The 144,179-nt window shown below is 44.0% G+C and overlaps 1 protein-coding gene across 2 annotated transcripts; it reads left to right on the top strand.

The window, feature by feature from the left end:
* The first annotated feature begins 42,897 nt into the window (after window positions 1-42,897).
* ZNRF2 (zinc and ring finger 2) lies at window positions 42,898-126,027 on the top strand. 2 transcript variants are annotated; one of them, XM_075558223.1, is made up of 5 exons: window positions 42,898-44,130; window positions 88,043-88,138; window positions 117,588-117,693; window positions 125,046-125,125; window positions 125,484-126,027. In XM_075558223.1, the coding sequence occupies exons 1-4, from the start codon at window positions 43,665-43,667 to the stop codon at window positions 125,101-125,103; spliced, it is 726 nt and encodes a 241-aa protein (XP_075414338.1). In that variant the 5' UTR covers window positions 42,898-43,664; the 3' UTR covers window positions 125,104-125,125; window positions 125,484-126,027. The 2 variants fall into 2 exon arrangements, with proteins under 2 accessions (XP_075414338.1, XP_075414336.1); XM_075558221.1 differs by having other exon boundaries at window positions 125,465-126,027.
* The last annotated feature ends 18,152 nt before the right edge of the window (window positions 126,028-144,179 follow it).

Genomic DNA, 144,179 nt, shown 5'->3' with positions numbered 1-144,179 from the left:
AAATTGGTCGCATGCTTGTTTCCTGGTGCTGGTAGCTCCTTCAAATGCTGGCCTTCCTCGTGCGCAGCTGGGTCGGCCTCCCTGGTCACGTGGTCACCCTGCCTCTGCCTGGGTTTCCAGGTCTGTTCTCTTTTGAAGCTCCCTGGGTGGCACAGTTTGGGCTCAACTACGATCGTGAAGGATGGCCGCCCAGCCCAGGGCAGTGCTGAAGGAAGGCCGGGTGATGTGCTTCTGCACAGCAAACTCTTAACGAGCCGCCCTGCTCCGAACCAGTGGAGTCTCCGTGGTTCAGAATTGAGTGCAAGGCCAAGGGTTTGGTTTTTGTTTCCTTCTCTTTCATAGGCATCTCACCATTGAGTGAGATGAGGACCCACCCTGTTCCATTACAAATGCCCCTCTTTCCAAATAGGAAGGACGAATTAATGGCAGCCTGCAACGGACAGATGACACAACCTTGTTTGCTGAAAGTGAGGGGGGTTTGAGGCACTTGTTGATGTAGACCAAGGTGGCACCCTTCAGTCGGGATTACAACTCAATGTCAGGAAGACCAACATCCCACCACTGGGCCAATAGATGACATCAGGATAAGTGGCGGAAAGGGTGAGTCAGCAAGGATTTGTCTTGCTTGGATTCATAATCAATGCTCATGGACACAGCGGTCAAGAAATCAAAAGCAAGACCTCTTGAGAGTGTTGAAAAGCAAGGGTGTTTCTTGGCGGGCTTTGGTGTGCCTGACCCAAGCCATGGTACGGTCCATTGTTTCCTATGTATGTGACAGCTGGACAGTGAATAAGGAAGACGGTGGAAGAATAGATGCAGTTGAATGGTGGTGCTGGAGAAGAATGTTGAAAAGATCCTAGACTGCTAGAAGGACGACCCAAACTGTGCTGGAAGAAGTAAGACCACAGAGCTCCTTAGAGGCAAGGATAGCAAGACTCCCTCTTACATACTTTGGACATCTTGTCAGAAGAGACCAGTCGCTGTAGAAGGCCTTGTTTGGTGAAATGGAAGGACAGTGACAAAGGGGAAGGCCCTCAAGGAAATGAGCTGACCCAGTGGCCGCAACAATGGGCTTACACACAGGAACTATTATGAGGACCAGGCTGTGTTTCCTCTGCTGGGCATAAGGGCTGCTGTGGATTGGAACCGACTCAGTGGCACCTAACACCAACAAATACTGTCATGTTCAAAGGGTACTAGGGTCAGAACTTCAACAAATCTTTTTTGGGTGGGGGGTGTGATGGAGTATAAAGGGTGATTAATCAGGTTTAGGCCCACAGTGTAGTGAGCGCCTACATCATGACATCTCAGTGAGGTCCCTCAGCCCTGAGTGCACCCTGTACCCACAGCCTGGACCTGTGGAGTCAGGTGGAGCCTCCCCTGCATGTCCTCCCTATACCTCACCTTCTCTTTCTGCCCCTGTCACCTCTGTCTGCCTAAGGCCAGCCCAGGAGACGAATTCACTCAGGCCTTTGTGATAGTCCAGGCAACATTCTTTGATTATAAAGTTACTTAGAGGAGATGCTGGGCCTTGGTGAAGTCTTCCATTCATTGCCTTCCATTTTCCCCGTCACAGTGGTTGCCTCAGCTTCCGGGGCAGATCCGGGAACTTCCGGGGCAGTTCCGGGAACTTGAGAACTACGAACTGTCCAGGCCTCCTGCCAGAGCTGCTACCTCCTGCCAGAGCTGCTGCCTCCTGCAGTACTCGGTCCATGCCCTCTTGCCCCTCAGCCTCAGCGGAGAAGCCTTGCCCTCAGTGCATCACTCTGCTATTCTCGCCTCCTTCACCGATTTGACCGCAAGGTGTAATCTGGGCGCGCTTATCCAACGTCCATCTCCCTCAGGAGGTTATCAGCTCCACCAGGCACTCAGCAGGGCCCCCTAGTATACAGGAGATAAGATCAAGACTTTCATCCCCAAGGGAACACATGTCAGAGATTCCCGAGGTGGAGAGAGTGGGGAGGGACAGTAAAGCAGTGATGTAGCCCTGGAGTTGGCAAGGGTTTGAGATGGAAGTCCTGTCCCACACAACACGTTAAAAATTATTCTAGACCACAAAGACATGTACATGCAAATATATATAGGAGGATGGGGAAATAGATCTATGTGTCTATATTTATAGGTCAAGTATTAAGGTGGCGGAAGGACCTTGGGCCTCTACTCAAACACTCCCTCAATGCATGAATACCTTCTTTTATTAAATTGGAACTCTATGATGCTCACTCTCCCGACACAACGGCTGGAGCCAAAGTGGGTGAACAAGTAAATGTGGTGAAGAAAGCTGATGGTGCCCGGCTATCAAAAGAGCTAGTGACTGGGGTCTTAAAGGCTTGAAGATAAACAAGTGGCCATCTAGCTCAGAAGCAACAAAGTCCACATGGAAGAACACACCAGCCTGTGTGATCGAGTGGTCCCAAAGGGATCAGTTACCAGGCATCAAAGAACAAAAAATCATATCATTGACTGCACACCTCCATGATAGGATTGCTGAAGACAAATGGGTGCATAAGCAAATGTGGTGAAGAAAGCTGATGGTGCCCGGCTATCAAAAGAGATAGTGTCTGGGGTCTTAAAGGCTTGAAGGTGAACAAGCGGCCATCTAGCTCAGAAGCAAATAAGCCCACATGGAAGAAGCACACCGGCCAGTGCGATCATGAGGTGCCCAAGGGACCAGGTATAAGGCATCATGCAAAAAAAAAAAAAGATATAAGTGTGTGTATGCATGTGTATATGTATATATGTATGTATATATATGTATATATATATCATATTAAATGAAGGGGGAAGTGCAGAGTGGAGACCCAAGGCCCAAGTGTCGACCAATGGAGATCCCCTCATACAGGGGTTTAGGAGAGGAGATGGGTTAATTAGGGTGTGAGGTAGTATCGATGAAGAACACAGCTTTCCCCCGGATCCTGGATGCTTCCTCCCCCCAACTACCATGATCCGAATTCTACCTTGCAGGGCTGGATAGGACAGAGGCTGTACACTGGTGCATATGAGGGTTGGAGGTACAGGGAATCCAGAGTGGATGATACCTTCAGGACCAAGGGTGTGAGGGACGATGCTGGGAGAGTGGAGGGTGAGTGGGTTGGAAAGGGGGAACTGATTACAAGGATCCACATGTGACCTCTTCCCTGGGAGAGGGACAGCAGAGAAGGGGGGAAGGGAGACTCCGGATAGGGCAAGATATGACAAAACAACGATGTATAAATTACCAAGGGCATATGAGGGAGGGGGGAATGGGGAGGGAGGGGGGGGGAAAAAGAGGACCTGATGCAAGGGGCTTAAGTGGAGAGCAAATGCCTTGAGAATGATTGGGGCAGGGAATGTATGGATGTGCTTTATACAATTGATGTATGTGTATGTATGGATTGTGGTAAGAGTTGTATGAGTCCCTAATAAAATGTAAAAGAAGAAAAGAGAAAAAAATGATTAGGGCAAAGACTGTACAGATGTGCTTTATACAATTGATGTATGTATATGCATGAACTGTGAAAAGAATTGTATGAACCCCAATAAATTGTTAAAATTAAAAAAAAAAGAAAAAGAAAATGATTAGGGCAAAGAAGGTACAGATGTGCTTTATACAATTGATGTATGTATATGTATGGATTGTGATAAGAGTTGTATGAGCCCCTAATAAAACGTTTAAAATAAAAAATAAATAAATAAAATCTAAAAAAAAATTATTCTAGACCATAAATATAGTTTTACAAACAAGTGGGATCACCATGACCTGAATAATATCCTTTAAAATTTTCAGAAAAGAAACTATGATTTCTTTCCATTTTCAGCTTTACTGCAGAGCCACATGTGTGTACTAAAAGAGCCGCCTATAGCAGTCTTTGGCTGTGGTTGGCCCCCACCTGGTCTGGTCTGTTGTCTGGTGTTGACTTGGGTGAGATGGACGGGAGCCGTCCACAAGTAGGAGAAGAGAAATCAAGGAGAGTGGAGTGTAAACTACTGGAAGGGGTGATGGATGAATAGTTTACTGTTGAAGACAAAGCTGATGATCTGAAATGGAAACTCTGACCTAATTGACAGGAAAAGATTGTAGAAATTAAAAAGAATTGTAGGATATAGGCAAGAGGCAGCCTATGAAAGTACTGCCCTCACCGGGTTAAGTGAGGTGGGAATGCCAGGCCGGGGCACATGCCAGTGGGGGGTAGACATTTGGAACAGGCAAAATCCTCCCTCATCTCTACCTGCAGTGCTTGCCTCACGTGTCAGGAAAAACAACTACCATCAAAAACCAGACCCATGACCACCGAACCGAGTTGATTCTGACTCACAGCGACCCCATAGGGCAGGACGGAACTGCCCCTGGGCATTTCAGAGACAGGATTTTCTGTTTCCTGTTCCTTTCCCACAGGGATGAGAAACCTTTTTATGTCAGGGTCACTTGGCTATTCAGAGCATCTTTCGAAGGCCATACTGGTCAGACATGAAATTAACTCCCCCAATGTGATGGCTGCAACGGCTTCTCTTGGGTGAGGCGGGTGATGTTAGCTGGTGTTGATGATTTCACAGGTTTTCTATGGGCCAAAAGGAGCCTGGCGGTGTAATGGGCTATGCATTGAGCTGCTAACCACAAGGTCAGAAGTTTGAAACCACCAGTTGCTCCTTAGGAGAAAGAGGAGACTTTCTACTCCTGGAAAGAGTTCCAGTCTTGGACAGTTCTACAAGCCCTGTAGGGTCGCTATGAATCGGTGTTGACTCGATGGCAATGGGTTTGGTTGTTTTAGGTATAGTCTGAGGGCCAGATGTTCCCTACCTGTGTTTCAGGAGGACAGTCACCAGCAGCAGAAAAGAAAGCGGGGTGGGATGGTGGGGGGCTCCCAGCTTTGTCCACAGCTCTTTAGCAACTGCAAGGTGCTGGTTCACTTTAAGCCTTTCTTCACATCCATTCAAAGCATCTTCCTTTGCATTTGGGCCAACAAAGGGAGTCCTGGTGGGCCATGGTAAGGTGCTGGGCTGTGACCTGAAGGATCAGTGGTTTAAATCCAGCAGCCACTCACTGACTGCCCAGGAGAAAGAGGGCCGTCGTCAGTCAAGATCTCCAGCCTCAGAGGGCCTGTTAGAATCAACTCAACAGCCACGGGTTTGGGTTTCCTCTGTTTGGGGCAGACATGTTGGCAACAGCGTCCCTTAGCAGAAAGGCTGCGACTCGCTCCCATCTCCAGAGGAAATCTTTGGCAGAACAGAGGCCAGAGTTCAACTCTTGGTCAAGTTACTTTGGCTCCCTGGGCCTCTGTTTCCTCCTCTGTCGATGTCACCTTGGGCATGTTCCCAGGAGAGACTGGTCTCTGGAGAAGCACATCGAGCTTGGTGAAGTGGAGGGATGGCTAAAAAGAGGATGGGCCTCGCTGGGATGGTCCACACAGAGGCTGCCACAGGGTGCCCAAACCTAAGAGCGATGGTGGGGATGGCGCAGGGCCAAGCGATGTTTCTTTTGGTTGTACATGGGGTCGCTACGAGTTGGAAAGGGTCCGATGGCACCTAACAACAACAACAACAGGTGTAACTGCCCTAGCCCTTTCTTCTGAAGAAGCCTCGGGCTGAGTTCCAACCACTAAGGGTTGTGTAAATAGCTGCACTTACCTGCTTGTACCATCCAGAGAATGCCTGCAAATGTCTCAGCAATTAACTTCCCTAAATAATTATTTTTTGGTATGTGTTATATTTCATCAATTTAGGAAGAGCCCAAACAGCCTTTTACCGTCTTGAGTGGGTCATTGATAGGTCACTGGGAGAATTCTTGTCTTCCATACAGAAGACCAAGGTTCTATTCCCAGCCAAGGCATCTTACACACCTACCACCCACCTGCCCATGGAGGCTTGTGTGTTGCTGTGATGCTGACCAGGTTCCAGCAGAACTCCCAGAGTAAATTGGGCTAGGAAGAAGGGCTTGGCAAACCACTTCCACAAACCAATCCATGAAACAGATAAGGATCATAGCCCACTGACCGACAGCTGGCCATGGGGCTGCTCTAAACAGCCTTGTCTTTATTTTTATTTTATTATTTTTAATTAATAAATATTTTATTGGGGCTCATACAACTCTTATCACAATCCATACATATATCAATTGAGCAAAGCACCCTTATACATTTGTTGCCCTCATCATTCTTTTTTTTTCTTTTTTTACATTTTATTAGGGACTCACACAACTCTTATCACAATCCATACATATACATACATCAATTGAATAAAGCACATCCATACATTCCCTGCCCCAATCATTCTCAAAGCATTCGCTCTCCACTTAAGCCCTTTGCATCAGGTCTTCTTTTTTTTTCCCCTCCCTCCCCGCTTCCCCCTCCCAATGTGCCCTTGGTAATTTATACATCGTTATTTTGTCATATCTTGCCCTATCCAGAGCCTCCCTCCCACCCCCTTTTCTGCCGTCCCTCTCCCAGGGAGGAGGTCACACGTGGACCCCTGTAATCAGTTCCCCCTTTCCAACCCACTCCCTTGTCTTTATTTATAGCAAGTAAACACTTTAAATATAAGAAAGAAATTTGAAGGCATACATACCAGGGGGCTTCAGAAGCCTGAGCCCAACTTGCCAGCAACTAATAATAAGATGTAGTCTCTGAATATGAGAGTCATATGTCTATCTTTTAAAAAGCACTCACATAAGAACTTTTCTTTAAATAAGTGGCTCATAGAGTGTAAATTTTCTCATTTATAAAAAGAGGCATTTATGCTAGTTTGGCTGTCCCATCTGATGCTGGCAGATGTACAGTTTGCCTCGTTTATTCTAGTAGATGGCTGGGTGGATCACCCTTAAATCTTTGAACCTTGGGCCTAGCTTTAAAGGAGCATTCTCATCCCATTTTCACCACTAAATCACTGTAAGGAAAAGAAAATCATTTAATCCCTCTGTGTGTATGTATGTGTGTGTGCTCCTGTGAAATGAAAATAGTACTTGTCTCTGCTTCTGTCTGGAGGAGGAATGTGGGTGAAGGTGTGCTGGCATCTGCTGACTTTGCCTGCTCTGTGCCCGTGTCAAGGAGACACAGGGCAGACTTACCCTGAGTTTGTGGCGTCCTTTTCCCTGGTGGAGATATCATCCAGCAGGCGTTGGGCTGCTCATCACAAGGATTGGCAGTTCAAACCCACCATCCGCTCCATGGGAGGAAGATGAGGCTGTCTGCACCCATAAAGATGTCTCATTTCAACTTACTGCCATTGAGGAGATTCCAACTCATAGCGACCCTATAGGGCAGGGTTTACGTGTCCTGTGGGTTTACCTGAGTGTGACTATTTATGGGAGTTGAAAGCTTCATTTTTCTCCTGTGGAGTGGCTGATGGTTTTGAATTACTGGCCTTGTGGTTAGCAACGCAATGCATAACCGCTCCTCAGAAACACTATAAATGGCCGATATGAGTCAGCATGGGTTTGATGGCAGTGAGTTTGGATTGGGGGTGCGGGCATGGCTGGGTCCCACAGGGGACTTTGGGAGTGCGGCACTGATGCCTGCTACTCTGTGTCCAGTAGAGTGGTCTCCCAAGGGACTGATGGCAATCTAGCCTGCTCTGTAGCCAGTGAGAAAAATGCAGGGGAATGTGTGTGAGTGTGTGTTTGCATAGTTGTATTTTTTTCCTGAGACAACTCCCTTACCATTTGTTTTGTTGTTTTGTGTATGTTTCTTTAAGGACAATGATGACAGTGGAATATGCTATCTCTTTTAACTGTTCCTTCTCAGAACTCCACACTCACTGCCATCAAGTCAATTCTGAGTCATAGAGACCCTGTAGGACAGAGTAGAACTGCAACTAAGTAACAGATATATTTAGTATTGGGGAAGAAATATTTAGTTTATGGGAGTAGAAAACTTCATCATTCTCTCGTGGAGAGGCTGGTGGTTTCGAACTGCGGACCTTGCGTTTAGCAGCTCAAAGCATAGCCCACTAGAAAACCAGGGCTCTTGAGTGACATATATAAGGAGACTTCAAAAAGTTTATGGGGGGAAAAAATCATTCTCTTTTCATTTTATACTCCCACAAACTTTGTAAGTTTCCCTGTCTGCATGCAAAATTCTTTGGACTTTAAAATTTTTAATTTGCCCATGTAATTCCAAAGTCTACCCGGACACACAGTGCGGAAGGACGGGCTGTGACTGTCTTCTAGCTCTTCTGTGCCCTGGCTCTGTCAGCCAATGATTAACTCCCTTTGGCTAACAGAGAAAAGGCTAGGCTTTAGGGATTTACCTCACTTTTTAAGGACTGAAACATCTAGGAAACGCAGACTGTACTCCAGGAACTGCGTTGAGTGCTTCACATATATGATTACATGAAATCCTCTCCATTAGGCCATGGGTTTGGAGGACCCTGAAGCTCAGAGAAGTCAAGTCACTCGACTATGCTTCCCATGTGGTTAGAGAGAAGTCTGAATGTGAACTCAGTTTCTCTGAGCCCAAAGCCCACAGACCTCACGAGCCCAATTCCCCCAAGCCCTGAAAGCAAGTGTATTGTGAGTTTGGCTGCAATCCGCAGGGTCAGCTCCAAGGGAGAATGGTGGGACTGTCTCTTCTCTTAAAGAGTCAGAGTCTTGGGAACTCATGGGGGTCGCTCTAACCTGTCGTATAGGGGCATGAGTTGGAATCAACTCGATGGCAGTGAGTTTGATTTTTGGATTTTTTTTGTGAAGCCTAATTCCCAAGATTAAACTGCAAGACAGATTTCTTTAATCTGGAATATATGTCTGGTGTTCACTGAAGGACTGGCATTTGAATCCTTTCACGTGCAATGAAAGCGTTAGAATATTTAAGTGGCATGGGAACTTGTCATTAACAGGGACAATACTGGACAAACCAACCCACTGGCATCCAGGCAGTTGGTTCCAACCCACAGCGACCCTGTAGGTTGTGCAGGGTAGAGAGTTTCTGAAACTGTCCATCTTTATGGGCGCAGACGATCTCATCTTTCTCTTGAGGACCATTAGCAATTCAACTCTAACCCATAGTGTCACCAGCGCTCCATGCTGGAGTGACCAGGACTAGTCAAACCACGATGCCCAGAGCCTCTGTCCTGGCTTTTGAGTTTGTGGGGGAGTGGGACAGGGTCCCAAGGCCAGTAACCAAGTGAGACCAAACGGCTATGCCACATTGAGGTCCTGAGTGTATTCTAGAGCTAAATATAAAATGTTCTGTGTTACCATCTCCTCTTGGCTCTCCAGCATTGACTGGTGTGGTTGTTACATAATCTGTTGTCAATTTGAGACTTATTAAGAGTGAAGGGGTGGAGTTTAGCCTGTCAATCAGGCCGCAGCTTGATGACCTCATTTGGAGGTGCTAAGGAAATAGCTTATTGAAGGCAGGACACACACACACACATACACACACACACACACACACACACACACACACACACTCCCTGTGAGACATTCCTGTTGAGAAGACACATATAACTACCTTCGATCCTGGAGCTGAAGAAGTCACATGGAGACCCCTGCCAGTGCTGAGATGCTTCCACTGCCACTGGATTCACAAGACTTTCCACCCACTGACCTGTGATCTTCCTGCATTTGGCATCATTGCATGTGTTTCATGAGTTTGAAGAGGAATTTACAGCTTGGTATCAGACATATGGGCTACTATTGGACTTATGGACTTGATATGGACTGAACCGAGATATTTTCTCAATATTCAATTGCTCTTGTATATAAAGTTCTTTCTACACATATAAGTGTCTATGAATTGGTTTTCTAGTCTACGCAGACTAACACAACTGGGTATATGGCATAGAAAGAAGTCATTTGTCTCTCAGAGCTCTTATGAGCAATTGGCCTTGTACTCAATGATATGCAGCCAGTTCTTATTTCTGTATCTGATCACATCCTTTATTTGTGATTAATTCTATGCTGAAGGTGGCAATGGCTAATGTTAAGCAACTAGTTGAAGGGAAGGTCTAGCCTGCTGACAGAAAGCCTAGAAGCCCTCCAAATATGAGCTAAACGCGTAGAGTCCTGGCTCACTGCCCTAAAAGTTAGCACTTCACAGGCCTGGTCTGGGAATTCTGCTGGCAGAGTGGGTTAGACATTGGGCTGCTAACTGCCAGGTCAGCAGTTCAAAACCACCAACTGCTGCAAGAGAAAAAGATGAAGCTTGCCACTGTAAAGATATACAGTTTCAGAAGCCGTGGGGCAGTTCTACTCTGTCCAATAGAGTCACTAAGAGTCAGACTAGACTCGATGGCAGTGTGTTTAGGTTTTTTTGAGGTCTGAGGTGGGGTTCTGGAAGCGATGTTGTAACAATCAAACCAGAGGCTGCTGAGCCGCTAGGGTTGGCTAGGGAGCACTCCTTAGGAATGCGCTCTAAGAGACGGCTCCTCCAAGGTGACCACTTGCTGGAGGGAGGCGTTTCCTTCCCCTCACGCTCTTCTTTTCCATTGTCAGAGAAGGGAAGCGCTTTCGGACCCTATATGCCGGAGAGGGGACCACACCCCTCCAAGTGGCCACTCATTTTCTGCTTCCTGGATATGCTTCGATGCTTATGTTTTCAGTGGGTCAGAAGAAGACTCCTTGGCTTCAAAGAAGTCTGCAGGGTGGTGGCGCAGGACTGTGGTGATAACTGAAGAATCCTCACGATCCCCGGAGACCGCCCCATGCAGACCCTGCGGAAAGACGGGAAGCGTGTGGGGGGTGGTCAGCGGGAAGGTCACAGGTCTGGACTGAGCAGTGACATGAACTACAAAGCCCAGGCATTTCCCGACGGTTCTGGTTTGATCAAGCATACGAGTCCACACATCTTCTAAACGCTGCCTGAGTGCCGACTCTCAGGTCAGCTGCCATCTTCTCCAAGGTTGCATACACCATGGGCAGGGCTCTGTCAGGGACAGAGGACCCAGCAAGCAAGGTTAAGTAAGCATAAGTAAGTCTATGCTTACCTCACTTATAGGGTATTTGGTCCCCGTTAGGGGTTGTGAACTTGCAAAGAGGCTTTGATTCTATGAGACAGTGCCGAGGGGTGGGGAGGACCTGGAAGCAGAACCTGTGATGATGGAGCACTGCGGAGTGGCTCGTTATAGATAAGTGAGGTGGTGGCGTGGAATGTCTTCATCCAGTTTTCTCTCACATGACGGTTGGCTGGGACTCTGCACACAGAGCATGTGTAACACTAATAGAGGGGATTGGTCACTTTTAGTTGCCACTACCTGGCTCGAAGGATGAACTATTTGAGACAAAGGAACAAAGAGAGCATTCGGGGGCCATCAAGGAAGAAGAACCAGCAGGGGAGCACCTTCGAGCTCCTCACTGCTTAGAGTGATGGAGGCCGAGACCAGAAACCATGCCACCACTAGACCAGAGGCCGAAGCCAGGAGATAGGAGACAGAGGAGAAGAGCAGTCCTAAGACTGTGAGACAGAGCAACAGGCTGGCTTCTTGCCCCATGGCGACCAGAGGTTGAGGGCCCATGTAACTGAGAGGCTGGCAACCAGAGTTAGACTTGTCTGCCAGCTGAGAATAGGCATGGCTGTGGTTAAGATACTAGATTCTTAATGTTTCTAGATTCGTGTTTCTTAATCCTGATTCTGGCTTGTGGTGACATGTTAACTTCTTTCATGAATGCCCCAAATTGTGAGTCTTGTCTGTGAGATTTGTGTGGCCATTGGAATGCATTATCAAAGCCAGCAGAAAAGGAGAGGTTTGTGAAAGGGAATGGTGTCAGACTAGGTAATGAAGGATGGAGCGGGGAGGCATGTCTGACCTCTGCCCCATGGCAGTAGGGCTTGGGCTGGTGTGGAGTTGGAGTCTCCTCCCCGGTGTAGCCAGAGCAACTCAGACATGGCTTCTGAGCCATGATAGAAGGAGCCCTGGTGGCCTAGCAGGCTCTGCACTGGGCTGCTCACTGCAAGGTCAGAAATTCAAAACCACCATCTGCTCCGAGGGGGGAAAGACGAGGCTTTCCACTTCAGTCACGGTTTACAGTAGGGGAAACCCATGGGGGCAGTTCCACCCCATTCTATAGGGTTGCTATGAGGCAGAACTGACTCATTGAACCATGAGTCTGGGTGATCCAACACAGGCTGTGTTCATGGATGCTGTGGCAGAGCAGCCTTTCTGGTTGATCAGCATCTGGGCCAAGCTGATTGCCATCTGGAACCGTATCAGTGCCTCTTGGGCAGATTTTATCTGTGAGATTTCGGTGGACCAGAGGGGGTCGCCAAAAGTGCATAACAGCTGGGACTGGGACAAGGTGGCAGGAAGAGGAGACAATGGCTAAAGATAGTAAGTATGGGATCCCTACAAAATGGGGAAACTAGGTCAGAGATAGCAAATTTTCTTTAGGAGAGCTAAGCATAAAGGATGGGTAGTGGCTCCCTGAAACCTAGCACTAAAAACAAATTCTGAGGTCCTACATAATCGCAGCAGTAATTGATGACTGATGTTTGGTAAGGACTCAGGCAAGGATGCAGTTGGCGTGCTTGTCAACCTTCCTTTAGGTGGTAAACCACTGCCATGAGTCCAATCTGACTCATAGCACCCTACCTAGTGTTTCCAAGGCTATCCATCTTTACAGGACCAGAGTAGCCTCATCATTCTCCCTGGAGCCCCTGGATGGCGTTGAACTGACAACCCTGTGCTTAGCAGTCCAATGCTTACCTGGCAGAACCACCAGGACTCCTCATACCAAACCCACTGCTACATTGTGTGGTCTGGCCTCTTGCTGGTTTCTTCTTCCAGAAATACTTACCAGCTCTTGTTTGCCTCCTCATGAATATGTATGAGCTAGCTACATGTTGCGCCCATCAGTGGTTTATAGTCATTTAGGCAGAATCTCTCCGAGGTATGCAAGTTGATGAGCAGTAAATGCCACTCAGCATATGCCTCTAGAAACTATGAACAGGGGAATCCCCCAAACTGGCTTTCCATGCAGAGTCACTTACTCTGTTCAACAGATGTCCCACATTGGGGTCTCCCATTCTTTGGAACCAACTGTCACCCTCCAATCCCCTGGAGTGGATCATGACTGTGACAGGATTTATGGCATCTGTCACTGGGCTTCACGCAAAGACATGGGAGATTAATATGAATTACGACTGTGTAATCACCAGCACTCCCAGTCATTGCGGCATTCTTGGGATACATGAGTATCACATGTTGGTATTGTGTTCCCAGCTGTGTCCTGATGAATGGATCGGCCCCTCATTTTGCTTCCTTATTATTCCACTCCCTGGCTTTCAGCCATTTGAAAATCAAGATGCCTTACAGATTTCATAATCTTGTCTTCAGGGAGAGTCTCCTGTGTTCGTTTCCACAGGCTGCCATCACAAATTACCACCAAGTAGGCGGCTTACAACGACAGGAATTTATTCTCCCACAGCTCGGGAAGGGAGAAGTCTGAGCTCAGGGTGTCAGCAGGGCTGCGCTCTCCCAGGTCTGCGGGGAGGATGCAGGCTGGTGTCCTTCACCTCTGCTCCAATCCCTCTTGCCTGCTTGGCTTCTTCCCTGAGCTTCTCCCCGTGATAAAGAGATTAGACTTGAACTTAACCTTTGGGGATGCAACTCAAGGCATAAGTCATCCTTTTCATTAAAAAAAAAAAATCAATCCTCCCACCCCACCTTATCACCCCCACCAAACTGCTCAGCTAACCCTGTTGAGTCAATCCTGGCTCAGGGAGACCCATAGTGTGTGCCAGAGTAGAACTGTGCCCCGAAGTTTTCATCACTCCCGTCTTTCAAAAAGAGAGCTCGAGGCCTTTCTTCAGAAGTGATTCTAACACGAACAATAGTGAGGGAAAAGTGCACTGCTGTCTAGTCAGTTCTGACTCATAGCCATCTTCTAGGGTGGAGCAACACAGCCCCTGCGGGTCTCTGAGGTTATAAATCTGTATGCGAGCAGAAAAATCAAAAACTGCAACTTCAACTGCCACCGAGTCAATGACGACCCACAGGACCCTATACAACTGCCCCTATAGGTTTCCAAAGCTGTAAATCTTTACGGGAGTAGAAAGCATTTTCTCTCTGTGGAGCAGCTGCTGGTTGCGAACTGCTAGTCTTGCAGTTAGCAGCCCAACAAGGAAGTCACTGTACCACGAGGGGTCCTCAGAAGCAGAAAGTCCTTTTCTTTCACACTCAGAGTGGCCAGAGGTTTTGAACTGCTCACCATGGGGCTAGCAACCCTGCACATGACCAGGTGGATTCAAATTGCCAAATACATAGCCATTTGCAATAGCCAAGGGTTCAACTTGGGCAGATCCTGCACTCCACCACCCACACCCAAAAGTCCAGCTAACCAAGATGGGCTAAGATTTCAAGTAGATAAAGAAAAACCCATGGAAAGATCAGAGGCCATATGTCAAAATATTCACAGAACTTGCTTTTGAGTGGTGGGATTTTAGGTGATTTTACTAACCCCTCTATGTTTATTGAATACTGTGTGGAAAAGACAAATATTCACCTTTAAAAAAATTTTTTAAAGGAAAGATTCATTATAGTAGAGAAAGAGTATCTTAGAGATAACATCAAATGTTACTGTTGGGTCAACTGAGTTTCATAGGGCCCTGCAGGACAGCACAGGACTTTCCCAGGGGGGTTCCTAAGCTGTGGACCTTAATGGGACCAGACTGCTCCCTCCTTCTCTCATGGAGCATCTGGTGGGTACCACCCAGTCACTGTGTCACCAGGCCTCTCCGTGTTCTATGTCCAATGACTTGGAACTGACTCTCAAAACATCTCTAAGAGTTTCTAGCTTCTTTGTAAACCCCATTAAGAAAAACCCCACAAAACCATCCCAGCTTGGTGCCAATTATTGGCAGGAGATGTTTTGGGGATGTTTTCATGTCTGATAATAAGCCTATCGTTTGGAGTTTAAGGGAATGGGCCTGTCTGAATAGCCCCTCTTGCTTTTCCTATTAAGGAAGGCGATCAAGGGTGCCTTGAAGAAGACAGTTGCCCCAGGTTGGTCAATCAGGTTGTCCAGGTTTGCCCAGGGTCTGAGACCGGTGATATTTCAACAGCAGGCAAGTCTTTGTAAGGCTGAGGACTCCGCATGGGTTCACATCCAAGGAGTAAACCCATTTTGCTATTTCTGCTTGCCAAAGACTGCATCCAGGTCAAAGCTAGCAAGGAAGCAGGTCTAAGCCACACAGTCCCCACCCGTATCAATCTGCTGGAAGTGTACCTGCCTTTGATCGTTGTTTGGAGAGAGGAGAAGAAAGACAATGCCACTGTGAGGCATGGCCCCTCCACATGGAGACAGACTGGCTTCCTTAGCTTAGTGGGTGTTTCACTCACGCTCTTATTCTAGTTCTTTCTCTTCTTCACCACACCCACCTCACCTTACAACGTTCCCACCACCTCCCACCCCAATCACATGCGCAAGCACAACACACACACACACACACACACACAGCCTCTCTACAACTACCTCAGACACATCTGTCCATCGGAAGGTCACTTACTAACCTTCCCCACAGAAGCTTTGTTTTGGCCTGGTACAATGCAATTCCCCCACCTTTGAAGGTGAACCCATCCCCATCATCCTCACTATTCTTCTCTCATCTCATTGCCTGTATACAGCATTTCCAATGCTCTGTCAGCTTCATAGAATCCCTGTTGGTGCTGTTAATAGCAAACCTCAAGGTTGCTGGTTCAAACCCATAAGCTGCTCCTTGGGAAAAAGATGAGGCTGTCTGTTCCCATAAACATTTACAGCCTCAGAAACCTTTATATAGACTTGCTAAGGGTTGGAATCAACTCAATGGCAGTGGCTTGGGGTCAGCCGGGTGTGTGCTGAGAAGCAGTGCTTCCCCCTGGTGAAAATGGCTGAGGGGAGTGGGAGGTATAGGATTGAGCAGACTTAAGGGGCCTGTGCCAGTTGCCCTTCCAGGTACAAGGTCAGGAGGTGCTCTGCTGGCTCACTAATGAGTCAGTGACTTTCACCCTCTCGTGCAAACACACGAGGGCTTTGCCATCAAACAGGAGCTTACGCTGGATGCAGCTGTCCTTCACACGTGTGCTTTGGCAAGAATTCAGCTTGGCTCGGAGCTACATGACTTGGTTGTGACCTCTACAGACTAAAGGCCTGGGAACAGGCTGGTGCAGAAGCCCCTCGGATGCTTTCCGCGCAGCATTTCCTCAAGAGCAGCATGTCTGCGGAGCCATCTGCCATACTTTTTCTTTTTTCCCTGACCGCATCCTCTGATGGATCATTGCATGTCCGACGTGAAGGCTGCAATTAATTTTTCTCTGGTCACTGCAATTCCTAAAGGCGCATCACCTGTGAGGTCTCTGCTGCCTGGCACAGCATAGAGGCAGCCTTGGCAGAAGGAAGGGTCCCTTGGTCAGAGGGTGTTGGGATGCCAGAAATGTGGAGATCCACGCTGCGGCATGCTCGTCCTTTTGAAATCCTTGAGGTGGAATTAGTTGATTTTGTGGCGATAAAACCCAAAGTGCCTGATTAAGGGGCAGGCTTTTTCCTTCCTTTAAAGCCAAACAAAACAAAACTAATCAAAATTGTTACCTCAGGTAACATGTGGTGTGGAAGAAGGGCTTTAATTTGAATTGTTGTCCAGCGAACACCTATGAATACCAATTCTAGGGAAACATCACTCGTGAAGACACAACTTGGGTCCTCAAAGCGCTCGCTCCTTCGAGTAGGGAAGGCTGGTGCCTAAAGAGAATAGAGCCGTATCATGATGCAGCGCTGAGAATGGGCACGAGGTCCACAGCGTCTACAGAGGAGGGAGGAATGAATTCTCCAGGGGTTCCCGGAGGACTTTTGGAGGAAAGTGGTACTCACAGTTCAAAGGATAAGTAGGAGTCAGCCTGGCAGACAAGGCAGAAAGAGAAAACAGTCGTTGCAGGCAGATACAGTACCACGGACAAAGGCAGGCACAGCCAATCTGTGTAAGGAAGGCCAGGCGTTGAAATGATTCTGAGGGAATGCTATGAAAAATTGTATCCCAACAAATTCCTAGCAAGCTACAAATGGCCAAAATTAACTAAGGGAATATAAAAATAGACCTATAACAAGTAAGGAAACTGAATTCCAAGTCCATCAACATGGCTTTATAATGATCACTCTGAAGTTCTCTTTTAAATCAGATGGGGAAAACAAAAGTTGCCTTTCTCCCAAAAAAGTAACTTTTTCTATTTTATAGATAGGGTATTTTCTATTTACCAGTGAGGGTACCTTTAATAATGCTCTTTATTTCTTCATATTTGAGTTACTATCTAGTATCCTTTCATTTTAACCCAGTGGACGTGTATATTTCTTGCAGAGCTCCTGGCGGAAATCCTTTGAGTGCTTACCTGAGGACATATTAATTTCTGCCTTATTTTGGTTTATGTTGAACTTGAGGTTGATCGGAGCACCAAACATCATATAGCTTCCTCTGACCTCCTTGTTTTCTTGTGAGATATAAGGTACTGGTTTTGTTCCTTTGTATGGGTTCCTTTGTATGTGATGAATCATTTATGCCAGCGGTTCTCAACCTTTGGGGGTCAGACGACCCTTTCACGGGGGTTGCCTGATTCATCACAGTAGCAAAATGACAGTGATGAAGTAGCAACGAAAATCATTTTGTGATTGGGGGTCACCACGACATGAGGAACCACATTCCAAGTCCGTGGCCTGAGGAAGGTGAGAACCACTGATTTATGTCACTACTGCTTTCAAGATTACTTTTCGTGGCTTTTGCCAGTTTGATTCTGATGTGCTGAGATACGGATCTCTTTGAATATATCCTATTGGATCTTGTGAGATTATTGTATGTGTAAATTGATCTTTTTTACAAGAAAAATCAAATCTGGGAAGGTTTTGACCATTAATTTTTCCAAATACTCCGACCCCGACCTCCTGAACACCACTTGTCCCATCCTAAGTGCCCTGCCCACTGGCCGTTGACCCTGGGCTGTTTAGCACACATCTCCTGTCCAGCAAGCCCCTGGCAGACCATTTCCTCCACCTCCCCTGCTTGTCTTTCCTAGAGCCTGCCTCTGAGTCAGGAAACATTCTTTCTCTCCGTAGTCAGTCATCCTATTCCTGACAAAGTCATTCCTGCAGGCCTCTCCTCTCCTTCCCACTGCCTTCCCAGCTGTCGGACTGCACACACCTCTCTTCTCCGTCTCGCACGCCACTGTCAGAATGGCCTCAATGATACACAGAATCGATCTTGTCTTCTCTTGTTAAAAAGCCTTAGAAGTTTCTCTAAGCCAGGTGACTGGATCCCTTATAGCACAGGAAAGTGCCCTTTAACGGCAGGTGTTCAGGTTGGCAGTTATGACAGGACTCTCAAACGTGGCCCATTTGCATGGTGGATTTTATGACCATCTTGTCCATGACTGATGTGCACCTGACCAAAGCCGTGGCGCCTTCTTTTTTTATTCTTATTAGTTGGGATTTGATACATAAAACATATCATTCCATATTTCAATCACATCAAGTAGAATTATACAGTCGCTACCACAATGGGTGTCCAACCATCCTTTTTCTACACGGGCTCCTTGACATAGTCTCCCCTTTAAAAAAATCATTTCATTGGGGGCTCTTACAGGCATACATCCGTGTGTTGAGCACATTTATACACATTTTCCCATCATCCTTTTGAAACGTTTTCTTTCTACTTGAGACATTGCATCCCTTTTAACCTGTGCCTCCCCTCCCCGCCAAGCCCCTTGTTCTACTTGCGGGCCTTACAGGTTCCTCAGTCCTGGGTTTCATAGACTGGAACATGGGAAGGCACATAACAGCTTCGAGAGGGTGACCTCCACTGACAAAACACCTCTGAGATACACTCTAATAACAAACTGAAGGAAACAATACAAACCCAAAATTTGGGAATCAGATCAGGTCCAGCCCACATCATAAGGGCAATCTACTGACAAACTTTTAACTGCTCGGGTCCGATTTGTGCCTTTGACCTTCTATAGCCATCTCTGTTTCGTGACCACTTTCCTCCCGTCCCTCCATTTTAGAGGGGGTTCTCCGGAGGTTTATTTCCTAGGCAGTCCCACCAATGACTCTTGGGCTCCCACTGCCATCCATCGCCTTCTACCAGCCATGCATTTCCAATCACCTCACACGCATGTAAAGTTGGCCAAGGAGTAAGGAAGGCAGCAGAAGGAAGATGCATGTGAATCAGGTGCTGATGAAGAACACTGAAAGAGCTGTTGACCGCCAGAAGAACAAACGAATCCTTCTTGGGGGAGGTTCAACCAGGCTGCTCACTAGAAGCAGGGCTAGCAGGACTTTGTCTCGTGTGCTTTGGACACGTACCAGGAGAGACCAGTCTCTGGACCAGGACATCATGTTTGGGGAGGTTGAAGGCCAGTGCGAATGAGGGAAAGCCTCGAGGAGACAGGTTGACAACAACAGGCCGTAACCATGGTAGGACGGTGCTGGACCGCACCGGGTGGTGTTTCCTTCTGCTATCCTTAGGGTTGCTATGGGTCGGAACTGAGTCAGCACCTAACAACAACAACCTATAACAGTTCCTTCTCTTTTACCTGGCTCACAATCTGGTTCCATCGTAACTTTCTGGCTTTCCATCCTGTCCATCTGTAGTTCCCCGAACATCCCACCAAGTTTGTTCTCTCTTCCTGAACACCTTTCCTCCCATTTTCTACTGGTCAGTTCCTCCTCAACCTTCTCCGCCAACCAAAATAGAACTTCTTCTGGGGCAAGCCGCATCATCTCCACCCCACCCTAACTGCCAGAGCAGGAAAGCAGTTGCCCCGGTATGCAGAAAACCAGGGATTTCGTTTGGAGTTTGCTACAACCCCTGGCTGGCGCAAGGTGCGTCCTCGCAGCATTTTGAAAGAGAGGCTTTAGAGAGGCTGAGTCGAGGAGTATTTTCAGCTGGCTCTGATTAGCCTTAAGAGGCTTGGTCTTTCATCTGGGGCTTGCTAGAGAAAATCTACCATGTCAGAGCCAAGTCTATTTTGTGTTCATCTGTAGAGTAATAATAAGAAGAATTGCTGCTGCCAAGAGCTATCCACGGGAACTCAATAGGGTGGTAAAACCAATTCCTGCTGCTGATGTGTAATGTTTTGCCATAGAGAGTGAGCTCGGCCATCCCCTCCCTTGTCATCTGTCCCTACAGCCTAGGGCCTGAGATTGGGGGGGGTGGGGTGGGAGGAGATTCTGGGATCTGGCAGATGGATACGTGGAGACTGTAGCTATGGCAGGTCACAATGATTTTTTTCCCAACACAAAGGAAGCTTATTTAAAGAATCCCCACATCTTGAGAGTGTACCCTGGTTAAGAACTGTGCTAAGAGTTTCACATGCGGCTCCTTTGTCCTCCCAATCGGATAAGATGAATATTATGACTCCCCACCTTAAAGCTGAGGAAAATGAAGCTCAGAGAGGTTAAGTCGTTATTAAAGGAGCAAAGCTGGCAATGGTGGTGTGGGGCTACATAAGAATCCTAATAAACACATGTGTGTGCCGGGGTCTCCATAACGACTCAATGAGGTGTTAATAGCCATTGCATTGGGCCTGACTCATGTGACCTGATGGAGACCCAAATGAAACACTGCTGTCCTGTCCTTGGGGGGGGGGGGGGCGCTGTCAGGTTAAGTGTTAGACTGCTGTTAACCACAAAATCGGTGGCTTGAATTCACCAGTCACTCCAGGGGAGAAATATGAAGCTATCTGTCCCCTTGAAGATTTATGCCCCCCTCCCCCCAATCTCTATATTGGGTCACTGTGAGCCAGAGCCGACTTGGTGGCAGTGGCTCTTTTAGGCTGGGAACTATCTTCACCATCATTGACGTGATTGAATCCAAGGTGGTGGCTACCATGGAGTGTCCCCCAACATAGGAGGTGCCTATTTCAGCCCCGCCCCACTCTCTCGCCCTGCTGTCACAGTAGCTGTGCATGGGGTGGCCAACTGCAAGGCCAGCACTTCGAAACCTCCAAGCGCTCTTTAGGAGAAAGACTGAGCACTCCACTCCTAAAGAGTTAGTCTCAGACTCTCGTGGGTGCAGTTCTACCCTGTCCTCTCTGGTCCCTGTGGCTCTGCACTGGCTCGATGGCAGTCTGTGAGTTTGGGTTTGGGTTTGGGTTTGTACTACATGGTGTTCTGTGATCCACAAGGTCTCGTGGGCTACTTGCCGGAAGTAAATGGCCAAGTCTTTCTTTCTAGTCTGTCTGAGAGTGGATTCTCCATTGAAGCCTGGCTACTGATTTCATGATGGGTAAAAGATACTGAAACATGGTGGGTGAGCCTACTGGTCTCTGAAATACTGGTACAAGGTGTCCAGCTTCACAGCCATCAACAAGCCACTATAGGCAGCACACAGTGACAGGTGATGGCCTGAGGTGTTAGCTACTGCTACATCGCCATGACCCAATGTGGAAACCAAGGCCTACCTATTTACAATCACGAGCCTGCTGGAGATGAGGACAGCCTCTGGGTGGTACTGGTCAGTTAGGCTTGTGGTCCACAGAGCAGCAGCCTCTCTATATATATAGATATAGATATCTATATCTATCTATATCTATCTATATATATATATCGGGCTTCTAGGTGATATAGAGGCTGATACATCCTCTCTGAAGCACTATCCCAAAGGTCAGGGGAGCCCAGAGGAGGTCTGACCTCCAGGTTTGCAAGAGGGCATAAAGCCAGATCGCTTAGAGGGCATGGAATTGGAACTCAGTCTCCCGGAGACGGAGCTTGGATTTGCTGAGGGAGATGGTGAGCTACTGGGAGTGAAGAGAAAGCTCGGAGTTTGCTAAAGTGAAGAAAAGAATGTTTGGAAACTGACTGTGGTAGCAATTGTACAAGACTGCTCAGCGTGATTGCACTATGGAATGATATATGTATTAACTCCCAATGAATATATTTTTTAAAAAGAAAGTGAGATTCGGAGAATTTAAAGCCACAGAGATCATCAGACCATTGGGATCATCAAATGAATGAACCTAGAGGTATGTAAGTTTTTGAAGTGCAGCCCAAACCTTAGGACAAACGTTTTATGTCTTAGCTTAGAAATGTATGTACACGTGTACCCATGTGTATAAAACTTTCTGACTTGTGAGTTGGGTGGTTTACGAAGCAGATTGGTTTGCTGTCTGATGATGTACACACATTTTCTTTGGTACCACTGGCTGCAATTCTCCCAATGGAACAATTCTCTCTCGGTTTCTACCCTGCGTTTTTCTTCCCACGTGTGCTTCTTTTTTTGTCCTGTTTTGTGTTCTGGGCAAATGCTACCCTTTTGGTCTTGTGTGGTCGATGTTTCTGAGGAGGACCTGGCTTGAGAGTCAGTGTGTCTACATAGGCCTGTTTGGGGGGCTGCAAGAGGGACTCAGTTCCAAATTTGAAGGTTGTCTAAGGAGTCTGGTGGGATAGGGGTGGTATCCCTCATCTCTAGCAGACAAGTAAGTCTAATTTTTTAATGATTTTTCAGTTTTGTTGTACATTTTTCTCCCATTCAGGCCAGAATCTCCTGTGTTTCCAATCAGATCAATTGGTAGTGGTAAGTTAGGCACGATGTAGTTCTGGGAGTGGAGGTGAGAGCCATATAGCCCATTAGTTTAGTCCTTTGGGCTAATTGCTTCCTTGAGTCTTAGATTTTCTTTCCTCCAGGTGGGGAGAGACCGTTCATTGCAGATTAGATGGTCACTTGCTAGCTTTTCAGACCCGAGTCACACTGGACACAACAGGTGTGGAACACTGTCGCTGTGAACTCTATTATACCAACTGTCATAACTGTCCCCTGAGACAATGGTCCTAAGCCCCCCAAGGTCAAGAGGCTCATTCCCAGTAGTGCGAGGTTGTAGTTAAGAAGTTCTCATCACGTTGCCCCATTTGCTGTAGTACACACATAGATGTATTTATAGCACATACAAATACATACATAGAAATAGCCTCTATGAGCCAAAAGTGGATGGCCGGAAGTATAGCTTCTTTTATCTACCCACCCCTGTTCAGGAGGCATGTCCGTCTGTAGTGGGTAGAACGTTTCATGAAACAATATTTACTCCCCACATGTGATGCCAGGAGTCCTTTTGGTGCATACTCACCGTGAGGTCAGTGCTTCGGACTCACTAGCATCTCCACAGGAAAGCAGGCCTGGCAGCCAGCTCCCATGAAGACCACAGCCATGCGACCCAAGAGGGTGGCCCCACTGGGCCTCCCAGCTTGCTGTGATTGGGGTCCGTGGCGCACAGCAACACATATTCTGGCATTGTCTAGACTTTGATTCTCGGTACCTTCGTTATGAAAAGCATTCTGGTGATGACTTCAGAGACTGGGTTTCCTGCGCCATCAATTGGTCCCAATCACCAGTTCGAAAGACCCTTCAATTTTTCCCCGTGAAACAATGGCCCAGAATGCCAAAAGGCCTTGTCCTAGCAGAGTGAGAAAAATCCGTTCCAATTCCAGTTTCCAGGACTGATGTTGGAGATGAGGACAGCCTCTGGGTGGTACTGGTCAGTTAGTCTTAGGTCCCAGAAGTCCTACCCAGCTTTACAGGAGGCTAAGGCACAACCCCGTGAAGAGGGTACAACACTGAATGAATAAATGAGGTCTCCGGTTCCCTTTGAGCTCCAATAAAATATTCTGCATGCAGTAATCCTACTGAGGCAAAAAGCTCAGGCTGACTGGGCTTGGGAAGAGGGGAGGAGAGCCTTTGTACAGTACATATGGCTCCCAGCCACTCTGACCTGTGCTGTTTCCCTTTAAAACAGTTTCCTTTAAGTTTCGGCTGATCTCAAACCCCCTGCAACTTGTGAGAGATGGAGATGTGTTCTCCATCCAGCATGCAGGGGCAGGCAGGAAAAAACAGGAGAGAATCACTTGGTCCCTTGAGCCATGATGCTCCACTTTTTTAGATTTCACAACAGTAACATTAACTCCATTTCCCATGAGCTTTTTGGAACTTTGCATATGTTGTTAGGTGCCAGTGGGCCAAGAGAAGCACTTCCTCTGAGTTTCCTAGGCTGGAATCTTTATGGATGGGCACAGGTGGCTCCGTGATGAAAGAGCTGCACTGCTAACGAAAGGTCGGCAGTTTGAGCCCGCCAGCCCCTAGTAGAAGATGTGGAAGTCACTCTCCATAAAGATTCACAGCCGTAGAAATCCCATAGGGTCGCCGTGAGTCAGAATTGAGGTGATAGCAACAGGTTTGCGAGGGTTTCAATGGCCAACCATTTGGTTAGCAGCGAGCACTTACCTGTTGCACACCTAGGGCACCCGGATAGATATATACAAATCAAAGGAAAGAAAAACAGAAAAAAACCTTAATCCTCCAAATCTCCTGCCATCTACAACTATCAAAACAGTAGAAGCGACACAATCTTAAACTAACGGGCAGTCTTGTAAATTGGATGCATTTAGATTTTATGGATTAAAACAAGCCAACTTCTCATGGCCCCTCCATCCTCCTCTCTCTCTCTCTCTCTCTCTCTTTCACACACACACACACACACACACACACACACACACACACACACACACACACACACACACCACTACTGCATGGTCCTATGTTTCCTGATTTCCCCAAGAATAGGTCATCACAGATTGGCTTCAGTGTAGAGACCAGTGCCTAGATTTACTGCTCTAACACACACAAGCTTTCTCAGGCTATTCACTCTTCAAATGAAGAATATTTTAGTCAGACAAAAATCTATTAGGTAGTTTAGAAAATGATACAGTGGCCACTAGTTTGATTACACTAAATGTGTAAAACAAAAAAACTGCTATTACTTAATGTACCAAGTCTTTGCCATTTCAAAACTGGTCCTGTGGCATTATCACTCCGATACCATGTGTTAAACGTCGCAGGTACTGTCCTACCTCTTTCCCGCTGCACACAATGCAGTCTGTCAAGCTCTAGAGAAGATAGCCCGTCTTTGCAAAACACTTGTTCTTCTGAATCCAGCCGTGTGGGAAGCTGACGAAACTTGCTGTATGGTGGGCTTTAAATCAATCAATAAAGTTGCATACGCTGAGTTTGTTTGTGACTTCCAGAGGAAACTCTTTTGCTACTGAAATGATTACTGTATAAATATACAAACTACAGTAAGTTGCTGCTGAAAGGATGCCAACTCATGGTGACCACGTGTGCACCGGGCAGCATTGGGCTCCACAGGCTTTTCAGGGGTCGCATTTCTAGAAGTATATTGCCTGGCTTTTCCATGTCTTTACCCAACCATTTGCGAGAAAGACGAGGCTCTCTGCTCCCATAGAGATTTGGAATTGGCTTGGTGCCAGTGGGCTGTTTGGTTGGGGTTTGCCCAATCAGTGATGAGTAATAGAGGGAGATGGAGAAATAGCAGGATTTAGTATGCCATCTGTCAAGATATACTGGAGAAAACAGATCTGTCCAAATGTTCTATCGAGGTGTTACATTTGACCAGAGAAACTCCAGATCATTTCTAATGCCTTCCTGGAATTCAACTGATCATTATGTTGATGCATTGTTCTTTCTGATTGTGAATTGCTGTCGATTCAGTTTTGGCTCTGACACATGGCAACCCTTCTGTACAGGACAATACAGTACAAAACACTGCCTGTTCCTGGGCCAACTCCACGATCACTGGTATGCTCAAGGCCATGGTTTTGTATTTTGAGGGCTTGCTTGCCTAGTGAGCTTATTTTCTCTCATTTGATTGGATGGTCTTCTATTGGGATCCCTAGGGCTTTTAACTGGCTAATTTTTCGAAGATCTCTGGCCTTCTCCTCCCAATTTGTCTTAGGCAAGCAGCACCACTGCAACCGACCACCACGGGTAAAGTAACTGTGATGGGCTGAGTTCTAGAGACATAAAATCAGTGACACACATACACACATGAAATAACTTCATATCACGAAAGAAATGTATATCAAGGAAGCAGTCCAGCCCAGTCCAACTCAAGTCTATGAGTCAGATGCTACCCAGAGCCTCCTCCAGACGCATGCAGCTGCTGGCCGATGAAGCAGGAAGGCCACACGGGAAACTGGGAGCTCACAGCCTGCTGGCAAGGGCCAGAGGAACGTGGCAGGATGCTGTGGGCCACCTGGGCTTCCAACTCCAGAAGTGAGGCACACCTAGGCAACCCAGAGATCAGTTCTCCATGGTGTCTCTCACAAATAGCCCCCACTCCCAAGGAGATATCAGGCTGTGACCTGATTGAGAGGTTGGCCCCCACCTTCTCCGGTGTAACAAGTTGGCACAAAACCTAGCCGTCACAATGACCCTGCTGGTATATGACAATGCAGGATCACAATAGCACAGAAGCCACCACAAGATGACAAACTGACAGAGGGGGTGGTTCAGTGTAGTACAAACCCTGAGACAGTCACACACAATCAGTTCCAAACCTTTTTAACTTGCTGCCTTGCACAAATCACATGTAGGGTCCCTTCCTAAGAGTGACTGCTCTTTTTCAAGCTTGCTCGACTCGTCCAAGCAACTGGTTTCTGAAAGTGCCATTACCTTGCCTTTTCTTGAGAGTCAAAATGAGACATGGTTCCTGGGACTTCCCCAGCATCTGGGTATCTCTAGCACAGCACATTGGATGACCTATCTGTGTGCTATGCCCGAAACTGGATTTATGTGCCACCCAGAAAACATTCAAAACATATGAAGGAAAACACTTAAAAAAATTTAATAAGCATTTTATTTAATAAGCATTTTATTAGGGGCTCTTACATCTCTTTTTTAAAAAAATCATTTTATTGGGGGCTCATACAACTCTTGTCACAATCTATCCATACATCCATCCATGGTGTCAAGCACACTTGTCATCATTCTCAAAACGTTTGCTTTCTACTTGAGTCCTTGGCATCAGCTCATTTCCCCCCTCCCTCCCCTCATGCCCTCCCTCATGAACCCTTGATAATTTAAAATTATTATTTTCTCATATCTTACACTGTCCAAAGTCTCCCTTCACACACTTTCCTGTTGTCCACCCCGCCAGAGAGGAAGTTATATGTAGATCCCTGTAGTTGTTTCTCCCTTTCCACCCCACCCTCCCTCCACCCTCCTGGTATCACCACTCTCAGCTCTGGTCCTGAAGGGATCATCTGTCCTGGATTCCCTGTGTTTCCAGTTCCTATCTGTACCAGTGTACATCCTCTGGTCCAGCCAGATTTGTAAGGTAGAATTGGGGTCATGATAGTGGGTGGGGAGGGAGCCTTTAAGAACTAGAGGAAAGTTGTATGTTTCATCGTTGCTACACTGCACCCTGACTGGCTCATCTCCTCTCTGCGACCCTTCTATAAGGGGATGTCCAGTTGCCTGCAGATGGGCTTTGGGTCTCCACTCCCCCTCATTCACAATGATATGATTTTTTGAAGGAAAATACATTTTGCTGTAAAATCCAAATATATTCGTAAAGTTTAGGTCTGTTTATGTCATCAGGACGTGGTAGGAGTGTTTTTGCCATTGTTCTATGAGGTTGCTGTCTATCTGTACTTAGCTCAGCGTTTTGCGAACAATATGAAAACATCTTCCCAGCCGATCAATTGATCAGACCTGCAGAATCTTTGTCTAAGCTCATCGTCTCCAAGGCTGTTCAGCTCTCGCCCTTTTTTGCCTGAGTTACTGTAAGCGCCTTCTAAATCCAGTCTGGCTTCTGATTTTGCCACATGATAGGCGCCTTGGTGGTGTTGTCGTGGTTAACTATTGGGCTGTGATCCTCAAGGTTGGCAGTTGGAAACCAGCTGCTCCAAGGCCAAAGAAGGGGCTTTCTACTCCCATAAATGGTTACATTCTCAGAAACTCACAGGGGCAGTGCTACCCTGCCCTACAGGGTCACTATGAGGCAGTATTGACGCGATGGCAGTGCATTTGGTTTTGTTTAGTGAAGCACTCAATTCCTAACCAAAGGTCGGCAGCTGGAACCTCCCCAGAGGCGCTTTGGAAGGTAGGCCGGTGTCTGTTTCTGACCAGTCACAGCTCCGACAGGCCTACGGCACGGTTCTACTCTGCACACATGAGGGTCTCAGGAGCTAAAGCTGATTCCAAGCAGCTCACAACAACACGGGAGAAAAGAGAGAGGAGAAAATGGAGGCAGTGAAAACCGGGCATGCATTGTCATTTCTGCTGGGCTTGGGCCCCACACTGCTGTTGTTAGGTGCCAGCCATCAGCTGCGGCCCATAACAACCCGATGCACAGCAGAGGGCAGCACCGCCGGTCCTGCACCATCCTCGCCATCGTGCTAAAGTGTGAGTCCCAGGCAGTAGCCACTGTGGAGGGCCTTTCTCCGTTTCGTTGCCCCTCTACTTTATCAAGCATGAAGCTCTTCTCTGGGGACTGTCCCCTCCTGATGTACATGAGGCAAAGTCTCACCGCCCTTGGCTCTGAGGAACTTTCTGCTGTACTTCATCAAAGATGGATTTGTTTATCCTTTCAGGCTCCAAACTTGAGGAAAATTGAATGTGGACAAAGTTTTGAGGTCCAGGTAGGTCATGTACCTGCTGACCTTACTTCATCCCCTGATGCCAATGGTCCCCTGGTTGGGACACAGCCATAGCAATTTGCTCCATCAACCTAGAAAAAGATACACATTTTAAAAGATTCATTCGGCATTATTTAATGTGGCTTTTCTAGACAAAGTGTCTGTAACTCCCACCAAATGACCTTCTATGTATGTGTGCGTGGACATGGATCTGGGAAAGAAGGTAGGGGAAATGTGGCAGACCAGCTTCCCCACAACCGAATGGATCCAAGAGGTGGTTGTGTAATTGAGGGGTAAATTAAAGAGACACCAGACAAGATAAAGCATGCAAGGGCTCACCTCTCGGTCATGACTTCAGGAGCCAGGTCTGCGCAGAGAGAGCGAGTAATGCAATTTCACAAATTTATATCATCGGGCCATGCAGGCCACAGTAAGCACCAATGTAACAGGAAGGGGTTGTACAATAGGCATAGCCATACAGGAGGGGATGAGCTGGGGTACACATGCAGTAGGAAGGGGAGGCACCAGGAGCACACATGTGACAGGAAGGCACATACACAACAAGATGGGTAGGCTCTAGAATAAAGACCCAGGCAGCCTGCCCTTGGTCATCCCTGAGTTAGCTTGACCTTAGGTGTCTTTGAGCTCCATTCTAGGAAACAATCCATTATCCGTATCAGAAGGGAGTGGATCCTACTTGGGGTGGGACAAACAAGAAGGTCTGATTGCTCTAGATGGCTGACAACCTTCAGGCAGATAACCTTCAAGCAGCTGACCTCCAAGTGTATAGTCAGTGGTTATGTGTTTGCAAACAGCACCTTAGATTTGGCATTATCATGGGGTGGGGGTGGGGGAAATCATGGGGAATGACTTTTACTTATGGGACTGTGAGTGGGATGCATCTCCTACCTGGAGCCTTGGCCTCCCAGACTCCTTAACGTATGAATGTTGAGTTTGTCTGTACACACTCTCTTCCCGGTTCTGTTTCCCACAGGGAAGACACAGGGTTCACTGGGGGTGCCAGCTTGCTGGGTGTAAAATGATTTCTCTGAGAAGCAGTAAGGGGCATTTCACTACCAGTCAGGGGGGGTGCGTGTCCTCTGGGCTTCAAGATCCTGTGGGCTGAACATCCTTGATCCAGAAGACAGCGTTGACCTAGGAGGAATGGCAGAGGAGGGTAGCAGAACCAGGAGATGGAGCAGGGGGCTTCCCAGCTCATAGAGCAAGTAAAGCTGAGTGCTTTGGGTAGGAGGCTGGCTTGTGGGGTTGGGTGCTTCGGGGTCCACTGACTCAAGGAGCTGGAGCCGAGTGCCTTCTGGTGGACACTTCTAGCCGAGTAATAGACCCTTTGGGGCATTTATGAGCAGCCCTGAAAAAAACTTTGTAATATGTCCTCACTGATCTGCCCTGAGCATTGCTTGCCTGCATTATAAACTAGTAACGTCCTTAATGGACCGTTTGATCGTGAAAGCTGCCTGGGAACTTGGGTTCGATGTGGTCACCGCAATGAATTATTGAACACAGTAACTGAGCAAGCAGAAATGTTCGTGGTCTTTGACACAGCAGGTCGGCTCCACCACCTCTCTCTCTCTCTCTCTCTCTCTCCCCCTCTCCCTCTCTCTCTCTCTCTCTCTCTCTCTCTCTCTCTCTCTCTCTCTCTCTCTCTCTCTCACACACACACACACACACACTACCTTTAAAATGTGCAGAACCAAAATATTCACGATGAGAAGCAAAAAGGGCAAAGTTTCCAGAGGAGTGTGAAAGGTCAGGAAGTCTGAAGGGGTACCCTGAAATCAGCTGGCCTGCTGTGCACCTCGAGGCCTGTGGGGCTGGAGGCGGGTGGGGGTGGTGTCAGAATGCCAATTCTAGGGCAGCCCTGGGCAACAAGGCTGCGGGTTCCCAGCCCTCGGCAGTGCAGCTTTGCATCACTAGATGTCAGTGTGGACTTTCTCAGTCACCACCTGTTCTCCGCCTCACCCCGCAGCCCTTATTTCACCAAACACGCAGTCTACTTACATATTTTGACTTAATAGCATTTTAAAAATACATAAGAATGTTGGCCCCAAGTTGCTCTTTTTAATGCACTGAACTTGCTCTCTCAATGTTTGCCTATGAAAAAACGTTTTGAGACCGGGCTTCTCTCTATTTCCTCCCCCTGCCCTCCAACCCATGGCCATCAAGTCAATTCTGACTCATAATCACCCTGTTTAGGGCTTATGAGGCTGAACATCTTTTATTTTTATTACTAGTTGGAATTTAATACATATATCACATCATTCCTAATTTCAGTGACATCAAGTAAAACGTACACTTACTACCATAATCAGTTTCCACACACTGTTTTTCTACGTGGACTCCTTGACGTCGTCTCCCTTTTACCCACCTCTACCATGGTGCCCCCCCTTCCCCTGAGCCCCTTATTCTACTTGCTGTCCCCCTAGGTTTTGATTGAAAAACAGAAAGCATATAACCCAGCTTCAAGAGGGTGACCTTCACTGATACAACACCTCTGAGACACACTCTAATATGAGCAAACAAAAAGGGAAGAAAACAATACAAACCAAAATTACAGACAAGTTTTGAAACCAGATCAGTCCAGCCCACATCATAGGTGGGGGATCTATTGACAAAGTTTTAGCCATTCAGGTCAGAGTTATGAGGCTAACACCCTGTATGGGAGAGAAAGCGTCATCGTTCTTCCTCAGAGTGGCGGATGGGTTCAAACTGCCGACTTTGTGGTTAAGGGCCCAGTGCGTCACCAGCAAGGCTCCTGGTTCTACCTACCAAACCAACATACGTTACCTCCAAGGCCCCTGGTCCTACCTACTGAACTAACATTCTGACTCACAGCGGCCCTTTCTGGGGCTGTGAATCGTGATTGGAGCAGATAGCCTGGGCTTTCTCACAGAGTGGCTGATGCCTTTGGACCATCCATCCACCCTGTGGTTAGCAATCAATGCTCCCCAGGCAGTGCCACCCAAACCACGGAACAAACTCACAGCCATCCAGTCGATGCGGATGCACAACAACCCTACAGGGCAGGGTAGAACTGTTCGCGTGGTTTTCTGAGACAAGCTCTTCACCGGAGTCTCTCTCCAAGGAGTGGCTGATGGTTTTAAACTACCAACCATGCAGCTCCAAATAGGAGTCCTGGGATCAGGCATCAGAAGACATCAAAGAATCACATCGATGTGCACTAGGCGGGTCAGAGTGGAGACCCAGAGCCTATCTGTAGACAATTAGACATCCCTCACAGAAGGCACACAAGGAAGGGACGAGTCAGCCAGTGTGCAGTTCACCGATGAAACACACAGCATTCCTCTAATTCTTCAATGCTTCTCCCCCCCCCCCCCACTATCAAGACCTCAGTTCTACCTTACAAATCCGGCTATACTGGAGCATGCACACTGGTAGATACGAACTCTCAACACATGGAATCCAGGACAGTTAAACCCCTCAGGTACAGTAATGGTAGGTAGCAATACCTTGAGGAAAGAGGGAAATAGAGGGAAAGTGGTGGGGAGAAAGGGGAACTGATCTCATTGATCGATGTATAACAACCCCATACCCCCACCCAAGGGGGACAGGGGGATGAACAACAGAAACGTGGGTGAAGGGAGATAGCAGATGATGTAAGATATGAAAATAATAATAATTTATAATTTATCAAAGGTTCCCGAGGGCAGGAGGGTGGGGGAGGGATGGGTAAAAGAGGAGCTGATACCAAGGGCTCAAATAGAAAGAAAATATTTGGGAAATGATTATGGCAACATATATACAAATGATATATGGATGGTGATAAGAGCTGTAAGAGCCCCCAATAAAATGATTTATTAAAAACAAACACATAGGAGTCCTGGTGGTACTACTAAGTGGAGGGTCGGTGATTTGAACCGCTCTTGTAAAGCACTGTAGCCCAGGAAAGGGGCAGTTCTACTTTTGTCATATGGGTTGCTTTGAATTGGAATCAACTGAATGCACACCACCAGACTCCTTTAGCGTCCAGCTTCAAGCAACTGAGGCAGGGTATGCTACCATGGTTCAAAAGCAGGGAAGACGGTTTGCAGAAGGCTATGGATAACAGTGAAAGGGCAACATCGATTTGCAAGGTTCCCGCGTGGATGGAGCCTCCCACGAGTCTCCTCTGACCGGGCATCTGAATGCTCTGCCATCAGGCAGAGCGAACTGGAGCGAGAACTGGCTGTTGCAGGTGCAAGTAGAGAGGTTAAACTTTAACACCTCACGTCTGTTCTCCCTTTGACCCGTTTTAAATTTGTTTTACTTTTTATTATTTCCTTTCTTTTCCACTAGTGTTTCTCCTCTGTTCTGTTTTGTTGTTTTTGGGGCTTGCTTGTTTTTGTATATTTTTTCTTGATATGAAATCCAAGAGAGGTAAGTCTATAGACAGTAACTGATTGGATAGCTTCCTAGGGTTATGGCAGGAGAGGCTGGGGGAAAGCAGGGAGCTAATGATGAGCACAGGAATGAAGAAAAGGTTCGGAAATGGATTGTGGTGGTGTTTGCACAGCTCTTTAACATGTTTGAAACATTGAAATGTAAGATACGTGGATTCTTTGAAAATAAAAACTGATGACAATTTTTAGGAAAGGGCATCAGGGAGTTAAGAAAATATGTATTTGATTAGACACCTGAGGATTTAGTGTCCATGGTTTCTGGATTGTTTGGGGGTAAGGGGTGGCTAGCAATTGGACAGTCTCTGAAACCATAAAGTATAGCTATGGGATTGTGTTCGTCTGGGTAGACGAGAGAAACAAATTCATGGACACTTATATGTGTTTAAGAAATAGCTTTATATACAAGAAAAATTGAATATTGAGAAAACATCCCAGTCCAGTCCAGATCAAGTCCTTAAGTTCAATACTAGCCCATATGCCTAATCTGTAAATTCCTCTTCAGACTCACGCAACACAAGCAATGATGCTGAATGCAGGAACATCATAGGCCAGTGGGTGGAAAGCCTTGTGGATCCAGTGGCAGTGGAAGCATCTCAGTGCTGGCAGGGGTCTCCACATGGCTCCTCCAGCTCCCTCCAGCTGGCTGCATCAGTATAGCTCCATCAAGCTTGTCATCATTAATGTCTTGCAGGGACTGTGTGTGTGTGTGTGTGTCCCACCTTCAGTGAGCTATTTATCTCCTTAGCACCTCCAAATGAGGTCATCAAGCTGCGACCTGATTGACAGGATAAAATCCACCCCTTCACTCTTAATATTCTCAAATTGACAACAGATTGGGTAACTATAACTAGGATGGGCTCCTCATTGCTTTTATAACCAATTGCCATTAATACAGATGCATAAGACAACTTTTATTTATGATTTTCTATTTCTTGAGGTCAGAAGTCAGAAATGGGTAAAATTAGCTTAAATTAAGATGCTGCAGGGCTGTGTTCCTCCTGGGAAGAATCTGTTTCCCTGCCTACTCTCTAGAGAGTAGGAGACATGGGTCCTGTGCTGAGAAGCATAGTACTAAGTGGAATCCAGTGTTCCGAGAGTCCTGACTGGAGTCACTTGTTTGTCTATGTAAATCCAACAGACAGTTACCAGCTTAAATCCAGCAACCCTATGGCCTGCCACATCCTAAAGGCTGGTTTTGCCGTATTAATAAAGGTGAACTCATTTCTCCTCTTCCCAGATAGGCTCCTCTCTCCCACACTTCCTACATACTAGCACCAGGGAGCCAGGAGCTCAGATGGTGCTGTCAGGTGAGTGTTGGACTGCTAACCTGAAAGACAGTGGTTCAAGCTTACCAGTCTCACCATGGGAGAAAGTTGAGGCTGGATGTTCCCTTAAGGGGCCTCAGAAAACCAGTAGAGGGTTCTATGAGTTGAAATGTCCTCAGTGGCAGTAGGTTTGCTTTCTTGGTACCAGGAACCAGAAAGCTCGCCTGTCATTCTTGACTCCTTTTGTGTGTTGGGTGGGGGCTGGGAGTGGGGAGATATGCACAGCATCTGACTGGTCATCAAGGAGTCACCAAGTCCTCTCCTGGCAGTATGTGACTGACTGTCTTACAACTGTTTCAGCCCACGTTCTCTTCACTTCTTCCCCAAATACCACATCAGTCTCCTAACTAGTCATCTGCTTCCCTGTGCGCGCCTCCTCCCTCCCTCCCCACAGCGCTTTCTCCGAAGCCCTGCCTCTACACTCTAAATGTGATCCCCCTACTTCCCCATTTAGCAGAGTAGTTCCCTTTTGTTTTCTGAGTGGATCCCAACCACTTGTGCCAGCGCATGATCGACTCTGTTCCAACTTCCCTTTTAGCATTTTCTTACTTCACAGCCTCCTACTACTCATCCAACCTGTAAGGATCTGCTTGCAGCTCTGTGGACGCTTAAAGCTCTCCCTGCTTGGAAGCTCCCTGGGTCTGGAATGTCAATGGCTGCTTAATCCATCTCTCTCTCTCTCTCTCTCTCTCTCTCTCTCTCTCTCTGTCTCTCTCTCTCTCTCTCTCTCTCTCTCCACAGCTAGCTATTGCTGTGGGAATACATCTCTGTCCTTCACCCCATCACCACCCTGCACTCACTCCAGCACGCATGCCTCAAGTACATTACGCTCTCATCTCCTCTGCTAATACTGATGTCCTCTGGTTATATAGGCTAAAGGGGTCTGGAAGGCAAGACCCTGCGTGCTTTAACTTTGCATTCTCAGCCCCAAGCAAGGCACCTGGCCCCTTGCAGATGGTCAGTCACTCTACACTAGAGGAAGGAAGACCTCTCTGCTGTGGTTCCAAGCTGTCCTGATGGTCCCATGCAGCGGGGATGATGACTTTGATCACGGTGACAGTCCCACACCTGCCTGGTTTACATCTGTGGCCCTCGAGGCTGGCCAGCTCTGCCTGGAAATAGAGGGTGGGGCAAGCCAAACAGGAGCTCCCGTGGCTCCGTTTTCTTCCTCGTTGCCCAGGAAAGAGACCTCGGGGAGTAAAAGGTACCCTGGTCCAGTCGGGATCTCCTTGGCTCACTGACCAGTTAGTGCCAGCTCAAAGTAAATCTTCGGCCTAAGACTCTGACTGCCGAAAAGTGTAGCAGGGGAATTCCCTACACTCACCTTCGGGTGGGAATGCCAGTCTGAGAAGTCAAGAGTCATTCGGGACAGATATTTGTCACTGCTGCCCCTGTGACCGAGAGCCGTTACTCTAAGTCTCTTGTGCTCAGAGCTCTGCTAGCAGGCACCGTAGGGAGTTAAAAATAGACCAGGAGCAGAGTCCCCACACTTGGCAGGCGTATGCAAGCCTAGACCTACAGTGAGGGACTGGGGATTTTTGCGACCTTAGGGGAAGGAGGGAGTAAGGAGGCTGTCTCACAGTGCTTTTGAATCATTCATGTAGAGCCAGAGTGATTTAAGCCAGTGGCAGGAGGTGGGGAGGAGAGTGCATATGCACTGGGGAGAGGGAACCCATGCATTATGTAGCAGGGAGCTATTTTTCCCCCCTCCAAGCTATTCTTCACCTCCATAGTCCAGGGAAAGCCTCTGCGCCTTAGGGGCTCGCACCAGCAGGCACCGCAGAAAAGAGCTGGGGCCCCTCCTGTCAAGCATGATGCCCCGCATCTGAGAGCCTTCTTTACCATGAGGGGAACACGTAAGGGACTGGGGATGCTTTGCATGAAGGGTTTGCCAAGTAAGAGCTTTCACAGAATAAAAAATTGATGGGCTTTGCAAGCCAAAGCCAATTGATTGAGAGTCGAACCTAATAGAAATAGTGAGGCGGCTGGGACTATTCCACACCTTTGAAAAACAAGGTCTGTTGTTGTTGTGAACATACACAGCAAGGGGTGCACGGAGTCCACAGTTTCTGCTTGTGCAATCCGGAACGCCGGTCGCCTTCTTTGAGCCGGACAACCATCTCGTGCAGCTCTGCCTTGCCAGTTGCTTCCTCCCTATCCACGTAGACCCACTGCGCCCGTGGTTTCCCATCTCTCAAGTTGCTGTTGCCAGCTGGATCCCATACAGAGAGGTACTTACGAAGCCCAGGGCTCCCGGAAGACCTGACGTTGTTACGATGTCAATACTACCCCAAGGCATTCGACATCATCCTCGCCAAAAACGTCAACTGTCTTCTTTAGAGAACTAGAAAAACCAGTGCTGAACGTTCTATGGACTGGCAAAAGGCTCTGAATAACTAAAGCAATATCGAAGGAGAGCAACAACGCCGGAGGACGCACACATCCTGGTTTTAAGGTACACGGTATGGCAGCTTGCTGTTGTTGTTCTTTTGAGGAGCCAGCGAGGCGGCTCTCACTCACAGCGCCCCTACGTACAACAGCACGAAGCACCATCTGGTCCTGCACCAGCTCACCTTGGTGCTTAGGCTCCAGCCCAGTGCTTCAGCCACTGGCTCAGTCCAGCTTGTTGAGGGCCCTCCTCCTTCCGCCGCCTCTCTACTTTACCAAGCCTGGTGTCCTTTTCCAGGGCCTGGTCTCTCCTGATAACATGTCCAAAGTACTGGTCTAACATGGTCTTTGAAGAACCAGCTTTATGGGCTCAAATTGGTAACAGCATCTTGAATGATTAGATAAAAACATGAGGGGGCAGTGAATTTATGTTAACAGGACAGGAACAAATCAGAAAAGCAAGATAAGAAGGACTGTCAACTCTCAGAATGCAATCAAACTCACTAAGTGGTAGATGAAGACTGCTGAATCACTGGAGGGTTTGCAGTGCATACAAGAAGGTGGCTTCGAAACAAGTTTGTGGAAAAGTTTGATTGCCTTTTAATTCCATTTTTCCATGAACTTTTTCAGCCCCCTTGTATTCGCAACAACAGAGAAGGGGGGGGGGTATAATACTCAAGGAAAAGATACTTTACTCATCAAGAGAAACAATTGTTTGGTTTTAAGACTATGACAGTATGTTTTGTTTACAGTTTAAAGATTATCCCAGGGCAGTAATTTCATGTGCTCATCCAACCTTGATAGCTCCAAGAAGTCTAGAGTCCTTAAGAATTTTACGTTCTGTTCTGTATTTCCCCCACTTTGATCAGAATTTCTCTATAGAACCTTCAATCAAAATCTTCAGTAAAGGTACCTGGCCACCATCCAGTTTTTCATCCTCGTGGCAAAAGAAACATCTGTTCGTGGAGAGCCATGTCATCTGGACAAGTAGACCCAAGTTATCTGTAATAGTAGGTATAGACCAGTGGTTCTCAGTCTCCTAATGCTGTAACCCTTTCATACAGTTCTTCATGTTGTGGTGACCCCCCACCCTAAAATTATTTTCATTGCTACTTCATCACTGTCATTTTGCTACTGTGATGAATTGAGCGACCCCTGTGAAAGAGTCATTTGACATCAGAAGGGGTCTCGACCCACAGGTTGAAAACTGCTGGTATAGACATTATGCCTCAAGCCAGTTTGGGAAGGAAAAATGATTCTGGAATCTATGTTAAACAGCAAGGGAATCACCTCTCGGCCTTTTGGCTAAGATCAAGTGTAGTAAAGAGCACGGGGTTCTGGTCTTCAGTTGATTAAAGTGAAATGCTTTCCCAACATGTTTCTGTCAACTCGGGACCCCAAAGACTCTTCAGCTCTAGTGTTATTTAACTGTTCTGTAAAACTAAGGGAAATCAAATAAAAACAAAACAAAAAAAGCTGTAAAACTCAGAGATTTTTTAACAGATAGTCCCTCGTCTCTTAATGACAATTTCCTTCCATTTCATCAATCTCTCTCCATCCATCTCACAGTAGAAAGCTGCAGGTTTGTCATTGTGGCATGTCATATTGTCATCGTTATTACAGCAGTGACAAATGCACTTATTGGAAACTGCTACTAAACAATTATTACCAATAAACCCTTAAGTATCAATAGCACATAAAATAATACAAAGTGGGAAAGTCTATTCCAGGGAGCATTCATTTATATTGAACTGCACAGTCTCACAACCTGCTTGAGATCATATGCAATTACTGCTACCTGCTAGAATAATAATACAATTTGTATACTTATTACCAATTTTCAAAGCACTTTCAAATACGAATTGAATCTTTGGAGGCACCAAAAGCACTCTGTGAGACGGGTATTTTCAGCTGCATTTCACAGAGGGGGCAGTTTAGCCAGGTCAAGTGGCCTGTCCTAAATCCCACCGCCAGTCTTAAACAGCAGAGCCAGTGCCTAACGCTGGCTTCAGCCCATCCACTCACAGTGTGTGCTTACAGTGCCTGTCAGGACTGACTGAGCGCTGTCCTTTGGAAGGCAGGCACAGTAGATTACAGAATCAATGACAGTAGAGGAAAGGGAGAATTTAGTTTACTCATCATGGAAGAATAAAAAAGAATTGTTAAAGATAAATAAATTATTTAGTCTCTGAAAACTTACCCAGTCCCGTGGTTCCTAGACACTTCTCTGAACTACTTTTCGTGGCAGGGTTTTCAGAGGTATGTTTATAATCATCATTAATGTTCTCTCTCTGGTGCCATAGTGGTTGAATACTCAGCTGTTAAACTAAAGGTCAGTGGTTCAAAACCACCAGCCTCTTTATGGGCTAAAGATGTGACAGTCTACTTCTGTAGAGTTTAGAGCCTTAGAAACCCTGCCACATGGTTCACTGTGAGTCTGAATCAACAGCACTTAACAGCCACGATACTGTCACGAGTCAGAGCAACTTGACAGAGTGGTATGATTTTTTGATCTATAAAATGTATTATGAGTGATTTTGAGGTTCAGCTGGTCATGTGTTTGTGTAGGAATAAAACTATAATAACAAGTGTTGGGGAAGCCCTACTTTAAGATAGGTATATCGTTCTAGTTCGGCAAAAAAGCTCAATAGAGTATGGTCAGTTTCTTTTCTTTAAAGACAAAACCATGCCGTCTTTTAAATATGATTGGGTGGGCTTGAAGCAGAGAGGGGGATGGTGTAGGGCTGGTTGCTGTTATGGGAAGAACTGATCTAGAAGCTACAGTTTTGTGAGAACTGCTGGACTAACAATACAGTGTTTTGAAAGCTTAATGTAGATTAACTTTAAGGAGGAGAGGGGTAACCAGCTAGAGAGAGTTGAGGGAATGCCACAGAGGGCCCCCAGAATCCTCTTGGACAACCAGAGAGGACATAGGAGGTACATCCAGGACAAGAAGAACATGATGAGGTCATACATGATCTTCATGAAAGAACCATTATATTAGAGGGCTGATAAAGATGAAGGATCCAGGTGTTTCTGTGGTTAAGTGCTTGGCTGCTATCTGGAAGGTCAGTGGTTCAGACCCACCAGCTTCTCTGCAGGCGAAAGACGAGGCAGCCTGCTTCCATAAAGGTTGACAGCCCTACACACCCTCTGGGGCAGTTTCTCTCTCCTGTAGAGGGTAATTTTGAGTTGGAATTGAAGACAGCAGATTTGGGGTTTGGTGAAAATGTATACTCGCACTGTAATGTCATAGATGCCAGGCACGGTTTTAGGCACTAAGGCAGTGGTTCTCAACTTGTGGGTCGCGACCCCTTTAGGGGTTCAAATGACTCTTACACAGGGGCTGCCCGATTCACACCAGTAGCAAAATGACAGTGATGAAGTAGCAACAAAAATACTTTTATGGTTGGGGGTCACCACAACATAAGGAACTGTATTAAAGGGCCATGGCATTAGGAAGGTTGCTAACTACTGCCCTAAGGGTACAGATAGGTAGCCTATTATGGGGCCCAGTCCTGGTAGTGTAGTGGCTATCTGTTGGGCTGTGATCTACAAGGTCAGCAGTTTGAAACTACCAGCCACTCCATGGGAGAAAAGGTGGCTCTCTCTACTTCCACAAAGAGTTACAGTTCTGTACATTCACTGGGGGCAGTCCTACCTTGTCCTATAGGGTTGAACTGATGGTGTTGAGTTCGTTTTGGCTCAGTGACAATAATAATAATAAGAAGAAGAAGATCATCAGGGCTGTGAAGGAAGAGTACTGAGCAGGAACACTGGATTCAGCCTGTGAGGAGGGGATTGGGAGCAAGGAGGTGACAGGGACATCTGTCCCTGTATGGAGAGAGTGATGACTACATCTCCAGTTACTGATTCCGTAGATCTAAGGTGAGGCCTAACAATTGGCATTCCTGACAAGCTGAGAAAAATGATGCTAGTTGGTGTTTCTAGAAACATAATTTCAGAGGATGTCACTGACCCACAGGGTTCCCTACCTCGATTTTGAGGACTTGATAACAATCACCAACACTAGAAGTCTGCTCCCCACAGACATTTCGTCACACAAGGTGTTCCTGGGATTAGCCTTGTCATTTGACGGAGAGACGGATACTCCCGTGTGTGACAAAGACACGGCTCTGTGCGTTCCTCTCCTTTCTGGCTCCCGCGCATACAGGGGAGCCCTTGTGCCTGAGTTCTGCCAATAGGCAGTGGCCAGAGACTGGTGCCCTTCCAGACCTAGCCAAAACTTCTTTCAAGATCTGCATTCCTTCAATGGCCAGTGTGGGGGAAGCGGTAGCCTTCAAGGGTCTTGAGGACCACTGGTCAAGAGCCCGAGTCCCTGAGTCACCACTTGAAGAGATATGCAGGACTGCCATCCAAACGGGATCAATATGCTTTCATAGCACCAAGTTCTGAGATTTAATAGTTTCTTAGCACCATATAGCCTAGCCGACTTGCTCTGGGATGTGCCTGCCACTGAGTAACACACAACACCTCTTTATGAATGGAATGAGTAATAATTACAACTCTAATTTCTGTCTCCCCATACCCAACATTCAGCCTACAAATGGCCGCTTCACCTTTCAACGAATACATCTGTAGAACCTAGCATGTGCCAAGCACTACTGTGGTGAACAAAAATACACACTTGCTTGCCATGGTGGCATTTACAGCCCAGGAAAAAGTGGACATGGATCAAAGAATCGCTCAAACAAAGGCTCAGTCACCATGGGCCTAATTGGTGGGAAAACTGGGAGCCTGGGCTAGGAAGTACCTAGTTAAAAACAATGCTGAATGCTTTCTTGGTGTAATGGTACTGTCTGCTTAAAAATAATTACGTCTGGATGCAATGAAACAAACACTATTGAGACATGAAGTCATTATTAAACCTTTGCATTTGAGTAGTCTTAACAATTGAAAGGGATCTGCTTGTATTCGAGTGATAAAACTTCTGTAAAGTGCATGTGTAATTAGTATTAAACAATTTGTCTGTTATTACCTCTCTAAAGACTTGCCAACTCTTTTACTGCACTGCTTTTTCTCTTACCTTAGTACTAAATACTTTTCTCTAGTACCAGCAAGTTCTTACCCTTGTGGCAAGATGTTTTCGCTGAGGATATGTCCTTAAAACCAGAGGTCTACATGCAAGGCCTCCTCAATAGAGTACATCAGACCCAATCATTAGATACACCCTTAAGTTAGAAATTGTCATTCAGAGAACCATGCAGGCCTTTACAACTTTTCTGAATGAATTTTCTATTTACATTGAATAGTTCTGTGTTCTTTTACCACACACCCGCTTTACTCCTTTGCTTAAACACTGTACTCCCACCACTTTGAATGACAAAAATGGTTACATAAATGAGTCATTGCAAGCATGGGAGAGTATTTATCTCTGTCATTTGTACAAAGTCACACACCACTTGCTATTATTTTCATGCAGAGGATATTTTAGGCATTGGCAAAACGAGCGGGTCGGAGTGGACTGTCCACTGGATATCCGGCCTGTGCTCCCCGGTGAAAAGTCAACATCACAGCCAGGAGTGGGCTGAGACGGGGCATTCCAGTTTAGATTTGATAGGATTTCAAAGCTGCAGGTACCCTAGGAATTTCGTTCACACTTCTGGCACAAAGGCTACGAGAGTTTGCCCTACAGTTGGTGGTCACGGGGGATTATCCTTAGTTCTTCCACTTCGGGGTTTTCCAACCTGGTAGGGACATCTGTGCTATAAGTCTGATTCCGATAGAGTTGGCTTCTGAACATTGCTATTCTCAAGGGCGGTTGGTTTTTGGCTCATTAGCATTGCTGGGCTTCTGAACAGCAAGGAGGAGGTCACACCCATCCAAAAAGAACCCCACTTCGCCGGAATCATTGCAACTCCTCTAAGAGGAGAGCTTGCCCTCGGTTTCTAAAGCTATACCTCTTACTGAAGCCGACTGTTTCATCTTCCTCTGGCCCAGAGGCTGAACTGCGGGCTTTCAGTCAGCACGGAGCGCTTTGCAGCCACTGACTGGCACTCACAGGCACGCATGACCACAGCCACGTAAAAGCCAAGAGGACAAGTCTCCTCCAGCGTCCGAGCGGCCACGTGCAGGAGGAGGGACCGCCTGCAGGTTGGCGCGACGCGGGCCCTGTTCACGCCAATCAGCGCAGGCTCCACGGAGGAGGCGGGGGGCGCGCCCTGGAGGAGCGGGGCGTGGCCAGCGACCTGTCCATCACGGACTCCGCGGGTGGCAGCACCTACCACACCGCTGTACCTTGGCAAGGCGGAGTCAGGGCGGGAAGATCGCTGTCGGGGAGGGCGGGGCAAGTCCGACCAGAGCCAATCGGCTGGGCTGCGCAAGGGGGCGAGGGCGGGGTCACCGCGCGCGACCCAAACACACGGGTCTGGGCGCACCCGGGAGCCGCGCTTCCCCTCGCCTTCCGGCGTCAGAGCCGGGCCACCTTGTCCCCTCCTGGTCACCCCCCGCTCCCGATGCCTCCGTGACCCAGAGCCCCCTCCCCCGCCCAGCCCCGCCTTCCCGGGGAAGGCGGCCTCAGCAGCGGCGGCGCGTTCCGGGAGCGAGGCGACGGTTGCCGGGGAGCGCGCGCCGCCCCTCCCTGCCGGCCGCCCCTCACGCGCCACCCGTTTTCCCTCTTTCTCCGTTAAGAATAGCTGGCAGGGGGCGGGGGGAAGGTGGCCCCGGCGGAGTCTGGGCGGGCGCCTCCCACTCACCCGCGAGCCGCCGTGGGAGCCGGAGGATGGCGGCGCTGGCAGCAGCCGCCCGGGAGGAGGCGGTGCCGAGGCCCGGGGCGCAGAGCGCGGCGGCAGCGGAGGCAGTGAGCGGCAGCGGCCCGTCGTGGCGCACCAGAACCGAAACCGGCGGCCGCCGCGCCGCCACCTGAGCCGCCCCTTCCCCCCGGAGCCCGACCGCGAAGGCCCCCGGGGCCCCCTTCCTGCCCGTCTTTCCTCATCTCCCGGGTGCCCGCTCGGGTCGCAGGACTCAGCCGCCGACCCCCCAGCGTAGCGCGCCGGCCGCCGGGCCGCCCCTCGGGGCTCCGGGCGGCGGCCCTGGACGTGCGGGGGCCTCTGTGGGCTGGCGGCGGCGCCTCGGCCCTGCCCTTGCGCTTCTGCGCTCGCTCCCGCCCTCCCGGCGCTCCGGGCGCTGCGCGCGGGCCCGGCCCGGGGCAGGGCGGACATGGGCGCCAAGCAGAGCGGCCCGGCCGCCGCCAACGGCCGCACTCGGGCGTACTCGGGCTCGGATTTACCTTCCAGCAGTAGCGGCGGGGCCAATGGGACCGCGGGCGGCAGCGGCGGCGGAGCTCGGGCCCCGGCGGCGGGGCGATTTCCGGCTCAGGTGCCCGGCGCGCCGCAGCCCAGCGCCTCGGGCGGCGCCGCGGCGGCCTCGGCGGCCCCGCGGAGCCGCTCCCTCGGCGGGGCCGTGGGGACCGTGGCGTCGGGGGCCCGCGCCGCGCAGTCCTCCTTCAGCATCCCCAACAGCAGCAGCGGCCCGTACGGCTCGCAGGACTCGGTGCACAGCAGCCCGGAGGACGGCGTGGGCGGCGGCGGCGGCAGCAGGGACCGGCCAGCGGGCGGGGGCTCCAGCGGGCCGCGCCTGGTGATCGGCTCCTTACCAGCACACCTCTCGCCGCACATGTTTGGAGGTACACCCGCCCCCCTCTCTCTCCCTGCCCACTTCCCCGGGGCCGCACGTGGGTCGCGGCCGCCGGTTATTTTTACCTTTCTCCTTTTCTCCTTCAGCGGGAGCGCCGGGTCACCCGCGCCCGGGGAGAAAGTCTCCGCTTAACCTCTAGGGCGCCACGGCCGCAGAGACTTTCTTAAAGGCCGCCAACTACCGCTTAACCTTTGTAAGCGTGTGTGTGTCCCCCTCCACACGCACCCCCCTTAGAGGGATGAAGTTTTCAAACAGACGAAAGAGCCCTGTGGGCTTCGGGTGTGAGGAAGTCACGCGGAGCCCCGTGGCTTCCATGTAGTTGTGTGTGTGCGCGCGCGGCGCCAGCGCTGAGCAGTGTTAGCTGGAGACCAGAATGGGGCGTTGGAGCATTAGGGAACTGAAGGAGGGCGCGGGGCGCAGTGGTTAAAGTGCTTGGCTGCCTGCCGGGAGGGAGGTCGGAGGTTGAAAACCACAGCCCCTCCCCCGGAGAGAAAGGTGAGCAGTCGTGGAAACCTCGCGGGACAGTTCCACTGGGCCCTAGAAGGTCACTAGGAAATGGTGTGGGGCTTTTTGTTTCAGCTCCTCTGGACTGACTTTCAATAGCAATAATCTTGAAGTCGGTGCAAATAGCCCTATCTTGTGCCCGTTAGCGTCTCTTTTTTACCCTTGCAAATTGCTCCTTCAGGTAAAGGTCGTGTGAGAGCTACTCCGTTTGAACAGAGCCCTTACAAAATTGGTTCACACTTGCTCAATAGGGGAGAGACTGAAAAACTTGCCTGCAAGGTGCAGCCAGAGCTTAGGTGCTTTGAAGAGCCATGCTGACTAGAATTAAAGAAAAGCCATGGGGGAGTGGGGGGCTGCAGAGGAGATAGTTAATAGCAAAGTAATGTGCTCTTATTGATACTGGAAGAAGGGTGCACTTGGCTGGAGGAAAATGAGTTTACTTCTTTGTTTTGTTTTGGTGAACTGCTTCAAATGGATTGTGGTAAGTGAGCCCTACACCCATCCAGCTCCACCCCCTTCATTGTGAAGAAACAAATCTGGTTAAGAGATGTTGACTTTATTAAGATAAGCATTCTTGTGTATTATTGGTTGGTGTATCTGATAGTGTATGTATTTGCAACTGAGCACAGGTAAGCAGTGAAAAGCCATCTTCTTCCCTTTATAAATGTGGCCATGTTTTTATCGATGGGTGAATTTGGGGTAGGGAGTTGGTATAGGGAATATTCAGTAATCAAACGGATCCATTGTGCTGGTCTGCACAACCTGACAGTGTTTACTGCCCCGTAAATTCAAAATGGGAATGTCATGTTTAGTTTTTCTTGCCTTTTTAATATTGCTTTGCACTTTCAGTATAGAACAACTCTTAGAATGACCCACCTTTCTTTCATTGCTTTTGTAAGGTCATTTTCATTATGTAAGTTAAACATGGTGACATTTCTTTACACTGTGGCATCTTTTCAAAATCGTTCGTTCTTGGAGGAGCCTGCGTTGGTCTTCACTTCCCCTTCCCTCTCCCGATCACAGCTCACACAGGCCGAGGTGCGGCACGTCAAGGAGTCCAAAGACAATTTTTTTTTGAGAATTGGAGATTAATGCCAGAATGAAGGACGAGCTGGTTTTACCAAAACTGTCATCTTTGCACCATGGAATTTGTTCATAACAGTTGATGATCTTCCAAAGATGCGAATATTCAAAAGCTGCCTCAAGCAGCTTAGCTTTGTGGCTATTAGAAATAGGAACTGGCTGGTCAGATTTGGAGTTTTTATTTCTTTAACATTATTGATCCCTTAACATTGTCAATTCCCTTTGTTAAAGAGTTGGCATATTTTACTTGATCTGTTTTGTTAAATACATTTCCACTGAGAAGTGGGACAAAGAGTTGATACTCATGCCACCACTTACAGGGAATTAGCAAGTGAAAATGATGTAGTTGCGAAGAGTGGGAAGGATGGACCATATCTCTGTTTTCTTACCTAATTTCCTAGAGTACTTGTGGAGTTAGGATGGCTGGAGCCTCGGAGCCAGGAAAGTAATAGACAGTCAAAGCAGCTGAGGGATTTCTGGCAGCCTTTCTCAGCAGGGTCTCGTGAGGAAATTGCACCCATTGTCTATAATGAGTGAATGTTATTTTCTCCTTTGCATTTGGAATGGTACCAGTTATGTGCCATTCTTGGGTCATTTGAGAAAACAGCCATACTGGTCATTTTCTTTGTCCTGCGTTTTAGATGTGAGAAAGGCTAAAAGGAATTGCCTGCTCCTCTGATACGCGGGAGCTTCAAACATTTGTGGACAAGGGAATTGAGAAGATACTGCAGTTTTTTCACGAGCTTTCCAAATCTCTCCCTTCCATAATGGGACCAGGTCAAAATGCCAGTACCCTAAAGCCTTATGGAAATGGGAAGCTGGACTATCCTTTCATGAAACCCCATCTTTCTGGTAGTATTGCCCTAATGAGGTGTTGTACTTTTATCTTGTCAGATGGGGTCATTGGGGAAATTTACTAGAAGCATGTGGAGGCTCATCTTCCTGTGATTTAGAGGGCTGGATGATCAATCTTATAAGAATTATGCTTCACATTGACTTGGTTTTTATTCAGTATTTCAGTACTAAAGAATTCATTCAGTTGCAAATTATGTGAATGTGTGGGCATAATGTGAATTTTAATGAACTAACTGGTAATTGAGAAAGGGAATATTTCTGAATTAGTGGGACATTCTTGCTGCAATACGATAAAACTTACTTTAACTGTTGTTTGTATTGTTCACTACTAATGAGAGTAGGGCTAAGAAGTAAGGCTTAAAAAAATCTCTCTAGTGGACTTATTTATGACTTAAAGGAACAGAAGGCACCTCTGTCCTTTTCTTTAAGAATCTAGCATGTCAGGATTGTTAGGCTAGCTCCCTCCCCATGAACTGCCAGTTTGAATGAGGAGGTTTTCTGTGCTGTTTGATGTTTTGCTCCCTTTGACATCTAGCGACTGTGCACACTCATTCATTTCTCTCCAGAGAACTTAGGAGATGCCTAATCCAGACATTACCATGTACATAGTGTTCTATAATTGGGCTGTTGGGCCTCAGAAGAGGGTGGTAGCATGTCCCGGGGTGAGCGTCCCCTTGGAGTTTTTGGTGAAGTAGCTCTTGCTGCTTTTCTGTTACTCTTTTCAACAGCTGAGCTGGTGGTGGTCCTCACGTTTGTTTTAAAGCAGATCTTTTCAGGGCACCACCCTGATATCGAAACGCCTTGGCAATGCATTGCAATATGGAAATCTTAAAGAGGAGTCACTTAATCTATGCTCTTTTTTCCCTATTGCTAATATGCACTAAAACAAGATGGGTGGGGAAAAAACATCTTTACTGATGCAGTGGAGGAAGTGAAATGTACTACAAAACATACATCAATGGAAATGGTTTCTAAGGACATCCATGGGAACTTCTCTTGTAATGCACCCATGAGCTGAAAATGAAAGCGAAAAATTAATTACAGTCATGTAGGCAATTAACCAGGGGGACTGGGTTGCTTTTGGCTGTCTGCTAACGTGCTTGAGCTTGTTTCGGTGCGGCGTGCCCACGGATTGTTTCAGCATTCCGATTGTACTGTAGGGGGGTTATTTGTGACACATGCCTTCTCCTGATGAAGAAGAGTGGCTTTTCTCTGGAGATGTGTAGGTTCGATGAAGTCTAGATCTTTCTAAGTAGATGTATCTCAAACTTTGAGGAAACTGTAGGTTTTTATGTTGTGAGATTATCATCACAAATGAACTGTTAACTGAGCTGTTCTCAGTTATTAGTTCTTACAACACTCAAATGCCAACATGTTCAAGTTTGGGATATTACAATTAGTCTCTTTCTTGTTTCCAGCTGTTCCTTTTATTCAGTCGAAGCCCTTTATAGGGAGTGGCAGTAAAAGAATGTCTGCTACTTCCTTAGGGCCCCCAAGAAACTAGAACTTGGGTGGTTAATGTTTCCTACTGTAATAGCTTTAAGCACAAAGGGAAGACGCATGACGTGTGTGTTTTGTGATCTGTGTCATGGATATTTCTAGACAGGTTCTCTAGACTAGAAGGTGGGCTGGAGAGGAGTTGTGGCACTGAATTGCCCTGACTTCATCCAGGTCCCGGAGATTATGATCCAGTGTGGCCCTCCTTGTAGCACAGGATGGGACTGCCCCTGTGGGTTTCCGAGACTGTACCTCTTTACAGAGGAAAAGGCCTCCTCGTTATTGACCTCTTCATTAGCAGCCAGACACTTAAGCCACCGTGCCACCAGCACTCTGCTCTTTTCCTGGTTACTTGTATCATTAGACACAAAGTCCTGGTGGCTCTGTCCGGTATGTCTTGGGCTGTCACTCAAGCCCACCATTCGCTCCTTGGGAGAACAATGAGACCATCTCCTCCCTTGGAATCCTTTTATAGGGTCATTATGAGTCAGAATCCATTCAGTGGCAGTGGGTTGTCCTTAGGTGTCTTTAGTTGGATATCAGCTGCCATTCCATATTCTCTTGCATTTATAAGAATTGCCTGATATTCTATTTATTACATAGGCTGGGCTCTTATTAAGGAGCCCTGATGGCATAGTGGCCTACACATTGGGCTGCTAAACGCAGGGTCAGCAGTTTGAAACCACCAGCAGCTCCTGTGGGAGAAATAAGAGGCTTTCCTGAGCCCTGGTGGTAGAGTGGTTACACTTTGAGTTGCTAACCTGTAAGGTGTCAGTTCCAAGCCTCCTGCCCCTTGGAGAGAGAAAGACAAGGTTTTCCATTTCTGTGAAGATGTACAGTCACAGAAACCCTCAGCAGGACTGGACAGGGCTGTCCTTACAGGGTCGCTGTGGGTTAGTCGGAATCTACTCAATGGCAGGGAGAGTTGTGTTTGGGACTCTTACTTTGGGAAACAACCTGAATGTTGTTAGTTGCTCTTGAGTTGGTCTGTACTCATGGCGACCCCTATGCACAGCAAGACTAAACCCAGCCTAGTAGTGCACCATCCCCGTGATTGATGAGAGATCAAAATGTTGTCATTGCTAAGTTGTAATTAATTATCTAAATCATCGTAAGTATTGTGTGCTCTACTGGTTTGTGTTTTAAATTTAGTATATTTGACCTGTATTACCTAATGAAGTACATTTGTTCCACACTTGTTTAGAAATTAGGGGAAACCTAGCCATTTATGAAACAGAAGTTCTAATTGTATCCATTTTCTATATTGCTTCACAAACCAAAAAGACCAACCTTATAGCCACCCCACTCATAGTGACCCTGTGGGGCAGAGAAGAGCTGCCCCAAAGTACTTCCCAGACTATGGTGTTTTTTTTTGTTTTGTTTTTTGTTTCAGACTATGGTGTTTAGGAAGCAGCCTGCCACATGGTTCTCCTGCAGCGTACTCGAGTGGCTGGTGGGTTCAAACCGCCGAGTGCTTGAAACCACTCCAAGACCCCTTTGTTGCCTCACAGATTACCAGAACTATAGCCATCTCAATCATAACATGGTTATGATTTCCCAGCTTCTATGAGCCAGGAGTCTGGGCAGAGTGTAGCTAGGTGTGTAATCAAGGTGTAGGCCAGGACTTAAAAAAATTTTTTGATTTGCATTTCTAATTGGATGCTGGGCTGCAGAAGGGGGGTCTGCTTCTAGGCCCTCCTCAACTTGTTGGCAGAAAGCATTTCCTTGCGACTAGACTCGTGGAGAGACCAGCAAGATTGGCTGATGCTACACTCTGAGTTAGTGGTGGACAGGTTTTCACATCTGGTTTATCCCTTTTGCCATATCCCATTGGTTAGAAGCAAGCCTGCATGCAATTGGGGAGGGTCCTGCTCACACTCAAGGGGTGGGATTACACAAAAGTGTCAATGCTAGGAGTCAGGGTACCTACCCCTTTGATTTAGATTTAGGCAAATCTGACTAATAGTAACTTTTAAAGTTTTTCCTTACTAAAAGTTGTGATCATGCATATGGCAACTATTATTGGCTTAGCAAACCTGAATGGAGTCCCTTTGAGTGTCTGGCCACTGTGGATGTAGCTCTTTCTGTCCTTGCTCAATTCCCAGTTGCACTTGAAAGATGATAGCATACAATTGTTATACAGTGTAACAAGGACTAGAATAGAACTATTAATAAGAGGCTGGGTGAAGTATCTTTGTCTAGAACAGTGGGGTAGAGTCCTGCCTCACAGAAGCAGATAGTAACATTCGACTGTGTTCTGAAGGATTTGGAGTTTTCTGGAAGGAGGAGGGCACCTCAGGCTAACGCAGGATGCTTAGGAATCCAGGGTTGTGGTAGGGCATATTGGACCTGTAAATATGTCTGGATTGTAAGTTACATGAAGGACGTGTGAAGGTAGGAAAATTGGTTTGGACCAGGTGTTGACAGATTTTGTGGTGCTGTGAGTTTATGTATTGAACCCAGTGTTTAAGGAGCGTCTGAAGAAAGAGGCCTGCTGGAAGGAAATGACAGTGTGCTTAGGTGGGTTGCATGTTGACATCAAGTCCATGGTTTAAACTCACCAAAAACTCTGACGGAGAAAGATGAGGCTGCCTGCTCCCATACAAATTTACAGGTGCTGTGCATCGTAACCAATGCGATGGCATTGGATGGGTAACCCAGTCTAACTGGGCAGTATCATGGTCAGATCAGGAGACTACAGGCAAATCATAGTTGCCATAGATCATGATAGGTAATCTCTATTGGGAGTTGTGCAGTGCTCAGTCTGCTCCAGGTTAAATTTCTTTTTAGGAAGAGAGAGGGTAGAGTAGGAATATAAGCTAGCGTTTATTGAGAATATCAGTGAGGGAAGATAGCCTAAATCAAAACCATGGCAATGGTGAGGAAGAGGAAAAGTTTGGTTTGGTTGAGATTTCTAAGGTAGAATTGAGGGCTGGTGCATAGTAATGTCATTAAGCAATATTAAAAATAAGGAAAGGATACATTGTAGGGAATGATAGTAAAGTCTTTGAGGCTTGTTCACTTTGAGTTGTATAGAATTTCCAAGAATAAGCATCCTTTGCCTTGTTAGAATGATGCATCTCTTAATTTGGGTGTTGGCAAAGAACACTGACTGCAAGTTCTGCCTCTAGAAAAGGACATCGTGATTGAGGGTCAGTAACCATGAGGGGACTCACTTCTTAACGCAATGGATTGACACGCCAACCACAACACTGGACTAACACTCGACTCAAGCCTCTCCTGACAGTCAGGAAGGAAGATGGTGCCGGGCTGGGCTGTATGTTGTTGGCACACCAAAGGTTGCCCTACGGCAGAGCCAACTTGCTGGCAGAACATCCACTCAGGACATTAAAACAAAAGAAGAACTGTCCTTTTACAGATGAGAAGGGAAGCCAAAAAGTGATCAGGGTTTACTAAGGAAAGACTATAAATGTAGTGAGGAGAGGAGTAAGCATGGGATCCTGGGGAGCAGGCAGGACTTTGAACCACATGGAAGAGGTTATTTTAATAGCCTTGTTTATTACAACCCAAACCCATGACCACCTGGTCTGTTCCAGCTTAAAGTGACCCTACAGGCAGAGCAGAGCTGCCCCAATGGCTTTCCTAGGCTGCCATCTTTAAGGAAAGGAACTCCGATGACACAGGTGGTTATATATACATTGGGCTGCAGTCCACAGGGTTTCAGAACCACCAGTCTCTCCAGGGGAGATAGATGGGACTTTCTACTCCCCAAAAGTCTCGGGAACTCACTAGGACAGTTCTACCATATCCTGTAGGGTTACTATGACTTGGCATTGATTTCATGGTACTGAATTTGGTTTAATATATTAAGGAAGTTGACTCTGCTGCTCTTTCTCCCCAAAAGCAGTGTGTGGGTTTGAACTGCTGACCTTTTTGTTAGCAGTAGAGCACCTAACCACTGTACCAGAGACTCCTCATTTTAAGAATAATATATCTATTAGAAAAAATTAAAGTATAGAGGAGCACACATTGAAAATCACTTGTAATCTTACCACCAGATGTACCTAGACGACGATGTTAATGGATGTTTCCTTTTTCTCTATGCTTATATATTTGCATTACATAAAAAATAAGGAAGTTTTGTTTCAAACTTCTGATTTTTTATATATATATTGAAAAAGTTTATATTTAGCAGCGGCCAGCTGGGCTCACTTTAGATGATTCCAATTTGGTTGGCAACATCTAAAGCGTCATAGTCAGGAGCCAGTCGAACATATGTCTTCTTCTCACCGGCAGGCCTGATCAAGGTGTTGACCTTTGCTACATCAATGTCATAGAGCTTCTTCACAGCCTGTTTGATCTGGTGTTTGTTGGCCTTGACAACCACAATGAACACAAGTGTGTTGTTATCTTCGATCTTCCTCATGGCAGACTCTGTGGTCGAGCGGAACTTGATGATGGCATAATGGTCCAGCTTATTTCTCCTGGGGGCGCTCTTCCGAGGGTATTTGGGCTGCCTTCTTAGTCTCAAGGTCTTGGGCCGCCGGAAGGTGGGTAACGTGCGGATCTTCTTTTTTTTGTGGCTGTGGATGCCTTTCAGCACAGCCTTCTTGGCTTTTAAAGCCTATGCTTTGGCTTCTGTTTTGGGAGGGGCAGAAGCTTCCTGCTTCGCCGCCGTCGGTGCCATCTTCGTGAAAAGGGTCATACTTATGATTTTAAGCCTTTCTGCTTTTCCAATAGAAAAAAAATTTAAAGCTATGCATTTTCCTATGAGAACTGGTTTAACCGCAACCCACAAATTTTGGTTGTGCTTTTATCTTAGTCAACTTAAAATGTTTTCCAGTTTCACTTACTGTTTTTTCCACAGCTTGTGTAAGGCAGTGCTCTCTTCATTTCATCCGTAACTTCTATTACCTTAAATAGGTGTGCTTTTTAATGATTGTCCCTTCTTACAGGAGCCCTGGTGGTTTAGTTGTTACACATTGGACTGCTAACCTCAGAGTGAGCAGTTCAAAACCACCAGCTACTCTATGTGAGAAAAAGGAGGTGTTGTACTTCCATAAAGAGGTACAGTCTTGGAAATTCATGGGGGCAGTGCTACCCTGTCCTCTTGAGTCATCACGAATCAGAATCAACTCGCCAGCAGTGAGCTCGGTTTGGGTTTGAGTCTTGACACTAGCGCTTTTCTAAGAATAAAGAAATAAGACACAGATCCTTGTCTTCCAAGGCATTTATATCTACTTAGGGTGGGGGGTAGAGACAGGCTATAAGCAAACAGGTAAAATATATGAAGTGTCCTAGTGTTGAATGTGGTGAAGAAAAAGACAGCTAGAAGCAGATCTAGAGAGTGTGCAATTGGAAAAGCTTGTCGGTGGTCCTGTTTTAAGTATGGTTTCAGGACCTGTTAGGTGACAGACAGTCAAGCAGAGTGAGGGAACAAACCTTGAGAATCTCTGGGGGAAAGTGAGCCTGGACAGAGGCCACAGTAAATATAAAGGTCCTAAGGGGTGAATCAGGAGTCCTGGTGGTATAGTGGTTACTCATCGGGCTGCTAACCACAAGGTCAGCAGTTTGAAACCACCAGCAGCTCCCTAAAAGAGTTACGACCTTAGAAACCCACTACCCTATCCTCTAGAGTCTCCATGAGTCTAAATTGCCTGGATGACTGTGAGTTTGGTTTTGGAAGATTTCAATGGCCCTGGTTTGTTCTGGGAGGAGTTGTGGGGCCAGTCAAACTGCATTGCAGAGGGTTATAGACGACTCGGGTGCAGTGAGTGTCATAACACATGTTGTAGTCATTGGCTTGTTTTTGTTTTGTTTTGCTTTTATTTTATAGAGAGATGGGGAGGTATTGGAGTATTTGGGGGTAAGGAATTAACATGACCTGACTTGAATCTTTAGGAGTTTGTCTGGCTGCTGTGTTGAGGGTGTATTCCACAGACAGAGACAGAGTCAAGGGAGAAGACAGAAGGGAGACAGAGTGTTGAGGGTATATTCCACAGACAGAGACAGAGTCAAGGGAGAAGACAGAAATCTAGGCAAAAGGTAACTCATGGAGACTGTAGGGGTTGCCCTGGAAGAGGGAGGTGAGAAGTGACCAGATGCTGGAGATACGGTGGTTTAAAGAGAGGAAAACAGTCGTCAAAGATTTATCTGTTTCTTATTGTTGAGCCTCTAATTTATTTGTACTTTGATACTGTTCCACCCACTGTTGTGGCCAACATCTCCCTGCAATAGTTACTACTAAAGGACTTACTGGAGTCATGGAATTCTTAGAACCCAAGTTGACTTTTATTTAAGGCATTGGTCTTTATTGCCAAATTGCCCTTTCGGATGGCTCATTCTTACAGGGTATACTTTTGAGAATTACTTAAAGCACCCTCCCACCTCCTAAAACTGAAGTGAGGTTATTAGTACTTACAAATACATATTGATAGATTCATTTTTAGTAATGCCATATTGAAATTATGGAGGATTTTGTCTTGCTTGAATCCATCCATAATCAATGCTGTTACTCGAGATCAAGGAAGGATTGTGTTAGGTAAACTGCCACAACAAGAACTTTTAAAGTGTCGAAAATAAGGATGTTCCTTTGAGGACTGAGGTGTGCCTGACCCAAGCCATGGAATTTTCAGCCACCTCGTATGCACGTCACGGTTGGACATTGAATAAGGAAGACTGAAGACTAATCGATGCATTTGAATTACGGTGCTGGCAAAGAATAGTGAAGGCACTGTGGACTTCCAAGGAACAAACAAATCTGTCTTGGAAGAAGTATAGCCTGAAAAGGACATCATGGTTGGTAAAATAAAGGAGCGGTGAAACAGGAAGATCCTCGGATAAGATGAGTTGATACAGTGGCTGCAACCATGGGCTTACACATAAGCACAATTGTGAGCGTGGCAGAAGACCGACAGGGTTCTGTTCTGTTGTACAGTGACATAGAGTTGCTAATGGTCAGAACTGACTGGACAGCACCTAAAAGCAGTAACATTCCGTTCAATCTGGTTTTGTTTTTTCACAATACTGAAATTTCACCGATTATGAAAGAGCAAGCACATTTAGTTCTGACCATTTCTTATGTCCTAATTTTTGCTTGAATTGTGCTTAGTCTTGTCAGTTCACTAATTTATCATATTACTGTACATGTGAGCTGAGGGGGAAAAAAGAACAACGAAGATGCACATCACTGGGCTGTTACATTTAATTTGTATCAAAGAGCCAGTTCTTGGTTTGAACAACAAATTCTATTCTTACTCTTGATTTTTATTTCATTAGTTCCACTTTTAGCTACATATTTATTCCTTTATCCATTTGTAAAGTTTGGTCTTTTCCTTGTGGGTTCATTTAAGTTTCATTCTGTTTTCATGAGCAGAATTTAAGGCAGTGATTAGATTACTCCACAGCACATAAAGCGACTTCTAGTTGCTTTGGAGACGTAGCATTCTCATTGTTCTTAAGGACATATTTTCCCATCTAAGTTAACTCTCTATCAAGGAATAATTTTGCTAACTGCATTATTCCCTCACTCCTGTGAATTACCTTAAAACATGCTTGTGTGGAATACAGACATGTATAGTTGAAGACATCGAGTTTTTGCTAGAACTTTAAAATATTAAATTAGAATATCAAACTAGATTATTAAAAGGCCAATATTTAGGGGGCATAAAACTTTCAGAAATACCCATTAGAGACAGTAAATATAATTGAAGGCTTGTTTCTAGAACGCTTCCTTGGGGTTTCTGAGTCTGTACATCTTTATGGGAGCATCTTTCTCCCTCGGAGTGACTGGTATAGGTGGGGGACATCTTTCTGTTTAAAACTTCATAATAAATAGGTTCATCGTACAAGAAAATGCAATCTTTAAAAAAAAACTCTCTATATATCTTCTTTCTTTCCTCTTAACCCACAGCTGCACCGTGAGAGAGGGATGTGGCGGTCTGCTTTCACAAAGATTAAAACCTTACGTGGCAGTTCTGCTCTGTCCTATTGGGTCACTGTGAGTTGGAATGAATAATAAGCAATGCGTCTTCATTTATTGTAATCATTGATTTCTGTTCCTTAAGATTAGCTTAGCCTGTTCTTGAACTTTGTATGAATGGGATCATGCAATGAGTGGACTCTTTGACACCTAGGGTCTGGGGTAGTTGTGATGAGCAGACAGAAATGAGAGGCCTTCTTTGTTTCCACTTCATGTTCTCTGTGCCTACCTCTTTCTTCACCCTGTTCCCTCTTCAGTCAGTCACACTGCTGTGTAATGTTGCACGCACTAACACTAAGAAGAAGACCCATATTTGACTAATGAGACTCAAACATGTAGACGTACTTTCAAAAGACAAATTTGACTAAAGTTTAACACTCAATTTATCCCTGTTCCGGCCCATTCATTCATTTCTAATTATCTAGCTGGCAAGGTCTTGGTGCGGTGTGTGTGTGTGGAAGGTGGTGGTGGTGATGGTATTAGGTGGCTGAGTCAGTTCCGATCCACAGTGACCCTGGACAACAGAATGAGTATAAAATGGATGATATTAACTGATTTAGGTGGGATTCACTAGATCACAGAGTGGAGTATAGTAGCAGGTTTATTTGCAGACTATAAATCCTCAAGAAAAAGAACAAAGTTCAAGGAAGTTTATTTTTAGGATGAGTGTTTCCAAGTATGGCAGAGGAATGTCAGAGGAATGTTAGAAAGAAGTAGCTGAACAAAGAGCCAAAACTTAGAAATTTGTTATGTTTTGGGTTTAGTAAAAAACAAAATAAAAATTGTAAACATTTGGTGGAAATAAGGTAACATGTGTGGTTTTTTTTAAAAAAAACTACCATGTATTTATGTCTTCTTCGTTGTCATCTATGAGCCCAGAAAACATCAATGGCTTGAAGATCATGTTAGCTTGTGAATGCCATTAGACTGTATTCTAAAATGACTGTGGGCACTAAGAGAAATGCCAGCCGAGGACAAAGGAACTAGAAAAGGGACTTTAATGGCAGTCGGATAGTGCAATAGAAGATGGAGTCCAGATCCACGAAAGGTGAGGACACAAGAGAAGGGTCTTCCACTGCAGCCCTCCTTCCATATTGTGGATTCAGGAAGGTGGTTTGGTGTCTTAGATAAGCCTGCTCTCAGCAAGTCCACAGAGAGGACCACATGGCCAGCCCCACTATGAGACATGACACCTCTCACTTGACGCATGGTCCTGCAGGGGACAGCACCGGCGACACAGTGTGGTAATTGCGCGCAACCTGGTCCCACCACACTGAGGCAAAGCACTGGGGGAGTGCAGCGGAACAGCAAGGGAATGGAGCGGCAAGGTCCCCAGGGAATGCTGAAAGAGGACTTTGGGGCCAGGGCATGGTGCCCCAACAGACTGGACTGGAAAGCACTTTTAAAGGCCAACAAACGATTCTTGAACTAACTACAGCTTTTCTTTCTTGTGTTTTGTTTTGTTCTTTGTCGGTGGTTTGTTGTTGTTTTGTTGTATATTGTTGCTTGGTTTTGCTCTGTATTGTTTTTGTGCATGTTTTCTCCGAAGGTCTGTCTAAATAAGATAGGCTGGATGAACAATCAGGAGGAGAAAACAACGGGACTGACAGCTCCCTGGGGAATGGGGGCATGGGATAGGGGGAAGTGGGGGGAAAGGGCGTGGTGTTAAACCCAGGGACAAGAGAACAAGTGATCCAAATTGGTAGTGAGGTGGGTGTGGGAGGCCTGGTAGGGCATGATCAAGGGTAATGTAACAAAGAGGTATTGCTGAAACCCTGGTGGGGCCTGAGCATGATAGTGGGACAGGAGGAAAGTCAAGGGATATAGAGGAAAGAGTTAGGAGGCAAAGGGCATTTATAGAGGTCTAGATAAAGACATGTACATATGCAAATATATTTGCATATGAGGATGGGGAAATAGATCTCTGTGCCTATATTTATAGGATTGGTATTAAGGTAGCAGAAGGACATTGGGCCTCCACTCAAGTACTCCCTCAATGCAAGAGTACTGTTAAATTGGCATTCTATGATACCTTCCCGACAACTGCTGAAGACAAAGTGGGTGAATAAGTAAATGTGGTGAAGAAAGGTGATGGTGCCCAGCTATCAAAAGAGATAACATCTGGGGTCTTAAAAGCTTGAGGGTGAACAAGCGGCCATCTAGCTCAGAAGCAACAAAGCCCACATGGAAGAACACACCAACCTGTGTGATCACGAGGTTCCAAAGGGATCAGTTATCAGGCATCAAAGAACAAAAAAAATCCTGTCATTGGGTGCACACCTCCATGAGTTGATAGCTGAGGACAAATGCGTGCATAAGCAAATATGGTGAAGAAAGGTGATGGTGCCCGGCTATCAAAAGGTGTATAGTGTCTGGGGTCTTAAAGGCTTGAAGGTAAACAAGCGGCCATCTAGCTCAGAAGAAACAAAACCCACATGGAGGAAGCACACCAACCTGTGTGATAATGAGGTGTCGAAGGGATCAGGTATAAGGCATCATCAGAACAAAAAAAGTTTTACCATAGTGAATGAGGTGGGGAGTGCGGAGTGGAGACCCAAAGCCCATTTGTCAGCCACCGGAGATCCCCTTGCAGAGGGGTCTAGGGGAAGAGATGAGCCAGTCAAGGTGCGATATAGCACGGATGAAAAATTACAACTTTCCTCCAGTTCCTAAATGCTTCCTGTCACTCACCCCCCACTATCATGATCGGAATTCTACCTTACAAGTCTGGCTAGACCAGAGGATGTACACTGGTACAGATAGGAACTGGAAACACAGAGAATCCAGGCTGTATGATCCCTTCAGGACCAGGGGTGTGAGTGGCGATACTGGGAGGGTAAAGGGAGGGTGGGTTGGAAAGAGGGAACCGATAACAAGGATCTACATGTGACCTCCCTGGGAGATGGACAACAGAAAAGGGGGTGAAGGGAAATGCCGGATAGGGTAAGATATGACCAAATAATAATTTATAATTTGTCAGGGGCTCATGATGGAGGGGGGAGTGGGGATGGAGGGGAAAAAAAGGACCTGATGCCAAGGGCTTAAAAGTGGAGAGCAAATGTTTTGAGAATGATGAGGGCAATGAATGTACAAATGTGCTTTACACAGTTGATGTACATGTGGATTGTGATAAGAGTTGTATGAGCCCCTAATAAAACGATTAAAAAAAAGAAAACAAAACAACAGCAAAAAAATGTCAGAAAAAAAAGGATAATCCTGCTCTCCTTATTTGCAGATTCCCTTAATATTTTTGAGAAAGGCAGAGTGTTGTTTATAAAGCTGTGAAATGGACTTAAAATCCCTGAGGAATCGTTAACTGCTTTTACTTTTGATAGACTAAGTTTTTTTCGAAGAGGTCAGTCACTAACTTGTTTTACGACCTTCAACTGTCATTTCCTTGGGCTTCCATTTCCACAGTACAGTAGAGAATAATGAAGTTTTAAAATTTCATGTTTGATACCCTCTTACTTGAATTTGAATTTGAGTTTCACCAATGTAGGCAAAATCTCATTATAGCAAATTCCAAAAAGGTAATTAAGTTCATTGTATGAGAACAAATGATGAGCGCGGGAGCAAATGAATGGGGAGGACGAGAGAGTGGAGCACATCCTGGCCCACCAGGCCTGGGGGACGAGATACCTGCTCCGACAGCCAATGCAGAGTGGACCATATGGCAGATTCCCCCTCTGAAACACGATATTCCTCGCTGACCCATGGCCCTATGGGGCACAGCATTGACCCAGTCTGACCCTGCGACATGGAGGCAAAACACTATAAGCGTGCGGCAGAGCAGGGAGTTCCCAAGGGAGTGCAAAGGATAGACTCTGGGGCCAGAGCCTGTTACCCCATCAGACTTGACTGGAGGACACGCCTAGAGGTCAAAAATCAGACCTTGATCTATTTACAGGTTTTTCTTTTATTTTTAATTTTCAATTTTTTCTTTTAATTTATTCTTTTCTGGGTCATTGGTTTTCTTTTTTGTTGTCACCCTTGTGTTCTCTTTTGTTGCTTTGTCTTGCTATGCCTTGTTCTTTGGTGCATATTTTTATGCAGATCTAGATAAGATATTCTGGATGAATAGTCTGGAGGAAAAAACAATGGAACCAATGGTTGGGGGGGTTCGTGCATGGGAGAGGGAGGAGGGAGGGGGCAAGGAGGTGGTGTTGACCAATCCAGGGACAAGGGAGCAACAGGTGATCCAAAATTAGTGGCAGGGAGGGTGTGAGAGGCCTGGTAGGGCTTGATCAAGGGCAATATATATAGTATTAAGGCAGCAGATGGCCATTGGACCTCTACTTAAGTACTTAATGCAAGAACACTTCGTTCTATTAAATTGGCATTCCATGATGGCACACCTTCCCGTTATGATTGCTGAAGACAAATATGTGCATAAGTAAATGTGAAGAAAGCTGATGGTGCCTGGCTATCAAAAGATATAGTGGTTGGGGTCTTAAAGGCTTGCAGGTAAACAAGCAGCCATCTAGCTCAGAAGCGACAAAGCCCACAAGGTAGGAGCACACAAAACCTGTGTGACCACGAGCTGTCGAAGGGATCAGATATCAGACATCAAAGAACAAGATATCATATCATTGTAAATGCGGGTGAGTGCAGAGTGGAGACCCAAAGCCCATCTGTAGGCAACTAGACACCCCTTACAGAAGTGCCATGGAGAGGAGACGAGACGAGCCAGTTGGTGCAGGGTATCAACGATGAAACATGCAACTTTCCTCTAGTTCCTAAATGCTGCCCCTGCCCCCCCCCCCCCCCAGTATCACAATCCCAACTCTACCTTACAAATATGGCTAGACCAGAGGATGTACATTGGTACCAATAGGAACTGGGAACACAGGGCATCCAGGACAGATGATCCCTTCAGGACCAGTGGTGAGAGTGGCAATACCTGGAGAGTGGAGGGAAGGTGGGGTAGAAAGGGGGAACCAATTACAAGGACCTACATATAACCTCCTCCCTGGGGGATGGACAACAGAAAAGTGGGTGAAGGGGGACGTCGGACAGTGTAAGATATGACAAAATAATTATAAATTATCAAGGGTTCATGAGGGAGGGGGGAGTGTGCAGAGAGGGGGGAATATGAGCTGATATGAAGGACTCAAGCAGAAAGAAAACATTTTGAGAATGATGATGGCAACAAATGTACAAATGTGCTTGACATGATGTATGTATGTATGTATGGATTGTGATAAGAATTGTACGAGCGCCCAATAAAATGATTTGAAAAAAAATAGCTCACCACTCCTCTGAGAAGGGTGAAACTCTTGAAGGAGCAGCAGTCACCTCCAAGTATCGACGAGTGTCCTTAGGGCTCCCTTTCCTGGGCAAAAGGACATTTCTCTAGGCTGATGACATCATTTGTTCCCCCTTTTTTAAAAATCATTTTATTGGGGGCTCATTCAACTCTTATCACAATCCATATGTACATCAATTGTATAAAGCACATTTGTACATTGTCATCATTCTCAAAACATTTGCTCTCTACTTAAGCTCCCTCATGAACCCTTGATAATTTATAAATTATTATTTTGTCATATCTTCACTGTCCGATGTCTCCACCCACTTTTCTGTTGTCCGCCCTCCAGGTAGGAGGTTATATGTAGATCCCTGTAATCTCTTCCCCCATTCTACCCCACCCTCTCTACCCTCCAGGTATTGCCACTCTCACCACTGGTTCTGAAGGGATCATCCACCCTGTATTCCCTATGTTGCCAGTACAATAGGTCTTTAGATTTCTGGGCTCCGTCCATGGGTATTGATAAGTAAAATGAAATCCTTAACAATCTCAGTCTTTTCTCCATTTACTATGATGTTGTTTATTTGTCCAGTTTGGAGGGTTTTTTATAATTACCATTTATGCTGGCATGAAGGTAATTGATGACATTCATAAATCCATAAATGTATGTCCCTACAATCCTGAATGACGACATTCATTCATACATGAAGAAAAGAAGAGATCATTAAAAAGACAAGAAGGGAACAGGACCACAATGGATGTCAAGAAGACTGAAGCTTGCTTCTGAAAGTAGATTAGCTAAAGGGAAAGGAAGAAATGATGAAATAAAGTTGTTGAGCAGAAGATTTCAAAGGCCAGCTGGAAATGTACAAAGACGAGAAGTTAGAACAATTAGGGATAAGCATGCTTGGCATTTCTTAAACAGAAGAATAGAAGCAAAAAGTCAAGCCTCAAGTTATAGTGCTAGAAGGTTCCACAGGCAAAATATTGAATGATGTAGGAAGCATTAAACAAAGATGGAGGAAATGTGGTCACTTTTTCAAAAAGAAATTGGTCAACATTCAACCATTTCAGGAGGTAGTGTGTGATCAAGAACTGATAGCATTGAAAGAAGGAGTCCAAGTTGCACTGAAGGCATTGGCCAAAGAACAAGGCCCCAGGACTTTATGGATTCCCAAATGAAATGCTTCAGGAAACAGATGCAGTGCTGGGATTACTTAGTTCCGTGTGCCATGGATTTGGAAGGCAGCCTCCTGGCCAACTGACAGGAAGAGATTCATATTTGTGCCCATTCCAAAGAACGATTAACCAGCAGAATGCAGAAATCATGGAACAGTATCACTAATATCTCAAGGTAAGCTGCGGGAGTACCAACCACAAGGTCAGAAATTCAAACCACATGCCCGCTCCACAGGAGAAAGATGGAGATGTAAACCTTGTAAACAAGATTTATCACTTCAAAAACCCTGTGTCAGAGTCATCTCATTGGCAATAGGTTTAGTTTTATTGTTGGTATGACCAAACTCATTGCCATTGAGTTGATGCAGACTTACTGTGACCCGGTAGGACAGACCAGAACACTGCCCTGTGGGTTTCTGAGGCTGTTAGCATAACCTCTACATCCTCAGGGCTCTCCATCCGTATTATGAGCACATAAGATTTTGCTGAAGATGATTCAAGTACATTTGCAGCAGTGCTTCAACAAGGAACTTCCAGAAATTCAAAATGGATTCAGAAGATGATGAGAGAGCTCATTGCAGACATCGGAGGATCTTGACTGACAACAAAGAGCCCCAGAAGCGTTCTTGCTTATCTTTTCTTGGTTGTGCAAAGACCATCTCCTGTGTGGAGCATAACAAAGTATGGGTAGTTTTGAGGAGATGGAGAATTCCAGAAAAATGAAGTGTGCTCATGTGGAACAGGTACTAAGACTGAGAGGCAGCTGTTTGAACAGAACAAGGAGATACTAAATGGTCGAAACATTAAGAAAAGATGTGTTAGCATTGTATCCTTTTACTGTATTAATTTAATCTGTATGCAGGTAATCCAAGATGTTAGACTATACGACGAAGTATGGGGCATCAGGGTTGTAGGCACACATTTACAACCTGTGAAAATGCAGATGACAGAGCTTTTGATGAAAGCAAAGTGATTTGAGCATTTACTAATGAAGACCAAAGGTTTCAGTCTTCAATATATATTACATCTCAGTAAAAAGAAAACAGAATTTTAAAATGGAGAAAATAATCACGCTTATCAAAGAATTCATTTTACTTTGAACCACAATCAGTGCCCCTAGTAGCAGCAGTCAAGAAACCAAAGGACATAGTGCATTCTGCAAACTTGCTGTAAAAGTCTTACAAGCAAAGGGCTCGCTTTGAGAAGACTAAGATATAGCAACCTAAGGCATAGTATTTCCAGTGACTTCATATGCATAAGCAAGAGTGAAGAATTGATACCTTTGAATTGCATTGTTGGCAAAGAATATTAAATACTCCATGGATTACCAGAAGAAGTAACAAATTGCTGTTGGAAGAAATACAACTAGGATGCTTCTCAGAAGTGATTCTGGTGAAATGTCATCTTACATACTTTGGCCATGTTCTCAGAAAAGGTCAGTCTCTATCGAAGGTCATCATTACACTTGGCTGGTAAAGCAGCAGGTTGGAAAAGTTGAGAAAGCCCCTCAATAAGATGGATTGGTACAATGGCTGCATCAGTAGGCTCCACCGTAGGAACAATTGTGAGGATGGCACAGGACTGGAGAGTGGTTAATTTTTTTAAAAATTTCTCAACAAAGCCTCTTTATTTTCTTTGCGAGATCATATTTAGATACAATCAGACATTCCCCATGCAGTTTACCCAGCCCTTGGTTGGTGAAGTCTTTCTTCTTGGCTCATTTTTTTTCTTTCTAAAAGCATTTTATTGGGTGCTCGTACAACTCATATCACAAGCCATACGTCCATCTATTGTGTCAAGCACATTTATACATATCCTGTAAATATTTGCTTTCTACTTGAGCAATTGGTATCAGCTCCTTGTTTTTACCCCTCCCTTCCCTACCCTTCCTCCCTCACGAACCCTTGATAATTTATAAATTATTATTATTTTGTTATGCAAAGCTTCACTATGATTAAAAACAGACTTGAAGAAACATAACAATATACTGAAGTCTGTAGCATTGATATTTCGAGTTTAGTGCTTGTTCGTGCATTTTTATAAAGAAAAAATACATATAATCCCTTATTACCCAAATTCAACATTTAGCAAGATTGTTCTCTTCACTCCCATTTGCATTTTTCCCATCCCTTTATTCCTTGAAATATTATAAAGCAAATCCCAGGCATGCCATAATGCTATGAACACAAGTCATTTAATGTTAATGGCTTTTATCCCATTTTAAAATTTTCAAAGGCTTTTACATTATTCATTGACAACAATAAAGATATTACATGCTAATTCTTTTGTAATTTTTTAATAACGTGTGAGGAAAAGGTCCAATTTGATTTTTATCCCCCTATTAGGATAGTTTGTTCTAGCACCATTTCTGAAAAGCAGTTCCACTGCAGTAGCCCTCTGCCCCAGAGGCTCAGGTCCTCAGAGTATGGTCCTTGGGTGACCAGGAACTTGCTGTACAGATTATTGGGCCAATCCTAGATGGGCCGCAGCGGTCTGTGTTTGATTCAGTCCTCCAGGTAGTCCAGATTAATGCTGTCTGAGAATTCTAGTTTCGGTTCTTGTACACTGCCTAGGGAATTAGTTCAGGCTGCAGAATTAACAGGATCTCTAATGGTCCCACACTTTCAGTGGTGGCTTCTCTGCTTTCTCCTTGCCAAGTGTCAAGGCTCAATAAGTTTTCCTTGATTGTGCGTATTGCATGGTGGTTGAGGAGAGATAGCCCTTGAAGGCATCGTATCTCAAGGTAATCATCAGCTGTCCTCCAGTCAGGTGTGATTTGTGAGACCCTTCACGTGGTTGCCCACGAACAAGCCCTGGGGTGGTATAGTGGGTACCAGTTGAACTGCTAATGGAAAGTTCAAAACTGCCAGCTGCTCCTCGGGAGAAAGACAAGGCTTTCTCTGCCCCCTTGAAAACTGACAGTCTCAGAAACCACCCCCAAGGGGCAGTTCTACCCCATCCTATAGATTTGTCATGAGTCTCCAGTTGCCCGGATGGCCATGAGTTTGAGTTCAGTGTTGTAGAGTGGAACTGCACTCCATAGGGTTTTTGTGTCTGTGACCTTTGGGAAGCAGATCACCAGGCTCTTCTTTAGAGATCCATCTGGGGAGAGGGGAGTTTGAACCACCAACCTCTCAGTGGCCAAGCATTTAACCTCTTGTGTCACCTAGGGAGTCCAGTTCTTGGCAGAAGTCTAACAGCTGTTGTTGATTTTACTGAGGAATTTTTTTTCTTAGCCTTTTTTTTCTGTTCCTGGCTTTAGAATTCTTAGGTTTCTTGCCAGTCGATTAACCTTTTTTATTTTTTTAACTCTGGAATTTGAGTTATTTCCATTAGGAAGGCTGGTCCAAGTACATATTCTACTGGAACAGCATTCTCTATTAATTTGAATGGATTTGGCCAGATTGCTTTCTAGGGAAATGGGGAAAAAGTTGTAATGCAGTAGCATTTTCCTGTCCTGTTACTGTAAATCATGGAGCCCCGGGAGTATAGTAGTTATGTGCTACTAATTGAAAGGTCAGTAGTTTGAAACTACCAGCCATACCTTGGGAGAAAGATGAGGCAGGCTTTCTACTTCTATTAAGAGTTACAGTCTTGGAAACACTCAGGGCAACTTTTCCTTGACCTGTGGGGTCGCTAAAAGTTGGAAATGACTTTGGCAGTGCGTACGTATTGCAAATCATATAGCTTATAAATGATATTGTTGTAAATTGTTTTGGTCTTTTAGGAAACCAAAAAATTAGCTCAGGGTCTATGAGGGAGGGGGGAATCTGTGAAGGAGGGGGGAAATGAGGAGCTGATACTAAGGGCTCAAGTAGAAAGCAAATGTTTTGAGAATGATGATGGCAACAAATGTACAAATGTACTTGACACAATGGATGGATGTATAAATTGTGATAAGAATTGTACAAGTCCCCAATAAAATGATTTTAAAAATCTAGAAAGCTTAGGCCCACAAGGACATGGGATGGAGGAAGTAAGTGTTTGCTGCAAACATCGGTGTCCTTGCTTTCACTTTTCTGTGCTGAAGACGGGGACCAGTGGGGGTCGGGGCGGGTCAGTGGATAGTTTGTTTCAGGTCATGGCTTGGGGTGTGGATTAAATTGCAGGAATGGAAATAAAGATGAAACTTGGGAGACTTAATGGGATTCAGGAGGAAGAATTGAGAGAGCCGATTAATTAAAATATTGCAACTGTTTCCCTGCCAATTCACCAAGTAGTAACAGGAAAATAAACAAAGGAGTGCGCCGAATTTTAAAATGGTGCTTCCTGCAGCTGATTCTCAAAACTGTAGGACTTTGGCAAGCCAGTTGTTAAGTACAGCCATCATTAAAATGTAAAGTGTGTAATCTTACGCATGTTGTGTTTTAAAACATAGCTAGTATTAAAAACTTACAAGTTTCTTAGTTATTTTTTTACATTTTAATATTTATTCTGGAGGTTGTCAACATGTGTTATGATTCTGTGATAGATACTCTCTGCCTAATAATGCACTGCTGTGCATGTCTTCCCAGTTTTGTCGCTCTGGTGTCATTGGTAATGTGGAGTCAGACGGGCTGGAACTATGTGTGTTTAATCCAGGAAAATGATCAAGTACTATAAGAAAGGACCCCTGGCCCCTCTTTGGAGAGCAATTGTTGTAATATTTGGCAAAATTTCACTAGGTATAACATTTTACCGTTTCAGATACTAAATGCCTTTCATCTCTAAATACAATCTTTTTTTTTTTTTCAGTGTTAGGTATCCCCAACTTTTAAAAACCATGTTTCTTAGGGAAATAGGGAACTCTTTATGCTAGTTTTACTCAGGTGTTTTTTGAAGACATGTTAAGCTGAAAACAAAGGTCTGGACTGTTTATTTAGCTTTCAAAATGTGTGGACTCTGTAAAGTTGTTTTTCCTAGTTTTAAAAATGTTGTTTGTTCAAGATATCTTTGGAAAACATTTCTTTACAACATTACCACTGAAATTTATTCTTTTTGTAAGCCATTAATATAAAATTGATTGAGTTCCTTTTAACAAAAAGACAGGGCTTGCCTCTTTGTAACATGGGCATATTGTGTGTGTCTGTGTTTTAATTCTTATAGCAGTGTTCTAGATAGAGTTGACCAGTTAACATTAGTAAACATTATTTCAGTAGTACTTTTACTGTGACTACTTATTTATTTATTCATTCATCCACTTATTTGTTTATTTTAGTGACGTTAAAAGTATTCATTGTTTTTCATTTCTTCTGTACTTAGGATTTTTATATTCTTAGCAAATCAATGAATTGGGATGTTTTCCTTAAAGCTTAGTTGCTAATTTGGTTACGTTTATCTCATATTTCCCGCACTTAACAGGAACAAGAAAATATGACAAAAACATTAAAATATTATTCATCTATTTGTATAGTACAGTGGTTGAGATTTTTGGATCTGTAGTGGGTGGAACCTTTTGACTGGTTAAAAATTTTGTTTACCAAGTCAGCTCTCTAAATATTAAAGTAGAAGTAACTGACCATCTATCTTACTCAGTGGTTCCCAGACCACATGAAGCAATATTGCACCTATTAGTAAGGTGCCTAGCTTATTTTAAAACCTATTGCATTCAGTCTAGTTCTGACGTTTTGTAAACTTACAGGACAGACTAGCGTTTCCACAGCTGTGCTCCTTGTAGAAGCAGACTGTCACATCTTTCCCCACTTACGACCTTTTTGGTTAGCAGCCGAGCACTTACCTACTGTGACAACAGACCCCTTGGTTTATAGTAAAGCTGTCTATAAATGTGAACCAACCTTATTGTCAAAATAATAAATTATTCTCTGCAAGTTGCTGAAAATGTTGCATAAGAAAGCTAGTAGTAAGTAGAGGATTGGTAAGTAAAGGGTTATATAAAATGCTTATGATAATAAAAGTTATTCAGACTATATCAGTGAGAGGAAAATGCAATCTTTGATGTCATATTAGGTACACAGTACAGACAAACCTCATTTGTTGGGTATTAAGTTCTATGCTAATACAGTAAAGCCAGTTGCATGATTTTTAAAGGCTTTCTCCTCCCACCCCCAGTGTAATTAAAAGTTGCATTTACACCATCCTATGGTTAATTAAGGGTGTCGTAGCAATGTGAAGAAGTTTGCAGTATTGTGAGAATTACCAAAATTTGACAGAGACACAAACTGAGTACGTGTTCTAAAAAATGTGATGATAAACTTGCTCCGGGCAGGATTGCCACAAACCTTCAGCTTGAGAGAGAAAAATGCAGTATCGGTGAAGTTTTTTAAAAAGAACAATAAACCAAGGTATGCAGATAGTAAAATATTGTTGTTACCTTTCGACTGTCGGGATAACAGTTATGTGTCAACCATAACTACAGATAATTAAACCGATTTGATTCGCTGCATTTTTAAACAGTTAGGTTAGTCATGTAGGCATTTTCCAGCTGCCCAGCTGTATTTCTTCTCTCTCACTAACTGGACAGTACATTTGCTATAGAAGAGAATTTAGTTAATGAAAGGGTGGCTTGAGCTCTTGCTGATTTCTTAAAGGGCACACTGAGCTCTCGGCCATTCTTAGAATGCACGCTTTCCCTTCTTTGTCTTCCTGTGGTGCTCGAAAGAATAGCTATGTAGCTTGTGTCCAAGTGTAACCAAGATAAGAAAGTAAGAAACTTGGATATTTGATAGCGCACCTCCCAACACTGCTCAAAATTTCGCTCCCTAACCTCATGTTGTGCATTGATTTGTTATTCTAGGTGCCAAGAGTTGACACTGTGTTGCCAGTTTCTATAATTAGTATTGATTGGGGTTTCCCTCTTTTTTTTTTTTTTCCTTCCTCCTCCCTACTCTGCTACTTCTATTCCTTCTGGAATCAGTAGTTTAATGGTAAGTATTTAAATAAGATATGAGGATTTTTTAACTCTCATCTATCTTGGTGGAAACTTTGTAGACTCCAGAGGGTCTCTGGTTCCTAGGCTTTCATTGTTGCTGTGTGTGTATGTGTGTGTGTGTGCGCGCGCGCGTGCACACACACACACTGATAAAATGTGCTGTTATTAGGTACTCTAACGTGTGTGTACCGATAACATGTCCTGTTTAGTAGGTACTCTTTTTGCATGCTCTGTCAAATGGCATCCACTGTTTGTGTTTTCATCCTGGTGTCTTGTTGGACCTTACACAGTCTAGTCTGCTCCCCTTTTTCTTTTTCTGGGGCCTGGGTAGGATTAGAGTTGGGAGGAACTGAGATTTCTTTCTCGTACCTACATTGCTGTTTTTCCTGCATCATTTAGAACCTTCTCACTTTTGCCAGCCAGAGCTCTGTGTAAGATGTTTATGCTGCATATATAAAAACAGAATTATTAATCCATTTGGGCAGAATGATAGATTGAATCCAAGTCCATTAAGTGGTACCATATTCATCCATTGATTTTTAATGATGTTAATTGTTTTTTTGGCAAGATTCTGTTGTTGCATTATGTCTCCTTTCCAATTTTCAGTACTTTGTTAGAGCCTTTAAAAATTGTTTTTGTGTTTGTGTTTGCTTGTGGGATTCATTACAGTAACATCTCGTTGCTGTGCTTTTGCCTCAACAGGCCGCACATTAATTCAATAAATTGCACTTTCCAGCAAGCCGGATACTTCATTCTGTACTTGAGCTTTGTGAAGTGTAATTTAATTGATGAGAAGAATGAGGTCAGAATTAGAGTTCTAAGATTCAAATAATAAACTGTAGGGATCCACTTTCACAAAATCCTGTCAAAGAAACTGTCTTAGAAACGACTCTGTTCGGCAGCCTCTGTGAGGAGTACACTCCTCAGGATAGCCAACCATCCAAGACCAGAGAGGCTACAAGGGCCCCAACACCAAGTTCAGCTGGCAGGGAGTGGCAGGAGAGAGAGGAGAGTACTGACACTGAGAGGGGATTGCACTTATGCTCCTGAAACAAAGCATCTATCAATTGAATAAAAGAATGATGGACTCCATAAACTTGAACCTGTCGTTTTCAGGTGCCAATGAATTGACTCTGACCCATAACGACCCTATGCAGAACAGAACACTGCACGGCTCTGTGCCATCCTCACAATTGTTCCCATGCCTGACCCATGGATGCAGCCACCTTGTCCGTCCATATCCTGACGGCCTTCCCCGACTTCACTGTGGCTCCACGTTACCAAGAATGATGTACTTCTCCAGGACTGGTCTTTCCTGATGAAGTCTTGCCTCTAAGGAGCACTCTGGTCACTTACTTCTTCCAAGATAGTTCTGTTTGTCCTTTTTTGTTTTGGTCCTGAAGGTATCATCCGCCCTGGATTCCCTGTGCCTCCAGCTCCTATCTGTACCAGTGTACATCCTCTGCTCTATCCAGACTTGCAAGGCAGAACTCGGATCATGATAGTTGGTGGGGAGGAAACATTTAGGAACTGGAGGAAAATTATATTCTTCATCGGTGCTACATCACACCCTGACTGACTCATCTCCTCCCCTAGACCCCTCTGCAAGGGGATCTCCAGTGGCCGACAAATGGGCTTTGGGTCTCTACTCTGCACTTCCCCCTTCATTCACTATGGTAAGTTTTTTTCTGATGATGCCTTATACCTGATCCCTTCGACAACGCGTGATCGCACAGGTTGGTGTGCTTCTTCCATGTGGACTTTGTTGCTTCTGAGCTATATTTCTGCTTGTTCATCAAGACCCCAGACACTATCTCTTTTGATAGCCGGGCACCATCACCTTTCTTCGCCACATTTGCTTATGCACCCGTTTGTCCTCAGTGATCGTATCATGGAGGTGTACACCCAATGATATGATTTTTTGTTCTTTGATGCCGATAACTGATCCCTTCAGGTCCACGTGATCACACAGGCTGGTGTGCTTCTTCCATGTGGGCTTTGTTGTTTCTGAGCTAGATGGCCGCTTGTTTATCAGTTCTGTTTGTCCTTTTAGCCATTCATGGTTCTTTCTATATTCTCCAGCATTACAATTCAAATGCATCAATTGTTCTTCAGTCTTCCTTATTCAGTGTCCAATTTTCACATGCATATGAGACAATGGAGAATACCATGGCTTGAGTCAGGTGCACCTTAGTTTTCAAAGTAACATCCTTGCTCATAAATTCTCTGAAGAGGTCTTGTGCAACAGATTTACCTAATCCAACCCATCTTTTGATCTCTTGGCTGCTGTTTCCATGAGCATTGATTTTAGATCCAAGCATGACAAAATCCTTGATAATGTCAATGTTTTCTCCACTTAATCCATGCTGAAGGCTACAATCGTTGGTCTTCATGAGCAAATGCTCCAATTCCTTCTCCCTTTCAGCAGGTTATTTCATAGAAGTAGAATCATTCAAAATCTGCCGTTTTAGGTCTGGTTTGTTTTGCCTAGCATAATATTTTAAATACATTTCTATTAAAACATAATATGTTTATCTGTATCTGAATTAAAATTTTTTTATTATAGTCAAATATTGGGCTTTCCAGATTTACTGTATGAATTGACTTCTTTGATTTATTGAGGACTTTCTAGAAGGATTACTATAAAAGTTTTCAAACATACTCAGAAGTGTAAAGAAACTGTACGGGGAATTCCATAAACCCATCATCCACATTCAAATGTTTACTGTGCAAAGTGGAACTTTTCCAGGAACTTTTTGAAACCTCATTTTTTGCCAAGTTTGCTTCTGCTTGCTCTTCTCTGAGGAGCCCTTGTGCCGCTGTGGAGTAAGTGCTGGACTGCTAAGCACAGGGACAATGGTTCAAACCCATCAGCTGCTCCACAGGAGGAAGAGGAGGCATCTGAAATGCAGACTTGTTTTTACCTGATGGTAGTATTGTTATTAAGAAAGAAAGAAAGCATTGCCATTGAATCAATTCCAACTCCTGGCTGGTGACCCATGCATTAGAATAGAACTCCCCTCTACAGGTGAGTAGTAACAAGAACTTCTAAAATAATGACAAAGTTTGATTTATGTGTTAGTGTGGGTTGACTAGAGAAACAAATCCAGAGATTCGTGTGTAAGAGAGAGTTGTTGTTTTTTTAACAATTTATTGGGGCTCATACAGTTCTTATCACAGTTCATACATATACATACATCAATTGTATAAAGCACATCTGTACAGTCTTTGCCCTAAGAGAGAGTTTTTTATCAAAGATTAATTATATATTAAGAAGAGATCCCTGCTCAGTCCAGATCAAGACCATAAGTCCGACATATTAGACTATACGTCCGATACCAGTCCATAAATTCCTCTTCAGACTCACACGGCCCATGCAACGATGCTGAATGCAGGAAGATCACAGGCCAGTGGGTGGAACATTTTGTGAACCCAGTAGCAGTGGAAACATCTCAGCGCTGGCGTGGCTCCTCCAGCTCCAGGGTTCTGGCTCCATCAGCATAGCTCCATGTGACTTGTCAACAGGAATGTCTGTCAGGGAGAGTATGTCTCCTGTCTCCAGAGAGGAAGACACAAGTTCCCAGAATCTTCAGGAGAAGGCCATGCCCACACAGAGGCCTCATTGGCTATGGCCTGATTGACAGGCTAGACTCCACCCCTTTGCTCATGTTGACAGTAGATTATGTAACTGCCACAATTTATAAATTAATAGCATTTAGAATATTCTGAGTGGAAGATTTTGGATTTAATTTGAGACTTCAATATTCTCTGCATTCTTCTAATGCATTCATTTAGTCAAATAACTGAGTATTTAGAAATTAAGGTTTCTCACGTTACATGTTCATCCATATCTTGTTTCTAGGGATCAGAAATTTGGCGTTTTGGAGTGATCAGAAATTGCCCATTTTTATGATAGAATGTAATGTGTAAGTCTAATGGAGCAAGTGGCTTAAAGAGACTTTGTTCTTTTTCTTAGAGTAGCTCCTTCATAGCTCAAACACATGCTCTCTCCTGCCTGTCCTGGTTTGCTCCTGAATTGTGCTTGTTCGTTCAGTACATCCCAGTCTCAACTCTCAGAAGTAAGGACACGTTCAAGTATCTCTTGTCAGTTGTAACCTGTGGAGACTTCCATACCACATCTGAATTGAGTAATAAACTGGTAGCCATCGGTGTATACAGTAAATCTTCACAACAAATGACTGCATATCTCTGGCTCTGTGATAATCATAAACATGTATCAGTCCCTTAACAGGCCAGCCACTATTTTAGAGCACTTCATTAGCTCATTTGCTCTTTACAGCACTAGTCTTCGATGATGATTTAGTAACAAACTGTATAAAGGTTTTCTAGGTGTAGCTTTAACATTTTTGTATATGAAATACGTAGACAAAACCCAACTTTTCTAACCATATTTAAGTGAAATTGAGTGACCTTGAATTACATCATCACATTGTACTACTGTCACCACTGTTCACTTCTAAAGGGTCTCCGTCATTCGGTTACCCTTCAGTGCCTGGCAACTGCTCATACACCTCTGTCAATGCCTTGGCCTATTTTAGGTCTTTCTTATCAGGGGAATCATATCAGATTTGCCGTTTTGTGTTTGACTTATTTCAGTGCTGTATTATCTAGGTTCATTCATGTCTTGACATTTGTAAGACTCTGTTCTCTAGCTGAATATTTCATTGTATACATATCTGCTCATCTGTTGCTTGACACTGTGTTGTTTCTACTTTTTGACTTCTGCAAATGAGGGTGGAAGGACATCAGTGTGCTGGATCAGAGTGTCTATTTTCATGTCTCTTGGGTGTATATATCCAAGAGTGAAATTGCGTCAAATGAGAATTCTATGCTTGTTTTCCGCAGAGGCTATGTCATTTTATATTTCTGTCAGCAGCAGATGACTATTCCAGTTTCTCTGCATCTCTGTCGATGCTTGTTATCAGTTCCCCCTATTCTTGTGTTTTTGCTAATAGCCATGCCATCCCAGTGGGTGTGATGAGGTCTCAGCATGACTTTGCATTTCCCTAAGGATTAAGAAACACATGTCTTGTTGGCTGTTTGTATGACTTTGTGGAGAGAAATTTAACTCGGCTCCAGGTATTATACAGCTTTCCTGCAAGGACCTGATGGTAAATATTTCAAGTGTGTAGGCTGATGCTGGACTCTTGTGGGGTGAAGCCCACCACAGACAGTGATGCCAATGATGGTAGGCAGTTGTGTTACAGTAACACTCTAAATAGGCATTGGTATTTGAGTTTTATAGTCTTTTCCGATGTCACAAATACTGTTTATTTTTTCACCTGCTTAAAAATGTTAATTAAAAAAAAGTAAATTCACAAACAATGCATTCGGAACCACATAGGACCTACACGGGCCTTAGTTTGTGATTTTGTGAATTAACCCAAGAAATGCTAGGATCATCCATAGACTATAAAATACGATTAATTCCTCTCATGCCTGAAAAGTCATAGATCTTTAAGCTGATTATGCTATGCCTGTCCCGATGGACAGAAGAACATGTAGAAACAAGAAAGTACCAGTAAACCTAGCCTATAGATAGAGAAATATTTAAGGCAGAGTGAATTCCCTGAAGGGGGAGGGTATCTTTATGAAGGTAATTAACATTATACCAATGAAAAGTAGTTTTGGGTTGGGGGGACAACCCCTAGGACAGCAGTTCTCAACCTGTGGGTCGTGACTCCTTTGGGGGTTGAAAGACCCTTTCACAGGGGTCGCCCAATTCATAACAGTAGCAAAATGACAGTTATGAAGTAGCAACAAAAATAATTTTATGGTTGGGAGGTCAACACAACATGAGGAACTGTATGAAAGGGTCGAAGCATTAGGAAGGTTGAGAACCACTGCCCTAGGGAATAGAAAGTTAATCACGTTTATCAGACTAAATACATGGATGTGAAGAAAGCGGCATTGGGATATGGCGTCTCAGGACACATCGGAGTTGGCATTTCCTTTAGCTTGTGCTCTTATCATATTATCATATAGTGCTGAATCACAGGTAGCCGGGTGGTACAAATAGTTGTTCAACTGTTAGCTGAAAGGCTAGTGGGCTGACAGTGTGAACCCGCCTAGAGGCACTTCTGCAGAAGATGGGCCTGTCGGACCGCTTCTTGAAAACGCTCTGAAGCAGTTACACTGTGCGTGTTGGAGTCACCACAGGTGGAATCTGCTTGGTTATTAACAATGATTTCATGCCTCTGCTCAACTGGGAGACTTGTAAAACTAGGCCTTTAGTTCCAACTCTACTTATTCTCAGGATGAGTCACAGGGTTAAATTGTGTATGCATGGTCTTAAGAAAGAACAGGTAACACGGAGTGTGAATTATTTAAGTGTAGACATGCTGGGCAGAACTTTATGTCAAAGCAGTACTGAGTATAATCACATAAGTAGCTGCCACAATTAAAGTTTGCTTTTTAATGTGATGGTGAAACTGTTAACATATAGCTAGCCTTCATGGTTACCTGTTCATATATTGATGACTGTACACTTTTTTAATCATTGACAATAACAGGAAACCTTTCACTCACATATATACTTCAGGCTTTAAGATCTCAGTTATGAAATATGCATTTTAAATACCCTGTCAAAAATTGTTGGTAGACTTTATATGGATTTGGTACCTCAAAAACAGGTATTTGGTAAGGATGTAGTATTTGTGATGGATAGATGTAAGCTAAAGATGCATACTTGTGAAGGACTATGTTTACATTAATCCTTGATAAGGGATCTCTTACACCAAAGCCATATTACTTTAAAGCAAAAGTACTTTTTGTTTATTAAAATGGTTTTCTGGCTGCTTTGGATTGTCATTTTTATGTTAACTACTGATTTTGGGGGGCCTTTCACATTCCATATTAGTACAAAAACAGGACAAAGCATTATATTTAAGTGAAATATACACCTCAGATGTCATTATTTGAAATTTCATTGGAGGGGGAGTCACCGGCTCCTTGGGAAGAAATTTGCTTTTTTGGACTACGTAGAATATTTCTCCAGGTGCCAATCCATTTCTTGTTCTGCTCCTACCCCTAGTCCCCCATGGGTGGTCTGTCCTCAAGGGTATGAGTGTTGGGGACAGGGTGTCTAAACTTTTGGGGGGGGGTGGTAAATGACCAAGACCTCTCCTTTACTAATCCACTGGATTTCTTTTTGGATAGAGACTGAGGACCCCTGCCCAGAGTGGATCGCCCACTTGTTGCAGACCTTTCTTTTTTGATTGGGGCCTGGGAAAGGTGGGTGTGCTGGCCTGCAGGATCCTGTGGAATTCTCCAGTCTACACAGACCTGAGGGAGGGAGGAACAGGAGCCTTTGGAAGCTGGGCTTCTGAAAGGCTGGCCTAGACCCTCCCCTGGGACCTCCCACTGCAGGTAGGGGTAGGGCGGGAGGCCCCCCCCCCCCCCCCAGCAAACCTACCCTTCTCCCTGGCAGCAGCTGACAGTACCCATGCTTTGTTCCGGGGAGCCAGGGAAGCCCTGTGTTCCTTTGTAGGTTTTAGATGGTTCTGTTGGCTGTTGGTAGGACAGGGAACCCAACTCTTCTCAGATCTTCCCCTTGCCTAGAGGCCTGAGCTTCTGGGCATGGGGATTGGGTGCAGGGTGTAAGCTATTTAGCAGTGGGGACTGGCAAGAGAGGGAGGGGGAGCCCCCCCAGCCAGGGACTTGACTTTCTGTGAGAGGGTACCCTTTCCCTTGCCTCTCTTGCCTGGTTCATCCTTGTCTTTAATTAACCCCTTTTCTAAACTAAAAAAACACAACACAAAGGCTAACAAAAAACAAAGGCTTTGTAGGCTACGTTCTGTGTATTTGTGACCCAGTGTTTAAAATTAAGCTATTATTGTTCCCATTTTGTTTTTTAGTCTGGACAGCATTCATTACAGTGAAAAGGGAGCCCCACTGTGGAAGAGGAGATGGGACGGCTTTGTTCTGTCTTGTGTTGTGCAGTTTCCCCTTCCCAGCTTCCTCTTAGTCTGTACGATTTCCCAGTAGGATCTGAACTTTCCTTCCTGTCTTTTCTTTGCTCTAAGTCAGTGGTTCTCAACCTTCCTAATGCTGCAACCCTTTAATACAGTTCCTCGTGGTGGTGTCTCCCCCAACTATGAAATCGTTTTCGTTGTTACTTCATAACTAATTCATGCTTGGTAGAGTGCCCGTGAAAAAGAGGCAGACCCTGAACAAGGTGGATGGACACAGCAGCTGCACCGTGGGCCCCAACACAGCGAAAGCCAAGAGGGTGGTGCAGAAACGGGCCGTGGTTTTGTCTTGTTGTAGGTCAGTGACATTAGAGTCAGAACAAACCGGAAGGCACCCGACACTAAAAACTGATTACGGTAGGGCTGTGAAGTCAATAGGTATCTCAATGTGTGAGATATAAAGGAAGAAAATGCCCTTTTTAAAACCTCCAGTTCTGAGTTCAGCAGAATTATTTTGATTTTTTTTAATTTAGAAAGTTCTGAAGATATTTTGATGAATAGTTTAAGACTAACCAGGCCTCCCAAATCAAAATCAGACTCACTACCATCAAGTCAATGTCACTTCACAGTGACTCTACAGGAGAGAGTAGAACTGTCTGTTTGAGCTTCTGAGACTGCAACTCTTTACAGGAGGAGAAAGCCTCGTCTATCTCCCAAGAACCCTGCCTGCAGTTCTTGGATTTTAAAAAAATCTACTTAATAACTTGTCTGTTAGATGATGATATATCAAACGAGTATTAACACAAAAGTAAGACAGTAGGACAGAAAAAGGTGTACATTTGGCTCAAGGTTGTCCCAAACATCATTACTAAGATGATCAGAGTTTATTCCAGTTTTAAGGGATAGGGACAGGTTTTTAATAAAATTAAGAGCAAAGTTTATTAGCTTTATTAAAAGCAAAGTCATAGATATGGTGCTGTGTATTGTCTATTGGAGAAAAAAGATAAAATTATCCACACCAAATGGGTGTGAAGATAATTTCATTGTGATGTGTAGCTTCACGACCCTGCATGACAGTAGAACTGTCCCATAGGCTTTTGTGAGCTGTAATCTTTTTATTGATTTATTTTTTTGCTTTCCCAAAGGGTTTTTTTTTTTTATTTGATGACAAGCAGTCCTGGGGTGTGGACTACTTTGTATCATTAGAAATTGCTTGACTTTATTCTGTTGCTGAGAAGATACACAGCAAAAAACACTCTGGTTTACATTCTTCAAGTTGGGCACCCTACCTCACTCTCCTTGCATGAATTATTCTTTTATCACAAACTGCCTTCCTAGATCCCATGAAAGTAGTTCTTAAAAGAGCAGTGTTCAACACAAACATTGTTTACTAGCTAAGCTAAAATAAGTTATTTTTTAAAGTTATCGGGATAATTTTGGTTTAAGGTTTAATGATAATTTTAGTGAAACCCCTGGAGTGTTATGAGAATTTGGAATTCTGTTCTGTGTCGTACTCCCTCTCCCCCCCCCCCCCTTTTGATGAGGAATCTCCTATAGAATCTTTGCTCTAAATGTTCAGTAACTAGTTCGGCCACCGTCCACTTCTGGTCTCATGGCAAAGGAGGCTGATGTGCATCAGACCTAGGCTGTAGTCCTAGTGGGGCAGGTCATGGGGTTTTTTATTTTATCCCTTGGAGCCACTGGTGTGTTAACTGTCAGCTTTTTGATTAGCAGTCAAGTGTTTAACCATTTCACCACCAGGATGCCTTTACAGAATGAGGAAAACATGTGAAACCAGTGTGTGTGTGTGTGTGTGTGTGTGTGTGTGTGTGTGCGTGCGTGCGTGTGTGCGTGCGTGCGTGCGTGTGTGTGTGTTTGTTTATAAAAGTGATCAATAGGTTAGGGACCAGAAGACCTGATTTCTATCACTTTTATTTTTTGGTCACTTAGATTCTCAGTGTGGGCACTTTGGACCAATGCTGTGTAAATTCCTTTTGCTTCATATTCTTTGGTCTCATCTTGAAGCTAGGATAAAAACCTAAACCAAACTTGTTGCCATTGAGTCGGTTCTGGCTCATAGTGACTCTGTAAGACAAGATAGCACTAGCTGCCTCAATGAGTCTACATGATTAACTCTTTATAAGGGTAGAAAGCCTCATCTTTGCCTCAAGGTGCTTGCTGGTGGTTTCAAACTGCTGGCCTTGCAGTTAGCAGCCAGATGGGTAACCACTGTGCCCCTAGGTCTCCCTGGAGATAGGATAGGGCATTGCTATTACTGTTTGTGTTACCTGATGAGTGTAGGTAGCACATAGAGGTCGGCTCCTGTAAAATATCTCCCAGACATGGTGCCATTGATTCACTCTTATTGTTTGTAATATTTAGTGAATGTATACCTACATAGTTTGTTGATTATTTCCTTCTGTAAATGAGTCCCTTAAATTACCCAGACCAGCAGTCATGGGGCTTGGTTTTAGAGGAACGTATTACGGGATACTCTTGATGAACCTTAGATTTTTGTTTTGGATAGAGTGTATTGATAGCCAGGGCGATGGACAATAGGAGATTGGTAACATCTGGAGGGTGCCAGAATTTGGATAACAGTTAAGGTGGAAATAGAATTGTGTCACGGCTGACATTGGTGGTATCTCCCCAGCACCCAGCATAACGTCGTAGCGGCTGCCTTTCTCTTCTGTGTGCACTCGAGTGATTGAGAGGAGGGCTTCTCCGTGGTGGCTTTCTCAAGTCTTCAGTTTGTTCATAGGCTTCAAGAACTCCATAACTAAGCAAACCTCTGTAGACAACTTGTTTGCAATGGTAGAGTGATGTCTTCCTGGAAGAAGTAGTATTAAAGTACAGAAGACATACAAGGAGAGGAAATGAGTAAAATGCATTGAAGTAGATCATGTAGAAAGCTGACACTGTAGTTCAACATTTTATTATAAACTAAGGGTTCTTCAGATGGGATGGAAGAGAGGGAGGATGGCACTGCGTCTGAGTACCTTTACCCCAGTTCTTTCCTCTGTTTCACATGATCAAGTTGGTCGGACCTCCTCTGTTGTTCATTGTTGTCACCACAGTACCCCATGTCCTTTCCCATGTCGACATCTATCCCAGTGTTTGTTAGTGGTAGTCCCTACAGTTGGTCATAGTTGTTTCAGCAGTTGCATGGGCTTGTATGTGTGTTTTTATTTATTTTTCCTTTCACCACATGGCCATTCCTGAATTCTTTTTTCCCCCTGTATTGTGTATTTTGATGTATCTCTTGAGTGGGTCCTGAACCTTTGATTATTTGAAAATACGTATCTAGTTTACATAGTTTTCCTTCTAAGAGTTCCAACGCTCCTCTTCCAAAGTGCCCCAAATATATCTATATGTTATTCTGGGGATAACTCTTGTACTCCCTCCCCCAGGCCCCCAGTGTTTTCTACTGCCTCCACATATGGGGTGTGGGCAACTCCCCTCTTATTCTTTTTTTGCCTTCCCCTTCATCAAAGTATCCAAGTAATATTGTCTACTTTTTAGCCAGTGCCTTCCCTGATTCCCCGATTGTGTGTGCCCACCTACCTGTGTGCGCACCGATTATCACTAGCTGTCTCTACAGTTATCTGCTTTTATGGTTTTTGTTCCTGCTTTGGGTTTGTTGCTAGTCTTGATTTACTTTTTAATACAGGGGCTGTTTTCTGAACCCTATCATTCACCTGGCTTTTAAATGTACTTGTCTTCCTTAGATAGTAGATGCGGTGGTAAGACCCTATAGTGAAGAAGTTCTTTTTCTTACTCGTTGAAGAATGGAGGCAGTCCTAATTCGGCCCTACCCGAGTGAAGAACAGTGTGGGAAAGGCCAGCCAGAGTCCTTTCCCACCAGGTTACAGTGCCCTACAGAGCCACTTCTCCCCCTCAGAAGGTTTTTAAAAATTAAAGTAGATGTGCACATACTCTCAAAAGGTCACCAACTGATGGTGTGACAAGAAAAATCGTTTCTTCATTTCTCCCCAGCTGCAGTTTGTACTTTGCTGAGGCGGCCTTTCTGTAGGTGTCACTCATGACATTGACTTCCATATTTATAAATATCATGTATATTCCTAGTTTCATTTCTCTCAGATACTAGATATTAATGGACTGTCAAGGAAGATGAAGATTTATGTCTCTCTTTTTTAAACTACTAGACACGCCAGCAGGTGTCTCGTCATTTATAATTGCCTTTTTCTTGATTAATATTATGTGTTCTTTCCAAGCTTTCTAGTGGAGTTAAAGAGCTGTCTGAATATTATTTTCCACAGGATTAGACACATCGAGATCTATCGGTTCTTCTTTTCTCTCTGCTCTTCCCATGGCCGCTGTCTCCTCCTCAAGCCTTGCACTGGTCTCTTCCAGCCAGACTGGCAGCCAAGGACGCTTGCTTCTTCACCCCTTTCCTGCGAGGCATCTTTTTTCCTTGATCTTGTCTTTCGGATTGTTTTCCTGTTTTCCATTTGGCTCTTAGTTTTGATGGAGCATATGTTCTAGAAGTTTCTCAAGAGTATGTGTAGGAAGTAAAGCTTTGGATGCCTGAGCTGTCAAGGGGAAAAATGCAAGCATGAGTATTTAATAGCGTTTTAATATACAATACAGTGGTGACACTCTGTTTTAAGGTTTGTTTAAGGTGATGTCAGCCAATCATATTCTGCAGCCTACCTTTTTGTCTTGGTTAATTAAGTGATCTTGGTTTGATACTGACAGAATATATAAATACTTCTATGGACTATGGATTGTTCTTTGAAAGAATATTTTGTAATACATGATCACTCATTTTTATGCTCAGATTGTCCAAATTTGGCCCTGAGGAGCCCTTCCAAACTGGCTTCTGTGTCACTTTCTTTTTAGCAGCATGATTTTCTCCCCCACCCCTGCCAACTGTGTCTACATCCATTTTGAGCACTTCCTTCTCAGCAAGATGTTTCCGCTTGACCTCGTGCTTTCTCTGCTGGCACGTTTCGCTGGAATTGGTCATTTTTTCAAGGAGCCCTGATTCCTTTTCTTGTAGAAACCCAAGATTGTTTGCTGAGCCTGCTTGCTGCTGCTGGAGTATCGATGCTTCTAGGCTTTCCCTGCAGACAGAGATAAGAAATGTCTGTGTGTGTACGTACAGATAGATGTACATGTGCTGTATACATCTATAAAAGAAAAGTACATAATTATTGCTTGTGGTTATTTATCTGAAACATAAATCCAAATAACACCCTGTGTCAAGTTGATTCTTCCCCATAGTGACCTTACAGGGCAAAATAAACGGACTCTATGGGGCAAAGTAGGGTTTCCAAGGTTGTCAGTCTTTCTGGAAGCAGACTGCCACCTCTTTGTCCTGTGGAGCACAGACAGGTTGAACTGGCAGCCTCTTGGTTAGCAGTGATCTAACAGGGCTCCCATAGGACAGTGCAACAGATGTATTTCTTTGACTTAGAGAAACACATTTTAGTTCTAGGTAGGGGCCTCGCACTAGTCTGTGTTCATTCATTTTCATTTTGACTACATATAATCATTAATGTGGGTCTAAGCTCAAAACATTATTAAAAGCTACACATAGAAAATCATTGTTTTAAAGCTATACATAGGACTTTATTCTTTTCTATCTATTCCACCACATTCTTATTACCTGTCGATCATACGGAAGAAGCCCTGGTGACTGTGGGCTCATCACAAGGTAAACAGTACAAACCCACCAGTCTCTGAGGGAGAAAAATGAGTCTGTTTGCTCCTGTAAAGATTTGCAGTCTCAGAAACTGCAAGGTTGTTCTTAGCCGGAATCAACTCCACAGCAGTGGGCTCTGCTTCCGTTTTGGGTAAAAACTCAAACCCAATGCCATCACGTCAATTCTGGCTCAGAGCTGCCCTTTGTCTAGGACAGAGAGAACTGCCCTGTGAGTGTTGAGGCGATGTAAATCCTGACGGAGCAGAAAAGCATCATCTTTCTCTCCAGCGCAGGTGCTGGTTTCTCACTGCTGACTTGCCATCAGCAGCCCTGCTCGCCACCACTGTAAACTTGAGTTTGCGGTTTATCCTTCCTGTTTCTTCACCTTTTGCAGACATACATTCTTCTTTCACATTAACTAGCACAACATGCATGCTCTCGCACATTTCTTTTTACTGTTGCCTTTCTCCAAATCTCCTGTGTGTGGTCACTCAGGTTGTTTCCCATCAGTAGTTTATTTCAGATCTGGCCAGCTTACTCGTGCACACATTAGTTTGCATTTTTGGAGTCCTTCCTCTGGGGTGAGCTCTTGGAAGAGACTTCTGGATCAGAATGATAAAACATCTGTGTAGCGTGGGTCGATATTGTCAAAGGACCGGACCCTCTGCTGAGGTTATGCAATTTTGCACTCCTACCAGCAATGCCTGTTTCCCCATAGCAGGGTGTGGTCAAGCTTTTGAGAGCTTGCCAATTTGGGGTGAGAAACTATATTTCAGTGTAGCTTTAATTTATGTTTTTCAAATTCTGACATTGAGCATTTTTCATTTGTTTAAAGGTAATTGTGTGTGCGTGTGTGTGTGTGTGTCTGTCTGTCTGTCTGTGTCTATCTATCTAGGGAACATTAACATCAGTATTTAAAACTTGTCCATTTTTCTAATAAATATTTGGACTTGATTTTTTTCTTTTTTAGTTCTTTGCACGATAATGTTATTTATAACATGTAGTGCAATTTAAAAACATGTTAACCTGTGAACTTGCCTTGGATGTGTTTTACCATGTAATGTTTTTCCTTAACTGCAGTTGGATTTTCTGCTATGTTCATGAGAAACCAGTTGTCATGGAGTTCTTTCTGATTCTTGGTGACTTAGTGTGTGTGCAGAGTAAAACTTCCCGCCACAGGGTTTTCAAGGCCAAACCTTTTGGCAGCAGAAAGCCATGTCTTTCTTCTGAGGCATTTCTGAGTAGGTGTGAATCACTGATCTTTCTGTTCATAATTGAGTGCTTAACTGTTTGTGTCACTTGGTGCATCCTTTATATTTCTGAGAGAGGTTCTGTGCAAGATTAGGGCATCCCAGTGAGCACGGATCTTGATGTTTCATTCTCTGAGTCTGTTTTTTACTCCTGGGTAGAGATGAAAGAAAGGAGGGTACGGAGATCACATTTCTGTGAGTACAGCCTTTTCAGCCCATTGCTGTCCCTAGTGTCCACCGTGTCGGATGGACGGAGCCCTCTGGGGTTTGCTCCCCACGACAAACCTCTGTTCTCCTGCTCTGGACAAGGTCGGGTAGTTGCTTGCTTGCTGTGTGACATGGCTCAGGACCTAGAGAGGTTCCTTAGGCAGCTTTCCTATCAGTCGCCATTTGAGCATTGGGAAGTGAATGGAGCTATAGATTGCTGGATCTTTGGGGAATTAGACTGGTGTATTTAGTTGCTGTTAATCCCATCATCTGCTTTCTTTCTCAGATAGCTGTCTCCTCTAAGGGCCATCTTTGTCTTTCTTTAGTCTCATTTCAGTGAGTTTTAGGAGGGAGGAGAAACACATGTGTTTCGTTTATTGTATTGAACTAGAAATCCAGGTGGTCTTGATGATAAAAACTGTCATCTCCTTAGATTTTATTCTGTGGGAGATTGGATGACTCTGGGTAAAGCTTTTTAAGTTAACAGTGGGACTCCCAAACCTGTTCATTGGAGGTACCATTCCCTGTTGGGAGTTTGCGTTTCCCTGTTGGGAATTTGCATTTACATGCCAGGTAAAGGAATCTAGACCTGCAGTTTAACAAGATCCCCAGGTGATTCTTATAACCCCCCAGGTGATTCTCATGTATAAGCAGCTCACTGGGTATCTTGTTAGAATGTAGGTTTCTATCTGGGGTGGAAAGGCAGAGTCTCAGCTGGGGGGGGTGGGGGTGGGCCTCACACTGGACTGAACACGTTAGAACCCCTGGTTCAGGGTGCTCACTCTGGATGATTTCTGGTTAAAGTGCTAGAACCCAGATGATTCTGATCGGTAGTAGCAAATCACGTGCCACTTGCCACCTCCGCTCAGGGACTCATACCAAGTTCAGAAGTTCACGGACAGGGAAAACAAAGACCCGTCATCCACAGCCCCACTCTCTCACCTTGTGGAAATGGACTGTGAATTTATTTAAGTTGCAGGCAGTGGGTTTGCAGTTGGTTTGTTAGCTGTACATGCTGCTCACAGTGTCTGTCTTGTCCCATCATTTAAGGTGAGTTCCCCATCTCTTCCCCCACCCCCTTTTTTTCTATACTTTGTCCTTGTGGACTTCAAGGAAGAGGTACTTTGTTACTTTCTTTAAGGACATGTTTAATAACGGGGTGCGGGGGGACTGCTAAAATCATACATTTCATTTAGGAAGTTCAATTCTTGAATGAATTGTCCCTCCGGAAACCCACTCCCTGTCATCGGAAGGTCTGCACCAGGGGCGTTTGTTGTCTGAGCCTCGGGGGAGACTCTCCAGAAGGGCACGCGCACACACACACACACACACACACACACACACACACACAGAGTCCGAGGCCGCTCTGAGTCGCCTGTTTGCTTCTACTAGACATTTTAGTTGGTGCCTCCCACTTCTCCCTGCATGGCCACTCAGAGTTCCATGTGGCCCCAAGTTTCTCTTCTGTCACAAGTTTAGCTTCGCATGACCCGTCATGGTCGCTCCAGGCTCTCTCGCCTATGGGAGACTTTCCTGTGCCTGCTATTTACTGCAGACTAGTTGTTTTTTTAATAGTTTTATTAGGGGCTCATACAACTCTTATCACAATCCATACATACATCAATTGTGTAAAGCACATTTGTACATTCATTGCTCTCATCACTCTCAAAACATTTGCTCTCCACTTAAGCCCCTGGCATCATCTCCTCATTTCCCCCCCTCCCCAATCCCCTTCCCTAATGAACCCTTGATAATTTATAAATTTTTATTTTGTCATATCTTGACCTGTCCGACGTCTCCCTTCATCCACTTTTCTTTATCTGTCCCCCAGGGAGGAGGTCACATGTAGATCCTTTTAATCGGTTCCCCCTTTCCAACCCACCCAGCCTCCATCCTCCCAGTATCACCACTCACACCACTGGCCCTGAAGGGATCATCCACCCTGGATTCCCTGTGTTTCCAGTTCCTGTCTGTACCAGTGTACATCCTCTGGTCTAGCCAGATTTGTAAGGTAAAATTGGTATCATTATAGTGGGGGATGAGGAAGCATTTAGGAACTGGAGGAAAGTTGTATGTTTCATCATTGTTATATCGCACACTGACTGGCTCATCTTCTCCTCATGACCCTTCTGTAAGGGGATGTCCAGTAGCCTACAAATGGGCCTTGGGTCTCCACTCCGCACTTCCCCCTCATTCAATGTGATAAGATTTTTTGTTCTGATCATGTCTGATAACTGATCTCTTTGGCACCTCGTGATCACACAGGCTGGTGTATTTTTCCATGTGGGCTTTGTTGCTTCTCAGCTAGATGGCCACTTGTTTACCTTCAAGCCTTTGAGACCCTGGACACTATATCTTTTGATAGCCAGCATCATCAGCTTTCTTTAGCAAATTTGCTTATTTACCCGCTTTGTCTTCGGCGGTTATGTCAGGAAGGTGAGCATCATAGAATGCCAATATAATAGAAGAAAGTATTCTTACATGGAGGGGGAGTACTTGAGTGGAGGCCCAATGGCGAACTAGTTTCTTCTATCACTGACTCTTAGTCGTATTTCCAAGAAAAACACCTGACCAGCCCATTTTTCAGTGCCATTTCTTGATTTATCCTAGCCAAACTAGGCAGCGGCTGCCTTTGGGGCAGATGCCTAGCACTACTCGGGTAAAGGGTATCAGGCAAAGGACCTTAGCGGTGCCACAGGGAAGAATGGTGTGCACAGCATTCGGACCCCCTGTGCATTAAGGAATTGTGTAAGACAGAGCTGAATACATAACACATCCTCTCATTCAATAATATATTACTTTATTTCTGTCTGTTGTATGTGGTGAAATGTATGTAACAGATTATTTACCATTTCAACTATTTTTATGTGTGCAGTTGTGATTTGACTTATGTCCCTGTAGTTGTGTAGTCATCGCTTTTATTCCATTTCCAAAGTTTTCCATCTTTCTCAACAGAAACAATGTAAGTTAAGATTCAGGAGTGCAGACCGAGTATTGTAGGAACAAGGTAGTAGTGGAGTGTCAGGCCTGACTGCAGAAATCACCTTGGCTGTTGCTGTTTCCTCCTCACGTGGTAACTTCAGTAGCATGTGCTGTGGCAAAATGGCCACTGGACTAGAAACCAGGAGACATCCTGCATTCAAGACCTGTGTGTGCCGTTCTGAAAGGCTTCACGCTTCCATTGAGATACGTTGGTCAAAGGTTGGTGAGGTGGAATCGCTTTAAGGTGCCATCTAGCTGTAAAATCTTAAGGCTCGACAAGTACTGTACCCGGCTCAGAAAGGTAAAATTCAGCAACACGAATGGTGGTCAGAATCCAAAGTTTTAATAACATGAAATCATACTTGTAGAAAATATTAGAAATAAGAATGATTGTTTGGACCAGTCAATGTAGAAATAGAAAAAGTTGTAGGAGTCTTATTTATAGTAGACTGCACCGTCCTCTTTAGGCTCATTTTATTTAAAGATAGGATGGTGGATGGTCTTGATAAACCTGATTTAAGTCAGATAGAATAGTCAGCAGTTCTGTCCTCATCTCAAGGTGAACATCATGTTCTGTGCTACTGTCACGGTAATTTTGGAGTTGAAATGCTTTTGATCTTTTTTTAAAATGCTTTTAAAAAAATGTCTAGGTATAGCATGGTAACTTTAGTTTCTTTTCATTTTTAGGATTTAAGTGCCCTGTATGCTCAAAATTTGTGCCCTCAGATGAAATGGACTTACATCTTGTGATGTGTTTAACAAAGCCAAGAATAACATATAATGGTAAGTGCATTGTTTTAAAATATTATTTTTAATTAGGATTACGTTACATTTTACAGATTTCATATTTCAAGTAAGATGCAAAAGGCAGGGAGAACCTTGTTTTTCTCTGTCTTAACTGGTGCCTTAAAACAGTGATTCCCAAATTTTTTTTGATCTTGTGACTCCCTCATGCTTTTAAAATTAGGGCAGACTTCATAGAACTTGAGATTTATATGAGCTATAGTCCAGGGCTCCTCAAACTAAGGCCCCCGCCGAGGACATTTATCTGGCCCACTGGGTGTTTTTGCCGCAGCTGCCTGTCCTGCTTAGCAGCTAACTCGTCCCGGGTCCATTGGAATTTGTTCATAGTTTCTTTTTAAACTATAAACCAGCCCTCCAACGGTCTGAGGGACAGTGAACTGACCCCCTGTTTAAAAAGTTTGAGGACCCCTGAGTTATACCATCATCAATATTTATCATGTTAGAAATTTAAAAACAAATGTTTTAAATTTTACTTAATTTTTTAGAACATAACAGTAACAAATCCATGATGGGCTGACATATTTTTAAATGAAAAAAGTAACTGTATTTTCCAAGATGAAATTATTACATGAGGAGAGTGACGCTGGTTTACGGTTTTTGCACATTCTTGACTATGTGACTTATCATCTGACAAAGAATGCTCACATCTGCGTCTGCATTCAATCTTCACTGTATTCCTTGGCCATTCTATTGAGAGTCTGGATAATTGTAAAAACTGTGTGGGCCATGTCGTGCGAAGAGAACCTCTGACACTCCCCGTTTTCATTTGCTCCACAAGACTGCAGGCACCACGCGCTGGAGAACGGTGGCCCCAGTGAAGTAAAACCTGTTTTATTTGAGAGCAGGCCTAAGTCAACAGTCATGGGAGAGAGACAGTGAAGGGCCAGTGCCATTCTGCCCTATAGGGCGCTGTGAGTTGGCATTGACTCGGTGGTAGTGAGTGAGAAGTAAAAAGTAGTACGAAGAACTGCCTTTTTTTTTTTTTTTTTTTAAAGGATGTGTGGTAGAGACCGCAGCCCCTTTTCTTGTTCCTTAGGAGTATATGCAATGAAAGCTACACACTTCAGAGTAAAGAAGACAAAAAATGTATTCAGTACATAGATAGTTAAAAAAAATAAGAGGAAAGGAATGAGGCACGAAGGGAGACAGAACCTCACCTTGCCATGCATCCCTGCCTCGACCTCCTTTCCAGAGCTGGTTGTTGACCAATGTCTCTAGATCATTCACGGCCTGGGGAGAGATCTGCAGGTGTAGGGTCACTTCAAAATAGACCTGGAGGGGTAGGTGGCTGGAGGGGGTGCAGGTAGTTTCTCTCGTGATCTTATTAACAGAATAAAGGAAAAATAGAAACTTGTTTCAAAATTTCTGATTTTTCAGAGAGGCAGTTTGGTTGAAAATAGAATGGGTAGAGAAAGTACCAAGAGCCACTGAAGCATTTGAGGGGTTCTCCATGTGCAGCGCCTAATACCTGGTGTGGTGTTCAGATCTAGGATTGTACTGATTTCTCCATTAATTAAAGGCCTTAAAGAACAAAATGTCTGCAATGTAGGAACATTTTGTTAACTTAAATCTGGGTTTCCTGTCAAGTAAGTAACAATGCTGACATTGAAATAAGCATATGGTTATCTATGCTATGGCTTTGAAAGTTGTTCTCACTGCCTCTTAAAAAAAACAACCAGGTGGAACTTGAGCCCCACAATCCTCGTGGTGCTTGTCTAGAATGTGTGCGCGCACACCCACACCCTACCTTACCCCCCTCCCCCACCCCACCCCCCGCCCCAGTCATTTGCCATTTGAATAGTTGGAAGTAGCTTTTAGTAATGATTTTGGAGAGTAAATGTACCTGTTGATTAGAATTGAATCGACTGTTTTGTAAGACCTAGTTGAAATTCAGTGCTTGGACTTGTCTTTCCTGCTTGCTCCATTGTCTTATTAATGTGTCCCACAATTATTTATGTCTAATATAAGTAGTTTAAAATAAAATATCCTTAAATCTCGAGATTCAGGCTTTGAGTCTAAGAAGCATGTTTCTTTTGACTATATACTGTGTTTGCACACAGTCTTAGTATTCTGTACATTTTCCTGTTTGTCCAATAATCTAGACCAGGGGTTGGCAACCTTGAGACAGAAAAGCCAATCCTGACCCCCCACAACAATTTAAAAATTATTCAAGAGGCATAAATATATTTTTACAAACAAATTATTTCATAAGTATCTGAATAATGCCCTTTACAATGCTTCAGTTTTACTCACAGCCACATTGTACATACTGAGAGCCACATGAGGCTTTCAAGCTGCAGTTTGCTGGCCCTAATCTAGACTGTGTACCTACCCCTTCAGGACTTGAATCGCTCATTATGTGACATTTCACATTTATGACGCAAGAAGGCGAGGAGGGATGAAAGGCAGCAGCGGGTGGAGGTGTGTGTGTGTGGGGGGGGTCGCATTATAGGCCCACTATTCAGGGATCTAAGTGAGAGGAGCTGGGCAGGCTGTCTTCTAGGTGTAAATGGACAGGTAGTGCAGCACCATCTCAAGGGACTGGGCAGAGCCCTGTGGCCCCAGGGGAGCAAGTGACTGCACTGGGCTAGGCAGCTCAGTCCCCCTGGCTGGACACACAACCCTACGGGACCCAGCCCCACAATGCAGCAGCAGGAGCCTAGCAGGATGGACATGGGGTGTCCCTCAGGTTCACACTTAAGGAGCAGAATGAACTGGGTCTGGCCATGAAAGCAGAGGACTGGGTGGCCTGAGGGTTGCAGGAGTACGGGGTGGCATGGGAGCCACTGGATGGTGTAGACTTGGGTGCCTGCTACCGTGGATGCTGGGCTCTGCAGGCAGACCTGTGGTGTAAGAGGAGGGGCTGGGTCCCCACAAGCAGCACCCGGAAAAAGGGGGTCTCTTCCACAGCGCAGGAGGAGGGGAGGCCTGTGCCAAGGTGTGGAGCTGGGAAGGGAGCCCAGACAGGCAGCAGCTGGAGGCAGTGGTCCTGGGAGTAGCCCCAGGAGCTTGAGGGGAAGGGGCAGCTAAGGATGCGGGTCTCAAATGGTCTGCTTGGGGTACAGGAGAGCTTAGTGTGGTTCTAGCTATCCAGGAAACAAACCTGGAGGGAAGGGTCCCAGGAAGAAGAGGGGCTTCCAGTAGGCATAGATAGGCCTTCGAGGCACAGGTGGTGGCCCAGGGTAGACAGGAACCAGGAGTGGGGTGGGGGGCGGTGTTGGGGGAAGTGGGGAGCAGCAGAGATCTGTGAACCAGGGAAAGTTGGAAGCCACTTGCCAGGTGGCAGCCTGGGGCTTGCGGGGACACTGCAGAATGGGGCTGGTAAGGAAAGGAAGTAATTTTGACCAGTGTTGATTTCCACACAGGATATCAGGTCTTTGAAACCTCACCATGCCAGTGGTAATGAGGAGTTAGGTGTAGTCACTTCACGTGTTGTGATAATGGACAGTTTGTTTTATAATTTACTTATTTAACTCTGCACGAGTCATTAGACTTACTAGATTTTTTTTTTGTTGCTCTTTGTAAGAAGCAATATGTTACCTCCTACTTGGGTTTCAGATTTTAAATATCTGATAGTAACCCAATTCAGAGATTAGTGGAAGTCGTAAAAACTAAAGAGCAGAAACAACTTCTTCATAAAAATTGCAGTTTTTAACATGTTCAGACTTTTAGCCCTTGGACAGTGGGCAAATGGGTGCCACAGAAGAGAGCCTTGGCTGGCCCAGTACAAAAGTGCTGGAGAGAGGTGACAAATGGGTAATGAGCTTCTCTGTCACAAGTTGGGGAGTCTGATGTCACTCTGTCTTGAAGGCAAAGCCCGCCAAGTGTCATCTAGATGAAAATTGGCTTTAATGCCTAAACACAAATCACCTGGGACCATTAATTGTTGTGAACAAGGTGAATCAGGGACTCTGAAATGGAATCTACTCAGCCCAGCTACTCACGGGGGCAGTGGGTCCAGCCAGCAGTGAACTGCTTACCTCCAGGTCAGCTTTTCAAACCCTATCAGATGCTCCACAAGAGGCCCATACATCTGTCTGCGCCTAAAAGATTTACAGCTTTCCAAACCTTAAGAGAGCAATTTTGTTCAGTCCTTACAGGGTCACTGTATTGCCAGAAGAGGCTCTGTTGTCAGTGGGTTAGGTCTGGGGATTTAGACTCCTTAAGAGGTTTTATTTGTGGCCCACCAGGCCGTGAGGATGATGTTCCTGAGTAGAGCAGCCAGTCCCAGAGAGAACAACATGGCTGGCCCCACTATGAGAAATGATGCCCCTCAGTGACTAAGGGCGATACAGGGGACAGCACCGGAGACACAGTGTGGGAATTGCACCTGACCTGATCCCACCACATAGAGGCAAAGCACTGGGGGAGTGCAGTGGAACAGCAAGGGAATGGAGTGGCAAGGTCCCCAGGGAATGCTGAAAGTGGACTTTGGGGCCAGGGCGTGGTGCCCCAACGGACTGGACTGGAAAATGCTCCTAAGGACCAGCAAACGATCCCTGAACTAACTACAAGCTTTTCTTTTGTGAAGTGTTTTGTTTTGTTCTTTGTCATTGGTTTGTTTTTGTTGTTTTGTTGTCTAGTTGTATACTGTTGCTTTGTTTTCCTCTGTCTTGTTTTCGTTCATGTTAGTGTCTCCACAGGTCTGTCTAAATAGGACAGGCTGGATGAACTATCTGGAGGAAAAACAACGGGACTGACAGTTCCGGGGGGACTTGGAGTGGGGGGGATTAGGGGGCTAAGGAAGTGGTGTTAACAAACACAGGGACAAGGGAACAACATGGGACCCAAAATGGTTAGAGGGGGGAGTGGCAGGCCTGGTGGGGAATGATCAAGGGTAAGGTTTTGTAGAGAAAAGGTATAGCTGTAGCCCAGGTGGTGACGGAGCATGGTGGTGGGGCAGGAGGAAAGTCAAGGGAGATGGAGGAAAGAGCTAGGAGTCAAAGGGAATTTATGGAGGTCTAGACAAAGACATGCACATGCAAATATATATAGGAGGATGGGGAAATAGATCTATGTGTCTTTATTTATAGGTTAAGTATTAAGGTGGCGGAAGGACCTTGGGCCTCTACTCAAACAGTCCCTCAAAGCATGAATACTTTCTTTTATTAAATTGGAACTCTATGATCCTCACTCTCCCGACACAACTGCTGAAGCCAAAGTGGGTGAACAAGTAAATGTGAAGAAAGCAGATGGTGCCTGGCTATCAAAAGAGATAGTGACTGGGGCCTTAAAGGCTTGAAGATAAACAAGCGGCCATCTAGCTCAGAAGCAACAAAGTCCACATGGAAGAACACACCAGCCTGTGTAATCGAGTGGTCCCGAAGGGATCAGTTATCAGGCATCAAAGAACAAAAAATCATATCATTGGCTGCACACCTCCATGATAGGATCGCTGAAGACAAATGGGTGCTTAAGTAAATGTGGTGAAGAAAGCTGATGGTGCCCGGCTATCAAAAGAGATAGTGTCTGGGGTCTTAAAGGCTTGAAGGTGAACAAGCGGCCATCTAGCTCAGAAGCAATAAAGCCCACATGGAAGAAGCACACCAGCCAGTGCGATCACGAGCTGCCCAAGGGACCAGGTATAAGGCATGAAAAAAAAAGATATATATGTGTATTTGTGTGTGTGTGTGTGTGTATACCATATTGAATGAAGGGGGAAGTGCAGAGTGGAGACCCAAGGCCCAAGTGTCGGCCAATGGAGATCCCCTCATAGAGGGGTTTAGGAGAGGAGATGGGTCAATTAGGGTGCGAGGTAGTACCGATGAAGAACACAGTTTTTCCCCAGATCCTGGATGCTTCCTCCCCCCAACTACCATGATCCGAATTCTACCTTGCAGGGCTGGATAGGGCAGAGGTTGTACACTGGTACATATGGGGGCTGGAGGCACAGGGAATCCAAGGTGGATGATACCTTCAGGACCAAGGGTGTGAGGGGCGATGCTGGGAGAGTGGAGGTTGAGTGGGTTGGAAAGGGGGAACTGATTACAAGGATCCACATGTGACCTCCTCCCTGGGAGATGAACAGCAGAGAAGGGTGGGGGGTGAGGGAGACTCCGGATAGGGCAAGATATGACAAAATAACAATGTGTAAATTACCAAGGGCACATGAGGGAGGGGGAAGCAGGGAGGGAGGGGGAAAAAAAAGAGGACCTGATGCAAAGGGCTTAAGTGGAGAGCAAATGCTTTGAAAATGATTGGGGCAGGGAATGTGCAGATATGCTTTATTACAATTGATGTATGTATATGTATGGATTGTGATAAGAGTTGTATGAGCCCCTAATAAAATGTTCTTTTTTAAAAAGAGGTCTTATTTGAATCCCTAAAACCTGATTTCAGAGTGCAAGTGTAGTGGACAAATTGAGCCTTTAACTTGTGTTAATACTCAAACAAGAGACTCCTTTTCAACATAAAGCTCATTGTTTCTTTTTATGACCTTTCCTAGGGGAGGTAGGTAGATCTGAAATGTTTAAATTCATTAATGCCTATACGCATTCAGTTAAGCAAGGAGAATCCTTGGGCTTGTTTTTCAGTCTGAATACACTTACAGGCAAAGTCTAAAACAAAGGTGTTACAGAAATGTGTGTGTGAGCTGGCGATTTGGGGTTTCAGATAGAGTCTCACAGTGAGAGTATTAGAAATGTTGGTTTGGTGTCTAGACTAGCCCACAGCTTTGTTCTTGGGTCAAGATTGCGCTATGGCTGCACTAGTGCTACTAGCTTCCTGGAGAGCATGTCCCAGTGTCTGAAGAAGGAATGTGGCTGCTGGCTGGAAACTCTCAGGATGCAGCCCCTGCCCCAGCAGAAGATGAGGTGGCAGGCCCAAGGCAGTCCCAGAGTATGCATGGCGTGGGTGGCAGTGTCAGCTGCAGGTGGTATTTTGGCAGATGCCAAGGAGAGTGTTCACGTATACAGATGGCTACCTCTTTTGTGTACTTTTTCCCTCTTGCACGTGCCTCATTGCCAAGTTAACAAACCTGGTGATTGGTTTGTTTTGTGAACTGAATAAATTCACTCTTCGTGCCTCTGTTTCTCATCCTCTAAAATGCTTGAGAACAAACCAGAATAACGAATTAAGTGCTGATAGCAAGGAAAGCATGCACTTTCTACCCCCAAGGTGATTTGTCTGGCCCGCCAGGTGTGGATCCCATTTTAAGTGGAAAATTGTGCCTTCTGCATTTCTTTTGTTTGTTTGTTTATAATTTTTTCTCTCCATACTTTAATCTTTCTGAATCTATGATGCTTTCTGAGGTGGGGTATGTCTCAGGGTTGAAGTTAAAGGAAATTAAAAAAAGAAACCACCATGTGCCAGCCACCAAACAGATAATTGACAACAAGTTAGTTATTCCCTGGGAGCGCTTAATGGTTAATGTGCTCAGCTGATAATCCAGAGTTTAGCGGTTGGAGTCTACCCAGAGACACCTTGTAATAAAGGTCTGGGAGTCTGTCACTGAGAGATGAGCTGCTGAGAATTCTGTGAAGTACAGTTCTAGTCTGACATAGACTGGCTTCCATGAGTGAAACTGATCGGCTGGGCAGGCCGCATTCATGGTTGAGCATATGTGGACTTGACTTTCTGCGCAAGTCTTGTCGTCTGGCTTGCCAGCAAATCACTGATTTGCAGCAGTGGCTTCTGGTAGCTGAGTTTTCATTTCTGTGGACCTCCCCAAGTGGTGTTTGAAATGATTTCATGAGGGTGACGTTACAGAGGAGCTTTGAAATGAAAGTTGTTTTTCATACTGCAGATTAACTGTTGCCCGTGTAGTGGAGTTAAAAGCTGTAGAAAGTGCTACATCTCTTATACTGTATTACAGAAATTACAGGGCAGATGATATTCCTGGAGAGCTTGGCAGAAGCAAAAACAAAACTTGTCTAAAATCCACATGGTATTCCTATGGAAAAACAAAACCTCTAGTAAAGGTGAAATCATGATTTAAAATATTTCAATATATAAGGAGTGAGTACCAGTGAATGGGCCTGGAATTACCACACTGGGATTGTAAAAGTGTGACCATTGCTGTATGTTCAAATCATGACAACTGTCATAGAAAACAAGGAAAAATAAGACCCTGAGCACATTTGAAAAAGACTTGAGCCAAACTTTTTAGACACTAGTCAGTCATTAGAGTTAAAAGTCTCACTGGATAGGAGAGAGATTAAGCAACAGTGTAGATAGACCCGGAGAGATTATTGGTACGTATGTAATGCATTCAATGAATCAAAGGCCATGAGAGAGTGTAACCACTCGGGGTGGAAAGGAGAGAGTAGATGATGGGGAAAATATGGAAGAGAGGTACAGAAAGTGGATTTTGGACAAGAATATCCACCGCCATCCCTATCATCATCTTAGAGAAAGAGGTACAAGTAGAGAGAGGCAATTACTCAAGGTAAATGACAATTTTTAAAAATTATTAATCATTTTATTGGGCATTCTTACAGCTCTTAAAACAATCCATACATCAATTGGATCAAACACATTTGTACCTATGTTGCCATCATTTTCAAAACATTTTCTTTCTGCTTGAGCCCTTGAGACAATTTCTTATAGAATTTCGGAGAGAGAAATTCCCAGGTTGAAGGAACATGATTGTGAGCCGCCTAAGTAAAACGAATCTGTACTGTGACTCCAGCAATATGGAAGACTAGGAAGACACAGTATGTAGAGCTTGTCAACAAAGACAAGAGACACCAAGAAAAACGAACGGGTCCAGGTGAATGGTCCTGGAATTCTTGAGCATCAAAGGAAGTGATAGAGCCATGGATTGAATAGCCACTGGGAGGAGCAAGTGGAAGAAAGTGGCCTTAGCCTGAGAGGAGATGAAGTGGATATGTGAATCGTCAGCTGGCCTGAGGCATTGCAGGCCTCGTGACTCACGAGCAACTTAAATGAAGACCTTGCTGCCATTGATTTGATGCCAACTCAGAGAGACCCTATAGGAAGGACAAGGTAGAACTGCTCCTTAGGAGTTTGTAGGAGTAGAAAGAGTACCCCGCCTACTCCCTTTCTCCCTTGGAGCTACTGGTCCTTTCAAACAACAGCCGACACCTAACTACTTTGCCACCAGGGCTCCTTAGATTAAGATAGCATCTCGATCATCAGCCCCCTTTGCCGCATCAGACCAGGCACCCACACTGGTGACTGACGACCTGAAAAGCGTGGTCCTCCCCTGTTCCCACACCCTAATCATTATCAGAAGTATCCCATCCGAACCCACCCAGCAATGGGTGACACTTGGATTTTCTTAAGTAGTATTCTCTCTCTCTAGGTTCCAGTGTTCATTTGCAATGGCTACACAGAACTCACAGGCTACATTCATGATTCAAGGCTTTATGAAGGAAGTTAACAGGTTGTCTAATACAAGTGAGAAATGCTCAGATAGAGTTGTTCATCAGGACACATTATAAAGTTCTTTTAGGGCTGATGATAGATGTCCAAAGGGCTTGGCACTCCTCTGTAAGCCTCAACCCAAAGTCATCCAGCTCAGGCCCTGGAGGACAGACAGCAAAACCTAGCTTCCCTGCCTTGAAGTGCTCTTAGGCACCCCACTGCAGTAAGCCTCAGGCCAAAGGCATTCAGCGCCCCTTGTGATTCAGCAAGCCCAACTTCCCCAATTAAGTGCCCAGAAACTTTCTAATCTGCAAGCCAGCCTCCAGAAAAAAAGCACCCCTCCCATCACTCTGTGTCGAGTTCTAACTCCTGCTTCTGCTTCTGCTGCTGCCACTCTGATGTCACAGTGGTCTTCTGGGCCCAGGAGGTTCACTGCACAGGGATCTCTGGTACAGAGGACTCGCTCCACTCCTGGCTTTTGGTGTAGTATTAAGACCCTCTTCCTGTTTCTCTGAGGGCTCGTTGTGCAGCAGGATGGCATTCCAGGCAATCCTGTTCACAATGATTCACAGTTGAATTTTATCAGTGTCTTCCTCACCCAGGAGTGAGAGAACTTTAGCTACAAGAGCCGCATTAAATAATTCACTCCCTCTGTACACTCCACCCCGACCGACCTCCACACAAGCCCTGCTTTCCCTGGGGAAAATTGCTCTCTTGTGGGTTGGACTGTGGGAGCCCCACCCCCACATCTGGAGATACATAACTGTCACTTTATCAGACCAGTGGAACACACAGTGGCAATAGAAGTGCCCATTGGGAAGCCTGCAACCAGCCACCTTGCCCCTAGCTGCCCCGTGGGCCTAAAAGGGTTCCTTCTGGGAACAGGTACCGCAGCCACCCTCTGAACCTGCACAGACGGCGACTTTGTCAGGTGCCTCCCCACAGACACCATCCAGGGCCCGGCATCCCACTCTCATCCTCCCCTCCCCGCGCCAGGATTGCGTACTCTTCAAATGCAACAGTGAAATTGGGAAATTTTCCCATAAATAGAAATAGAGGCACTTGGTCATTTCAGTCTTAAAAGAAATACTAAAGAAAGTCCTTTAGACAGAGAACCAACAGTGGCAGCCAGCCACCTGAAGTCAACATGACTGCACCCTGCTGAACTCAACCCAGATAAAGTAAAATCAACTCAAAGCTTTAAAAGACAAAATAAAACTTACCTAGAGACCCCATAACAAAAAGAGAAAAGTGGTAAAGTTACCAGAAAATGCCTTCTAACCCCGTACCACTTGTGTTAACATTTCTAAAATGCTTTTAATTCTGTGAAATTTGGAGTGTGTTTACTTTATAAAGACAATGGATGGGAAACAGAAAAGAAACTCTATCTTGTTTATAAGTTTACAGTCTCACTCAGTTATCAAAATTTTAAGCCTCTTTTGTCTGACACTAATTGGAATGTCCCCCCCCTTCTGCTAACACTTAGCTGTCTAAAAGTAACTCCAGTTTGCACTGAACGTGCCACAAAGCACAGCAGCTGGGGACTCAGACCTTGAATTCACATGGCTAAATTCAAATCCCTGTTTAGTCACGTAATAGCTATTTAATCTTGGTCTTAGTTTGTTTCTTCTGTAACAATAGTACTCTTAAATAGTACCCATAGTACCTGTCTCCAGGTATTATTGTGAGAATCCAAACTCTTTTAAACAAGCAACATTTGAAGTTAATAGTAAGAAACCCCCGTCTTTGACTATGAGAGAAACATATAGTAAGTGTTATGTTATGGAACATAACAATTTATCTAGAATTATTTTGATATTTTACTTAAGAAGACCATAATTGTTTTAATACTAAACTAGAGTCAAAAAATTAATGTATGCTCACCTTTCACTTTTATGTTAATTTTATGCTTTTTTTTTTTTAGTTTAAAAGAGAAATGAGAGGATAAAGAAATAAAAGAGGCCCTAGAAGACTTGGAATTAAGAGACCTAAGTGAAACAATGCTTAGCTATCCTCAAAGGGTGTGTGTGTGTATGTGTGTGTGTGTGTGTGTGTGTGTGTGTGTGTGTGTGTGTGTGTCCGTCCGTCCGTCCCAGTTGTAGCTCTCATTTTAATTGAGGTGCTCTATGGATAAATTCGTTGTTTTAGAAGCCATAATACAAATGTTAATAACTACATTTTACTAATGTATCTCAATTTTTGTTTCCTGTATTAAAAAGCAGATATAGCCTACATGTCAATAGTTTCCCTTTCACTCTTTATGTATGTACACAGCAAGAAATGAATCTGTCTTAATTTAGTCTCAGTTTAGGCCTTGGAAGGGTTAATAAAGCTTGGAGAGAAAGTGAAGACAAGCTTGGGAATATCTCATCCAAGCAGGAATAGCCGGGAGCAAGGGAGAAATGATAACAGAAAGAAATCAAGGTGGAAAGGAAGTAATTGGAATGTAGAGGGAAGAGTCATGGGTGACTGAGGGAGGGTAGGGGGTCAGAGATGATAAGAGAATACAGCACCTTTGCCCGAAACACTATGGAGTAGATATTGTGATGATGATGTTTGAATTGTCATTTTAGGATATGGAAAGGAATGCTGAATAGGACCTCTAAGTAAAAATAGTAATCCAGTTCAGTAACCATTTATTATACAAATTATACAATGTGCCCCCCCCCCCCAATCCCTTTCTATCTCCTTTAACTTGATTATCCATAACCTTTGCCCCGAATTTGCTTCAGAGATGGTCCTGCCAGTCACTGGGTCTTTGGTTTAGGAGCGACAATGTTAATATGTTACAAAGGTAGGTCTGCTTTTTCTTAACCTCATAACACTGTAGCTCAGTAACAAACTGTATTGACTGGCTTCTCTACAGAAGCAAATCTGCTAATACATAGAGTGGGGGGAAGAAATTTGCATCAAGAAATTGGCTAATGCAATTACAGAAGCAGTGAAGTCCAATCTGGTTCATGTCCTAAGGTCAGATATTAAGCTGGAAGCTTCTCTTGACTCAGGTAGGTAACTATGGGGGTTCTGATAAGCCAGGAACCAGAAATACGAAAACTGGTAGATGCAAATATGGGTTAATCCAGGATCAGTCGGTCAGTTTTGTGGCTTCAGAGTTCAATGAACCCAATGTAAGCCAGTCAGTCGGTTGGTCACATGGCAGGCCATTGATGGCTCCCAGGGTTAGCAGATAGTATGGCTCAAGTCCAAAGAACAGGAAGTTGATGGGTCAGATGCAGGATCCTGCCCAGCACAAAGACAACAATCTTTCCCATAGTATCTACTTTTATAGTCCACGCCCCTGAGGAAACAACCTTTCCATTGCATCCAGACTGTGACTTGATTAAAAAGGTTCCACACACCCCACCCCCAGTCTTGCCACAACTGCTTGGCTGCTCACTCAGCAGAGCCCATTGTGGAGTTGATTACATTGTTAGGTCCCACTATGGGGATTACTAGGTCAAACCATTGAGAATCCTGGCCAAGCCAAGGTGATGCAAAGCCTAACCATTACAATAACAAATGATCTTAAAAATTCTAAAGATCTCACTCTTTTGCCATCTAAGTGTTGATAATGCACCTATGATTTGTTTGATTTAATCCTTTTTCCACCAGACTGTTTTTGAGATAGTGGGTCTTAATCCTCCCCCTTGTTACGTGTACCTCCTTGTATTGTACTTCCTAACATGCACTTCAATTTCTAGACCCTTCCTTGTAATGCATTTGCTATGAGGGACCTTCCTATCACTGAAAAATCTTTGGCATTCAGCACCTGATCTTGGTTTGTTAATACTGCTCTCCAGGAAAAGAAACTGGGGCCCCTTAGAAGCACATCTATTTCTTGATCTGATACAAGGAAAGTTAAGATGGGCCTGGAGCACCTTGTGGTGTCGGCAAGCCAAGGAAGTGTTCAAAAACAAGGACGAGGGTGTCAAAGCGTGCCAGGGTTGCCTGTAAGAGCTCTCAATTACTGAAGCAGAAACAATGTGAACAGAGTTAATATAGCATGCTTGGCATTGGGTTGTAATGTAAGTATACCTGAGTGTCCATACTGATAAAAATAATTGGATGAATGCATGGTTGAGTAAATAAATAATTACTATAAAGGAGTGAATGCTTAACCGTAGGACCTAATCTAAAGAGTAAACCAGATATTTCTTTGAAGCCTTTTTTTTTTTAAAGATTTCTATTTGTTGACATGTAAAATAATTCCCTTGAATTTTTCTAATGGGCCATACATGCTCCCTAAGCACACCCAAAACCATTGCCGTTGAGTCAACTGCTAACTCATAGTGGCCCTAGATAGGGTTCCTGAGACCACCCATCTTTACAGGAGCAAGCACCCTCGTCTTTGGTAGGATTGAACTGCCACCCTTTGTGTTTGGCAGCCGAGAACCTAACCCAAGTACACACTGAAATATACTATGCCACATGCATCATTTGGAATGGAAATTGCTCTTACAAACCCGAGCAGCAAGCAGACTTAATCATTTTCACTTCTATGTATTCATCCCATCATTAAATCATCCACTGACTTCCCTGTGGTTTGAAAAAAAAAAGGGCTTTCAGGATGGAATTAAGGAAGTTTTGCATTGTGTCACTTACTCTCAAAGTATTATTACTATCTTAGATTTTCAGTCTTTCTACCAGGGACTAGGACTTGTTGCTACATGTATTTGAAATTGTAGAAAATGTACATATTTAATGGTAAATCTGTTGAGCTTTGTAAATGCCTTAGTTTTGTTACCGTCATGAGTGACATTGGATTTTAAAAATGTGGGAAAAATGAAGCATAAGTGAATCTCTGAATTTTCTAGATCTATAACTATTATCTGCAAATGAATCTAGTTTCTCAAATGTGTATGCCCATGTTTTGCTTTTCTGTCTACTGCTGTAATGGCTTTGTGGTTAAAAGCCATCTAGCTTGGTAGTGCTAATAAGGGTTCCTTGTTAGTGCAGCGGTTCTCAACCTGTGGGCCGTGACCCCATTGAGGGGGGGTCGAATGACCCTTTCACAGGGGTCGCCCGATTCATAACAGTAGCAAAATGACAGTGATGAAGTAGCAACAAAAATAGTTTTATGGTTGGGGGTCACCACCACATGAGGAACTGTATTAAAGGGTGGAGGCATTAGGAAGGTGGAGAAGCGGTGCTCCACAGCTCCAGCTGCTGTTCTGAGTTTGAGTAAGTCATTTTTCTTATATGTATATAATTGTTTCTTTGTCTCTTTTACAAAAAGGAAAACAAGCTTAATTTTATTAAGTGTCTTCTCTTATTTATTTATAAGAAGCCCTGGTGGGGTAGTAGTTATGCATTGGGCTGCTAACTGCAAGGTCAGCAGTTTAGAACCAACAGCAGCTCCCAGAGAGAAAGAGGGGGCTTTCTACTCCCCGGGGGTACACAGTTACCGTCTCTGAAAACTCCTAGGGCAGTTCTACCCTGTCTTTTAGGGCCTCAACGAGTCATCACTGACCCAATCAATGGCAGTGAGTTTGGTTTTGATTTTTGTTTGTTTGTTGGTCTATTGTTAGAATTTCTGGTGTTCTAGTTGGATGGTATTGATTTATAATATTAGGGAATGTAACTCTACTGAACCTTGGTGATGCAATGGTTAAAGTGCTCAACCAGTAACTAGAAGGTCAGCAGTTTGAACTTGCAGACTGCTCCGAAGGAGATAGGTGTGGCATTCTGCTGCCATAAAGATGACCGTTGCCTCTGAAACCCTGTCCTTAGGATCACATTGAGTCATAATAGACTCAACAGCAGTTGGCTTACTATTCCAGCCACTGTCTATCCAGCAGTACTCTTAAAGTATTGAATGAGACCAACGGTATCAAAATGAAGAATAGCTGACCTCCATGGGTGTAGTTGTCAGTGGGTAAAGCAAATAGCTAGAGAGTATCATAGTAATGAATGGTGTGATAGACATAAATGTGAGGTGTTGTAAGGGCAGAAACCTAGTTGATTCTAATTCAGAGTGACTCTACCATAGGGTAATCGAGCCTTGATTTCTTTTTTTTTTTTGAGCCTGTGAATTTTTACAGGAACAAAGTCTCATCTTTCTCACTCAGAGTGGCCCGTGGTACAAACTGCAGACTTGTGCAGTTAACACAAACGGGGACTCCATGGAAGCGTAGAAGAGGGTCATGGAATTCAGACTAGCCAAAAGAGCAGTGAGCTTCTAAGTCATTAAGGAAACCTAGCTCATAGCTGAAGGGGGTGTGCGGGGTCAGCTTGGGAGTGGTATTCCTGAAGCAGAAAGCTAGAATATACAAAGATAGCAGAAAAGCCCAGCACTCTTGGAGAATTCCTCTACGGAGAGATGAGTATTGTTATATTCCAGTAACTAGGTTCTGACTCTTAGCAGGCAGATGCAGCACTACGTGGTCTTGCACCATCCTCACAATTGTTACTGTGCTTGAGCTCATTGTTGCAGCCACTGCATCAGTCCATCTCCATGGGGATTTTCGTGTATTGTGGCAATCCCTGTTGGAACTTATTATTGTTGCAACCACTAACCATTGTCAGTCTATCTTGTTTGGGGTTTTCATGTACTTCACTGCTTTACCAAGCGTGATGTTCCTCTCCAGAGACTGGTCTCTGCACAACTCCTCTAGAGTACGTGAGACAAGTCTTCCCCTTCCTCACTGCCAAGAGACTTTCTGGCTTTTGCTTCTTCCAAGATAAATTTGTTTTTTGTTCTTGCAGTTACTGGTATATTTTACTATTCTTCACTAATACCTTAATCCAAAGGCATCAATTCTGCTTTGTCTTTCTTATTAATGGTTCTATTTTCATATTAGCCCATTAAAAATATCATGGCTCGAGTCATAAACACATTAATTTCCCAAGTGACATGGACCTTTTTCCATAGAAGATAAAGAAATAGTAAGCACATGAAAAGACACAACATTATTAGCCAGTCAAACCAGAAACCAAACCCTCAAATGGGGAGTTGATTTTAAATCATAGTAACTCCTACATAGAACTGTCCCAAAGGGTTTCCAAGGTCGTCAATGTTTTCAGAAGCAGACTGCCACATCTGTCTCCTGCAGAGTGGCTGGTGAGTTCACACTGCAGGACTTGAGGTTTGTGGCTGAGTGCTTAACCACTGCACCCTGAGGGCTCACTCCTTCACTGGCTATTATGGAAATAACAGTGACCAGTGCAAGTGGCAGTGAGATCTCTCACCCTACTTGCCACCCTCTCTTTTTCCATTTCTTATTCTTGGGCCTTAGTATGCAAAGCAATGACATTTTCTCTGACCATGAGGAAACCCCGTTCCATAGGTCCTCTGTGGTGGTGATTATTGTTGCCTTTAAAGATATTTTTTTTATAACTTGGGGTGTTATCTTTTGGTGAAAAGGTCTCTGAGAGTGTGTTTAAATTTCCAGAAGTCAAGAGCTTTCTTTCTCTGGTTTTGGGATTTCCCTTTTCATTTCACTGCGCTGTAAACAGAAGGTTTTTTTTCTATACTATTTAGTTTTTGCTTGCTGAGATTTATAAGATTTTCTTTGGTGTGATGCATGGTCTATTTTTGACAAATGTGTACTTGATCTAATATGGACTGTGTGGTGATTTAAAATCTATTACCTAATTTTTTCTTTGCTTTATTAATATTGGTGCTATATTATTTGGGTGTGAATATGCATAATGATTGTAATTTAGTTGCAGACTGCATTGTGTAGCATTAAAAATGTTCTGTGTCTCCTTTAATGTTTTTGGTTCTTTGTCAACCTTTTCTGGAACAACTGTTGTAACTTGTTTTCGTTTAGTTTGTATTTTGCCTGATACATGTTTTTCTCTTCCTTTTATTTCTTCTTCTCTGTGCACTTTTATTTCAAGTATGCTTCTGGTGTGCCGTGCAGATTAGATTGGGGTCCAATCTTATCACTGTCTTTCTTCATTGGGTTGGTTTGTTTGGCCCACTTATATTTACTAATGTTTAGATTTTTTAAAAATATGTTTAGTTTTAGTTCATCATTATATTGTAATTTGAATTTTCATAGCTTTTAAGAAGTGTTTCACAAAGTGGCCTATTTTTCTTCTGTGTGTTCCTTCCTTTGATTAGGAAAATGTTTGTTTTCATTTATAACTTTCATAATTAATAACTGTTGTCATTAAATGCTGTCAGGCTGGTCCCTGGCTCATGGTGCCCCTTCCCACCCCATGTGTTACACAGAGCAACTGCTCCAGGGGGTTTCCTGGCTGTCGTCGTTACAGAAGCAGCCACACTTACTGCTGCTTCCCCATAAAAATTGCCGCCTTGCTGCGTAGGAAGCCTGATGAGGCAGCTTTTCTGTGTCCTGCAGGATGGTGTTTGTCAACATCTACAGCAGCACACACTAGTGGGAAACAGTCATTACAGGCACAGTTATTCAGGTCCTTCTTCAACACAGCCCAGCCACTGGGTGACTTCAGACATCCACCTCTTAGGTTAGTCACAAACTGCTCGCATCACCCAGGCTTCTCCAAGAATAACCATAGGTGTAGTACATTTAAATCTCATATTGCTTAGACACTTTTCTGCTTATTTCAAAAACCAGGCATGGCATTGGTCGGTACCTCCTTTCCCCCCTCCTGTGTTTACTCTGGATGCCATCTTCATTAACTGCATGATCTTCATGTGTACTTTCATGCCTTTCTAGTTCCATTATTTTGCTTTGCCAGCTTTAAATGAAAATTTTTGACACCCATCTATTAAAGAAAATAGCTGAACTTATGCTACTTTCTATATTAATCCCTTCTCCTCCACCTCTCTTCACTTAGTATATGATTTATACGTCATCGAAACACAACTTTTATTTCTGGTTTTGTCTTCATTCTTACAGTCCAATGCACTTCTCACTGTCAGCACTTTCACTTTTTCTTAATGTTCTTCCTAGGTTAAGGAAAGTTCATCCTCATATAAACACTTAAAAAAAAAAAAGGAGGATTAATGGGGCGGGGAGAGGAGCATTCTAGTTGTATTTATCCAAGACAGATGCCTGTGGTATATTTATTTCAATCTTCCCTCCTTATATCTTGATGTTGCTTAGTGGTCCAGTTGTGCAGATTTATGTTGCAGTGTAATCCCCATCAGTTTTGATCTTCATCACAAAGTGCCTCCAAGTGCTTCAAGCCCTCTCTGCTTTCAGCAAGCAAGAGTGTGTCATCTGCATACTTTGTGACCCTGGGTGGGTTCAACCTGCCAGCCTTTGAGTTCGCAGTCAAGAAATGAACTGTTCCACCACATGCTCCTTCAGTTTGTAGCAAGATGAAAAAGAGCTCGCTGACCTGATGCTAGCGTTACTTAGTTACTAATGCCCTGCCCACGGGCCTTTCCAGGTATTGGGATTTCACTCCGCTTTATTATCTCAGGAATGAGAACTTTGGCCACCATACCTGTAATATTTTAATCCATGCATACTAATCAGCATGTAAAGTTTGTCATTTGTTGACAAACTTGGCTTATATTCAGTGTTTCCTGGTTAAATAACTGATATGTGTCTCCTGGATTAAAAAAGGGCCGTACATTTAAATGTACACAGATACACACAAACGTGTGTGTGTGTGTGTTTCTGAGTTCAGCTGAGTCATTAAGACTGCAAACAATCAAAGTGCCCAAGTACTGAAACACATATCAAACCTCCCAATGGTTTGTTCTTCACCTTCCATGCCCCCTGCCTTCCTGCTTTTTTAAAAAAATAATTTTATTTGGGGCCGTTTTTTTCCTTTCTTGTACTCATTGTTATTAGCTCCCCATTTCCCCCCAACTTCCCCTGCCGTATCCCCAAGAAACCATTAGTCCAGTTGCTTTCTGTATAGATTTACCTATCCTGGCTCTCATATACAGAAAAACATACACACAAAACTAGCAACAATGACAAAGTCAAACAGGGAAAAACATCAATCTAAAAGAAGGCAGAAAATGTTAAAAATTAGAAAAATTTTAAAATGGGTCAAAAAGGAGATGGAATGATAAGGTGTTAAATTTTAACTCCCTCTGCAATCATCCACTTGGAGGGGATTCGCCAGAGGCTTGATCCCTGTATTTCTCCTTCACTTTTTTTTTAAATGTGAAAATGGGCCAAAAGGAAGTTCAGATGAGAATACATGGTACATTTTACCCTAACCACATCTGCCACAATTAACTTTATTTACAGTGCTCTCTGTTAACAGGGCCTGTTCACACCCCAGGTCTCTGGTCAGAGGGGACTCACCAGAGCTTCAAAATACATGTGGACCCTGCAGGTGGATTTCGGGCTCTACCTTGGTTTTTTAATACAGTTTGCAAAAGTATGGCTCACAGCTGTGCCCTCTGCCCCTCTAGTAGGACGGCCTGCACCAGGTTGTCTCAGTTGCCTGTTAAGCCCTCAACCAAGGCCAGATGTCAGTAGGCATTTATTGTCACAGCTGTGGGGTTCTTGTTCCTAAAAGATAAAAGAAGGTGAGCTACTGTTAGAATATTATCTGAGAACATCCTCTTGAGACATTTGAGCTTGTGATTCTTGGACAACATTTTATCAGTTGATCTGCTAATTATCTCACAACTCCCAAGAGGATGTGAAAAAGACAGTGTAATAGCATTAAAGATGATGTGACCTGATGGTCTTGCATTTTATTTGAAGGAATAAAATTTAAAGAGGTTTGTGAATTGCTCAAAAGTTCCAGCCTGTTCTCTTACCTTGAGACTACCTTTCATTTGCATTATCTCATTAGCTCTTCCCAACAACCCTACGAGACCAGTCAAGCGGGTTTCATCATTACCACTGTAGATCGCAGAAAACAAACACCAAGGAAGAGCCCTTTCTTGCCAACAACCTCTTAGCCAGTATTCTGCACATACCTGTCCCGTCCCAGCTACTGTGCTCCCTAGGTACAACTGTCTCATCGCCGTGACTACCCTATGAGTTAGGGATTATTATCCTCGCTCTATCACTAAATAACTTGAAGTTGGAATTTGAACTTGGGACTGTCTGTAAATTACACGTCTGCTACATCTTACTATCCAGATCGCTTGAATCCCTTTTAGCATTCTACAGTACAATTGAATAAACTGATCTACTTTTTAAAAAGTCTACAGTAAACTAAACTTGAAAACCAGAGAGGGATGTTCTCTTAGGTGTTTTTGTACATTTCTCTCTGCAGCCCAAAACTTACAGTTAGTTCAAAGTGCGATTTATTTTATTTGTATATGCATATGTTCAAGTATTTCCAAACCCCCCCTCTCTTTTTTTTCCCCTTGTTAACCTGGTCAATTGATTTAGGAAAAATATTTTACTAAGGTTTGACACATCAATTATTTTTGAGTTTTCATTTATTCATGGTAGGGAATGGCAAAGGAAAGTTATCTTAGTTTGAAGGTTAGGGAGTAATTTAATAATACGCACCATTTCTTAAGTGACTCGTGATTGCTTGCAGCTCATTAGGCACCTTCTTTTACAAAAAACTTAAGCCTGAGCTAGCTTCTCTTTTTTTTTTTTCTGAGCTAGCTTCTTGAAAGCCAAACAGAACCAAAACCAGAAAGCCAAACAGAACCATACTTATAGACCTAGCCCTTCCCCCAAGAGCTAGGTCTATAAGTATGACTTTAGTGTATTTTTAGGTGTTTTTTAGCTTTCTGAATTTATAGTTTGTGTTTCATTTTATGTTAAAATGTGTATCCGTTGTCACTTTCCAAAATTGATCCCAGGAGTACAAATTTAAAGAAGGGGCCTCTGAAGGATTTACAGGAGCTATCAACTCTTGAAAAATCAGTTTTAGTATTCAATTAAGCAAAGAACCATGTTTTTGTTTAAATGATTCTGAGTTCCACTTGAAAGAAAGCTCTGGTGCAGTAGTTGTTGGTCCCATCTAGACAGAGGATGCCAGTAATTCCTAGTTGAATCATCGTGTTCTGGAAAGAGCAAAAAACTGGCCTTCACTAAGCATGTTACCTTTTGTAGACAGATTAGCAGTGGTTACTATGTTTTTATTGATTTGTTTGTCCTACAATGAAAATGGCAGCTCCCCTCAAATACAGCCTCTCATTGCTTTTAGGATATTTGTATAAAGCAGCTCATGGATCTAGAGTCTGGAATGTTAATGTTGACTTCTTTTAAGCCTGCTCAGCAGAGATAAACTTATTATCTGAAAGTATTTATTAATAAACCTTGTGAGCCCCAACTTTTCCTTCTTTGGGTCATTGCTTCTTACTAATGTGGTAATTTTTTTTTTAATTCTTGATTTTTCTAGGGATTATTTCACATTTCAGCTGCTTTTGTTTTCTGCTGCTCTCATTGAGGTTTCAAGAACAAAAATAAGTCTTCAGGTAAACATGCCTGATCCATAAAGTGCTTGGCATTGTATTCTCTGCTGAAAAGACTGTACTACCTATTGGGATGCTTGACCTAAAAATAAAGTTGTCATGATGGTAAAATTTTCGCATGGAGTTTTCTTGGCTGCCTTTTCATAAATTTGGTCTTTTTTGTTTTCTTTCAGCAGAATTTTGGCTGTCTGCTACTCTCTCCCCCCCCCCCCCATTTGTTTGTTTGTTTTTGCTTTTTAAAATATATGCTGTCTTGATCTGTGGTAATTACATGGACATGAGCTTGGACCTGCTAAATATTTACTTTTGCATATCTGGCTGCTTTTGGGTTCTAAGTAATCTCTTTGGACAATGCAAATTTAAGAGCCTGAGAGGCATACATGAAATATCAATTATAGAAGTTTATCATTTATAACCTGTACGTTTATTAGCTTCTAGATTGCTTAAAGTTTTATATTTCACGAAAATTAAATAAAATTCAGTTTGAAGTTGCCTTTGCCAGGTTTGACATTCCAAAAGCCATCTGTGGCAAATGGCTGCCCTTCTGAGCAGCACTTTTCCGACTGTGGCAGCGCACTGCTGGTCAAGGCTGCTCAACACTCACTATAAGCCATTTAGTGTAAGCGCACCCCTGATCCGCCAGCTTTTATAAAGGTTTGATTAACACAGAGGACAAAGCAGGGGTGATCAGTCTTGAGAATACTAATTCTAAATCACGTAGCCACATCCAGCCTCAGTATTTGAGCTGATAGTGCCCCAAATGGTTTTATTTGCTTCAGTGTTTATGCTTCTTCAAAGTGAAAGGGATTCTTTAATGCAAATTATTGAAAGAGTACAAAGGCCGGGGACTCAGGCAGTCTACATTTAAAGTCCGGACTCCAGGCCTCACTTATTTTTAACTTTAGGTAAGTTGCTTAACTCTTAGAGCCTTCAAGTTCTTCTCTGTAAACATGAGCTAGCTAGCTCCAGAAGCACTCACAAAGTGACCGTTGTTGATAACACCCCCCCCCCCAAGTGGACTGAAGCTGGCATTAAGTGAGAACGGGTCTCTAGAATGGCTGGGTCAGAAGTATACTGTAGCTGGTGATGGGCCATACGGTTTTTGATGACTTTGGGTCAGTTTGAAACTATTGGGATATGGGAATATGGAGAAAGGAAGATTTTGGAGGCAGGTGGTAGGGAACAATGTCTGTAAAGTACTTCTTGAAAATGACAAAATATCAACTAATAGTTTGCCAATAATGCAGACCTTCTAAATTTTTTAAACACAAATTTAAACATTTTTATCTCTGATGACCTACTGAGTACCATTATTAAATTAATATCAAAAGAAGAGGAAACTCAATGGTGGACTAAATAAATTGTGTTTACAGAAAAGGGAGTGGGAAATTCAGGTGAGGTTTGCAACTTACAGTCCTAATGCTCTTTCTACGGTAGCCTTGCAGCATCTCCCTGATAGCAGTCCTGTGGCTGAAGCTGGCTTGTGTTTCAGAATCTTGACTGGTGGGGTGGGTGGGTGTATGTGGGAGGGAGTGGGGTGTGGTATTGCTCATTGCTTTTTCTGTGTTGAGACAGAAGAATCCCCAACTGATTTCATTGTCCGCCCTCATTTTAAAAAGCTGCCAGTCTTTTCTTCTTCTTTTCCTCTCTGCTCAGAAGCTCTAACTTGATATGACTAAGAGCAGGAATTAGACTGAGAAGGAATACACTGCTTTAACTGGGACTGGTCCCGATGTTTGTGCACTGCCACCCTAATTTCTTGGTTGTAATAGTGCTGTGTCTCCTACGATCCCTGCAGGTGGGAAGGAGAATTCATACTAATCCACGGCTAGGCTTCTCCTCTGCTTCTCTGATAGCAATTTCGGCTAGTTCGTAATTTATCCCAAAGGGACTCCTGTCCTAAAATACTGACTCAGTGCTTGTGGGTGGTGTCCTCATAAATGTTTTTAACTAGTTTAAGATTTTTTAAAAGTCTTGCCCCAGTTGCCTTGAAGGTATTCCTCTGTCTTGGATATTAAATGGTGTTAGGCCCTACCTAATACTGAATGTATCATGTTTCTAACAACTTTTTATATAGTTGTGACACTTAGTTCCGTCTTGAAATCAGAAGCTCAAAATGTCCTTTGAATGAAAGAACATCATGGTAGCAGGATGGGAGAAGGGAGTACCCTTGCCCCCAGATAAGCCAAGACAATCAAATCGCATGGTAAAGTGTGTGAAACTGAAAGACATTTTCAGACCGAGAGGCAGATTCTATTGGAATCGAGACCTTAAAGGGAGATGGTTACGTGTTTTCTGTTTGATATCGGATCTTGGGGTCCTGGAATGAGCAGACTGCCCTTTCTAACTCTCGAAGTAGTGCAATGTGCTTGAGCGGTGGGTGACTTCAGGGTTAGCTGTGTTCAGATTAGGGGAGGTAGTTGTCATCAGTGGCCGTGTACAGTGACTGGATGCTGTGTATTGTGATTTGGATGTTATGTGATTTGGATGTTATTGCCCAAGGTGATTTGGATGTGATTTGGATGTTACTGCCCAAGGTGAACTTTTCTTGATAAAAACAGTCAGTCTCAGTAGCTTGTGATTAATTAAATTGATTGACTTCATTAATATCCCACAACTCCCAGTTCACTGCCATCAAGTCAGTGCCAACTCATCATGACCGTGTAGGACAGGGCAGAACTTCCCCTGTGAGTTTCCTACCCTGCAACTCTACGGGGGTCGAAAGCCACTAGCGGTGTCAGTCTGCTGACCTGTCGGAGAGCGGCCAGTGTGTAACAAACTACTGCCCCACCAAGATTCTGGTAGAAAAACAAAGTCTAATACTAAAAGCCCCAACCCCCCCCCCCCCAGCTGTAATATACATATTGGGTCTGCCTTTGTTTTTCTTGGCACTAGAGTAAAATCAAGGTAAAAGTATCTCAAAAGATTGCAATCATAGGTATCTGATCAACACAAGAACAGTATAAAACATGTTATCTTGCTGTTGGCGATACATTGAGAATCCTGCACTCAGGGGGGGGTTTCTGCTTGCTTCCATTTGGTGGTCAGAATCTGGCATAGAGGTGTGTATGGTGGTACCTTTCTTTATTTTTTAAAAAGCTTGTTTTGTCTCTATTGATTTCCTAATTCATGATAAATGACATTTGATGGTCCATTTAGACTTAAATCTAGATATGCTTTTATTTATTTTTTTCTTTAAAGTACTTTAAAATTTATTCATTTTGTATAGTTATATTTTTCTTTTGATATTTTAATATTACTTAATAACCTTTCTTTTTTTTAATTTTTTTACATTTTATTAGGGGCTCATACAACTCTTATCACAATCCATACATATACATATACATACATCAATTGTATAAAGCACATCCGTACATTCTTTGCCCTAATCATTTTCTTTTTTTTATTATATTTATTTATTTATTTTTAATCTTTTTATTGGGGCTCATAAGGCTCTTATCACAATCTGTACATACATCAAATGAGCACAGCACCCTTATACATTCGTTGTACTCGTCACTCTCATAATTCACCTTCCACTTGGGTTCCTGGAATCAGCTCGGTTTCCCTTTTTTTTCCCCCATCCCCCTCCCTCCCCGATCCCACCCCTGGTCCCTTGATAGTTTATAAATAATTATTATATCTTATCTTACTCTCCCCGGCGTCTCCCCTCACCCGCCTCCCCCTTGCCAATCTCCCAGAGAGGAGGTTACACATAGATCTCCGAGATCGGTTCTCCCTTTCTACATGCCCTTCCCTCCTGGTGTCGCCACTCCCACAACTGGTGTTGAAGGGTTCATCTGTCCTAGATTACCTGTGCCTCCAGATCCCCACTGCACCGCTGTACATCCTCTGGTACAACCAGGTCCGCAAGGCAAGGTAGGATTGGAGTCATGATGATTGGGAGGGGAGGAAGCGTTCAGGAACTAGAGGAAGGTTTTGAGTTTCATTGTTGTTACACTGAACCCTGAGTGGTCCATCTCCTCCTCACTACCCCTCTGGAAGGGATGTTCAGCTCTCTACAGGTGGGCATTGGGTCCCCATCACACACTCCCCCTCTTTCACGGTGATGTGATTCTCACCACCACCCCGCCTTTGATGTTGGAAACCTGGTCTCCTCTGTCCTTCATGGTCACCTATGTTGGTGTGCTGCTTCCGTGTGGGCTCGGTTGCTTCTGGGCTAGATGGCCGCTTGTTTGCTTCAAGCCTTTAAGTCCCCAGACGCTATATCTCTCAGTAGCCGGGCACCATCCGCCTTCTTCACCACACTTGCTTATGCACACTTTCGTCTTCAGCCATTATGTGAGGAAGGTGATCACACAATGATTGTTTTTGTTCCTTTGTATCTGCTACATGGTCCATTCAACACCTTGTATTCGCTTAGGCCGTGTGCTTCTTCTCTGTGGGCTTTGTTGCTTCTGAGCTAGATGGCCGCTTATTTGCCTTCAAGCCTTTAAGACCCCAGACGCTATACCTTTTTTTGATAGCCGGGCACCATCAGCTTTCTTCACCACATTTGCTTACACACACGGCTGTCTTCAGTGATCATGTCAGGAAGATGGGTATCCTGCAATGGCTGCTTAGCAGGGCGAGGTGCTATTGTATTGGGGGATTATGCTTGAGGAGGCCCAATGTCCATCTGCTACCCTACTACTGAACCTATAAATATATGCATATAAATCTATTGCCCCCATAATCATAAATATATTTACATATGTACATGTCTGTATTTAGGCTTCTCTGTATGCACTTTGCCTCCTACTCCTTTCCTCTATTTCCTTTCGCTTTCCTCCCGACCCATGACCATGTTTGGCCTTCATTCTGGATTCAGTAGTTCCTCTCAGTTACCTTGCTCTTGGTCACTCCCTTCCAGTCCTCCCCTCCCCTCCCACCTCTGGTTTTGAACCATTCGCTGTTCCCTTGTTCCTGTGTTGGGCGACACCACCTCCCTTCCCCTACCTCCCACGCTCTCATGTCCCTCCAGGACCGTTGGTCCTGTTGTTTTCTTCTCTCATTATTTGTCCAGCCTATCTTGTCTAGGTGGACCTGCTGACATAGTAATATGTGCATACAAATGGATATGACTTTGACTGCACCCAAGTGGCCCATAAGAACATGGCTTTGACAGAAGCAACATCGACACGCTGATAAGCAGAAAAGCCACTAACATACAAAATTTACAAGGTAGAAAACAAAACAAATTAAATAGATATGCTTTTAATGTATCCCAAAAGATCGAGAAATGCGATAGATACATCTTCTCACCCATCAGCCCTGAGAGAAACGTTTTTCCCCCACACACCTTAGCAAATCTGAAAATGACATTTGTCATAAAATTAGTGTTGCATCATGACTCAATGGGAGCTATTTTTTAAAAACTTGGTAGTATAGTAAACTAATGAGTGTCTAATAATCACTGATCTTTTGATAAACAATCGTAGTTGACTAGTTGACGTTTGTTGAGGAATATTCCTGTAGTTCATTGTTGTACTGTGGCTTGTCTTTGTGTGATGGAAAATACACACTACGACTTGGAATTGTGGCCTTTACCAAGACGCTTGAGCGCTTCCTTCAGCTCCTCTGTGTTCCCATTGTCGGCGGCCTCCTAGTGGAGGTGCCTTACGACCACCTGGCTTCCACTCCGAGATGAGTGCTTGTCGTGCGTCCAGTCCAGAGTGAGGGTGGGAAACTGGAGACCAAGAGAAGAGGTGGGGGGAAGAAGGGACCCCTAAGGTTAAGGGAAGAAAGAGGGGGGAAGGAAATTTAGGGAGAGGATAAACTGTTTTTCCACTTACCTATCGTCTTTGTTCATCCAGAAATCTTTTCCTGCTTAACTCAGTGATGGTAATATAGTATTAGTCTGTATATCTTCAGTGTTTAGCTAGAATCACTCCTACCATGTCCTCTCGATTCCACAGACATAAACCCTTCTTCCTGAGGCCTCTCCTCCTGCTCTTTTCAGGAGAAGTTGCCAGGCCCTGTAGCTTCACCAGCTGCTGGCACCTCAACATCTACAAACCAAAAAAGGAACTGGTCTGTAGTGTGTGTTCCCTTTGAGTATGCGATCTTAAAGTAAATAGCTAAAGGGGGAACTAGTTGCAAAGAATGTATGTAATTGATTTTTGTGTTGTTTTTAAGGACAAAAGGAATAGCAGGCAAATTGTTCATTTTTTTAAAAAAGGTCCATAACTTTTGTCTCTTTCCAGCCTTTGCATCAAAATAGTGCATAGTCTTCCCTCTTTAACTCATCTGTGTTTGCATTTCTGAAAGCAGTGATTTATTTGTTGGACAGAGTAATACTCATGCTCCTGCTCTGGCTTTCTACCCTCTAAGCTCATTGACCATGAGTGAGTGCTCTGGAGCAGTTTGTTTGTCCTCTAGCGACACCATGCTCTTCTTGCTCTGCATTTAAGAAAGCGTCACAAAGCATATCTGGTGAGCACACCCCACTTCACACCAGATTCTTTTAAAAATTAAACTCAATTTGTGCTTTACTAAGGAAATTATCCCAGAAGTATTAAAGATAATCCAGAAACTTCAAATAACTTGCAGGACCTTCTGGAAGCCACTCTGATTGCTATCTGAAATGGGCTTGGCATGGTCATGGGTAAAGGTTATGAAAAACTGCTGCTGCCCCCAGTGACTGAAACCCTCAACTTTCCAAAAAGTCTCTTTTTAAATCTGCGGAAAAGCCTGGCACTGACTTTGTCTTGTGTTGGTAGGAAGTTTGTTTGGTAAGTGAGATAGTTTATTGTGCCATCCTGGCCGATAAACACAAGTGGGATTAATTGAAGGGCGGAGAGATAAATGGCTCGGTGAGCCTTGCCTTTCTTGTCTCTCACTCTTTGATCATAGGACTAGTGTGCTTGTTCTGTGCCTCAATTTAAACGGTACACTACCTGTGGGACGCCTAGCCTGTGGACTGTGTTGCTGTAAGTTGAGGTCACTTTAAGACCACACTATTGGAATTTACATCTCTGGAGCTGGGGACTGACAGTTGGTGACCTGGCTGACAGTTGGTGACCTGCCTTGCTGTTTGCGCCTGTGCTGGAATAGCCTAGCTCTCTCTATATATATATATAGAGGACTACCCGACGGCCCTCAAGACTTGAAGGACTGCTAGTGTCTCACAATTCTCTCACGGGAGTGAGTTGCACTGAGCCATTTGTACTGCTTTATAATTTAACCATTCATTTCTTGTATTATATATCTATCTGTGTATAATTTAACAGTTCATTTCTCGTGTTATATATCTATCTTTGTAAACATATACGTGTGTGTGTGTGTGTGTGTGTGTATATATATAATAATTCTCAGCAATCTGGTTTTATCGCTCTAGAGAACCCTGTCTAATACAGTAAGTGCCCTAGTGGGCACTGCAATGACCCCAAGGGCCTGCAAAACAGATGCCTGCATGTTGCCCTGATGATGGGCTTTTGGGAAACCTATACCCTGACTCATCTTTTTAAATTACTTGAGTACCAGATTAATACTGAATTCTAGAAATGAGAAAATATGTTCTAATACATTCCAAATACTGACTTGTAGTTAAAGAGCAAAGACCCATGGCAGTTAGAGGATGCTATACTGTTCTTGCCGAAATGTAAGCTCCTGCTTCTAAGTAAACATCTATCTTTCCTTGGACAGTATGTGAAACATGAGTCCGGAGTTGGGTTTATTTACTTCTGAGAAAACATGCCAAGTAAAGTGGATCAATACCTTTTAAAAATTGGTTTTCTTAAATCTTTCCCCCTTCCCCCTCTCCTTATTTGGTAGATAATCACACTGTCCTGGATTTGTCTTCTCTCTCCTCAGAGGATGTCCTGTGTAAAGATGCTGGGGAATGTGCAATATGCCTTGAAGAACTGCAGCAGGGGGATACGATAGCACGGCTGCCTTGTCTATGCATATATCATAAAGGGTAAGTTAATCTCGATGTTAACCAACCTGATACTCGTATAAAAGATTGTGCTTCCAGTTACAAACATTTTCCTTTAGGTTGAAAGTTTCCTTACCTAGCTGTCAGGTGTCTTTCTTCTTTTTTTTTTTTTTTTGGTAAATGCCCACTTTTCCCTGTTAAAACTGGAAGTTGTGCCCTTATCTGTTTGTAGCCTCATAGCTGCTTTTTGTTAAGCATTTTCTGTGACGCAGGCATGGCCCATATCGTCTTAAGTAGATCCTCTCAGGGAGGCAGCATGAGCATTTGATTTGACATGTTGAAGGCCTTTTTTCCTACATTCCACATGACAAGTGGCTGAGCTGAGATTTTGGCTAAGTCTATGTAACTCTTCAACCCCTTTGATTTGTCTTCTTGCTTTTGGAGACACGCTAGAACATTTTTATGTAACTAACACCAAAGTAACGAGAAAAGAATAGTTACAGCTTCTAAGTCAGTAAAAAGGAGTAAGCATACGGTTGGTTTTTATTTCAAGGCAGGAGGGAGGGGAAGCTTAGAGAAAGAAAAGTAAGAAGGTAGCACAAAACGGGGCAAAATTACCATATATACTTGAATATAAGCCGACCTGACTATCAGGCACGGCACCCAATATTACCACAAAAACTGCACTAAAAATATGCTGGAAAAATTCAGCTTATACTCAAGTATATACGGTAAATCAAATCTATCAGTAAGTAAAAAGATAACAAATCTAATAGAACACACCAAATGCAAACGACTGTTAACAAGCAACAAAAATTAATACCAAGGGAAAGAAATGTCTTAGCCCTCCCGCTGCCCTTCTCTCTCAAAAAAGACCCCATAAGACTTTGTTTTTAATGACAAAGAATGACACTATATAATGATAGAAAATAAAATTCATCAGGAAGCTATGATTGTATACTAATATCTAGTAGCGTGGTGTCTGTACAAATAAGATGCAAGTAGAGTTACCAGAAGAGGTGGACACATCCATCATCACCAGGAGGAAAGTTTGATCTCTGCCTTTTCAGCATATATGGAAATCTTAAAAGATTTGAACACCCACTGTGCCATCTTAAATCAAATCTTCGCAAACTACATAGAAGTGTACCACACAGAGCATGTTGTCTGGCTCCGTTTAGGCATCTTCATCGTAACTTGTGGATTAAAGAAGCTCTCTAGAACCTTGAAAACCTGGGCACTGAATAGTAATGGAAATATCTACCTATCCAAACCCTGTGAGATACACCTAGAGTGGCCCTTGGAAGGAAATTTATAACCTAAAACGTTAGCATTGAATGGAAAGGCTGAAAATGACTAAGCCAAACTTCTCACTTCGTGTATTAAGAAAAACAGCATAATAAACACCAAGCAAGGACTCAGAAGAAAGGAAATAAAGACTGGAGCAGAAAATTCAAACAAACAAAGGACAGTAGAAATCAACAAAGCCCCACGTTGATTCTTTGAAAGGACTAATAAAAAAACATACTGAAGGCAAGATTGCTTTTAGCAAACAATAAGCTGTGTACCCGGAAAGACAAAGGACGCAGGACCTCCGAATTCTGTGGACATTTGTATTCTTTATCATTAAAAACCGTACAATAGGCAATACTCTTGAGATGTCATTTAAGTATTACTGATTGAAAAAGAAATTGGAAATCTGCACTGGTTACGAACCACAAAGTCAGCAGTTTGAAAACACCAGCCTTGGGAGAAAGACAGCTTTCTGTGCTTACCAAAAGCGAAAGTCAGGAAAGCCCACAGAATCCGTTCTGCCCAGTCTTACAGAGTCACTGTAAGTCAGAATCAACTGAACATTAGTGGGTTTTGGAGACAGCTAACTTTGCACAGCAGTAAACACAATAAGCCTCCAAGCACACAGGCCTTCAGAGACAGTTTTGAGAGCTAGGAACACCATACAATCATAAATGCTCTCAAACAATAGAAAAGAGGGATGCTACACGAGTTTTATGATTGATACCAATCACATTTGATACCACAATTCAAGGAGAGTAAAGAAGGAAGTCTGAAGTCATTCTCATTTGGGAACATAGGTGCAACTATCCAAAAATAGTAGCATCCAGATCAAACAGTGTACGTGTGGAAAAGAACACCTTGTGAACAAGTGCAACTTACGCTAGGCATGCAACGATGAAAGACTGAGAAAATGTATGTGCTCAAGTCACTGTCCTAGTAAATCGAAGGAGAAATAAATGTGAATGGTTGCAGTAAAATTTTATACTTGTATATTAATGATTTTTAAACCAGAGTCATGAGTTATATAAATTACTAAATTGATAAGCATTCAGTAGGATTTCCAGATATGAAGTGAATGCGCAGATTAGATACAGTCTATATCCCAGTAAGGAAAAGAAGAAAGTATTCACTATCTTTATAACAGCCACAGAAACAAGATCTATATTGTATGTAAGGAATAAGTCTTACGAGAGCACATGCAAGGCTTCTCTTGGGAGCAGAGTTGTAAATGTTATTATTAAAAGATACTGCACCAAAGCCCCCAGCTGTCAAGCTGATTCCAACTGACAGGCAGCCTCAGGGGATTTCCAACACAGAAGATCTTTGCCGAAGTAGACAGCCTCGTCTTTCTGTGAACTGACTGACTGGTGGGTTTGAACCATTGACCTTGAAGTAAGCAGCCCAACTCACAGCACCAACAGGCTTTCTTAACAGATAGTATGGAGAGATCTAAAATAAATACAGAGGTATACCAGTTAGTGACTTGGAAAATATCACTTAGCCTCAAACTCATCTATAGAGTTAATACTATTCCAGTATCTTTTTTCATGTAACTTATTGAGGACCCTTGGTAGCGTAGTTAGTTATGTGTTGGGCCGTGGACCCCACGGTCAAAACCAGCAGCCGCTCAGCCAAAGATAGGACATTTTCTACCCCTCTATAGATTTATAGCCTCAGAAACCCATAGGGGGCAGTTCTGCTCTATCCTGTAGGGTCTCAGTGAGTCAGAATTGAGTTGTGAGGACTTGGAAAGTTTGTTTTTAAATGCATATGGACCAAAGCAGGAAGATCCAAGAATAGTGAAGACATACTCTTGAATAAAACACCATGTTGAAGGGACTTCCCTCTCTGCAAAGACATCTCTAGATGGTTTCAGTTATAAAGACATCGTGGAAGTGACCCAGGATAAGCCCCTGGGACAGAACAGAATCCATAATGGTCCTGTGTGTGTATAGACTCTGAGCCAAGACTCTCTTCATTGAAATGCTAGCTCCTTGCTAATTTACTGGATGACCTTCGTCAAGTTTCTTCTTTTTTTACTCCTTCAAGCTGTAAAAGACAGTACCTGTTTCATAGAGTTCTTGTGAGCATTTAAAAGAGTTACATTTTGCAAAGTACTCGCATTGGCAATAGATGCAATGCTGTGTTTGTTAAATGAGAACAAAATGAGGAATTTTTTTTATTTTGCCTTGAAGGTGGTATTACAGGGTAGTAGGGGAATTGTGATCTATTTCGTAAAGGTGCTGGGAACAATTAACTATTGATATATGGTGGAGAGTAGGCAAGGTTTGAAGCCCTATCTCACCTTGGAAATAAAAATTTCCTGGTTGACTAAATCCCTATGAGAAGCAAAATCTAAAATATTTAGGAAATAATACAGGGAATGTCTTTGACCTCCAATTAGGAAATAATTGTTGGCTTAAGATACCCTGCCCCCAAAGTGATCTTAAAAGAAAAGTTGATCATTTGGCTATTTTCAATTTTAAAACTTCCTGTATCACAGCACTGGAGAAGTGAAAGGCAGGCAATGCCCCAGCTAGGGCCTATGTGTCAGCCAGGGTTCAGCATCTGAAACAGTCTGCCCTCTTGCAGTGACTGGCTTTAATGCGAATGACCTCCTTGCAAGTTGGTTAATTGGGAGACTTATTGACAGTATAATACTTTGATCTTACTGGTTCATGTACAGTATTTCCCAGCACATTCGTTTTTTTATGCCTTAAAAAAATAACAGGTGAAAGCAAGTATGTTAAGACAACAAATGGTGTTAAAATTCAGTACTGCAGAAAGACCCAGTCACTCTCCACAAGCCTGAGACCAAAAGAACTAGCTAATACCCAGTTACCACTACCAACTGTTCTGGAAAGGATCCTAGTCAAAGTTCTGGATAGAATGGAAGAAAATAGAAAACAAACTCAAAATCATAGAAGACCAGACTTCCTGGTTAGATAGAGACAAGTGGGACCCCCAAGATTTGGCCATTAGTCATCCACCCTTCAGATCTGTAACTAGACTCACCAGTGTGGAAGAATAATCAACCCTTCATGATCAAAAGGGCAGCATTTGCCTAGTGACCAAGTGCAGAAGGTTAGGAAAGAGGGAGGAATGGAAACCAGAAACACAGGGAGGAAGTGGATGGCACTAGATGAGTTGAAACAAAATGAGTATGAACTGTTGACCGTAGCACTGCTAACCTTGCTCTCTAACCCCTTACCTTCATTCACAATCTAATGGTTTCTTAAAGTAATGCCCATCTATTCCATCTTCTTACTCTTCGTTCACTGAAGTCATGAGCTTTATTTTGGAATCACATTTCATGCTCTCAAATATATACTCGTGTACATACTTGTATATTTACTTTTGGCTCCATAACCCAGCAGCCTCAATCCTTCCTTAATCCTATTTCTGTCAAACGAACTTCACCTTTTTTTTTAACATCCTATTTTTACAGTAAAAATTATTAGTAATGCGACACACCTTTTGTTCTGGTTGCAGTGGTAATGGTGTGAGTGGTCTGCCTTTGACTTGATTTTTTTTTCCCCATCAGCCCTGTCACTTTCAGTGTGTGATAATTTTTGCAGATAGCAAGGTTTTTCAGGACCATGTATTACAGTAAAAATACCTCAGTAGTTATTTTCAACAAATCTTTAAGGAAAAAGCAAATCAAAATACAGAATTTGGCCAAAATTATTAAGTCAGTTCAGAGCGAATAAACCCCAGATGCCCAGTTGCCATGAATTGTCGCTTGGTGTCAGAACTGCTCTATACAGTGTTGAGGTTATGACCTGACTGAAGCAGACCTGTCCACGGAGGTTCCTTTTTGAACTGGCAATCTTGAGTGAATAGTTGAGTGCTTAAGTGTTGATGCCACCCAGGCATACCTAGTACATATCTTGCAACCCACTGGTTTTCATTCCTAAGTACAAGGGGACCCCAAAAAGTTCATGGAGAAATGGAATTAAAGGATAATGGGATTTTTCACTCACTTTTTGAAGCTCCCTTGTATTTGCCCCATTGAAATTCTTGATCTTGTGCTCGAGGAACACGCTACTCTTCAAAGTTCGAGTTCAGGGGCTGAAGAGAACTTGCATCAGAATGCATGCTTCCTTCATGGAAGAAATCTGGGTGTGCAGGTGGGACCGTGTATTTGGTAGCGAAGTGAGTGCATTTCTGTTTTGGCGTAAGCTGTGTGGTTCTTTGAAGATGAGCCGGCACTGTGTCGGGGAACCATACTTTGCATAGCACTGCTTGTGTTGTCAGGTGGCGCCAGGTTACCTGTAACTCATTTGACAACCCTACCCAGTCGGCCACCATTCTCAGCATTGTTTCTATTTGAGACCTTTTGTGGCAGCCCTGGTGGCAGTTCATCTTGTTGAAGGTCTTCTTTTTCCCTAACCGTCTCCTGTACTAACATGATGCCCTTTTCAGGGACTGGTCTCAGCTTGTCTAAAGCACATGAGACTGCGTGACTGCGTCATGGCAACATCGAAAATGCCCATCAGGAAAAGAATGGACACAAATTGGGGAATATTTATATAATGAAACACTACATACATTGAAATTGTAAAAACAGTTTTGCTTATGACCAATTACAAATCTCAAGCAAATTTAGTAGATAAAGCAAATTACAAAAAAGTATGCTCTGGTAGCAGTTTATAAAACCAACATGCCTCTCTTAACTCACCTGACCTTGCTCCATACGTTTCTGCAAACGCAGAGGGGCATGAAATGACAGAAATTTGACAAAGAGGACTAGGTGAAGAAAAAACACGAGGGAGGTGCTGTCAGCCATCCAAACAGATGAGTTTGAAAAATGGATCCTAGAATCGCAGATTTGACAAATGTATTAAGTGTAATGGAGAGTACTTGGAAGGTGATGAGGTTGTTTTGTAAAAAAATTAATTAATTAATTAATTAATTACATAGCTTGGCGGGGGAGATTCTGGGGTTTTTTTGGGGGGTGGGGCTACCCCCTCATATAATGGTAAATATTAATCTTGCCCTTGAGCATATTAGCCATGACTTCTGGCTCAGTAGCACATGCAAATTTGAGATGTAGCATCAGTGAAAACAATTAGATTCCTACCTGGGTAGTTTACTAGCTCTTGGGCAAGTTACTTATCCTTTCAAGACCTTGACTTTATCATCTATCAGAGCATGGTGGAGTATAGTTTGTACAGTGATGGGGATTTTCTGTATCTGCTGGCCAGTAGAGTATCTACTGAAACACTGCTGAACACTGGATTTTTTTTTTAAGTCCCATGCAGCTGGTGGCTAGGGTATGGGACAGCACAGATTTACAATGAAGATAATTATGCACAGTCTATTATTTAGCTTATAATAAAGGAAGACTTTGAGATGCTTTATAAATTAAAATTTATTGCAATCATGGAATAGAATTAAAATGAATATTCCAAGAATCACATACATACATTATTATCTTTCAGAAATGTAATTAGTGATCCATGAAGGGAGTCAAGTGGTTTGAACTGGTGAATTCAAAGTTGCTGATTTGGTATATACTGTATTTACTCATGTATAAGCTGAGTTGGTTTTTTTTTTTCAGCACATTTTCAATGCAGTTTTGTGGTTAAAATTAGGTGCCTTGACTGATTTTCGGATCGGCTTATACTCGAGTGTATACAGTAACCACCACCACCACCACCACTCCCAATTCACAATAAAAAAATCATTCAAAAAGTACAGTTCATCATGATCAAGGGTTAATTACATCAGTTGGTGGCATAAATGGGTTTGTATTTCCATAAGTCAATAATAACTATTGAGAAGAAGAGTAATTTATTTAGATTTTTCATTTCATTCTAATTAGTAAAGTAATATTTCTCTAGACACTATTTTTATAATGGTTCTCTTTAAAGTATTTTACAGCATACTTTGGAATAGATTCTTTCCTGAATTGCTGTTTGCATAATCAAAATATAATGAACATATCCTTATCTTTTACTTATTTATGGCAAATATGATCATGTTTGGGGAGGGCTTTCTGCAAAGATAGGCTGAAGTCAAGAATCACTATTACTGTCATGATATAAATAATCAAATACAAGTGTTTCAACTTTTCTGATTCTGTTTCTTTCTAGCTGCATAGACGAATGGTTTGAAGTAAATAGGTCTTGCCCTGAGCACCCTTCAGATTAAGCATCAGATTCCTGTTTTAGAGGTAACGCTTCCCTTTTGGGTTGACTTGCTTTTGAAGGTGCTGTGCTGGATGGTAGTCAGTGCTGGCTTCTGTGCTATTTCTGCAGTGGAGGGAAAGACTGTAGTGTCCGGCTGTTTATTCTTTTGTGACTGTTTACTGTGTGAAGCTTTCCTTGTCCCTTTTCTGCCCTACATGTGTTATTCTGTACAATCCTGGTTTTATGAATTTTTAGAATAATAAGTAAAAGAATGGAATTTATAGTAGCCAAAGAAATGTTCACAAGGAAATGGAATCTGTATTTTGATTTATGTTACTACTAATAGCCAATGATAATAACTAAATATATCTGTTTTTCAACAGCTTTTCTTCTCTTTTGAAGATGCTTGAAAAACCTAGAGGATATGAAGAGCGTCTGTGTAACCACAAACATGCAGGCACACCCAGCCAGAAATCGGAGTTGTGTGAGAGTCCCAAATACGGAGATGGACAATCAGACAGGGTGACAGAAATCCTCCGGAGAAGAGGACAGTTAGCACAGAGCTCAGTGTACCAAACATGCATATAAAGGACACACACAGGGATTTTGAAAATGCTGCACATCCCTTAGTAGTCATCTACATAGGTAATACTGAAACATTTTATATTCAGATGCCAAAGTTAACTGATTTAAAAGTTGATTTTTATTAAGTTCTCTAGAGCTGCACAACTACTTATGTTTTGATTTGTATTTTTCGTTTAGGGTCTCTATTATTTGTCCCGTTATTTGCATTCATCTCTTCTGAAATTAAAAACCCACATGATTTGCTTCTTATAAATCAAAGTCTGAAGTGTAATCAAGCAGTAAAACATTCTCTGAATGCAGACCAGGATCTCAAGTTCTTCCATCGCCCCACCCTGGCCCCACCCCTACCCCGAGTAGAAAATACATTCTACAAAAGAAAGCTAAAATACGTTAATATTTACAATTAGAGGTGTTTAACAGTATCAGAATGCAGTCCAAAGAGCAAATCAAGTTGTATAATTGCGTTTTAGTTAATGAAATCTTGACCTGTCTACCCAATGTCAGTTTATTGAATGCATTATTCCTCGTAGCTAAAACTGCTCAGCAATTGATCAGCAGGGAACCACCTTGCAGCTATGCAGCTTTTGGAAAAATACCAAGTTTAAGTGCTGCCAGCTATAACAACTTTGTTTCAACGGGTATTTTTGTTGTTGTTGTTGTTTATTCTTTTCATGTAATTATTTTACTGTGCTTAGCATCTCCAAGCAATTTTCCACCTTTGGGTAATATATTTAGAAGGTTCTAAACTTAATAACTTATGGGAAAAAAGTAAAGTAAACATTTTCTGGAGTGGAACTTGGGATGATTTAAGGGATATTTTATATACTTTTAGAAATCACAATTTAATTGGGATGCCAGATTTATAGCAATTTGCATCTTTAATTTTCCAGATAATCTGGAGGTTAGCATTTGATAAATGATTTTTTAAAGCAAAGATGAAGATTTTGTTAATTTATAATTTATTAATAAGTTGTTACTGTAATTAAAAATGTTACTCTCTTGTGACTTCTAAATTCAGTCTTGTGTAGAAAGAAATGTATTAAGCGAAATTATGTGAATAAATATTTCCACAAGATCCATCTGAATGGTTCAAAACAAACTGGAAGAGAGCTATCAGGGCTGCAGTAGTGAAAGTCATTGTCTTTGTCTTTTTTTTGGGGGGGGGTTAATGTCAAGAGCACGCACGCATGAACTTTGCATCTCCAACGTAAGGGAGAATGTCCCCAGTGGTAGCATCGCTAGGAGTAGCGGCCGGCACCGAGCATGCCTGAAAGTTGCACAGTCCTGGTGTTTTTGTTTTCCTCAATGCCCTTTGCTCCTTCCTTTCCCATGTGAAGCTGCTGCTCTTCTTGCCAGCGCTCTAGGGTGAGCACGGGAGCAGCTGCCGCTACCCAGAGACAACCGTGCTGTTTTAAATGATGGAAAGTGTTGTTAATGCACGTAGGTGCCGCTCTAGGCCAGGTGACATTTTCCCTCAAGTTACGCTGTGAATGCCTTTTGTAATGCTGCAACTGATAGAAAAGAACGACAGGATTCAAAACTCCATGGAAACATCGGACAGCACAGTTTCATGGGTGCCTTTTTGTAAAAGAGTAGAAAAAAGATTCTTCATATTTTCCCCCTGCTACCATGGACTCTTCCTTTGAATTCCTCTTAATCTAATGTTTTGATTTTTACAAGATTTCCCCTCTGAAGAAATTCCTCTTAGAATGTGACTACTCCACTTATTTTCTAATACTGCTGTATTGTCGTGCTGAGGATGATTTTGTTGTGCTTAAAGGAAGGAAAACACTGTTTTAGAGCTGTGGTAGCCAACAGCTCAGATTCTCCTGCAAGTTGCTTTTCTGCTATGATGTAATTCGCATGGACTTACGTTCACTCGCTCATCTTTATTCCGTGCCATACTCACACCGTCCTGTGGACTTGGCCTCAGTTGATCGCAAGGTTCTGTGCTGCTGCTGCTGCTGCTGCTGCTGCAGCTTCCGTGGATACTCGGCGGTTTTTAGAAACGTTCCTGTTTGTCAGTATCAAGTGCTCCTTGACCATTACCTTTATCTAGAACAGTGTTTATTTAAATCTGTCTTAACGAGTCCTTTTTTGTTGTTCCAATGTATGAAAGTTAGTGTTCTGTTTCCATTAATGTCTTGCTCGAGAATAATTTGGGTATAGAACAAGTTTACAAAGCCCAGCTGCTCCAGTCTTTATTCAGAATCAAAACTGCTGTTCTTGAAAATATTTTAAGTAATTCTACATAATATCACTTAAAATACTTAAAAGTCAAGTCTCTGTACGCTCTGGATACTGTATACAGGACATAAAATCATGCTGGATGTGGCTGAAAACTATGGGCAACTAACTATTGTGGAGATGAAATGAAGATTCAAAGGCTAGATTATCTCGTTGGCTGTAGCTTCTAGGACCCTCACAGAGACTTGTTTTGCAAATCACATCATACTTGCGGTGCAGAGAAAGCCCTGTGTTCCACGACTTCACTGGACTGCCACTCTGTCCATAATGGATCGCATTGAATGCCATTTTCCACTCTGTGTCGTATTTTGATGGGGCTCTTCCCTGCCTGCCTCACCCCCACTCACTCCAAAACGTTTTAAGAGAAGTTAAACACCCTAGTTTTGACTCTTTGCCAGAAAAAAAAACAGCATGGTTTTAATATGTGTGGGTTTGTTTTGTTTTTCCAGATTTAGATATAAGTCCGATGATGCATCATGTTTTAAAAGCAGTGTTTGTGATGGAGACAGAAATAATGGTTCCCATACCTGGTTTTTGGTATGTGTCATAGCCAAATCATTAAAAAAAAAAAGAAAAAAGTTAACTGTTGGATGATAGGTAGCTTTTGGCTTCCTACTGGAACTGAAATTTCTTTGACATGTTACTCAGTTATTTCAATTTTCACCCACTGGACACTTCATTGGAATGTTACTCAAAAAGAACGAGCCTGTGGTGTCCTCTGCATAGCTGCAGTCTGAATCTCAAAGGGGTCCCATTTACAGGACATGTGGAAAACAGTAGGCTACTTTTTCTGAGCTTATTTGATTCACAGCCTTGTTTGTAAGTTTTGAGTATAATAAGTTTTAATAGTGGTCACTCAGATTAATATATTTTAGCAAGGTACAACATGAGGCTATTTCTTTAAAGAAAAAGAAGGCAAATTTATGTAAACATGACCTACATTTATTTACCAGCTTGGAGAGTGACAATTTCCTAACAATAAGCTACATTTAAACAAAGCATGAAACTTCACTTTTTTGTTTTGATTTGTTTTTTTTTAAATAGAGAATAATTGATTTTACTATCTGCTACCATTGAATTCACATCTGTACTGTGCATTGATTAAAAACTATCCAAATCATCTATTTCACAGGCGAAATTTCCATTTAAACGAGATGAACAAGATCTCTAGGTAAAACTACATAGAGGTAAATGGTGTTTGAGTCCACTTTATTTAGTTGCTGGAAGTCTTGTACTCCATTTGGGCCATGTTCTTAAAAGTTTATCCTGAGGACTATGGGTGTGTGAATGTAAAGTATCTCTACTCTTGCATAGATGTTTTCTTAGTTAAAAAATCCTAGCATGCCAGTATTTTAGGTTTGGCCCCTTTCCTTTTCTGAACTGTTGGGATGCTATGTTGTGCCTAACGGTAGGTAGCAGCACTCTGCTTTACCATCCCCTTTTCCTTACCCAGATCTTCTTCTGAAGTCACATTGCGGCTGGGTTTTCTTTAAAAGAACTTGCTACTTGGTATATTCCCACTAGTGTATATTCCTCTTATTCAGGGACTGGGAAAACTCTCTTCGGTAATAAGTTTCTCAAACAGTTCTCTTGGGTACCATAGTCTCTGAATTCTGTGCTTAAGCTACAAGAGGGAGTGTTTTGTTTTAAGCCACAGAATTCCTGTATTGAATAACAGACACCTGGTCGTCTACACTTTGCAGAAAGTGGAAGGCCTACTGCATTGCAGAAAACCCGATATGTTAATACTTAATTTCAGTTGAAAGTGCCGTCCTACTGTACATAGGATGTCGGTATATTTTCAGATGACGTAAGCCATTGTTAATTTGAGAGAGATAGTAAATAGTTTTGACTGCTCGCTTATAGAGGGGCAAAGAACAACATGGCATAATAGAGCGGCACACCCTGGAGAGAGATCATAGAATCTGATGGTATTGATCTATTGTACAGCAATTCATTACATTGAATTTCTTTGCAATGACTTTTATATGAATTTTATTATTTGAAAATCGTGATAATGATAGATATTTACCTTCTAGTGTGTTCATGATTTTACAACTCTTTCGTAATATCTGTCATTATCCTGTTATTCTCCTGTTAAATAAGGTTTCAAAAGCGTCAATCATAGGTAATATACACAGTGTATAAAAAATAACTTGTATTGGTATGTCCTCAACGAAAGTGGAGCGATTCATTATTGATACTTTAATAAATCTTCCAAATGATTTTGCCAAGTGATCCCATTGATTTGTAAGTAGAAGACAAGAGAAGAATGCTTTCCAGGAAACTTGCCATATTTATTCTTTTACCTGAAAGCTAGCAATATATTATAATAAAAGAGAAAAATCTGCATGCTGAAAAGTTACCATGAAGTAACTGAGGTTAGATAGAGCTGCTCTGTCTCTTCTAGCATACTCATTTACCCCAAAATTGGATGATGTAACATGTTGGTTAAAATTCTATGATAGACTACGAGCTGACTTACAGTGGGAATAGAGTCTTTTTTTTTTTGGTAGGGGTAATGGAAAGAGAGGTCACACCACACCCCACCCCTTCAGTAAAAATGTACTTTGAATTTCTAATGTAAAACCTACTTGTAAATTTTGGATTGAAATATGTATGGAGGTGTCGTCTGTCAGGGTATAATCACACCTTTATAATTTAGGTTGAATTTAGTAACATTTCATTATGTTTTGAAAGGGGGGAAAATAATACAAAGAAAATAAATCTTTTGAAGCACAATTTTCAAGATGTGAGAGTGAGTTTTGTAATGCATCCATTTAACAACAAAAAAAAATGGGTTCTAGGGCCAGACAGTCTCATTTGGACCTTCCTGTGTTGTTGGGCAAAAATCCTTCTCCCTCGGCACCTCACTTTGGTCAGTCCAAAAAAAAAAAAAAGACTCTTCTCCTGGTTGAGGGTTGTGGTGACAATACACATCTGCACCAGACATGGTGATACCTTAATAATACTAGCTGTCATTACTGCCAACAACATGGATCCGTGCCTGTTTATATAAGGAACACTGGCAGCATGGCACATTCAGCTGCCAACAGAACGTTTGGCTGTTTGGACCCACTAGCCACTCCGTGGGAGAAAAGCAAAGCAATCTTCCCAAAAGAAGTCCAGCCTTCAGGAACCTATAGAGCACTTCTGCTGTCTCCTGCACGGTCACCGGACAGTTGGAATGGTCTTGATGACAATGAACTTACTATTTCAGCAATCAGGTGACACCTGCTACTGGGTTTCCAGGAGCTGCGTGAGAATGAGGATAGAATGTAAGGCAGCTGACATCCAAAAGTATAGCTGGTAGTGAGCGAAGCGAAGCATGGAACCAGCAACTGTAACAGTAGATGATGCGCGAAAGACATTAGCGTGGGCTATTGTGGGGGCACAGAAGAGGGTCAATAAATTCAGACGAGGCAAAAGAATGACAGAGCCTTTTAGAAAACGTTAGACCACAGCTCTCAGGAAGGACTGTGCTTCGAGGGCTATGGGAGAGAAGTTTGAGGTGAGTATTGCTCCGGCAGAGCTCTGATAGGAGAAGGCGCTGAGTCACCTACAGACAACAGAGTGAAACACAGCCTGGTCCTGCCTCATCCCCCCATCAGCTTTGAGCCCGTTGCAGCCCAGGAGGTCCTCTTTCCTGCTGACCACCAAGCGTGAAGCCCGTTCTCACTCCTGAGAGGCACTCTGAGTGCACTACTATTTGCTCATTCTTCTGGCAGCCCGTGGATTGTTGCCTGATCTTTACCAGCACATAATTCAGATGCATCGCTTCTCTGGTCTTGCTCATTCGGCACTTCTCTGCCTGTGAGGTGATGGAAATCGCCATGGCTTGGGTTAGGTGCATCTTTGACCTTTAACAGCAAATTGGCCAAAGGTGATAGGTTTGAATGCTTGACTGCTGATTGTTTGGGCATGGAATATGGAACCACATTAACTGAAATCCTGGACAACTTCACCCAACCCCCCCCTACCCCGCCATTTATCATGATGCTGGTTACTGGTTCAATTGTGAACATTTTGGGTTTCCTTCTGTTAGGATGTTTATGTAATCTTCGATTTTCATTAGTAAATGTTTCCAGTCGTCTTCACTTTCAGCAAGCAAGGTTGTGTCATCTGTGTATCACAGGTTATTAACGATGCCACTTTTTCTTAGACTCCTGTTTGGAATAATTGTGAGAAAAGAATGCAGCCCTCATGCCCGCCTGTCCTGATTGTAAAGCGCCCTTGGTCTGCTCATAGCGCCGCTGCTTGGTCTGTGCAGGTTCTGCATGAGCACAATTAGGTGCTCTGAAATTCCCATCCTTCACAAGATTAGCCATAATTGGGTATGGTCCATAGTCAAATGCTTTTCCATAGTCCATAAAAGAAAGAAATATTTTTTTCTGGTATTCTCGGCATTCAGTCCAGATTCTTTTGATAAGCAGCATTTGTATCCCTCCCACATTCTCTTCTGAATCTGGCTTGAATGTATGTACTGCCACGTCCGTTGTCAACAGCAAGATGGTACTTGTATATGGTATTAATGATGATACTCAGTTATTTCTGCATTCCGTTGGATCTCCTTTCTTCGGAAGGGGCACAAATGTGGACTTCATCCACTTGGTCAAGTAGCTGCCCTCTTAACATTATTTTGGCGGAGACAGGCAAGCCCAGGCAGCATCGCCCTCGGTTGGTGGGAACATCTGAATTGGTGTGTGTTCCATCAAGTCCTGGTGTCTTGTCTTTTGCTTCAAGTGTCTTCAGCTTGAACATTCCCTTTAATACCATTAGTTCTTGATGGTCTGCTAGTTTCTGAAATGGTGGGATGTAAACCACTCCTGTTGGTCTGGTGACTGCATTCCTTCCATCTTTTGATGCTTTCTGCGTGGTTCTCTATTTTGCCTTGAAGGCGTGACTTTTCCCTCCAGTTCTTTCAGCCTGAGAAATGCCAGGCATGCGAGCATGTTGGTTTTCTGTCTCCCGTTCTGTGCACATCTCATTGTAATACCTTGTTGTGTCTTCTTGAGCCACCCTTTGACATTTTCTCTGCAGGCCTGTTACGTCATTATTTCCAACTTTGGCAGCTCTATTGAAGAGCAAGATTCATTTTGGTCTTTTCTTTTTAATGATCTTTGCTTTCTTCATTTCTTCTTATGTCGTTAGTGTTGAAGGTATCAAATCTTTGACTGAGATGTCTCTAAATTCAGGTGGGATACATTCAGGTTGTATTTTACCTCCTGTATTTTACCTACCTTCATTTGCTTCCACTTCAGCTTCAACCTACATAGGGGTATTTCATCATCTGTGCCACCCTTGACCCCTAGCCTTATTCTGACTGATGACATTGAACTTCTCAATAGTTCTTTCCACAGATTTTGTTCATTTAATTTCTGTGTGTTTCAGCGGATGAGGCCTGTGTTGATAGTTGCCTTTTATGTGGTTGAAGAAAGGTATTTGCAGCTAATTAATTGTCAATCTTGGAGAATTCTTATCATACCATCTCCAGAGTTGTTCGACCAAGGCCATGTTTTCCGACTGCTGGTCCTTCTTCGTTGCTTCCCACTTGTGCATTCCAGTCCCTGGCGGTTTTCTCTGCATCTTGATTGTATGTTTGATCAATTTCAGAGGGACAGATTTTGTTAAAATCTTGAGTCCCTTCTTTGTCTTTGGCTTAAAGGTTGGTGCATAAATCGTAATGATAGTCATATTAGCTGGTCTTCCTTGTTGGTTTATAGTATTAATCCTGTCACTGGCAGTGTTGTACGTCAGGCTAGATCCAGACTTTGATGCGTCTTTTTGACAAAACAGTGTCCGTCTGTTCCTCCGCAGGCTGTCGTTCTCAGCATAGGAGGACATGTGACTGCTCAGCTCAGTCTGTTGGACTGGTTCGTCTCAGCTCCCTATTAATCTTTGCATCTCATTTCATTTTGAACATCTCCCAGTTTTCCTAGTTTCATACTTGGCACAGGACAGGTTATGTTCTAACCATTAACGGATGATTCCAGCTGTGTCTCCTTATCTTGAATCATGGCACGTCAGCAAGTCAAGGTTCCGAAAGCTCTCTGTCTTCATGAAGTTCTGTTCACCTGGAAGGAGGCAGCTCTTCCCCAGTAGTGTTTTCAGTGCCTTCCACCTCTGAGGGGTCGGCCTGCCCGCACGCTTAACAGAAAATGTACCACGGTGGTTCATAAGACCTTCACCAACAACTTTTTCTCTGAAGTCGAGTATCGTGCCCAGTCTGCCTTCCTGAAGCTCTGCTGAAACTTGTCCACCATGGGTGACATGCCAGCATTTGAAAGACCATTTGCATAGTTTCCAGTAAGCCACCCAGTGTGACAAGCTGACAGAAGGTGTGGAGGGGAGAGAAGTCAACAAATGACAAGTCATGAAGGGATTTAGGGCCAAGCTGAAAAGTGTGGACATTAGCCAGAAAACAATCATCGGAGGATTTTGATCAAGGAAAAGACTAGCAGATTTGCACTCCAGGGAGAACGTTGGCAGCGTGGTGATGGGCGTATCGTAAAGGAATGAGACTTGTTGGGAAAGACTCGGTTATTAGAACAGAGAAGGATCCTGAGAACTAAAGCAGCTGCAGTAGGGAGGTTGGGATGGAGGAAATTAGAGGATGCAGGGAGCCAGCCCATTGTGGTAGCCGCTGGGTCGGTCCTCGTTGAGGGTCTTCCTCTGATGCTGACCCACCACCTTACCGAGCATGATGTCCTTTTTCCAGGACCTGGTCCCTGCTGATAAGCCAAAACCCAACTCACTGCCATCAAGTCCATTTAAATTTAACTCTTGTCATACGCTTTTTAAGGTTGCTCATTCACATTTGAATTGAAATCCCATTCAGTTGGTATATGCTAAGGATATTTAGACCCAATATTAAAAGAGACTAAACAGATTAAAAATGTAAACAGTTGCAACTCAGACACTGCAAGGGCCAAAGACTCCCTAGCATTTTATACAAGCACCATGTTAGCAAGAATCAGTATAAATGTTACTAAGGGGATAGTTCTCGTTACTCAGTCTTGGGAATCTGGTGCATGTGTCTATACTTGTTAAATTGTTGTTGGGTGCCATCGAGCTGGGCCTGCCTCCCAGTGACAACTAAACACCTCCCTGCCGGCACCACACGCACAGCTGGTGTTTTATTGAGCCCATGGCCACAGCCACTGTGTCGTCCACCTCGCTGAGGGGCTCCCTCTGTGCTGGCCCTCTGCCTTTCCAAGCATGGTGTCCTTTTCCAGGGACCGGTCTAGTCTCTGCAAAACCAAAACCCAACTCCCTGCCTTAAGTCAGTTCTGTAGGGACCCTATGGACAGAAAAGGACTCCCACTGGGTTTCCAAGGCTGCAGGTCATTCCATCTTTCTCCCTGGGATGGCCACTGGGTTCAGCCTACTGACCTGACGGTTAGCAGCCCAGCTCGACACCCACTGCTGCACCAAGGGTCTTTGTCCAGATTAGCTCTCTTTTAGGAGCCATACGTTGCACTATTGCCATATTGGACCCACTCCGGCCCAAATGTCTCCGGCAGGTTGGATTTTCCACTTCCATCTTTCCCTTGAATGGTTTTGGTAGCCTGGTAATACCAACTAGATCCTAGACCCGTCAAAGTTGGTTCAGCCACGAGGCATGAGCAGAGAGCTGCTTCTGAGTCATTACTAAATTAAGCCAGCTGTCTGGGTTTTTAGGGGGGTGGGGAGTGGGGAAGATGAAAGCATTGGAAATACTTGGAATGGGTGGGAGTGTAAGGAATCTTCTTTATGGCAGTCATAGATGCCATTAACTCCCATTGAGATTGCACCTCTCTGGTTAGGGCCTACAGGTTCTACACCCCAGCGGAGATTGTGGACAGTGCCGACCAGTAGCTCCAGCTCCTCCCTGCAGTCTAGAATCTAGAAACCCCAACTACTCATTCCATCTCCCAGCCAGGGTTGGCTTTCTATCACATCCACGCTCAAACTGCAAAACTTGTCTACATCAGACCCTCATTCCCAAACCCAGGACTTCCAAATCCAGCAAGGAAGTTACCAGTAGTCTAGTCTAAGCTATCTTTAGTGAGGTGCCCCCAGTGTGTGTCCGAGGATCCTGTGCTAAAGCATCATGCTAGATGGAGTTAAGGAGGCAAGGTTCGCAGGGAGTTTTTTTCAAAAGCCAGACGGTTCTCGACACGGGGCCAAGTTTATTGAGACCTCGACCCCTCTGAGAGCTTGAGCTACTGGTTCTGGTGTCATTCTGTTGTATAGCTAGCGTGCCAGGCACATCTGTGAAACCTCAACAGCTAGGTTCTAGCCATGTACCGCCGCCATCCACCCCCGTTCTCTTCCTGGCATGATCGTACTCTGAGGCTGGGCTCTTTCTGGATGAGAAAGCTCCCAATATCAGGGCACCTATCTTCTCAGTTCTGTGGCTCATAGTGTAAACTCCACCCGATTCCTCCAGGCTCCAATCTTTAATTGCTGCCAAAGCCCTTTCTGCCCCCAGGACTTGGCTCTAGCAAATCAAAAAACTTCTGGTTTTCAAGTTCTTCTCTCCTTTGGATTAAAAACACAGAAACCGAGAAACTGACTTTTGACACTTGGAAATGGACCATTAACGTCTCAAAAATGCCTCCTTTTTCCCAGTTAGTCATTGCCAGGGAGTCACTAGGTTGCTACGGCAACTGGGAACACAAGTACTGGGGATGAAAAATGTCCAGCCATTGGTCGTTCAAAAAATAGGGTCTTATTGTATGCACACCAGTGACTGCCACCAAAATGCTGTGGTTCGTTGAGTCGGGTTTTTATCTAGGTTGACCATCTTCAGAAATCCCACCCTGGAGAAGAATGCTCGAGAGAGACTAGACCAGGGCACACCATGAGCTGCCAGGTGGTTCCTTCTACAGCACTTATTTGCTCTAGATTTAAGGGCATGCACACTGATGCGGGGGGTGCACTTGGACCCATCCCCCTTACGGAGCTTACGGTTCCGTGTACCTAGCGAAAGTCATGGAAGTGACAGTCTTGCTGATATCTGAACATGGATGTTTGAAACCTAGTTCATCGGATTTCACAAGCAGAAGACCCTTTAGGTCTGCATCTGGTAAGTTCCAGAGGGGTGCCAGCCCCTGGTGTGTGCCAAGGCAGTGTAAACACAAGTGAGAATGGGTGACGGGACCGTGAACACCAGGACGACAGTAATAGCAACCAGACAGGTCATTTCCACATGTAGACACCTTGTTTCCTGAATAGAGTTCAGTTTCTGGCCAAAAAATTCTCATAACACCTTTTACTTTTTATTTTAATAGGTTATTTTATTCGGGGCTCTTCCAGCCTTTATAACAATACCTACATCAATTGTATCAAGCACATTTGTACATAGGTTGCCATCAACATTTCCAAAACGTATTCTTTCTACCTGAGCCCTTGATATCAGTTCCTCTTTTTTAAAAATCACTTTATTGGAGGCTCGTACAACTCTTATCACAATCCATACATACATCCATTGCATCAAGCACATTTGAACATTTGTTGCCATCAACATTCTCAAAACATTTGCTTTCTACTTGAGTCCTTGGTATCGGCTCCTCATTTTTCCCCATCCCTCTTCATGAACCCTTGATAATTTATAAATTATTTTTTCATGTCTTACACTGTCCAATGTCTCCCTCAACCACTTTTCTGTTGTCCGTCCCCCAGAGGGGTTTATATGTAGATCATTGTGATCAATTCCCCCTCTCCCCTACCTTCCCCTGCCCCTCCTGTTATTGCTACTCTCATTATTGGCCCTGAGGGGTTCATGGGCCCTGGATTCCCTGTGTTTCCAGTTCCTACCTGTACCAGTTCTAGATACACTTGCAGAGATAATAATATGCACAAAAAACATGGCAGAACAAAACAAAGCAACAAAAGAAAACAAAACCACCACCACAACAACAACAAAAATGACGAAGAAAGCCCTGTAAACAGTTCACTGTACAGTGTCTCCAGTGTTGGCCCCGCTGCACTGTGGATCAGTGAGGGGCCTCGTGTCTGGCAGTGGGCCCAGCCCTATGGTCCTCTCCATGCTTTGGCTGCTCTGATAGTTCCTCTTTTAAACCCCGCCCTCCCACCCTTGTGAATCCTTGATCATTTATAAATTATTTTTTATTTTACACCACCCACTCTCCCTTCAGCCATGTTTCTGTTGTTTGTCATGGGGGTGGGAAGGTGTGGTACACATTGATTATTCCCATCAGCTACCCGCTTCCCCCCACCGTACGCCTACCCTCATGGTATTGCTACTCCCATTATTGTTCCTCAGGGGCTTATCTGTCCTGGGTTCCATGTGTTGAGAGCTCTTATCTGTACCAGTGCACATGCTCTGGTCTAACCAGATTTGTAAGGTAGAACTGGGGTTGTGATAGTTGTGGTAGGAGGAAAGCATTAAAGAATTAGAAGAATATGTGTTTTGTCTGTGCTATACTGCACCCTGGCTGGCTCGTCCCTTCCTTATGACCCTTCTGTGAGGTGATGTCCAGTTGTCTTCAGATGGGCTTTGGATCTCCATTTCAACCCCCCTCATTTGTATTGAAATGGTTGTTGTGGTCTGATACCACCGACACTTCGTGTTCACACAGGTTGGTGTGCTTCTTCCATGTGGGCTTTGTTGCTTCCCTGCTAGGTGGCCACTTGCTAACTTTAAGCCTTTAAGACCTGAGATGCAAAAAAAAAAAAAGCCAAGACGCTTTATCTTGTAATATCTTTGCACCATCAGCTTTCTTTACATTTGCTTATGTGGTCTGGGCAGACCTGCCCCTCTTCCCAGGCTGCATCTTCAGTGCTGTCCTCTGGAGTGCATTCTTCTGGGGCGGGGACGGAGGGGGGGGGGAGGATGTCAATGTAGCTGGGAATAGGGGCCAGGCCCGCAGAACTCTCTTAGTTTGCTGCTTCATGCAAGTATGTTGCCCTCGAGGCTTGAAACACCAGGGTGAGGTCTGGTCCCTCTCTCCCTTTCCTGTGGAGACATCAACAGACCACCACTATCCCACCACCACCACCCTCAAAAAGTTACAGTTACACACAACATAATACACCCATTTTACGTGTGTGAAGTCAGCACTTTACAACCAAGGTATGGGGAGTTTCTGGCACTCAAGTAGGAGTACTGCTGACGTGTAATGGGCTAGGCCCTGAGCTGCTACACAAGGGAGGTGGTTCAAACCCATCAGCTACTCCAAGAGAGAAAGGGGTAGCTTTCTGCGCCCATCAAGAGCTACAGCTTCGGAAACCCAGTGGAGCAGTTCTACTCTGCCCGCTGTGACCACTAGGGGTTGGAATGATCACCCCTCCGAAGGGGTCCTTGGTGGTCAGTCCAATGCACCCACCCCACAGCCACGGATTAGCTTTGTGTACGCACTTACTTTTTTGTGTGTGAGGCTTGTTTGACTCAGCGCAGTACCAGAGTCCTGATTGAGGATGTAGTAGTACATGCAGTACACCTTGTTTTAACTAGCCTTTCTCCTATCATAGGATACTTTGACTATTTGACTAGTCAGGGCTCAAGAAAATGCTGTGAACAAATACTACAAACCTTTGAACATAACGGTTTTATTTCTTTTGAATAAATATCCAGGGTTAGAATTACTGAGTTATATAATAAGAATTTAATTATACAAAATTCAACCAAAATGCTTCCAGAATCACGGTGCCATTTTACATTCCCACCAGCAATGCCAGAAGGCTTTTCCTTTCTCCGTGTGATTTTCAACACTGGCTGGTTTGGTTTTGAGGGTTTTTTTTTTTAATATATCATTTTATTGGGGGATCATACAATTCTTTTTTAACAATTTATTGGGGCTCATACAACTCTTTTTTTTTTTTACATATGCACATGCCTTTATTTAGACCTCTATAAATGCCCTTTGCCTCCCAGCTCTTTCCTCTATTTCTTTTTTTTTTTAACAATTTATTGGGGCTGATACAATTCTTTTCACAGTTCATACATATACATACATCAATTGTATAAAGCACATCTGTACAGTCTTTGCCCTAATCATTTTTTTCTCTTTTCTTCTTTTACATTTTATTAGGGACTCAAACAACTCTTACCACAATCCATACATATACATACATCAATTGTATAAAGCACATCCATAGGGGCTCTTACAACTCTTATCACAGTTCATACATCAATTGTATAAAGCACATCTGTACATTCTTTGCCCTAATCATTTTCTTCTCATCTTTTCTTTTTTAACATTTTATTAGGGACTCATACAACTCTTATCACAATCCATACATATACATACATCAATTGTATAAAGCACATCCACACATTCCCTGCCCCAATCATTCTCAAAGCATTTGCTCTCCACTTAAGCCCCTTGTATCAGGTCCTCTTTTTTTTTCCCCCTCCCTCTCCTTTCCCCCCTCCCTCATGTGCCCTTGGTAATTTATACATTGTTATTTTGTCATATCTTGCCCTATCCGGAGTCTCCCTTCCCCCCCTTCTCTGCTGTCCCTCTCCCAGGGAAGAGGTCACATGTGGATCCTTGTAATCAGTTGAGGGGTTTTATTAACGTGATTTAGTATAGTGCTTCTCATCAGAGGGATATTGATCAGTTAACATAAAGGTTTGTAGGGCCTTTTTAAAAACAAAGCATTCAGTAGACAATTTTTAAACATTGAATCATTCCTCCACTTCAATATTAGATACATTAAATATATAAATATTAGATACATTTCCCCTCAAATAAAGGTTTCAGTTTTGACTGACTACATTTGGTAAGTAAGTACAATATTAACTTTAGATAGAACAACACAAATCAATGAAAATTGGGGGAAAGATGCCATTGATTAAGGGTGTAGGAATTACGACCAGCCATGGGGTGTCCCAGGATTCTGGGCCAGGACTATCTTTCTCCAGGAACGCCCAGGCATCTAAAGCCAGGCTCAGTCATCTTCCTTCACCTCCGTCCTCAGCAGCAGAGGCACACTGTCGCTGCACTTCTTCAGGACATCTTCCACGTGCAAAGCTCACGTCCCTCCATTTGACGTCAATACTCATGTTCCCATTTAAAAGAAAACGCCTGAAAGGCGAAACCCCAGTCAGTATCGGTTGCTTTGGGACGTTTCAGACATCAGAGCTTCAGTTTTATAACTTCCAAAGCTCAAAGATTTTTCAGGGTCAGGTTTGACTCGGGAGGGTCTTTCAAAGTCTCTCCTGTCCATTTTCGTGTGTATGCCACTAAACAAGCACAGGTGCTGTGATGCTGAAAGCCACACCTAACAGACCAATGGCATCTACTGCATCCACCACACGGCACCTAAGGGGTGAAACCTGGACTCACCACCACTGTTGGAAGTGAGGGCAGGAAGGTGGAATCTTGAGCGGGCTGGACCTTGAGGTCTGATGGATCCTAAGAAAGGGGTGTAGCTATAAGTAATTTTGTCTGATTTTCAGTACTCTGGCCTGGAGCTCTGGATACAGAAGCTAAGAGGTTCCCCAGGACGCCACCATTGCAGGAGTCTGCGGTTGTCTTTAATGTTGGTCATGTCAGTGGTATGTGGCATTTCACTGTGGTGTTAATTTGAATTTCCTTTACCCCTGTTGATGTGTTCAAACATCTTATTATTTGTTTATTTTCTATTCCTGTTGTCTCCTTTTGTGAAGGACCTGTTCAAATTCTATCCCGTTTCTAATAGCTTTGTTGAAGCAAAATTCACCCCCGTGAAGGGTAGAATCCAATGGATTTAAATTTTTGCTTGTGTTTACAGAGTTGGGTGGCCCTCAGCTTAATGATCCTGATATTAAACCACACAGTATTCCCATGTTCTGTTCCTCTTGGTCTCAGTACAGAAACTGCACGAACACAGTGAAGTGTTCTGGGATTCCTATCCTGCGAAATGCTGTCAGAGGCTCGGAAGTACTTGCTGATGAATATCACAGGCTGAAGTCTTCCGTATGGATCGCAACACAGTGTAAAGAAAAGAAATCCTCACACTGAACCGACAAAGCGCATCATGAGAAACAGGGAAAAGACGAGACACAAAGCATTTCCTATGCTTGGGTCCACAATGCTCATCGAAGCAGCTGTCAAGCAAAGGACGGATTGCATAGCACAAGTCTGCTACATAAGACTTCTTTTCCCCGAATGCTTCATATAAACGGAACCCCAACATTTTCTCGGTGTTTGGGCTGACTTTTTTCAACCCATGCAATCTTTCTGAAGTCGATCCTGGTGCCAGTGCTTCCTCATTGTTTGTTCTGTGCTGTCGAGTCGGCTCTGACTCATAGCCACCCTGTGTCCAACGATAAAACGCTACCCGGTCCTGCGTCACCCTCACAATTACACTTGTGTTTGACCCCGAGGCTACAGCCCCTGCGTCAGTCCATTCTGTTGATGGACTGACCTTCTACCAAGTATGATGGCCTTTGCCAGGCGCTGGTCTCTCCTGCAGAAGCCTTGGTGGTGTAGTGGGCTGTGCAATGCCCTGTTAACTGCAAGATCAGCAGTTCAAATCCACTAGCCACAGGAGAAAGATGAGGCTTTCTACTCTGGTAAAGATTTACACACTTGGACGCCCACAGGGGTGGTTTTACTCTGTCCTACAGGATCACTCTGAGTCAGAATCGACTTGATGGCAGTGTGTTTGCTTTGGTTGGTCTCTCCTGAAAACAGGTCCAAAATTCATGAGAGGAAGTCTCACCATCCTAACTTCTAAGAAGCATTCTTCTGGCTGTACTTCTTCCAAGACAGATTTCTATTCCCCACCAGCCCAACCGTAATTCAAATGCAGTGATTCTTACTTTGTCCTCCTTGTTGGTATTGTGTAAATATGCCATCTTTCTAACCGCCTGTGTTAGTCCCAGTAGACTAGAGAAACAAATCCATAGAAACTCATATGTGTTTAAGAGTTTTATATAAAGGGTAATTGTACATTAAGAAAACATCCCAACACAGTCCACTCCAAGACCATAAGTCCGATATTAGACCATATGTCTGATACCGATCTATAAAGTCCTCTTCAGACTCACAAAACGCATGCAATGACGCCAAGTACAGGACAATCACAGGCCAGTGGGTAGAAGTCTTTGGTTCCATTGGTGTTATAAGCATCTCAGCGCTGGCAGGGGTCTCCACGTGGCATCTCCAGTTCCCAGAGCACGGGGTCTATCAGCATAGCGCCATGAGTGTTGTCAATAGAGCATCTCCAAGAGAGTGAGCTGAGAGTCTCTCCCACCAGCAAGGAGGGGGAAAAATCAGTTCCCAGAATCCTTAGGGGAAGGCCATGCCTACACAGAGGTTTCATTCCCTATATCCTGATGGACAGGCCAGACTCCACCCCTACACTCTTAATCCTCAGATTGACACCAGTTTATATAACTGCCACACCGTTCATGTTTGTTTTGTTTCCAAATTTTCACTTTGCCATTAGAAATAGTGCAACTCTGAACATTCTGTTTCAAGTCTTTGTGTCAATATGTTCTCATTTGTCTTTAATAGGTAATGGTATTTAGAAGTGCAATTGCTGGGTCATTCCCATGCTGCCTTTGACAGCACCCAGACACTGGTGGAATCAGCCGGGCACACTGCTGCTGCCTCGTGCCCTAGAGCTCCATGCTTGCTTTTTGACGGTTGGCCCTTCTGCTGCTTGCCTCACCGGACTGCAGCCTCCAGCGAGTTGCACTGCTGAGCACCGCTGAGCATTTGCCGTGGAGAGGATTGCTGTTTTCAGCAACACCCCTGTCCACGAGTCTGTCTTGCACTTGGCTTCCCAGCAATTCATTCCCTTCAAAGAAGAGACTGCGATTTCTTATAATCTCTCCCCCTGAGAGAAGTACGGTGCTACTGAACTTAGAGATAGGCATGCCGTGGGAGACACCTCAGGCTAAAATGCCCCAAGTGTCCATTGTCCTCACCCCCTGGGTAGTCAACAGTACTTGGTCATCTTCCTAAAGTGCTCAAGTGATCATTTGAGACAATTCTCCAGCTTTAGCCACCCCTATAGTGGGAGAAATTTGCCACACTCCTCCGCTAGCCAGCCTGGAATTCTCTCTGGGCAGCACATATTTTAGTTGGATTTTAAAAATTATCTTAATAACTGTAAGTTCCTTATAGGTCCTAGACACCAATCTTTGGTCCGCGATGGGATTTACAGTCTCTGTCATGCCTGTTGGTGTTCTTCACAGTGTTTCTCAAAGAACAGAAGCGTTCACGTTAAGGAAGTTCAATCTATTAGTTTACTCTTTTCCAGTTTGTGATGTTTGTATCCTCGCTAAGAAATTCTTGCCCAACACCAGGTCACAATGATTTT

This window comes from Tenrec ecaudatus, chromosome 9 (assembly GCF_050624435.1).
Source record: "Tenrec ecaudatus isolate mTenEca1 chromosome 9, mTenEca1.hap1, whole genome shotgun sequence".
Lineage (NCBI taxonomy): Eukaryota > Metazoa > Chordata > Mammalia > Afrosoricida > Tenrecidae > Tenrec > Tenrec ecaudatus.
This window is presented reverse-complemented; position numbering and strand designations above follow the sequence as displayed.

Excerpts from the sequence above, each read along its gene's own strand:
- ZNRF2 (XM_075558223.1), top strand. The coding sequence starts at position 43,665 with ATGGGCGCCAAGCAGAGCGGCCCGGCCGCCGCCAACGGCCGCACTCGG. Across the intron at positions 44,131-88,042 it reads CTCGCCGCACATGTTTGGAG|GATTTAAGTGCCCTGTATGC; the intron begins GTACACCCGCCC and ends TTTCATTTTTAG. Across the intron at positions 117,694-125,045 it reads CTATGCATATATCATAAAGG|CTGCATAGACGAATGGTTTG; the intron begins GTAAGTTAATCT and ends GTTTCTTTCTAG.